This window comes from Caretta caretta, chromosome 6 (assembly GCF_965140235.1).
Source record: "Caretta caretta isolate rCarCar2 chromosome 6, rCarCar1.hap1, whole genome shotgun sequence".
In the NCBI taxonomy this organism is placed as follows: Eukaryota; Metazoa; Chordata; order Testudines; family Cheloniidae; genus Caretta; species Caretta caretta.
This window is the reverse complement of record NC_134211.1, coordinates 15,069,271-15,188,714: the sequence shown is the minus strand read 5'-3', so window position 1 is coordinate 15,188,714 and position 119,444 is coordinate 15,069,271. Positions and strand designations below refer to the sequence as shown.

General features: G+C 51.2%; 3 protein-coding genes across 5 annotated transcripts; 1 reads left to right on the top strand and 2 right to left on the bottom strand.

Moving 5' to 3' along the window:
- Positions 1 to 8,904: 8,904 nt before the first annotated feature.
- Positions 8,905 to 11,588, bottom strand: FEN1 (flap structure-specific endonuclease 1). Of its 2 annotated transcripts, none has more exons than XM_048854290.2 (2): positions 11,458 to 11,588; positions 8,905 to 11,036 (listed from the first exon to the last, which is right to left on the bottom strand). In XM_048854290.2, the coding sequence occupies exon 2, from the start codon at positions 11,033 to 11,035 to the stop codon at positions 9,887 to 9,889; it is 1,149 nt and encodes a 382-aa protein (XP_048710247.1). In that variant the 5' UTR covers position 11,036; positions 11,458 to 11,588; the 3' UTR covers positions 8,905 to 9,886. The 2 variants fall into 2 exon arrangements, with proteins under 2 accessions (XP_048710247.1, XP_048710248.1); XM_048854291.2 differs by having other exon boundaries at positions 11,454 to 11,555.
- A 32-nt stretch (positions 11,589 to 11,620) lies between these two features.
- TMEM258 (transmembrane protein 258) lies at positions 11,621 to 15,387 on the top strand. Of its 2 annotated transcripts, XM_048854292.2 has the most exons (4): positions 11,621 to 11,787; positions 12,173 to 12,282; positions 14,312 to 14,462; positions 15,231 to 15,387. In XM_048854292.2, the coding sequence occupies exons 1-3, from the start codon at positions 11,785 to 11,787 to the stop codon at positions 14,436 to 14,438; spliced, it is 240 nt and encodes a 79-aa protein (XP_048710249.1). In that variant the 5' UTR covers positions 11,621 to 11,784; the 3' UTR covers positions 14,439 to 14,462; positions 15,231 to 15,387. The 2 variants fall into 2 exon arrangements, with proteins under 2 accessions (XP_048710249.1, XP_074985375.1); XM_075129274.1 differs by lacking the exons at positions 14,312 to 14,462; positions 15,231 to 15,387 and adding an exon at positions 13,446 to 13,534 and having other exon boundaries at positions 12,173 to 12,383.
- A 7,965-nt stretch (positions 15,388 to 23,352) lies between these two features.
- MYRF (myelin regulatory factor) lies at positions 23,353 to 87,159 on the bottom strand. Its single transcript, XM_075129272.1, has 27 exons — positions 87,003 to 87,159; positions 86,823 to 86,910; positions 85,365 to 85,700; positions 81,609 to 81,670; positions 66,233 to 66,524; positions 65,325 to 65,497; positions 64,838 to 64,961; positions 57,323 to 57,518; positions 56,477 to 56,553; positions 55,915 to 56,025; positions 55,040 to 55,130; positions 54,363 to 54,428; positions 52,528 to 52,728; positions 48,496 to 48,604; positions 47,910 to 48,019; positions 46,068 to 46,228; positions 45,207 to 45,279; positions 44,679 to 44,767; positions 43,403 to 43,471; positions 36,176 to 36,261; positions 35,620 to 35,781; positions 34,248 to 34,541; positions 31,382 to 31,469; positions 30,654 to 30,728; positions 29,150 to 29,252; positions 28,103 to 28,177; positions 23,353 to 27,601 (listed from the first exon to the last, which is right to left on the bottom strand). The coding sequence occupies exons 1-27, from the start codon at positions 87,142 to 87,144 to the stop codon at positions 27,515 to 27,517; spliced, it is 3,540 nt and encodes a 1,179-aa protein (XP_074985373.1). The 5' UTR covers positions 87,145 to 87,159; the 3' UTR covers positions 23,353 to 27,514.
- Positions 87,160 to 119,444: the final 32,285 nt, after the last annotated feature.

Sequence of the window (119,444 nt, the reverse complement as noted above, 5' to 3'; positions counted from 1 at the left end):
TCCTTTTCTTTTTACTCTGGGATAGTGCTTGGGGTGTGCTATAGACTGCCGGGATCTAATTTGGATATGGATAGAGCCCTCTTTAATGTTTTTAATGAAGTAAATACTAATGGAAACTGTGTGACCATGGGAGACTTTAACTTCCCAGATATAGACTGGAGGATGAGTGCTAGTAATAATAATAGGGCTCAGATTTTCCTAGATGCGATAGCTGATGGATTCCTTCATCAAGTAGTTGCTGAACCGACTAGAGGGGATGCCATTTTAGATTTGGTTTTGGTGAGTAGCGAGGACCTCATAGAAGAAATGGTTGTAGGGGATAATCTTGGTTCAAGTGATCATGAGCTAATTCAGTTCAAACTGAACGGAAGGATTAACAAAAATAAATCTGCTACTAGGGTTTTTTATTTCAAAAGGGCTGACTTTCAAAAATTAAGGAAGTGGATTGGACTGAAGAACTTATGGATCTAAAGGCAGAGGAGGCCTGGGATTACTTTAAATCAAAGCTGCAGAAGCTATCGGAAGCGTGCATCCCAAGAAAGGGGGGGAAATTCATAGGCAGGAGTAGTAGACCAAGCTGGATGAGCAAGCATCTCAGAGAGGTGATTAAGAAAAAGCAGAAAGCATACAGGGAGTGGAAGAAGGGAGGGATCAGCAAGGAAAGCTACCTTATTGAGGTCAGAACATGTAGGGATAAAATCTAAAAGTCTAAAAGTCAAGTAGAGTTGGACCTTGCAAAGGGAATTAAAACCTATAGTAAAAGATTCTATAGCCATATAAATAAGAAGAAAACAAAGAAAGAAGAAGTGGGACTGCTAAACACTGAGGATGGAATGGAGGTTAAGGATAATCTAGTCATTCCCCAATATCTAAACAAATACTTTGCCTCAGTCTTTAATAAGACTAAAGAGGATCTTAGGGATAATGGTAGCATGACAAATGGGAATGAGGATATGGAGGTAGATATTACCATATCTGAGGTAGAAGCGAAACTCAAACAGCTTAATGGGACTAAATCGGGGGGCCCAGATAATCTTCATCCAAGAATATTAAAGGAATTGGCACCCGAAATTGCAAGCCCATTAGCAAGAATTTTTAATGAATCTGTAAACTCAGGAGTTGTACCGTATGATTGGAGAATTGCGAACATAGTTCCTATTTTTAAGAAAGGGGAAAAAAGTGATCCGGGTAACTACAGGCCTGTTAGTTTGACATCTGTAGTATGCAAGGTCTTGGAAAAATTTTTGAAGGAGAAGGCAGTTAAGGACATTGAAGTCAAGGGTAAATGGGACAAAATACAACATGGTTTTACAAAAGGTAGATCATTCCAAACAAACCTGATCTCCTTCTTTGAGAAAGTAACAGATTTTTTAGACAGAGGAAACACAGTGGATCTAATTTACCTAGATTTCAGTAAGGTGTTTGATACCGTGCCACATAGGGAATTATTAGTTAAATTGGAAAAGATGGGGATCAATATGAACATTGAAAGGTGGATAAGGAATTGGTTAAAGGGGAGACGACAACGGGTCCTACTGAAAGGTGAACTGTCAGGCTGGAGGGAGGTTACCAGTGGAGTTCCACAAGGATCAGTTTTGGGACCAATCTTATTTAATCTTTTTATTACTGACCTCGGCACAAAAAGTGGGTGTGCGCTAATAAAGTTTGCGGATGATACAAAGCTGGGAGGTACTGCCAATTTAGAGAAGGACCGGGATATCATACAGGAGGATCTGGATGACCTTGTAAACTGGAGTAATAGTAATAGGATGAAATTCAATAGTGAGAATCATAGAATCATAGAATATAAGGGTTGGAAGGGACCCCAGAAGGTCATCTAGTCCAACCCCCTGCTCAAAGCAGGACCAATTCCCAGTTAAATCATCCCAGCCAGGGCTTTGTCAAGCCTGACCTTAAAAACCTCTAAGGAAGGAGATTCCACCACCTCCCCAGGTAACGCATTCCAGTGTTTCACCACCCTCTTAGTGAAAAAGTTTTTCCTAATATCCAATCTAAACCTCCCCCACTGCACCTTGAGACCATTACTCCTCGTTCTGTCATCTGATACCATTGAGAACAGTCTAGAGCCATCCTCTTTGGAACCCCCTTTCAGGTAGTTGAAAGCAGCTATCAAATCCCCCCTCATTCTTCTCTTCTGCAGGCTAAACAATCCCAGCTCCCTCAGCCTCTCCTCATAACTCATGTGTTCCAGACCCCTAATCATTTTTGTTGCCCTTCGCTGGACTCTCTCCAATTTATCCACATCCTTCTTGAAGTGTGGGGCCCAAAACTGGACACAGTACTCCAGATGAGGCCTCACCAATGTCGAATAGAGGGGAACGATCACGTCCCTCGATCTGCTCGCTATGCCCCTACTTATACATCCCAAAATGCCATTGGCCTTCTTGGCAACAAGGGCACACTGCTGACTCATATCCAGCTTCTCGTCCACTGTCACCCCTAGGTCCTTTTCCGCAGAACTGCTGCCTAGCCATTCGGTCCCTAGTCTGTAGCTGTGCATTGGGTTCTTCCGTCCTAAGTGCAGGACCCTGCACTTATCCTTATTGAACCTCATCAGATTTCTTTTGGCCCAATCCTCCAATTTGTCTAGGTCCTTCTGTATCCTATCCCTCCCCTCCAGCGTATCTACCACTCCTCCCAGTTTAGTATCATCCGCAAATTTGCTGAGAGTGCAATCCACACCATCCTCCAGATCATTTATGAAGATATTGAACAAAACCGGCCCCAGGACCGACCCTTGGGGCACTCCACTTGATACCGGCTGCCAACTAGACATGGAGCCATTGATAACTACCCGTTGAGCCCGACAATCTAGCCAACTTTCTATCCACCTTATAGTCCATTCATCCAGCCCATACTTCCTTAACTTGCTGACAAGAATACTGTGGGAGACCGTGTCAAAAGCTTTGCTAAAGTCAAGAAACAATACATCCACTGCTTTCCCTTCATCCACAGAACCAGTAATCTCATCATAGAAGGCGATTAGATTAGTCAGGCATGACCTTCCCTTGGTGAATCCATGCTGGCTGTTCCTGATCACTTTCCTCTCATGCAAGTGCTTCAGGATTGATTCTTTGAGGACCTGCTCCATGATTTTTCCAGGGACTGAAGTGAGGCTGACTGGCCTGTAGTTCCCAGGATCCTCCTTCTTCCCTTTTTTAAAGATTGGCACTACATTAGCCTTTTTCCAGTCATCCGGGACTTCCCCGGTTTGCCACGAGTTTTCAAAGATAATGGCCAATGGCTCTGCAATCACAGCCGCCAGTTCCTTCAGCACTCTCGGATGCAACTCGTCCGGCCCCATGGACTTGTGCACGTCCAGCTTTTCTAAATAGTCCCTAACCACCTCTATCTCCACAGAGGGCTGTCCATCTCTTCCCCATTTTGTGATGCCCAGCGTAGCAGTCTGGGAGCTGACCTTGTTAGTGAAAACAGAGGCAAAAAAAGCATTGAGTACATTAGCTTTTTCCACATCCTCTGTCACTAGTTTGCCTCCCTCATTCAGTAAGGGGCCCACACATTCCTTGGCTTTCTTCTTGTTGCCAACATACCTGAAGAAACCCTTCTTGTTACTCTTGACATCTCTGGCTAGCTGCAGCTCCAGGTGCGATTTGGCCCTCCTGATAACATTCCTACATGCCCGAGCAATATTTTTATACTCTTCCCTGGTCATATGTCCAACCTTCCACTTCTTGTAAGCTTCTTTTTTATGTTTAAGATCCGCTAAGATTTCACCATTAAGCCAAGCTGGTCGCCTGCCATATTTACTATTCTTTCGACTCATTGGGATGGTTTGTCCCTGTAACCTCAACAGGGATTCCTTGAAATACAGCCAGCTCTCCTGGACTCCTTTCCCCTTCAAGTTAGTCCCCCAGGGGATCCTGGCCATCCGTTCCCTGAGGGAGTCGAAGTCTGCTTTCCTGAAGTCCAGGGTCCGTATCGTGCTGCTTACCTTTCTTCCCTGTGTCAGGATCCTGAACTCAACCAACTCATGGTCACTGCCTCCCAGATTCCCATCCACTTTTGCTTCCCCCACTAATTCTACCCGGTTTGTGAGCAGCAGGTCAAGAAAAGCGCCCCCCCTAGTTGGCTCCTCTAGCATTTGCGCCAGGAAATTGTCCCCTACGCTTTCCAAAAACTTCCTGGATTGTCTATGCACCGCTGTATTGCTCTCCCAGCAGATATCAGGAAAATTAAAGTCACCCATGAGAATCAGGGCATGCGATCCAGTAGCTTCCGTGAGCTGCCGGAAGAAAGCCTCATCTACCTCATCCCCCTGGTCCGGTGGTCTATAGCAGACTCCCACCACTACATCACTCTTGTTGCACACACTTCTAAACTTAATCCAGAGACACTCAGGTTTTTCTGCAGTTTCGTACCGGAGCTCTGAGCAGTCATACTGCTCCCTTACATACAGTGCTACTCCCCCACCTTTTCTGCCCTGCCTGTCCTTCCTGAACAGTTTATAACCATCCATGACAGTACTCCAGTCATGTGAGTTATCCCACCAAGTCTCTGTTATTCCGATCACGTCATAGTTCTTTGACATCACCAGGACCTCCAGTTCTCCCTGCTTGTTTCCAAGGCTTTGTGCATTTGTATATAAGCACTTGAGATAACCTGTTGATCGCCCCTCATTCCCAGTATGAGGCAGAAGCCCTCCCCTCACAGACATTCCTGCCTGTGCTTCCTCCCGGTATCCCGCTTTCCCACTTACCTCAGGGCTTTGGTCTCCTTCCCCCGGTGAACCTAGTTTAAAGCCCTCCTCACTAGGTTAGCCAGCCTGCTCGCGAAGATGCTCTTCCCTCTCTTCGTTAAGTGGAGCCCGTCTCTGCCTAGCACTCCTTCTTGGAACACCATCCCATGGTCGAAGAATCCAAAGCCTTCTCTCCGACACCACCTGCGTAGCCATTCGTTGACTTCCATGATTCGACGCTCCCTACCTAGGCCTTTTCCTTCCACGGGGAGGATGGACGAGAACACCACTTGCGCCTCCAACTCCTTTATCCTTCTTCCTAGAGCCACATAGTCCGCAGTGATCCGCTCAAGGTCATTCTTGGCAGTATCATTGGTGCCCACGTGGAGAAACAGGAAGGGGTAGCGATCCGAGGGCTTGATGAGTCTCGGCAGTCTCTCCGTCACATCGCGAATCTTAGCCCCCGGCAAGCAGCAGACTTCTCGGTTTTCCCGGTCAGGGCGGCAGAGTCCCCGACCACCACCACCCGCCTTCTCCTCTTGGGAGTGGTGGTCGTGGAACTCCCAACCTCAGGACAGCGCATCTCATGCCTTCCAACCAGCGGAGTCTCCTTCTGCTTTCTCGCCCCAGACATATCATCTGGTCCACTCTCCGCAACGATACCTGTGGAGAGAACATGAAAGCGGTTAGTTACCTGTGTCTGTGTTACTGGAACCCGGACATTCCGCTTACCTCTTCTGGAGGTCACATGTTGCCAAGCTTCTTCACTGGCCTCTTGGCTCCTCTGTGCAACCTGCTCTATATCTGTAGAGCTTTGTGCCCCTAGAAGCCTATCCTGAGTTTTGTCCAGAAAATCCTCAGTTTCCCATATGCAACGCAGGGTTGTTATCTGTTGCTCCAGACCTTCAATCTTCTCTTCCAATATGGAGACCAGCTTGCACTTTGTACAGACAAAGTCGCTTCTGTCCTGTGGAAGAAAGACAAACATGGCACATCCAGTGCAGGTCACAACAGCTGAACCCCCCCCTTCCATATCACCTTCCTACTATGAGCTTCCTCAGAGCAGTTTGCAAGACGTAAGCCTCACTGGGCTCACTCCAGGCGAACTCCCAGGCAAACTCCTGCTGTGAGCTGCTCTGCTGTCCCCGCTGCTCAGCTGGTTCTCCGCCGCTCAGCTGGTTCGCGAAGCTCTGGCTATTTTTAAACAGCCAGGCTTCCCTGTCGCAAACAAACAGACACCCTACTGCCCGTGTCTAGGGCAGTAAGAAGTGTAAGGTTACGCATTTAGGGATTAATAACAAGAATTTTAGTTATAAACTGGGGACGCATCAGTTAGAAGTAACGGAGGAGGAGAAGGACCTTGGAGTATTGGTTGATCATAGGATGACTATGAGCCGCCAATGTGATATGGCCGTGAAAAAAGCTAATGCGGTCTTGGGATGCATCAGGAGAGGTATTTCCAGTAGGGATAAAGAGGTTTTAGTACCGTTATACAAGCACTGGTGAGACCTCACCTGGAATACTGTGTGCAGTTCTGGTCTCCCATGTTTAAGAAGGATGAATTCAAACTGGAACAGGTACAGAGAAGGGCTACTAGGATGATCCGAGGAATGGAAAACTTGTCTTATGAAAGGAGACTCAAGGAGCTTGACTTGTTTAGCCTAACTAAAAGAAGGTTGAGGGGAGATATGATTACTCTCTATAAATATATCAGAGGGATAAATACTGGAGAGGGAGAGGAATTATTTAAGCTCAGCACCAATGTGGACACAAGAACAAATGGATATAAACTGGCCACCAGGAAGTTTAGACTTGAAATTAGACAAAGGTTTCTAACCGTCAGAGGAGTGAAGTTTTGGAATAGCCTTCCAAGGGAAGCAGTGGGGGCAAAAGATCTATCTGGCTTTAAGATTAAACTCGATAAGTTTATGGAGGAGATGGTATGATGGGATAACATGATTTTGGTAATTAATTGATCTTTAAATATTCATGGTAAATAGGCCCAATGACCTGTGATGGGATGTTAGATGGGGTGGGATCTGAGTTACCCAGGAAAGAATTTTCTGTAGTATATGGCTGCTGAATCTTGCCCATATGCTCAGGGTTTAGCTGATCGCCATATTTGGGGTCGGGAGGGAATTTTCCTCCAGGGCAGATTGGAAGAGGCCCTGGAGTTTTTTTGTAGCATGGGGCACGGGTCACTTGCTGGAGGATTCTCTGCTCCTTGAAGTCTTTAAACCACAATTTGAGGACTTCAATAGCTCAGACATAGGTGAGAGGTTTTTCGCAGGAGTGGGTGGGTGAGATTCTATGGCCTGCGTTGTGTAGGAGGTCAGACTAGATGATCATAATGGTCCCTTCTGACCTTAGTATCTATGAATCTCTCAGACCATGCTACTTCTGTTGTACTAGGATACTTGTACATTCAACCTCTTCCCTGTTTTTGGTGTGAGATTCAAGAGACCTTTAAATACAGATGAACTGAACAGAGTCAAGCTTTTACAAAGGGCAACTGCCTGATCCTTTTGGCTCTGGTGCCATCGTTGTCACTCTGATTTGGATTAAGCTTTGTATGCTAAAACTTTGGCTCTTAGTGAGGAAAATACATATGTTTGGATAATCACAATATCAAAACAATGGATATATAGAACATGATCCTGTTTTGGTTACCAGAATGTCTGGGATAATAAAGGTCTTATATTAGTGAGAGTTTCAGCAGCCTAGTTTCTCTACCATCATTCTGTTCCTTACTTAAAACTTTGAGTAAATTAAAAAAAAACAAAAAAACAAACACAATCCTAACTCCCATTTTCAATAGAGACTCAGCCAGGTACTTAACCTTTTAAGTTAACCATTGAGTTACAATGAGACTAAGGTTCCTAGGTGCCTAAATCTCTTTTGAAAATAGGACCTAGGTGCTCTTGAAAAATGTTCCCTTTGTCTCAGTTGCTTACAGTAATGTACCTATCACACAATGTTAGGCTGTTAGCTTTCCATTACAAAGCAATAAGATAGTCAGTCAATCAAAGGTCCAGCAACCTGCAGAGATGAGGTGGCTGATTTTCCATTAGAAAGCTGCTTCTGACACCCCTCCCACCTTTTAATTTTAACAAAGTTAAATCAATCCCCTGTAAATGTACCTGTCTGCCAGAGGAAGATGACTTTTTGAGAAAAATTTGGTTATAATTTGATAGAGCATTTGTGAGATGATTCCCTCCTCCAACTTCAACATTGTTTCATCCGTTTGAAAATTAGTCTAATGTCATTTCAAACTCCACCTTGTCCTACAAAGCACAAACTTGCTTTGTTCAGGTGGCTTCAATATGGGCTACTATTTTACATTTACTGATTTGGAATTTTGCTCACTTAAAATTGTACTGTATGGAACATGCAGATTGATGAATGCAGGCTATGCCTGTACACATTGTCAGCTACTCTACCAACAATTACTAGATGGCAGAGGAAGAGAGATTAATGTAGCAACCAAGCAAGATGGCAAAAATGTTCAAGAGATCTATTTTCTGCTGTCACTTCATGGATCCTGATATTCTCCTGCCAATAGCGCCTTTCATTCCGTGATCTCAAAGTGCTTTATAAAACTAATTAATTTAGCCTCAAACACCCTGTGAGGTAGGTATTACTGTTCCCATTTTATAAGTGACGAAAACTGAATCTCAGATAACTTAATTGACTTGTATAAAGCCTACACAAAATTACCGTCCAAGCCAGGATTGAAATTTCAGATCACCTTATGCTCAACTCCTACACTGAATCTGCAAGACCACTCTTGCTCATGAGTGAGCCACTTCATCGGTCTCTCTTTTCCCATTGTAATGATATGGAAAATCTGAATCTTCCTTACAAGAGGCACAAATTCATGTTTGTTCAACACTTATGATGGAAAATGCAAATAAGTACTAGGTCCCCTGTACAGCCTGGAAAAGCAGAGAATGGCACAAGGGAAGACCAAATGTCTTTCCCTGAATCCTAGCTCCTTCACATTCCACAGAGCCTGGAAATCTCTGCTAAAATGAATGCAGCTTGTAAGAAGGGCTGGGTTAATGTTCAAGGTTTCTCTCACTTTGCATTATTCCTATGGATTTCTAACCTTTATTCCATTTGAGTAACTTTTTCTTTGGAATGGGCTGCAGTGAAGAAGCTATTTCAAATCTGAATGAACTGAACAGTTTTCCATTTTTTAGGTTTATTTACATTTTTCTTCAAAAAACATAATAAAATAAAACCTAGTGACAAATGTTAAATCTGGGGAGTTACAATTCCTTCACAGCTCCTCCTCATTTACATATTGGAACCAAATCGTCCCAAGGCTGGGATCTGGAGTGGAACCAGAATAATCTGCATCAAATGATTAAACTTCAGTACTTTTTGTGGGGGGAAGAATCTTTCCTTCCCCAATCAGATATGTCTATAAATAGGGGAGGGGGGAGAGTTTAAAACTTCAAGAGGATTTTAAATTTCTCCGTTTTCTCTCCACCAATCACTTAATTACCAATCTAATACATACAGATAAGTGAAGGAAGACCATAAAGAATCCCCATTAAAGTAAAAATTCCCTTCTTTCTGTAGCTCCCTCCCTCCTTCCCTCCCCCACATTTGGATTTTACACATTTCTTCCCCACTTTCTGCTTCAGTCTCCATCTCTTCCACACTCTACTTTGAGCTGATTTCTTGGTCCATTTGGCTGACATCCTCCTTTTCAGTATTTGGGTTTGGCTTGCATTATGGCTAGTCAACAGCACTCCTTCAGTCAGCCAGAGGGAACTGCTTGACAGTAACACAAGGTGATGGCCATGCACAATCTTTGCAGCACCCCCAGTCCTTATAGGCCTTGGACAAAGTAAGTCTGAAGCTGATGAACACTGTCATTGGATTGCTAGTGCAGCTCCCTCACCCCTTGGTTTGTCAAATTCCCCCACCCTTCCACTAATTTTGTCCTTCTCTTCCCTCAGCATTGTGCCTATATTGCTTCTGTGCTACGAGACAGCCATCTGGTTCACTATATGGAGGAGCGGAAGCAGCACAGATAACATTCTCCCGTGCAGGGTATAACTCAGAGCAGTGCAGGAAGAATACAGGATCTTCTATCAAATTTAAACCTCTGGAGGATCTGGGAGTGGAAGAGAACTAGGACAGTTCTGGAAGGTCTGGTTATTTCCCCTTTTTGAACTTCGCTGCTGCTGCACTATTGCCCTTTGCTTTCTTCTTGGCTGAGCCCTTGGGTTCTGGCTCCTTACGCTTGGCTGAGGTGATGGAGCCAGTCACCTTGAAGAAGTCATCCAGCCGGCCCTGAGTGCTACCTTGGCGGCTCTTGCTCAGCCTCTTGATCCCATTGCGGATCCGTTCTTCGTTGAACTGCTTCTCCCCACACATAAAAAGGACAAGCCCATCCTCATCCGGCTCGCTCCACTTCAGCTCCACGGTCTCAGGGTCCACCACGTCAGGCTGTAGGAAAAGTTGCTGGGCCTCCTTGTGCAGCCAGTTCTCAGGCAGGGGGTACTTCTTGGGATCTATGTGCTGCACAATCTTTTCAATGGTCTTATGCTGCTTGATGAGCTCCACAGCACGCTTGGGCCCAACGCCACGTATGCTCTCGCAGTAGTCACAGCCCAGAAGGATGCACAGGTCCACAAACTGCTCCCATGTTAGGTCTAGGTCCTGCAGGACGCGGTTCAGGTGGAATTCCTGGATAGGCAGCTTCTTGGCCTCACTGGCTGTAAGGTGCCGCATCAGCACGGGGCTGCCAAAGGTCAGGCAATCCATGTCCTCAGTGGCAGCTGCATAGACTTTGCCAGCTTTCACTAAGGTGGCACAGCTGGCTTCAGCCTCACCTGGTGCCTCCACATAAGGAATGCCCATGAGGGTCAGCAGCTTCTTGCACTCGTCATTGTGCTGCTTGGTCACCTTGACTAGCCTCTTGCTGAATTTCTCCACGTTGTCCTCTTCCCCTGCCTCTTGGGCCTCCTGGAGCTGCTTCTCTGCCTCGGCCCGGCGCTCAGTCCGCTTGGCCAGCTCGCCCGACTTCAGCTGGGGGGGCTTGCCGTCAAAGACATAGACCGGTTTGATACCGTTCTCCACCATACGAATGGTTCGGTAGAACATGCCCATCAGGTGGCTGGTGGTCTCACCTTCCTCGTTCTGCAGCATGTCAGCTCCCTGCCGCACGGCAATCAGGAACTGGTAGATGCTCATGGAGGCGTCGATGGCCACCTTCCGACCGAAATAACTCTTGATGTCATTCTCTCGGATGGCACCGGGCGCCACGTCTGCGATCAGTTTGGCCAGGCCATGGATTCCCATCCTAGCAGCAAGAAACAGGGGAATTAAGCCAGGAATGGCCCCAAAGCACATTGCACCCCGCAGGGAACATGAGCCAGAGCTCAAAGGGGGAAAAAGCCCTTCAGACGGCGTGGGGGAACGGCCACACTGTGCACGCCCAGCCCTACCACATAGGCCTCAGTACCCCGGGATCTAAGGTCCACCCCAGAGTGCTCTGCAGCATCCTACAAAGCATGTCCTGCACCCAGGACACCACCCATTCCCTGCAGCCTGCAGCCCCAGCCCCCCGCAAGGGACAGCGCCCCCTGCAGCGAGCCCAGCCCCCACCCTCCCGCAGGACGGCGCCCCGCGCGGGACAGCCCACAGCCCCCCAGCCGGAGAACGTGCCGAGGGGTCACGGCAGCGGGGCGCGCGCTCTCAGGGCGGGGGGGGGGGGTACCTGCCTTTGCTGGGTCACTCGGCCCCGCGCGCCGGCTCCAGACACCGCCACTGACTCCCTCTTCCCGCGTTCTGAAATCGCGCGTCGGATCCCGCGCGCTGCGCCGCGCACTGCCCGCCGGGAAGCGTAGTCCCGCTCGCCCGGCTCCTCCCGCAGTGTCTTGCCGGGAAGAGGGGCGGACGGGCCCGCGCGCAGAACTACAACTCCCGAGCGGCCCCGCGGCCCCCGCCCCCCGGGAGCCGCGCGCCCGTTCCTTCCGCTTCCGGGGCAGTGGGGGCGACCGGAGGAGACGTGTCCTTCCGTCGCCGGCGGTGGAGGGGAGAGCGGCGCGATGGTGAGAGTCGGCGGGGCGGCCCGAGCCCGAGCGCTGCTTCGGTCCCCTACCCGGCCGGCCCTGGGAGCCTGCTCGCGTTGCGGGCCTGGGGCGGGGGCTTTTCCTCCGCGTCTAGGCCTGAAACGGACAGAAACCGTCACACTCAGCCCCCCCCTCCCCCCGCCACGGCCTGGGGCCCCGGGGCCGCCGATCAGGTTGGGACCCTGGAGGTGTCCCCTCCCCCATGGCGCCTGTGTCCTGCCCCGCGGGGACCAGCTCTGCCCCGGACCGCGTGGGGAGCCGGGGTTACCGCTCTCCCGCGGTGACTGGCCGGGGCTGGGTCGTGGCCTGTGGCTGCCGCCTCCTCTGCGGCGCTAGCATCGCTCTGCTCTTTCTCTCCTCCCAGGAGCTCGAGGCCATGAGCAGATACACCAGCCCGGTGAACCCGGCTGTGTTCCCGCACCTCACCGTGGTGCTGCTGGCCATTGGCATGTTCTTCACTGCCTGGTTCTTCGTGTATCCGCCCGCTACGGAACAGCCAGGAGTTAGTAGCCGGGGCCACTCCGGTGCCACTGACTGCAGAGGCTGGACTTGGGGGAAGAGCCCTGTGAAGCAAAGTAGGAATGGCTCTGCTAGGAGTATGGAAGAGCCTCAGGGAGAAAAAGATGCACATCATAGTTGGGGTGGGGCAACTGGAAGCAGAGGGTGTAGAACCACAGTTTTGGAGGGTATAATAGTCTGGGGTGGGGCTACCTCGAGGGTGGGCAAAGTACAGCTCGGGGGCTGTATCCGGCCCACCAGACATTTTAATCTGGCCTTCAAGCTCCCATCGGGGAGCAGGGTCTGGGGCTTGCCCCACTCTGGTGCTCTAGGCAGGTTGCAGGGTAGGGGGCTTGCTCCATGCGGCTCCCAGAAGTAGTGGCATGTTCCCCTGCTGGCTCCTACGGGTAAGGGCAGCCAGGGAGCTTTGCATGTTGCCCCTGCCCCCAAGCACCGCTCTCATTGGCTGGGAACTGCGGCCAATGGGAGCTGCAGGGGCGGCACCTGTGGACAGGGTAGTGCACACAGAGCCGCCTGGCCGTGCTTCTGCATAGGAGCCGGAGGGAGGACATGCCACTGCTTCTGGGAGCTGCTTCAGGTAAGTGCCGCCCAGAGCCTGCATCCCTGATGCCTTTCGCCCCTGTCGCAGCCCTGATCCCCCTCCTGCCCTCCTAACCCCTCGGTCCCAGCCTGGAGCACCCTCCTGTACCCCAACTCCTCATCCCCAGCCCCACCCCGGAGTCTCCCCCCTGCACCCCAACCCGGAGCCCCCTCCTGCATCCTGAACTCCTCATTTCTGGCCCCACCCCAGAGCCAGCTGGAGCCCTCTTCTCCCCCCCCACCCCCAATTTCATGAGCATTCATGGCCCACCATACAATTTCCATACCCAGATGTGGCCCTTAGGCCAAAAAGTTTGCCCACTCCAGGATACACTGTGGTTGAACTGGATTGCTTGAAAAGTTGAGCAGTGGGTATACCTAAACTGGGACTGAGGGGGAGAGGATTTGCTGTTGGTAGAGAAGCCAGGAGGGCAGGCAAGAGGGCTAAGAGCAAGAAGGGGCCACAGCTTGGGGATGTGTTAGAGTCAGGCTTGGTGTGAACCTACAGTAACCTGCTTTTTGATAATGTTCTTTGACAGCACTTGGTGTTGAGGATGAAGTGGGAAAGGCTGCCTGGCAGAAGCCCTTCAAGCCATGGAAGCAGTCTCTTTAGGAATCTTAGATTGCATAGTAAACAGTAAAAGCTGTTTTAGCCGGCATGTTCGGGGGTTGGGGGGTGCCAGTAAGTGAAAAATGCCAGTTAACTAAGAGGGAGGGACTTTGGGTGCAGGAGTGGGTGTGGGACTGGGGCATGGGAAGGGGTGCAGGGCGTGGGCTCTGAGAGGGAGTTTGGGTGCGGGAGGGGACTTGGAGCATGGGAGGGGGTGCGGGGTGCCAGATCCAGGGGGTGCTTGCCTCAGGCGACTCTCCACAAACGGCGACCTGTCCTGGTTGCTCCTAGGCGGAGACATCGCAGATGACCCTGCGTGCTGCCCCTGCCCCGAGCGCTGTGTCCACACCTCCCATTGCTGGGAACAGCAGCCAATGGGAGCTGTGGGGAGAATGCCTGTGGGCAGAGGCAATGTGCAGAGCCACCTGCCATGCCTCCACCTAGGAGCAGCCAGGACAGGTCGCTGCTTGCGGGGAGCCACCTGAGGTGAGTGGCCCCTGGATCCGGTGCCCCAAGCCCCCTCCTGTACCCAAACTCCCTCACAGAGCCTGCGCTCCACACCCACTCCCGCGCCCCAACCCCTGCCAGCCCCACACCAAATGGACTTTAATTAAGATCAGAAATGCCAGTTTATAGAGGTTTCTGGTTGGTGAAGTGCCGGATAAAACAGCTTTTACTGTATAAGGCTACCTCCCTGCCAGACCCTTTTGGTTCATTTTCAGGCCAAAGTTAGAGTGTGGTACTGTAAGCCCTCTGATCTGTCTCTTTGGTTATTGCTTTAACTAGCCTTTTCAGCTATGAAGTGACTTCCACTAAGTACACACGGGACATCTACAAGGAACTGCTTATCTCCCTGGTGGCTTCACTTTTCATGGGCTTTGGAGTTCTCTTCTTGCTGTTGTGGGTCGGTATCTATGTGTGACACTAAGCCAGGGACCTACTCTAGGTAAGACCTGTAGAACCAGAACGTAGAGGTAGGCAGCTGTCCTCAGTGACAGGCCCAGCTTACAGCTGCCAGAGGCTGATAGATGCTTGTTAAGCATCTGTAGATATCTCATCTCCTGGAGACAGTGTCACACCCTGAGCTGGTAAATGCTCTGTACAGAAACCTCCCTTGGAGGGATCACTGTTGGGGTACAGGGCAGTGGACATAGATGCTGCTATGCCACCATTTTCCCCCTATATGTGGAATAGCTGCTGCTGGTTAATTCTCCAGCACTGTAACAGGGGCTGCAACTATTATGAGGCAGAGCTCCGCTCCTTATTTAACACTTCTCTGCAGATGTGGAGCTGCTTATCATTTCCCCAGTATGGACTGTGTACAAGGCGGTTTTGAATGAAGGCAGCTCAGCGGCACACACATGACATCCCAAACCAGTTATTCTATGAAGGAATCCATATTCATCTTAATGCTATAAACTGGCATTCCCAGAGTCTTCTGACAAATGGTGAATAAACAAATGAATCTGGAATGAGTGGGGCGAAGGAATTGAATTTCTGTGTCTCATTGCCTGCTTTTACACACACTCCCTCTGGCACTGCTTCAGTAAAGCATCCCACTCACCCATGTGTTTCTGGGTCAGACAATGGGTTTGGAGTTCACTGAGTCCTAGTCTCACTCCCACCAAATGCTGTGGGAAGCAGTTATGGGAGCAGCAGGAGTTTGTTTTGGGGGGAAAGCTGTCACTCCAACTTCCTGTCTCTGTCATTTCAGATTCCAGGTGGAAGGCCTCACAGAAGCTCCTCCTTTTTCTATTTTTGTACTTTAAGGATATGGCCCATCGCAGATGCAGACTCTGTGTCCTGCCAAGTGATCGCAGCCCACTGCATCACCTCAAGCCTGAATAAAGCTGGTTCTGTGATGTAGCAAACTTCGGGGTCCTACTCTGTGTTTTGGGGGCTCTTTATCTGACTTTCAAATGTCCTCTGATCTCAGCACAAGATCAGCATCCTCTGGATAGATCCTCAATTGTGTTCAGAAATAAAATGGCCCTTTTACAGGCTCCAGCCAACTGCAGCCATACTGAGAGGAACTGAGTATAGCCCTGAAGGGATCCACTTCCCTCTGCAGTGCAGAATGGGGCTAGTTTCCAGTTGTCTCTTACAGATGCAAACTGTAAGGAAAGCTGCACTGTAACTGGCCATCCACTGTCAAGGAGCGTAGGCATAATGTTAAAGGTTTGTTTCAAACAAAACAGGCTTTCACAGCATCTCACAGGTGTAGAAATGTACCATGAAAAGATGTTTTTAAAGTAATTGTTTTCTTGTAGAGAGACCAGAGACGAGATCAGATGTCAATCTGATAGTGAATACATCCACTCCAAAAGACTGCTTCCTTCTCTAGTAGATAGCTGATTTTGATCTTCATGTTCTTCCCCCTGTGTGATCTTGTATCATAATGGAGCTAGTGCAGGAGAAGTGTGAAGTCAAACTGGCGCTGACCTCATTTTATTGTACAAGTTTGGTGAAATGAGGAAATCGTGTTCCCAAATAAACTCTCAGCTACAGTTATATGGCCAAATTCATTAACGGTGCAAGTTAGTCATGTTGCAGCAGAGGTTTTGTGCTGTAACTCCCATTGAAACCTATAGGCCCCAGAGGTGAATGTGGCGTAGGGTTGGGAATAAGCTGTTAGCTCAGCTCGAGGTCGAGGACGATCTCTTTCACAGGTTTTATTTTTTAAGGGTCCTTTGGTGACTGAGTAGTCTGATCCTTGTACCACAAGCTCATTGGCAGATGTTGCAGGTGATGTTGGAAGTCAGATTGTTGTGTGACAGTTGTCTTTCTTTTCTTCTCTGGCGTTTTTCTGTGACCAAGGCAAGGTGATTTTCCTCAAAAGTGGACGTTTCTTCTCTGATAAGTCTTTGCCAGTCATCCCTATCCTGGGCTACTCTCTCCCAGTGTGCAGTGTCGATGCCACATCTCTTGATGTTTATCTTGAGGGTGTTTTTAAAACATTTCTTTCGGCCTCCTCGTTTCCTTTCTTCTTTGGTGAGTTGGGCATACAGCAGTTGTTTTGGTAAGTGTACATCAGGCATGTGCACTCAGTGTCCGCTCCACTTCAGCTGTTGCTGGATAATCAGGGCCTCAGCACTGAAGATGTTGGTATCTGTGAGACACTGACATTAGTGTGGCAATCCTCCCACTTTATGAAGTGTTAACTCAGCACGGTGGATCTCAGTCTGTAGTCCGTGGAGTTAAGAAGACTTCTAGAGTTAAGAAGTCTGTCTTTATGGTCTGCAGAACTAAAGTTTTAGAGGACCATGGTGAAGGGGTTATGATCCATGAAAGGATCTCTCTCTTAGGGATAGATTAACAGACCGGAACAGATGGAGAGCCTTTACTGTAACCAGTGAGAAAGCTGGGATTTCTCACTGGCCCTCACCAAACCCCTAATTCTTCACTGCTTGGTACTCTAGCTTATGCTCAAATAAATTTGTTTGTCTCTAAGGTGCCACAAGTACTCCTTTTCTTTTTGCGAATACAGACTAACACGGCTGCTACTCTTAAATCAGAGACCAGTGTGGGAATCTCATGATATACAACATTTGCTTCTAGTACTTGTTGGTTGTGAGAGAGTTGGTCTGTAAACTGTCACTGATTCTTATCAAGCTTAGGGTTTTCTATAATGGCCACCGCTGTGGTATCTTAGTGCTTTGAAGAAAAATTAAATGTATGTAGTATGTCCTGTTGGACTTTATGGAATTTTGTGCTCTTCTCCCTTCTCTGGTTGTAGGAAGCTCTGCTTGGGATATATAGAGAGTAACTCCTTGCTTAACGTTATAGTTATGTTCCTGAAAAATGCTACTTTAAGCAAAACGATTTCAAGCAAATTTCTCCATAAAAATTAATGTAAAGGGGGTGGGGGGTTAGGTTCCCCTCTGTCTGTGTGTGTGTATAATGTGTGTGTGTATATATATATATAATGTGTGTGCTTTAAACAAACGATTTAATACAGTACACAATGATGATTGTGAAGCTTGGTTGAGGTGGTGAAGTCAGAGGGTGGGATATTTCCCAGGGACTGCCTTGCTGCTAAATGATGAACTAACACTTGGCTGAGCCCTCAAGGCTAACACGTTGTTAATGTAGCCTCACACTCTACAAGGCAGCACAAATGGAGGGAGGAGACACAATAGAGGCATGGCAGTGGCTGCAAGCATTCCCTGCAGAAACTGAACATGATGATGAACCCACGCTATCCCACTGGAGCACAGCACTCCCTTCACTTTCCAAAGTGTCCGGGGGGTGCATGTGTGTGTGAGACAGAGACACGCTCTGTGTTTGTGTGTGTGGTGTGAGAGATGCACATTGCCCTTTTAAGTACGCTGACCCCACTCTAAGTACACTGCCTTTTTAAGTACATCAGCAAGTTGAGACAGCAGCTGCTGCCAGCAAGCTCCCTCCATCCTGAGCCCTGTGTCTCCCCCCCTGCTCTGTGGAGATGGGGTACAGGAGCGGGGGAATGGGATACCCTGACATCAGCATGCCTCTTCCCCCCCCGCACAGCAAACAGGAGGCTCCCAGAAGCAGCTCCAAGGCAGAGGGCAAGAGCGGCAGAGGGCAGGAGCAGCACACGGCAGTGGGGGGAGGGACACCTGAACTGCTTGGCAATTGGTAGCCTGCTGGGCAGCTGCTGCACAGGGAACCTAGGGAAGTTGATAGAGGGGCTGCCGGCCCACCCTCATTTCAAGCCCCCACCAGCTAGCGCCAACGGGCTGCTCTTCCTGCAAGCAGTGGACAAAGCAGGCAGCTGCCAAACTTTACAACAAAACAATGTTAATCGGGACGACGTTAAGTGAGGAGTTACTGTATCTGTGTATTTTAAACATAATGCCTAATAGTGGTACAGCTTTATCGAAGAGGATGTTCTCACAGTGCTCCCAAGATTGACTGTGAATTGATCGAATTTGCAATGGAAGCTCATTCCATAGTCCAGTTCTCTCAACCAAGAATGCTTTATCACTGCCTCTCACTTTTTATTTGGTTTTGTAAATTACAATCCCAGCTGTCTTGGTGTGGCATCATGGATAGAGATGAGGATACTGATGTAGTTTAGGTTGTGATCTGTTAAAAATGTTGATCATTTTAGACCATAGGCTGGAACTGGCAATAGAAGCAGGCTGGAAGCCACTGGAGGGAGTGGTGCACAGAGGTAACGTGCCTATGGAAGTCTGCCCTGGTGAAGTAGTTGGGGGTGGGCGGTGGGTATGTTCATTCCACACAAGTTAGATTCTCTGCATTGTATTCAGTCTTAGAGGCAGTTTGTTTGATAATCCTGGCTGGAGGTGACAAATGGGTGGATCATTGACCAGTTTCTCATCTGGAAGGAAGGGGCCAAGTTTCCTAGCAAGCTGGAGATGGTGGTGGATTTTTTGTTTTGTTTTTTACAACCGACGTTATCCAATTATCCAAGTTTAATGATTTGTTCAGGACCACAAAGCTTTGCACCAACTGATAAATGGAGGACAGCGAACCCGGTAATTCTTTGGACAATTTTCCCTTTCTGGTCAGCATCATTTCAGTCTTGTGCATGTTTGAGCCAGCAGCTCTTCAACCAGGTATTGATCTCCTGTCAGCGTCCTTCCAATGTCCTTACAAGGGACCAAAAAATGTTATACAGGTGCATGCTCTTAGCATGTTATCTATCATAAATATTAGGGTTGGAAGAGACCTCAGGAGGTCATCTAGTCCAATCCTCTGTTCAAAGCAGGACCAACACCAACTAAATCATCCCAGCCAGGGCTTTGTCCATCACCTCCCTAGGGAAACCATTCCAGTGCTTTACCACCCTCTTAGTGAAATGGTGTTTCCTAATATCCAACCTAGACCTCCCACACTGAAACTTGAGACCATTGCTTCTTGTTCTGTCATCTGCTACCACTGAGAAAAGCCTAGCTCCATCCTATTTGGAACCCCCCTTCAGGTAATGAAGGCTGCTGTCAAATCCCCCCTCACTCGTCTCTTCTGCAGACTAAGTAAGCCCAGTTCCCTCAGCCTCTCCTCTTAAGTCATGTGCTCCAGCTCCCTAAATTATTTTTGTTGCCCTCTGCTGAACTCTCTCCAATTTGTCCACATCCCTTCTGTAGTGGGGGGACCAAAACTGGACGCAGTACTCCAGATGTGGCTTCACCAGTGCCAAATAGAGGGGAATAATCACTTCCCTCGATCTGCTGGCAATGCTTCTACTAATACAGCCCAATATGCCATTGGCTTTCTTGGCAACAAGGGCACACTGCTGACTTATATCCAGCTTCTCGCCCACTGTAATCGCCAGGTCCTTTTCTGATCATCAGAGCCTGTGGCCTCTTATACATGGTGAAGAGAAGGGAGGCACGATAGATCCTGGAGTGACTCTGCAGATGGGAGTTTTGAAGAGCCGTTACCCATCACCACTCTCTGGTGTCCTGTTTGGAGGAATAAATGGAGCCACTGTAGTGTAGTTCCACGTACCATCCTGCTTGCATGGAATAGCTGGGGTAATACCTATGGCTCACTGTTGGAAACTTCCAAGAGGTTGAGTAATGTGAGTGCTGAGACGGCCTCTTTCCATAGCTGTGAAGAGGCTAATTACTTTGGTCCAAAGCCCAGTGGCAAAGCATCTGTATTGTATTGAGTGAGTTGGCTTGGGAATGGGAAGCTGTATCTGGGGTCATCTGCTCTAAGTGCTGGTGCTTTCAGGATCCCTCATTCAAGGAGAACTGCTATGGCACCAGGCCAGGCTTTATACAGCAAGTTTCCCTGAGGCCAGGGCAGTTTCCTGGGGGGGGGGAACATCAGCTCCCTCCTGTTGCTCCTGCATGCGCCACATGTGTGTCCCACCTGCGTCTCCAGACAATGCTTAAGGAGCAAGGTGAGGAGGCGAGCGGGTGGGGGGCCTGGCGGGTGAGTGAGGAAGTCAGTGGTGAGGAGAGCAGCAGGCGGGGGGGGGGAGTGAGTGGCAGGGATGCACTGAAAGAGGAGTAGAGGTGAGCAGCGAGCCAGCAGCAGGGTGAGGGGGCAGGTGGGGGCTGGGGTGAGGAGGTGAGTGGCAGGGATGGTCCTGGTGGAGGTGTAAGGAGGCAAGTGACGAGCCAGCAGCAGGGTGACGGTGTGGGCAGGGGGGTCTGGCTGCAAGCTGGGCAGTGAGGAGGTGAGCGGGAGGTCTTGTGTTGGGGGGGGTGGTCTGGCAGGGGAGTGAGGAGGGATACAGGAGGCAGGCACCTGGGCAGTGGGTGGAGCCCCCCTTTGGGGAGGCCCACCCCCTGGCAGCTGAAGCCCCAAGCGCCCCCCCCCCCCCCGCACCTGCTCAAAGGAGCCCCAGACTGGCGGAGCTCCTGTGTGTCAGTTGAAGCCCCGAGCCCCACCCACCTGCCAGGAGGAGCCCCGGGCTAGCTGCAGCCATGCCTTCCAGCCCCAAGCCACCCAGATATGTTTTTCATTATTATTTGGACTTCTATTATGTAAAAGCATTTTTAATTTATTTCAGAATTGTTATACAAACATCTTTACCAAAAAAGCAAAAGAAACAATAAGAGATAACTGCATAATTTTTATTATCGAGTCTGCAAAAAAAAAACAACCCCAACCCTTACATAAATTAATTACAATGATTTGGATGTATAAATGTGCATATTACTTTATTTACTTTAGCAAGAGTTGGTGGCCGCACTCTGAGGCCACCAAAAAATTTGTTGGGAGAATGAACCCCCATGTGATGTGTCAGAGTGACTGAGCTGTTGGGCCACCTTGTGGCTCAATATGGCATATGGTTTTCCTCTGTAGTTCAACTGTCTGGTGGGTCCCCTTTGCCTTTTGACTCTGCTCTCTGGCCAGGTCATGTTTGCTGCCACCCCTTTCAGGGTAAATCAGGGTTTTCACAGAAAAGTCCCAGGACATCTCACTCGATAGATGGCCCAGATCAAGGCCCAAAAGTTTTTCTGGACCCTTGTAGCTACGGTCTGTCTTCTCAGACCTCCTGCTTCTTCCTTGGGCTGCTACTTCCTATTCTGGCCCAGTTTCTCCTGAGGGGGCTTGTATTCTCAATGGGGGTCTGCCTTTGGGTCAACCCCCTAGTCCCAGTTCTCAAAATTTCAAACAACAGAAAACTAAATGATCAGAAAGAATGAGCAACACCACTTCCTCTCTCCTACCAGGATCTTTCAGCTACTGGCTTACCACTCTGTGTTCACAGAGAATCTAATGTAGCTTGACCCTCTGCTGTGCTCCTCTCTGGGAGCGGAGGACGAGATGTCTGTCGACCTTCCCAGGCTTGGCTCTTCTGTACTGGGCTTCTCCCTTTTTCAAGGCTCCTCTGAGATTGAACACCTCGCATGTGGGGCTGCCTGAGCCCAAAGCTGCTCTTTAATCCCTTCTTGCCTGGTGCAGGGTTTGTACACCCTCTCACAATGCCACTTTTTATATCAGTATCCGTGCCCTCAGCTGTGAAGTGGGGATACCTGCCTAGTGAGTGTTGTGCTAATCAATGCTTGTTCCGAGAAGAGAGATCCTCTGAAAGAATGTGTTATTGGCTGGGTGAAGTGTCGTCTAACACTTCATTTGATGGCATTTTTCTGCTGGCCAGCACTGAGGCTGTTTAGCAGAGTTGAAGGAATGCAGGGGTTCAGGGCTGCCTCAGATCAGGAGCTGTACTGGCTGAGTAGGAGTGAGGCTGGAGATTTGTGCTGTGGCTCCCTCCACACTATGCCTGGCTCAGGCAGGATCATTTACCTTTGCCCAGTCAAAATTGGTTTTGTTCATAAGCAGTGCCCATGTGGTGCTGCAGGCAGAGGACTCACTGCTTGTCGCACCAAACAGGCACTGCCAAGGGGAGGTAAAACCGAGGCAGGCAGCAGGGTTAGGGGCTAGAGTTGCTGGAGGGAGACGATGCCACCAGGTGGAACTCAGTCACAATGCTACTGCTCAGGCTCCTCTGCCTGCAGCACAAGTGGGCACTATCGAGGGGAAGTCTTTGATATGAAACCAATACAACAAATGGCAGGAGGAGCTTAGACAAACTAACAATAACATTCAGCTTTAGCAGCAGTATCCTGTAAAACTGATACAGATTCAGGGATAGAGACCGCAGTTCCTGCCGGTTCGATGTGCGTCAGCCATGCGCTCTGCAAAAAGAAAAGGAGGACTTGTGGCACCTTAGAGACTAACCAATTCATGCATCCGATGAAGTGAGCTGTAGCTCACGAAAGCTCATGCTCAAATAAATTGGTTAGTCTCTAAGGTGCCACAAGTCCTCCTGTTCTTTTTGTGGATACAGACTAACATGGCTGCTACTCTGAAACCAGACATTACTGAAAGTATGAAGTAATCTTGGCTTTGCCTCATTGTGTGGCCCTGGGAAAATCAATGATTTCTCTACCTATAAAAGGAGGAATAATACTTACCTACCTTATAGGCATGGTGTAACATTACTTGTACACTGCTTTGAAAATGGGGAGCATGATGCGTCTTGGAGCCACTACGCCAACATTGGATCAGTTTACAATTTATAGATCTAAAGCAGTAGCTTCATCTATTTTTCAGATGGTGTCCTGCAAAAAGATCCTAAATTCCCTTGCTCCACATCCTAGTATCTGTCAGCGCTGGAGTATAAACTGAATGCTCCATTTTATACCTATCCTTAAGTACAGTTTAAAATGCAGTCCACAGCCATGAGCATGGACAGAGCTTGGAATTTGATTTGCCCACACCTGAGCATCTTAAGTAACTGATGCCATCTGGAAGAAACCCATGGTGTTTGTGGTATCAGGGCCCAGTTGTGTGAAAGGGACAATTTGTAAACAACTGCATTAAGAAACACAATTTTTCCACTGGTGGAGGAAAGCAGCCAGGAGCCATACTTGGATACAAAGCTGTATTTATATATTTATTTATATAGGTATATTTACCTCCAGCATAAAACAAAGTCTAGATAAGCCAAACAAAAAAGTGGGGGAGTCCTGAGAACCAGCACCCCTAAAACTCAGCAAAATATAAATACAAATCAGAAAGAAAGGAGGGAAGCAGTGCTTAGCCCCCCCCAGAGCAAATAAAAACCAATAACCATTAATATCTGCTCAGAATGCAACTCTACAAACTTGCTGACAATATACAGTGATCAAAGCTGTGACAGCAACATTTAAACCAAACAAATTAGTGCTTTATTTTTCCTTAATCCTCGCAGTGGTGCCGCAGTCTTTATTTACAGGCTTTAAGCTTTAGAAATAGAGCAAAAGAGATGTGAATTTGCTTTTGAAACAAACTCTCTCCCAAACAGGCAAACTTTAGAAAGTGGCCCCATGTTCACACTTGTCATCCTTCTTTCCAGCTAAGAGTGTCTAGAGAGATGAAGCTTCAGTTTCCAGATGCAGAGAGAAAGGGGAGCTCCCTGCCTTGTGAGGCTGGAAACACTGGCTCAGAGCTCTCTCCGTCTCACAGAGGGAAAAGCCTAACTTAACTCTTCCTGCTGCTATTTTGGGAAGGGGATGGGGAGAAAACCTCTTTAATTACAGGGAAGTAGAGTGGAGACCTCCTTAGGAGGCTGACTCTAAGCAACACAGTTGGCCACTGGCCAGTTGTTTCCATGAGCTCTGGTGCCATCATGTGGCCATTTCACTCCCTAACAATTACCACCCTACTGTGAAACTCTGGTTCCTGTCTTGGAGAGGTACCCTATGGTTTGGATGATCTCTGTGTGTGTAGTTTGTGGAGTACTTTGGGATGAAAAGCACTATAAAAAGTTTTTCTGAGAGTACAGGCTGAGTTTAATCCTCCTGTATCTTGTAAATATCTAAGGTATTAACTAATCACTGCCATCTTGCCTTAAAATAGTTGTACATGTAGGAAAGGCCTCTGGATTTGAATTATTCCCTTCCTTTTTGGAAAGGAGGTGGACTCACTACAGAGAAACTAACCAGCCATCATCTTCAAGGTCCACAGCAGGTGTTGTGCCTGTGTGTTGGCAGGAAAAGGAGATAGGCGTTACTGCAGACGTTAAGGACTGCGGCTGTGGGCAGAAGCAGTGACCCTGACCCTATGCTTAAGCATCATGGAGCTACCTGAAATGCTACAGACCTTACTTAGGGCTACAACCCGATACCCACCATTATAAATCTCCGGTGATTGCACCCAGTGCGTTGCATCCTCTGGAGTGTTGTGAAAGGCATCTGGGAAGACCCACAGCTGCCACTTCTGAGAACACCAGTGGGTTGGGGGGAGGAGGGGGGCAGATTTATATGCGGTGGTTGCGGGCAGACAGTGAGGAATTCAGCCTGGGGAAAGGCCAGCGCTCCTAAATTAAAGCACAGGCAGTAAGTTCAGCTCTATTAAAAACACAAGAGGAAAACTTTGAGTGGCCCTGATAAGCGCTACCCCTCCTGTGAGTGGTCCCAGCAAAATCTGTGAGCATGCTTACTGACTAGAGTTTGGAAGATTGGGGCCAGCGATTGCCATCTGGAGGACAACAGCTGCCACTAAAGGAATCTCCCAGCGTAAAGACCAAGCAAAGTTCAGGGCAAATGCGGGGCGGGGGAAGTAAGGTAAAAAGTGTACTTTGCAAAGAGCGGCTGTGGAGGATTTCGTGTCAATTGCTGGCAGGAATGCAGTCCTATGGAGACTGGAATTGTGGCTGCTTCACACTCAGGGACCACAGGGCCATCAGCCTTCTGTCCTTCCCTACTAGTTGCCTAGTGTAGCACAGAAAACGTGCCCCTACCTATGCTCTCACTCACTGGGCATTCAATACTCATTCTCTGCAGCCAGTGTGCCATAGGAGCTAGATTGCTAACACAGCTAAGTGTGCTCCGCCAACAGGCACAGAATGGGAACTGAAGAGCTGGTCTGAAACCACACCTTCAAATAAAGGTCCCAATCCTTAGAGGAACCAAGTCTCTAGCTCCCATAGAAGTCACCAAGAGTTGCAGGCATTTGGCCTGGGGGGGGGGGGCAGTCACAGAGACAATTGGGAGTTATGTTTGCTATGTATCACCCCCAAAATAAAACACAGATAAGCAAAAGCCCCCGAAGGCTGCATAGGAGCCATCTATATTTGACTAAAAAAGCATTCCTTACTGCTTTGTTGGGGGCAACAGTAATTACAGCTGGGGCATGAATAGATCCTGCTCTGCTGTCTAAAGACAGCCACTGAAGTCTGGGATTCAGTGATTGTTGTATTTGTCTCCACTACCAGCAAGAAAAGAGAGTCGGCAGAGTCCCTGCCATACCATGGTCGGGCCCTGCCACAGCTACCCAGCCCCAGTTTGGTAAAGCTGCCTACACCAGGTGACGGCACTTTGCAAAGGGAAAAGCACGGACGCCTCTGGAGCCAGCTTTGTGCTTTGGTTCAGCATTGCAGACTGGAGTTTCCTCCCCTGCCCCTCCCTTTCTCCAGAGGCTGCTGCCACTTTCTTACAGAACTGGGTCACAGGGTTATCCTGGCACAGGTTCAGACTGCAGGAATGCAGAAGTTTCCCTCCCCGGTCAGTGAAAAGTGCTGGGGTGGGAGAAAGACACACATACAAGAGCTGCCAAAGTCTGACAGGTCCTAGCTCCCCCGGCACTAGTATAGCTGCCAGGCTGGGCCTCTGCACTCGCCCCCTTTGGTTTCCTATGTAAGACACAAATAGATCAGTAAGGACAGAATTAAGAGGTCTGTTTTTACACTGCTTTAAAAAAATCAGTAGTTTAGCAAGTTAAAACCTTGTAACAGTAAAATACCCATAATACACTCACCAGCTTACCAGGGGGCAATGGGAGCCAGGCCTTGAGTCACCTGCCCCCTCCCCTCCTAGGGGAAATCGGTAGGGGGCCACCTTGCCTGGCAGAGACCTGTTGGGACCAGAGCTGCATTCACCAGTAGGTGCAGTGAAACCAGTTACCTGAGTCTCCACGTCCATTCTGCAGAGCAGTCCATGCTGGTGGCCTCCCTTTGGCACCCCTGAGCAGAGGCAGGCAGGGTGAACCTGGGCTTCAGGGATGTTCTGTGGGGCTGGCCCTGGGACCAGCTAGCTCTAGCTACTCTAGAGTAACGGGGACAGTCCCCACCCCAACCACAGAAATATGGGGTACAGCAACAAACACCTGCAAACTGGGCCCTTAGATAGAGGTATTTGGGGGATGACTCTGCTCCCAAGGTGCCTCTTCTCCCCACTTCCTGGGGGGGGGGGGAAGGAATCAAGGGCAAGCCCTTGCCAACAGGCTGGCATAGGCTGACTAGTGGTTTTGTGGGGTTCTTAAGTTCATCTGTTCAGGCCTGGTCTCCATGGAGTGTAGGAAACAGGGCAGGGAGGAAAGGGACCAAGGAGAACCCTGTTGCTTCTGCAGCCCCCTCTTGGCAGGGTTTCTCTCTGGCTGTCCGTGTGGAGCATCCCAATGTCACCAGGAATCCTATGGAGCAGGGATGCAGGAAAATAGCCAGTGGCTGACCAGAAGGAACAGCAACTCCAGTGTATGACTTCCAGTATGTCCAGGGGGAGCCCTCCTTTAGGATGGAATTCCAGTGTTTCAGCATTGACAAGAGCTCCAGTCTTGGAAGATAAATTCCAGTGTTGCAGAGAGCTGCTGCATTGCCATAGGAACCAATAGGCCTCTCAGGCTGTTGTTCCCAGCCAGACCATAGCCCCACCTCTAGAGGTTGGGACAAGCCTGTCCACACATGATCCAGTGTAACACTTTCAAATCCAGTGTAGCAGAGGGAGGGAGAAGGGTGCCAGTATCCCCAGAAGGGAAGGAGATGGACAGAGTTGCTCAGGGCATCCCAGGATTGTGAACTATGGTGTTTGGTTGGCATGTCCAGTAGATCCCTGGGGCTGGTTGTGTTGCTCCTGGCAGAGGTCCTATATTCCTTATGGAGCACTTCAGTGTCTATATTATCCCCAGGACAGAACCAAAGTAGCTCAAAGCCCCAAGGGGAAGGCGGGAGCAGAAGGGGGCTTGGAGGTTTACAGAGGAAGGCATGTGACAGTCTGATACGTTTCACCAGTCCCCTTCCTCTCTCCCAGCAAAGGGCACTGGTGCTGCCGGGACTCACTCACAGAGCCAGTAAAACTGGAAATAATAGTCAGTGAAGAGGTGTCCCATGTGCTCCGGGGTGGTACTACAGTGGGCTTGGCCCTGCGGGAGGGAGAGAGGGCTGTCAAGAGAAACCTCCTCAGAAGGAGCAGGATTCAGTTGCTATCCCACTTATGCACTGGGGAAGTGGAGGATTCGCCAGCTAGATTTGCATATGGCCCCCATCACCTCCCAAGTGTTTAAAAACAACAACAATCTCAGCCTGTAGGAGTAAAGAGCTCCAGTTTTGCATTTCCCCTGCCCACACCCAGCCCTGCACTGCGTGACGTGGAAAGTCCTGGCCACTCACCCCAACTAACTTCCCTTCCCCCACAATCTGCTCCGCTGTGTACAAGGGGAACCCAGTCACGATTTACACATGCATCCCTGCCCTGAGGGGGGCACAAGGCTCTGGAATTCTCACACGCCCCCTCCCTCCTGGCAAGATCCAGAGCCCCATGCCTGTAGGGGGTTCAGTGCAGGGGCTGCCCCACTGATCTTGGTCCCCTCTCTCCTCAGCTCTGCCCTGGATGGTGCAGAGGGCATAGCCGGTTCCATACTCACAGGCTGGGCTACTCGGAAGTGGTAGGTGAACTCCCGGAAAGACAGCATCACCATGGGCCAACGCTGTGTCATTTCCTGGGGGAGAAGAAGATACAACCGGTGGGGTGAGACAGAGTGAACCCATTACTACACTACAAAGGTAATTTTCCCTCTGTTGATATTCACCCCTTCTTGTCAACTGTTAAGAATAGGCCACTTCCACCTTAACTGAATTGGCCTCATTAGCACTGACCCCCCCACTTGATAAGGCAATTTCCATCTTTTCATTATATTATATATATATATATAATGAAAAGATGGAAATATATATACTGCTTACTGTATTTTTCACTCCATGAATCTGATGATGTGGGTTTTAGCCCACAAAAGCTTATGCCCAAATAAATTTGTTAGTCTCGAAGGTGCCACAAGGACTTCTTGTTGTTTTAACTGGAGTCCAGTGAATGAAGGAGACTCAGGCTGCACGTCCTTTGAGAGATGGACCAATGGACCCCTCCACAGAGGCAGCCACCTCAGTCCTGTCAGCGACCTCGTGGAGACCAGCACAGCTTTTTGGGGGAGACCCCTGAAGAAAAGCTCAGTGAGTCTAGAACTTCTAGATCCACAGGCAGAGAATCCACAGGAGCTAAGGGAGTCAGAGATTAGTTCCTCTTTCCCTCTGGGAGCAGCTCTGCACCGACACTGAGGCTCTCCGCCCTACCTGGGCTGTTTCCTAACAGTCCCGGAGGTCACACAAGAGGGAGGCAGCCCCGAGGTCAGGGGTGGTGGATTCAGATTCACGAAGCAGTAGTTCTAGTAACCACAGTGTCAGTGACTCGTGTGTCAGCCAACTGGGTCTCTCCCTTTCTCAGACCCAGACTACACCACGCCCTGTTTGCTCAACATGAAGACAAAGGCTGCCAGGTTTGTCCCTAGCACCCCATGTTGCTTCTCAGGAAGCCAGGCAGCTTGGGGTGCCAGGGACCTTTACGACAAACCGTGGGGGACCTCAAGGACGGTCTGGCTGCCCAAGCGGTGCCTGTCCTTTGCGGGATTCTGTGTCCCTACCTGGGTGTCTGTGGTATTGGTGGAGCTGTCCACGCTCACTGTGTTCTGACATGGGTCACTGGACTGGAGGCCACAAAGGTAGATGGACACAGCAGAGGAGGTGCTGGAGAGAGAGGTGAGAGTTCTGCCTGGCACCTGGAAAGCAGACTGGCCACTCCGACTGAACCCCAGCAGCTTCACACCTCAGCCAGTTACCCCGTCACCGCCTCCTGCCCCCTGCATCGCACCCACTACTCACAGTCACCCCCAGAGCCTGCTCCTCCCCCTCATGCCCCTGCCACCCCACTGTTCCCCCCCACGCCCCTCCCTCCCCCCAGAGCCCGCTCTTCCCACCCCACCGTTCCCCCTCGCCCCTCCCACTCCACCGTTCCCTCCAGAGCCTGCTCCTCCCCCTCACGCCCCTCCCATCCCACTGGTCCCCCCAGAGCCCGCTCCTCCCCCTCACGCCCCTCCCATCTCACCAGTCCCCCCAGAGCCCGCTCCTCCCCACCCCACCATTCCCTCACCAGAGCCCGCTCCTCCCCCACGCCCCTCTCACCCCACCGTTCTCCCAGAGCTCAATCCTCCCCCTCATGCTCCTGCCACCCCACCATTCCCCCAGAGCCCGCCCCCCCATCCCACTGGTCCCTCCAGAGCCCGCTCCTCCCCATCGCGCCTCTCCCTTCCCACCGATCACCCCAGAACCCACTCCTCCCCTTCGCACCCCTCCGGTCCTCCCAGAGCCCGTTCCTCCCCCTCACACTCCTCCCTGTCCAGCGGTCCCCCCAGAGCCCCCTCCTCCCCCTCATGCCCCTCCCTTCCCACCAGTCCCCCAGAGCCCACTGCTATCCTTTGCGCCCCAGAATTTTTCACACCCCTGAGTGATGTAGTTCAACCGAACTAGTTTCCTAGTATAGACCAGGCCTGAGAGAGACACGGAACTTGAATACTGGTGGTCACTACAAGTTGGCTGGGCGCTGGCCTACCCAGAATGCTGGCCTACCCAGAATGGACGTTGCTTTAACCTTCATTCCTCTGTGCTAACCTAAGGCCTACCTATGCCGCGTTCCCACTGACTAATAAACCCAGCTGTTCTGACAACACCGTTTGGTGTCACTGCTCATGCTGGGTGAGGTGCATTAATCCCTGAAGGGTGGACAGGTCTCTGCCAGGAGTCTGTCTGCATGGGACTCGCTGAACAGAGCTCACGGTGTGACGCAGGAGTGCGGAAAGCCCAGAGGTTCAGGCTGAGGACACGGTGACACCATGTGGCTTGCCCTGGAGGAAAAGCGAGACCCCTCGGGGGTCTGGCCCACTGAGAGGTTCCTCCTAGAGGCTGCTCCAAAGCTGGGGCACAGCACCAATCCTGTGGATCCGTGACACCTTCCCACTCTGTATTTATTGTTACCCTCGGAAATCCCTTTGAGTCCCCTTCCACTCAGTGTCACCCTGATAAACCCCTCACACGCCTGCCACTGTAACCCTGGCTCTTGGATGCCAGCGGCAGACAAGCGTTTTCACTCACTTCATCTCCAAGGTCAGGTTGGTGTTCACTGCTGTGGACGGGCTGATGGGGATGCGGTAGGTGATGTTTCCTCTCCTGCGGACACAGACAGAGAATTCGATACCTTGAACAGAACCTTCTGTGGGACGGGCGCTGGGTTCCCCGCCCAAGCAGGCAGCACCCCAGCAAGGCTCTTTGGCTTTTCGGGGGGCAGCACAAGACGGAACTTGGGTAATTTGGCTCAAGGGATTGTTAACGTGAGACGCATCCATTCATCGCCAGCACACGGGTTCTAACCCAGCCCGTCAGGGCTGGCTGGGCAGAGGATCCAGGAGTGGAGATGGAATCTCTCACCTCTAGAGCATCAACTCCAAACATGGCCCTATGTTGGCAGTGGCCCAGAGTCATTAGATGACTGGGAGCATGTGTGAAATGGGCTGGTGGTTGTCTCAGTCCAGTTCCTACTGAGTCAGGTGAACATATTACAAACATCCCTGCAGAGACAGTAACAGGCTTCCCTGCTGGCACTCCAGCAGAGAGGTCAAGGACTGACTGCAGGATGGAGACTGAGTGCCCCTCCCTGCCAGAGGCAGCCTATGCAGGCTGTGGCAGGCTAGCAGGACAGCATGGGGGAAGCCAGAATTGCTGTCCATGCCCTATGGGTAACCAGAGGGCTTCAGGCTCCAGGAGCTGTCAATCTGGCACTCACTCAGCATCCAGGGGGAGGCCGGGCCCTGCCTCTCACTCACCTGCATGCGTCCCTGGCTGCACAGTAGTGGGGAGTGATGGCCATGTCATTCTCCACAATCCGGATGGAGCGGAGCGAAGTGTCCGGTCCTGCAGAGAGAAGAGAGGGTACTGAGAAGGGGAAAAGTGGCCAGAACTCCTGGGCGTGGAGAGTCAGAGTAGCTGGAACTGGCAGGGACTTCTGGGGTCCCTGAGGCTATCCCTTCCCCCAAAGCCCATCAGCAGAGGAGTCACAGTTTTCTGCAGGCTCCCCGCTAATCGCCGGGCTAGTTCTCCCCTGGGCAGGATAAGTCCACTGCCCACTAGGTCTCCCTGGCAGACAGCACTTCCTGCTGCTCAGCCTTAGGGATTAGGCCAAGGCTTTCTAACAACGGCTTCCCTCCTCCAATAAGTGGCCTGGTTTTCAGAGGTGCTGCGTACTTGCAGACTCCAGGGACTGCAATGGCAGTTGGGGTGCTCGACCCCCCGGTAATAAGCTCACTCGCTTTGGGTGCCTAGATGTATATTTCGGTGCTTAACTTCAGAGGTGGGGAAGGGAACTCTTGCTGACTCAGACTGGGGTTTCAGAGCAGTCTAAGGGACTTAGAGGTGCCCAACTCCCTTAGGTCCCTCTCTCCCCTTCCTTGGCCAGCTGGGACATGGAGGTGACTGTTAGCACTAGACACATGCAGTTCTCCTAGCCTCACCATCACTGCACCCTTCAGCCAGGGAGTTCAGTGCCCCCTTTCCCTGTGTTTGCGCTGGGTCACCTGGTTGAGTTTCTAGCCCAGATAAGGCAGCGTTACAGCTGGGCCCAGGTAGCACCGATCCCCACTTTATACAGCTTCACCACCGCCACTGCTTGGGGGAGGGCCACACCCAGCACGGGACACTACTGCAGAGATAAGAGGGTCTCTCTGTCTCCGCAGACAGCTCTGGGAGGGGGCCATTCCTTGGGCTCTGGCACCATCATGTGGCTAAATCCACGTCTTCTCTCTGCAGCATTTCTCTCTCTCGCCCATTTATTTCCGTTAGTTTGGTTTGGCAGAGAGCAAGCTGGGGGCAAAGAGTTTGTGTGGGAGCCACACAGCCATGGGCAACTGGGAGCATGGGGCTAGGGTCTGGGCGACATCCCCCTGTGACCCAGGGAGCTGGCAGAGGGCACAAAGGGAGCATAGGGTTTTAGAGGGATCCTCTGGGTTGACTATTTGCATTATATCTCACCGAAGGGTGGCATGTGAGGTCTCTATCGAGAGCCAGTAGCCTACTGGTCGTCAATCAGTGTGAAATGTATGTGTGGGTAATAATTAAAGAGTCACGTATTTATAGTAAAAACTGTGTTCTTAAGGTCTTGGAGTTAAGGTCAGTCACCAGGTGGCGACATACCTCAAAGATGTTCCTTTCAGGCTGGAGGTAACAGACGCCTAGGCTCTCTCCCTGTCTGGCCATTTGTGTGTTGTGGGCTCACACTGTGTGCCTGGTTGCACACTGAGCCAGGTGCTAATAAAGAGATATAAAGTCTACAAGAAAGGAAATCTACCAGATGAAATGGCTTTCAGTGGGGGTGCCTGCTGATGAACAAAGACAAAGGATGGGACTGGTATATCTTGGGGGGCAAAGAAACATACAGGATCTCTCACCTAGGAGGCCAGCTGACAGTGTATTTGTCTCATGAAAGGAGGATACACAACCAGCCTGGCTTTAAAATTCAGCAAGGATTTTGGGTGAGCAATATTCTACAAGACATGAGAGTACCTTGTGAATTATTCTAGGCTCTCGAATGCATGTTATGATTTTGTTTTATATGTAGCCATTTGTTTCCAATGCTTCCACTTGCTACTACTTGAATCTTTCTGCTTTGGTAAATAAACTTATCCTTGACTTCACTTCAAACATATCCAAGTGCTGTGAATTGAGCAGAGTGGTGATCTGAGCTGGAACTGGTAAGCTGGGCCATAGGGCTTCTTTGGAAGCAGCAAATCTGTGAACACTGCCAGTGGGCCAAGGGCTGGACACTCCAGGGAGACGCTCAGAGGGCTCAGGGGTTGGAGCATTCCTATCGCTAATCTGTGGAGGGACAGCAGGGCCTAGAAGGCTGATAGGGCAGTGCTTGTGTTGCCCATGGGATTGGGGAGCTGACCCTCGGCAGGCACAGATGAGGCTCCCTCACACTAAGGGCAGGTGATGGCAAGGTGCCTCACACTCTTGGCACCTCTGGGAAGTGTCACACCCCAAAGCGCGAAGAGGCTGCGAGTGCTCAAGCCAAAAAGATGGAGAACTCCACACTCAGCGGCCCTGCTGGCTGGGCTGCTAGCCCCGGCCTTTCCAGAAAGCCTCACCCCCAGGGCTGCAAAGACCCCTCATTCCCAAAGCGCTTTACAAGCATCGGGCAAAACTCAGCTCCGCTGACGTAAGTAGCGCCTCAGCTCTGGTGGTGCCTTGGTGAGGCGGACAACGCAGCAGGGAAGAACAGATCGGTCGCAAATTGCCGGGGGGGATATCAACTAGACTGCACACAGGGCCACCCCGACAGACGCACCACAGCGATGCTGCAGGGATGTAATGGGGCATTATGTCGCAGTCTGGATGCTAAGGGGATAGATTTCTCTTGTCTATGAGATCCCTGGGGCAGTGTGCTGGCACGGCCACTGTGTGTGGTGGGGGGAATGAGAGGGTTACGGGACTGGCCGCATATGGGGGAAGATGGGAGTCCGTGTTTGGCTGCAGTGTGAGGGAGAGGGGCACAGGCTGGGGTCCGGGTATGGCCGCAGTGTGTGCGTGGGGCGGGGGTCAGGTTACAGAGGGGCTGAAGGACATTTCAGGTGTGTAATGCTGCTGTTTGGATCTAGCCGACCAGACTGCTGGGAGAGGGGGAGGGGGCCCACTTACCGTCCTGGCTGGTGCCCACCGTGTCGGGCTGCTGGCTGGCAGACTGGGTGATGCTGCGCCGCTGCCGGGTCTGCCCCAGCGGGAAGCTGTTTCGTGACAGTGAGAGGTTGGAGATGTATTTGGATTTGCTCTGAATGTGGGTGAAGGGGGAAGAGGGGCTGGCGTTGGGGCTGCCAAAGCCCTGCGACCGCTCTGGGGTCTTTGGCCACTTGGCGTGAGAGGTCACCTTCCCCGTCACGCCCCTCGATTTAGCTTTGCTACTCATCCCCAGCAGGAGGGAGGTGTGGATCTGGTCTGGGGAGGAAGGGAAAAGAGGGATCAGAGTCAGAGAGGGGAGAGACAGAGACCAAGCAGAAGCACCATCAGGTCATCTCTGAGGAAGGCAGCAGCTTGTTACAGGAGGCAGTCGGAGAGCACCCGTCTTCTGTTCATCTGTACCACCGCTCCTCTCGCCACCCCATTTATACCCCTTTCTCCAGATAACCCGACCCCATCCCATCTGTGCCCGGAGTGAAACTCCAGAGCCACTGACGGAAAGGAGAGCCGATGAGAGTTTGGGATCTGCTGAGGGAAGGGAGGGCAGGGGAAGCCTCTGGCAAGCAGAGGCCAGATTCCCCAGGCGGGAGCTAAGCTCTGCCATCGGGGCGGGTGCAGCATGGGTTAATGAACAACACTATTGCCCAGAGATCTCTGCTGCTGGGGCTGCTGTGGGATCTGTAGTAGCCATCTCAGGTGCCATTCGTGCTGTGATACCAGACAAGGCAGAAGGGAGCAAGCCAGCTTCTAGAACCATTGCCCATATAGCTACCGTATGGGCCGATCATAGCTGGATGACGGCCTAGCAAGTCTGAACTTATAACGGCACAGACCCAGGAGCTGTAACAGACGGGGCGAGCGCTCAGTCTCTGTGACAGCTGCGGCTAGCACGGCTGGTGGGGAAACACACACACTGCTCCATCTTGGGGGGACTTGGCCAGAAGGAATGAGGCTGGAGCTCAGGGCACAGACTCTCTCTAAATCCTCCCACAACACCATGGAGAGACTTCAGGTAGCATCTGGGCTATACGTCCCAGGCAGAGCGTGTGTTGCCCCGGAGAGGTTTCAACCACAGAGGGTGATTTACAGCGTGTGCATGAACATTAGTGTGTGAGACCCATCACCTCCAGGCGTCACAGGCTGCTGGGGGCCAGGCATGGGGGTCTGAGCTCCTCAAAGCACCCAGCACCGAGGGGAGACAAAGCTCACAGACAGGGGGCACACGTCCCTTCAGAAGGTGCAGAGGCAGGAAGCAGCGCTGGGCCTGGGCAGAAGCACCCTCCAGAGCAGATGCTCGCTCCAAGTTTTGGCATGTCTCAGGTGGGCTAGTACTTACCTGTCCGGTTGAGGGCATGTGTGGGGCTGCTCCCAGAGACAGCAACAGGGGAGGCACTGGTGGGAGCGGCAGAACAGCACACAGAGAAACATGGAGGGCTGAAACACACAGCTATGCTACGGCCGGGCAAGAGATAGGCAGAGTCAGGCCCATTCACTGTCACTGCAAGACAAACACCAAGGAGACTTCCTATGAGCCAACACCAGAGGGATGGAACAGCATGAGCAGCACTGAGACAGCCCCCAGGAACCCCCAGCACCAAGACCCGGCCCCATCCCCTCTGCTGTTTCCCAGCCCCCGGGAACCCCCAGCACTGAGACCCGGCCCCATCACCTCTGCTATATTACAGTCCCTGGGAACACGCCCGCCCGTGCCCCCTCCCCGAGACATGGCTGCATCCCCTATTGTATCACAGCTTCTGGGAAACCACATGAGCTCTACTGTTGTATATGGAACTGCCAGGAAACTGCCAGCATTGTTTGCAGTGGCTTGGCTGGAGCAGAAGCATGCCCCCTGCCACTCGCTCCCCGCTCCAGCCTGCAGAGCTGGTACCTACCAGGGTGTGGGGAAGTGCCATCACTAGGTCTGTCTGACGAAGCCGTGGAAGAAACAAGCTGAGTCTTATCAAAGTTCTGATTTAATCTAAAATGCAGGAAATGTGTGTAAGAGCCTTTCACATAAGAAACACAAGCACTGTCTAGATCTGTATAGAGGGGGAATGAGAAGGGGTGGTATGAGGGGCAGTGAGCAGAGCAGACATGGAGAAAGAGGAAGAATGGGCGATTAGTGAGCAGGACAGGGAAGGGGGAGAGTGCTAGGCTGGGGAAGGAAATGGTTGGCAGAGACAGAGCAGAGCTTGGAATACAGGGATTGTCAGGCCAGATCTAGCCTAGGATCCTGGATCTGGCACTGACCAGCTCTAGCTGCTGCAGAAGAAGTTCTAAGAAGCCCCTTAATGGGTAATTATGAATTAACCTGCCCCCCGGGGAAGTTTCTTTCTGTTCCAGTCAGCTAGGGGTTAGCTTATTGCCTGAAGCATGGAGCTTTACATACTTTCTAAAAGATCTCTTGGTGCTCCCCCACATAAGCGGAGGGTATCCTTACCCAGATACGTTTCAGAGTAGCAGCCGTGTTAGTCTGTATTCGCAAAAAGAAAAGGAGTACTTGTGGCACCTTAGAGACTAACCAATTTATTTGAGCATAATGCATCCAATGAAGTGAGCTGTAGCTCACGAAAGCTTATGCTCAAATAAATTGGTTAGTCTCTAAGGTGCCACAAGTCCTCCTTTTCTTCTTACCCAGATACATGTCTAATCCTTTTGTGAACCCAGTAGGCCTGGGTCTCAATCATCTCTTGTGCCTGTGGATTTCACATGCTAATTATGCTGTGTGTAAAGGGTTTCCTTTTATCAGATTCAAATGTATTGCCTTACTATGTTCTTGAATGTCCCCTTATTCTACAATTACAAGAAAGGGTGAAGAGAAGTCCCTAGTCTACCTTCTCCCTCCCAGTCATTATTGTGTTCTCCTTTCTCAAACCCACCTCCTTTCTAAACAAAACAGCTCCCCCCGCCCCCCCCCCCCAATCTCTTCTCTCTCATCTTATATGGAAATCTCTCCACGCCCTCAATAATCTCCACTACTCAGCTCCGGAGCTCTGCTCTTTTCAGCTGTCCCCTCGTTGAGACACAGTGACCAGAACTGATCACAGGATGCCAAGTGAACGAGGCTCATTCACGATCTATAACAGCAGGAGATAATACTGTCAAGGTTATTCTCCACTCCATTCCTCTTGCACCTTCACACTTGATTTGGTTTCCTGACCATGGCTACAGCGTGAGCAGGGGTCTTCACTGAGCTGACTTCAAAGATGCCCCGGTATCTTTTCTAAACAGTCACATTTAGAGCTGGGTAAGGCACTGGAATAGTTCATATTATTCCCGTCTGCGTGCGTTACTTTACCTATTTCAACACCGAGGCCTTGTCTCACTACCATTTAAGTCAACGTTAGTTCCTTACTTGCTATAATACCCTCCAGTGAAGGACTATGTCAAGGGTTTTTTGAAAGTTCAAATAAATTATGCCACCCAGTTCTCCTTTATCCACTATTTTGTTGACATGATCGAAGAGTTCTAAGAGACTGATGAGGCATGATTTTTCACTTTGCAAGCTGTGCTGGTTTGATCACGCAGGTGGTTTACAGTTCTCTTTTCAATCAGTATTTCAGCCCGTCTCCTCAGCTGAAGTGAGGCTTTCTGGGCTGCAGTTCCCGGTGTCTTTTTTAAAGCTAAGTACAACAGTTGGTGCCTCTGTTCTTCCAGGGCAGGAGCTCATTTTAATGCGAGATCACAGATTAGAGTTGGCAGCTCAGCCCCTTCATAACTCTTGGCTGTACGTCTGCTCTGGATGGCTTGTTGCTCTTTAATTTATTCATGTGTTTCAGCACTTCCTCTTTTGCCACCTCATTCTTATATTACCGGAGAGTCAGAGGGCTGGGTGGGCGTCTCTCCAACACCCGCTGTGGCGGACACTCAGATAACGGAAGTGTTTGGGGACCGATTCAGCCACCCTTGCTCACCGTGAGTAGCACCATACACCAGGGCTGGTCCCACAGCTGGCAGTAAGGCTACTTGTGTATGGTGGCTCTACGGAGCATGAGAACAGGTGGCAGAACCCTACCTGTACCCTCCACACGTGCTCCCTCTGCTCCCTGATGATCCTGCCAACCTAATGAGTCTCTTGCTGCTTTTCAGCTTCTGATCTACTTTAAAAATGTCTTTTTCTTTGTTTTTAATCCCCCTTTTGCTATTTGCTCTGCAAATTCCATCTTAGCCTCCCAATTCCCATCTTAAACATTGCCTGCTTGCATCCAGGCTCCTTCCTGCTGGCTTCACTAGGGTTGGATCTCCATAGTCAGAAGGATACCCGTTTGACTCAAACAGCCTGGCCATTCAGCCATGCTGGTTTTCCCCCGGCCTTCCTGTTTTGTTTAGGAGCGTCTGTGCCTTCCATAACGCAGACAGAGGAGAAAGAAAAAGAGGTGGCAGAGAAGGGAGGCAGCACTCAAACCAACAGTATAATGAAAGAAGAGTAACGTACCGTGGGCACAGAGCAACCGGGACCGCAGGACCCCTGTGCTGAAAAAGGGCCAGGAGACAGGCAGTGGGCACAGCAAAAGAGCTGCAGGGCACCAAGAAAAGAGAGGAGGAAAGACAAGGAGAGAGGGAAAGACAAAGAAAGAGAGGGAGGAGAAATGAAAAGATAGAGGAAAGGAAGGAAGGGGACACGAAAATACAGGAATGAAAATGGGTTGGGATGGAGAGGTAAATGGGACAGAAGGGAGATGGCCAGAAATGAGAGGAAGAGAGAAGGAAAGAGAGAGATCAGTTATTCAGTAATGCCAGTGCCAACAATGACTTGAGGCGAGTCTGCAAAAACCCTGTCTGCCGCTGTCTGTGCAGAAGCAAAGTGGGCAGGGAATCCGGGCAGCGCCTTGTGCTCACGTTCTCTCCTCAGGCCTTAGGAGGCTCTACTCAGAGGGCCTGAGCCTCCGCTGGTGCAAACTGGCCTAGCTCCATTGATGTCAGCAGAGTGATGCTGATTCTTAGCTACGCAGCCAATTGCTCCAGACACCCGGGAGCAGCTCTTTAAACAGGTGCCGCAAAGGCACATTTCTAGCCAAACGTCAGTACACTGTTTTTATTTCCTCTGCTTCTCCCAGTTTGCTTGAGGCAACTAAACAGAGGAGGCCTCACTCTGACTTCTTCCCACTGATCTTGGCATGAATTCGGGACGTACTTTGGCTGGACTCTGCAGCATCTGCTCATTAGTCTCTACGGTCAAGGAGCTCCTAATAACATTTCTGTTATGGGCTTCCCCCAGTGGCCAAATTCTACCTATCATTCCTCAGGCAGCTACCCAAAGGTTGTTCGGGTAAAGCTGCATGTCTAATATCACAGACCAGTCAGGCATCGGAGACGGAAAGGACCTGCTGCGTCTCATCAAATCTGTCCCCCTGAGGCTCTACAGTCCATTCGCCAGGGGATTGTCCAATCCATTTTAGGCGCCTCGAGTGACAGGACTTTCACCACTACCCTGGGGGACTGTTCCCCAGCCCAGCACAACTCACTGTCAGGAAAGATTTGCTGTCATAGATGTATCTTGTATGCAGTGTAGTTGTTGCCATGTCAGTCCCAGGGGATTAGAGAGATAAGGTGGGGAAGGGAATATCTTTTATTGGACCAACTTCTGTTGGGGAGAAAGACAAGCTTTGGAGCCACACAGAGCTCTTCTTCAGGGCTGGGAAAGGTACTCCCAGCATCACAGCTAAATGCGGGGTGGAACAGATTGTTTGTGGAACATACTGTAAGGGACCATTCAAGGTAGAAAGAAAAGGAGGACTTGTGGCACCTTAGAGACTAACAAATTTATTTGAGCATAAGCTTTCGTGAGCTACAGCTCACTTCACTGGATGAGTGGCCCATTAAGACATAGTCATAAGACAAAAAGAGGGAGTTAGTGGGTTACATATTATTGTAATAAGTAGGGGCCCTACCAAATTGACGGATCCTGAAATCTGTTCTCCCCCATGAAATCTGTTCTTTTGTGTACTTTTACTCGAGACTATACAGATTTCACAGGGGAGACCAGCGTTTCTCAAACTGGGGGTCCCAACCCAAAAGGTGGTTGCAGGGGGTTCACAAGGTTATTGTACTGAGGTGCTGCTGTTGCCTTCAGAGCTGGTTGGCTGGAGTGTGGCGGCTGCTGGCCAACGGCCCAGCTCTGCAGGCAGCAGCGCAGAAGTAAGGGTGGCAACACCATACCAGGCCATCCTTCCTTCTGCGCTGCTGCTGGCAGTGGCTCTGTCTTCAGAGCTGGGCTCCTGGACAGCAGCAGCCGCTCTCCAGCTGCTCATCCCTGAAGGCATCGTCGCCACCAGCAGTAAGGGCGGCAATTCCGCAACCCCCCAACAACAACCTTGCGAACCCCCGCACAAGACCTTTTCGGGTCAGGACCCTACAGTTACCACACCGTGAAATTTCAGATTTAAATATCTGAAATCATGAAATTTACGATTTCTAAAATTCTAGGACTGTGAAATTGACCAAAATAGACCACGAATTTGGTAGGGCCCTAGTAATAAGCCATAAATCCAGTGCCTGATTTTTAGTGTTTAGCAGAGCAATGAATTTAAGCTTTCACACACTGAAGGAAAAAACACAGGAAAGTTACCTGGAAATCATGCAAGAAATCACAGAATCATAGGCCTGGAAGGGACCTCGAGAGGTCATCTAGTCCAGTCCCCTGCACTCATGGCAGGACTAAGTATTATCTAGACCATCCTTGACAGGTGTTTGTCTAACTTGCTCTTAAACATTTCCAATGATGGAGATTCCACAACTTTCCTAGGCAATTTATTCCAGTGCCTAACTACCCTGACAGTTAGTAAGTTTTTCCTCATGTCCAACGTAAACCTCCCTTGCTGCAATTTAAGACCATTGCTTCTTGTCCTAGCCTCAGGAGATTAATTAGAACAAATTTTCTCCCTCCTCCTGTAACAACCTTTTATGTACTTGAAAACTATCATCATGTCCCCTCTCAGTCTGGAGAAGAGAAGACTGAACTACCCAATTTTTTCCATCTTCCTTCACAGGTCATGTGTTCTAGACCTTTAATCATTCCTGTTGCTGTTCTCTGGCCTTTCTCCAATTTGTCCACATCTTTCCTGAAATGTGGTGCCCAGAACTGGACACAATACTCCAGGTGAGCCCTAATCAGCACGGAGTAGAGCAGAAGAATTACTGCTCGTGTCTTGCTTACAACACTCCTGCTAATACATCCCAGAATGATGTTCGAATTTTTTGCAACAGTGTTACACTGTTGACACATATTAAGCTTGTGATCCGCTATGATCCCCAGATCCCTTTCCGTAGTATTCCTTTTTAGGCAGTCATTTCCCATTTTGTACATTTGCAACTGATTGTTCCTTCCTAAGTGGAGTTCTTTGCATTTGTCCTTGTTGAATTTCATCCTATTTACTTCAGACCATTTCTCCAATTTATCCAGATCATTTTGAATTTTAATCCTATTCTCCAAAGCACTTGCAATCCCTCCCGGCTTGGTATCATCTGCAAACTTTATAAGTGTACTCTCTCTTTCATTATCTAAATCATTGATGAAGATATTTAACCAGACCCGGAACTGATCCCCATGGGACCCTACTTGATACGCCCTTCCAGCCTGACTGTGAACCACTGATAATTACTTTCTGGGAATGATTTTCCAGCCAGTTAGGCACCCACCTTATAGTAGCTCCACCTAGGCTGTATTTCCTTAGTTTGTTTATGAGACGGTCATGCGAGACAGTATCAAAAGCGTTACTAAAGTCAAGATATACCACTTCTACTGCTTCCCCCCTATCCACAAGGCTTGTTACTCTGTCAAAGAAAGCTATTTGTTTGGTTTGACACAATTTGTTCTTGACAAATCCATGCTAACTGTTACTTATCACCTTATTATCTTCTAGATAAACACCTTAACACACTTAAAACCAGCTTCACCAAAGGACTCTCCACCAGAGAAATAAATTCCATCATGAAACGGGTCACCCAGATACCCGAGAGAACCTGCTGCAGTACAGAAATAAAACCCCCTCTGACCACACAACCGTAAGCTGTCACCTACCACACCACACTGGAAGCCTATGGGGCATCATCAAACAACTACAATCCATACTCAATGGGGACTCCATCCCGAAAAAAAGCTTTCATGAACCCCCTCTTCTGGCCTTCATACAACCCCCCAACCTCTCCAAGCTCATCATCAGAAGCAAGCTCCCCACAGACCAGGACACACCAATGCAAAGCGGCACCAGACCCTGCCAGAACAACAGATGCAAAACCTGTGGTCCACTGCTATAATGACCAGCTCCCCCCACAACACACCTGTCAAGACCTACAGGTTCTACACATGCCTATCACAACATGTGGTGTGCCTCATTCGGTGCACTAAACGCCCCGGTAACAACTATGTGGGTAAAACCAGACAATAACTATACTCTTGAATGAACTCACACAGGAAAATGATAAAACACACAAAACACCCTATCAGCTGTGGGTGAGCACTTTTCACAAAGCGATCACTCCATATCTGATCTCTCAGTCCTCTTCCTCAAAGGAAACCTGCACAACACTTTCACAAGATGAGTCCGGGAGCTTAAATTCATTACTGTGCTAAACACTAAAAATCAGGAACTGAAGAGAGACACTGGATTTATGGCTTATTACAACAACCTGAAACTCACTAACCCCTCTTTTTGTCCTATGACTGCAGACATGTTAGTGGGCTTGTCTACCTTGAATAGTCCCTTACAATACGTACTACTTATGCCAGACAATCTGTTCCACCCTGCATTTAGCTATGGATGTTGGGAGTACCTTTCCCAGCCCTGAAGAAGGGCTCTGTGTAGCTCGAAAGCTTGTCTCTCTCATCAACCTCACCCACCTGATATCTCTATAGATATTTCTTGGTCAGTTTCACCCCATGCTCCCAGCTAAGATTTAAAAGACAGACACCATAACCCCACTTTCCCTGCACTGACTTGTCTAGGCAAAGCCACATCATTCCGTTAATCTCGCTGCACCAACCTATCCCTCCAGCCCTGTGCTTGTCTTTTCTGCTCATCTCTGTATTCCCTCCAGTCTGTCAGCTATTGCAGACCCCCAGGGAACACAGGAAGCCGGGACATGTTCTGGAGGACGCGTGCATGAGGGGGGACACATACCCATCAATATCTGCGAGGTCCTCCTCATTGCGCAAGCTGAGCACGTAGAGGGTGGACATGGACACCACACTGGGAAGGAGAGAGAGAAGATTACACGCCCGGGGATAAGTATCTGCACTATGGCAAGAGGAAGGAGATTCTCCCTCTGCAGCACCACAGTGGCTGTCTGTCTCAATGGTCCAAACCCTTCAAGATTAGGCGGGCAGCTGCAGGCCAGCTACCACTCCCTCCTGAGCCCAGATGATGCTTACAGGGTCCTCATCCAGGGCTCTTTTTATCATCAGCTCTTTAGCTGGCTGGGGGGTTGTCATGAGCTATCCCCCTCTCTGAACAGGCAATAGGCCAGCACTGCTCAGGCAGGGGCACTGAGGCTGATGGCAGACGGAGGAGAAGAAAGGGATCTGGGACAGGAAGGGCACTGCAGATACAGGGGCCAGCACAGAGGGACGAACATGAGCTGGAGAAGGAAACAGAGGCCCCCTTTGTTGGTGGGAGGTGCTGGTGGCGCAGAATACGTAGCCCAGAGTCTTAAAGGTGAAGCCAGGTGCCTAATTCAGCCCTGAGTAAGCAGGCGTGACTCCCATGGACATCAATAAGAGCTGTGCCCACTCACTCTGGGAACCAGTTTGTCCCAGAAACTGAGGTGGGATGGAGCAGCGCCCAGAGGGGGCCACGCCCAGCGTGGCTGGCGAGGAAGATGCTTGTAATGGAGCCAGCGAGAGTCAGCGAGCCGGAGGGCGTCACAGTGGAGGTGAGAGACCCGAGGGCTGCAAGGGGCTGGGTTTGGAGAAGCCGGGATGGGGATCTCTCCCTCCAACAAAAGGCAACTTAGCACGTCTGAGCCCCTGCTCAGGGACAGTGTACGGCGAGTCTGGGTTGTGCTGGTGAAGCTGCCTAGCAGATGCTTGCACAGTCCTTGCCCTCAGTGAGAGAACTAAATCCTGCTGTGGGTGTGTGAGGACGATGCACTCTGCAGCAGTTAGACAAGACACGGGCCTAACATTTTAACACATACTCATTCAGGAAAGTGTGGTATGTTTAAAATAAAACAGAGCAATCCCTGCGGAGCCACGGGTGTGGGGGGAAATATTTCCCCAGGCTAGACCCCTGCTGTGCCATGGGGTGGGGGGATCCTCCTCAGGCTAGACCCCTGCTATGCCATGGGGTGGGGGGATCCTCCCCAGGCAAGTCCCCACCCTGGCTGTGCCATGGGGCAGCAGAAGCGCCTCCCAGTGCCGAGGGCAGCTAGCAGCTGTGGGGCTGTGCAGTCTCTCACCTGAACGCCATGACGACAACCAGGGCGATGATGGTTCCTTGCAGGAAGCGCTGGCTGATGCAGGCTTGTTCCGTGACAACAGACGGGGACTGAAGGAGAAATGCAGGGGAATCAACTGCACGCCCAGTGCAGGGCTCACTGCATTTCTATTCCACTCTGCCCTGGGGCCTCTCCCCCTGGCCCCAGCCTTCCCCGGGATGGGAGGACTGCAGTGCGGGAGGCCATTCCTCCTGCATCACACCATGCCCTTTGGTGGTCACTGAAGCAGCAGCAGGATGGCTCATCCACAAGGCATTGGCTCGTCCTGCTGCGAGAGGCAGGATGGCCGCAGGGCACTGGGAGCGGGAGAAGGAGTGGGAGGAGGAGGACACAGCTAGCTCTGGCCCGACATAGGCCCCGCTCACATGTCCCCCACTGCAGAACACAGCCCCCGGGCTCTGCACCGCTGTTCCAGACACACCCACACTGTCCAGACACACAGCCCCCCGCATGTCAAACCCCACATCCCTTCGCAAAAGGCTCCCATACCTTGCTGGCCATTTTGGGGGGCCTCTTTTTGTGGGGCACACTTCCTGCGCGGCTGAACTGACTTCCTGTTTGGCTGCAAGCAGAGAAGAGGCATTGAGGTGGGATGTGTCTGGCTGGGACCCCAGGGGAACCCACTGGGTGGCAATGGGGTGCAGGTTGTGTACCTGACTCAGTAACTGCAGGAGGAAAGCTTTGAGCACCATGCTGGGCTAAAGGGCCCTGTCCAACAGCCCAGTTGTTGGCGAAGGATCCAACAGGTGAAAGGAAACAGAGTGAGCTCTGCCCCCTCACCAAGCCATCCTGCAGGTAGGGCCTGCAAAACAGGCTTCACCTGCTCCTCTCGGGTCAAAAAACATTAACCCTCAGGATGTGGCTCGCCCTGGGACGGACAGTCGAGTCGGACCAGGCCGCCATTTCCATGCTGGAGTCTCGTACACAGCCCAAGGTTCAGTTTGTTTCCCCAACAGCAGCTCGTGGATCATCTCCAGTCCCCATTATCCCAGCACTGCACCAAATCCTGATTTCCCCGACTGCCAGGCAGACAGAGCCCGAAGGGGAATCTCCCTGTATACCCCCTATGGCAGTGCCAGGCAGCCAGTGCCCAAAGGGGAATCTCCCTGTATTGCTCCCTTCCCGCAGTGCCAGGCTGCCTGGATCCAAGGAGGAATTTCCCTGCACCCACCCCCAACACCAGGCTGCCTGTGCCCAAGGGGAAATCTCCCTGCCCCCGCACCCCAGTGCCCGGGCAGGAATCTCCCTGTATTCCCCCCAGTGCAGGCTGACTGGTGTACAGGCCTGAGGTGGGATGCTCCTTTCTGCTCCCCTGCCCCATGTTTGGAGATGGAGGGAGGATGCCTGTACCTGAATGCCCCAGAGCTGACCGTTGACTTCATGCTGTCCAGACGCTTGAGCTTAGCCAGCTTGTGACTCCACCTCTCCAGCTCATCAATGCGGGTCTCCAGGTTGTCGGTCAGCTTGCAGAGCTCCTTCACTGCCCCGACATTCTCCATGAAGATCCGCTCCTGCCAGGGGCCACATCGTTCTGCGTGAGCCCTCTCCAGGAGTGGAGGGACACACACACACACACAGACCTGCCTGGCCTCCTTCAAATCTCTTGAGCCACTGCAGACCTACCCTTCCCCAGTGGAAAGGTCACAATGTGTTGCTCAGCATCCCGGCAGGGGAAAGGCACGAGAGGAAACTCACCCAACCACGGCCTAGCCATCGGGACACTGATATTTATACACATTTTTTAATGCGCTTACTTCAGTTGGTAACAAATCTGGATAAAGGAGGGTCTCTCGGGCACCAGCAGGCCTTGGCAACCTGTCAATGTACAGTCCTTCTCAACAACAAAGACATTCGCCTACACCCCCAAATCCTGACACTCGGAGAGTGAGCACCCTGCCAGCCTCGGCTTCTCCAGTACACCAGGGCACTCCAGTCCCAGGCCCCACTGCTCACAACTGCGGCGCTGTCCCATGGGGGTGGGGGAGAGGCACACTCTCAGGCATCGCCTCATTATCCCCAAACCCTTTACCCTGTTTCTTCCCTGCATTGGGTCTTGTCACAATCCCAGCCTGAGCCCTGTGCACAACTGTTTGATCTATGTGCCTAGCACAGTGGGGGCCTGGTCCTTGCTTGGGGCCTCTGGACCCCGCAGGTAATTCATAGTAATAGGCAGGTCCCAGCTCAAAACCAACATGTTAAACTCTCCCTGGCGACCAGCAGGCAGCCAGTGCAGATCATCCAGCCCCAGCATAACATGCTCCTTGCGAGACACCCCACATAAACAGGCAGGCCCCCACCATGCTTGGCCCCAGCTCCTGCTTCCCTGTAGGGTGCACTGCAGGAATCCAATTGGTAGTGTACAAAAACCACAAGGGGCAGTAACAAGGTCCTACAAGAGTCAGATGAAAAAAGACATGGCTGGCCACTGTTGCCATCTGGTCATCTAACTGCAGAGGGGAATTGACCCACAGCCAGAAAGGAACGGAGGCACCAAAGATCGGCCCTGTTCATTCCCACTATGGTCTACAGGCAAGTCAACCAAACCCCATGGCCAGCAACACAAAAGGCAGCTGGTAAACCTAGTGAGATCAGCATGGATGCCTGACTTTTATCCCCTGCTGGTGGAGATCATCTCCAACGGAGCTAGTGTGGCCTCAGGCCACACCTGGGTCTGGATCAAGACTGTCGAGGAGATCTGAGGGAGCCAGGTACTCCAAGCTACCTCACCACAACCTCCTCTGTCAGCTGAACCAGAATGGGAAGATTAGATACAGAGTCCTAATTTGGCAAGTAGCTTTTTTGGGATGGGGCACAGGCCTCGGAACAGCCTACTTAAAGGAAGCCAGGAACCTGCCGTCCCTCAAAAACTGCTGTCAATGCCCACTAATATTGGGCTCAGGTCTTCCCCAGCGGCCCTCACCAACTAGGAAGGACGAGTCCAGAGTCCAGGTTGTGGAGTGATGCCAATGCTAGCTCACAGAACACATCTGGCTGAAACTCAAGCAGGAGAGACTTGGTTTACAAGTGTTGGTAAGAGACCATTTCCCAGGCATCAGATTTTGACTCTGTTTCACCTCTACCTTTACGTGAAGGGGAAAAAGAAAACACACCAAAATTCACCATCCTCCCCCCACCCTTTTAATCACCAGTTCTTACTCATCCCCCATCTGCTCTGTGGAGGGTACCACTAACCTTATTCACCACCAGGAAGTTCTCGATGGTTTTCCCATTGGCAAAGACCATGTCCCCGGTGTCTTTCACTGCTTCGGGAAGAATCTCCTTCACTTCCTGAGCAATGACACCTGCACAGAAACCACAGCACCAATCACCATGGTTCTGGCCCCCGAAACGCCTTCCACAATAGCTGACTTCTTCTCATGAGACACTTGGTTGCTGACAAGAACCCCACACACTATGCAGCGATTAATAAGAAACCAATATCCACCCCTGAGCTGCCAAGACAGAGTGTAGGGGACTTAATTTCCTGAAAGGCCCATGCATAGCCAGAATGTAACCTCAGGCTAACGCCAGTGAAAAACAGCTGGGAAAGGAACACCTGGATAGAGACTGATTCCCAGGTTCTCTGTATATCATATTTGGATTCTACACTTTCTTTGGACTGCTGCAGGGCAGGACGGAGAGGCATCAGCTCAGCTGGCATGGAGCAGCAGGAGGCGCTGCGAGTTATGATTAAGGAGAAATGTTAGTTTGCACTGGAACCCCCCCCGTAGCATACAGCTGTGAGGATGACGCCCGTGGGTTGGTGCAGGGACTGTACCTGTCTCAGACGTGCTTTCAATGCCCACAGTGGCAGCAAACTCTGGCTTGTAGTTATACTGCACCAGCCGCATACGGGAGATCCTCTTCAGCTGTTCTGTGGTGTCCACCTGGGACAAGGCGAACACATGGGATCTATAAGTAGGACGCTGTTCTTTAAAAGTCCAGGAATCTGGCCCCAGGCAGCAAAGAGCAATGGCCACGAGGGCTCTCATCAGTGCCCACCGCGGCAGGTCTCAGACACCAGACCCAGAATGAGAACACCCACCTGCTGGACACAGTCTGCTAACAGTCGTAGCCAGGATTAAAATCCAGGATTTATCAAAAAAGGACCAGGTCAAATGACTCGAGAAAAGGGAGCGAGCCCCATCACACCCCCACACACCATGGGAAGGGGCAAAGACAGCTCTCTGAGATTTGAAGACCTCACTGCATCTAGTAACATTTGACCTTGCTGGAAGAGATTATCCAGATCAGTTCAATTAAGAACCCACCAGGACCAGAGCAAGGCTCTGACTGGCTCTGATCTGAGGCTGGATAAAGTTTGGCTTGATGTCTTTGGTGGTTTTCATATTTGTTGTTCGGCACTTTCTGGTTCCAGCTAGAAGAAGAGCTGAAATCCCATGAGACAAGCCATGCCTTGGAGAGAGGCTGTTCTGTTCTCATGGGATTTCCGGCCTGCAGGGTATGTGGCAGCTCACATGCTCTCCAGAAACTCTGTACTCAAGGGCTTTCCTGCTCAGCTGTGCAGATGGAGCATCTCACATCAATATACGAACTTTTAGAACATAAGAACGGCCAAACTGGGTCAGACCAAGGGTCCATCTAGCTCAGTATCCTCTTTTCCAACAGTGGCCAATGCCAGGTGCCCCAGAGGGAATGAACAGAACAGGTAATCATCAAGTGATCCATCCCTTGTCGCCCATTCCCAGCTTCTGGCAAACAGAGGCTAGGGACACCATCCCTGCCCATCCCGGCTAATAGCCATTGTTGGACCTATCCTCCATGAACTTATCTAGTTCTTTTTTGAACCGTTATAGTCTTGGCCTTCACATCCTCTGGCAAGGAGTTCCACAGGTTGACTGTGTGTTTTGTGAAAAAATACTTCCTTTTGTTTGTTTTAAACCTGCTGCCTATTAATTTCATGTGATGACCCCTAGTTCTTGTGTTATGAGGAGTAAATAACACTTCCTTATTTACTTTCTTCACACCAGTCATGATTTTATAGACCTCTATCATATCCCCCCTTAGTCATCTCTTTTCCAAGCTGAAAAGTCCCCAGTCTTATTAATCGCTCCTCATATGGCAGCCGTTCCATACCCCTAATAATTTTTGTTGCGCTTTTCTGAACCTTTTCCAATTCCAATATACCTTTTCTGCAGTGGGGCGACCACATCTGCACACAGTATTCAAGATGTGGGCGTACCATGGATTTATATAGAGGCAACATGATATTTTCTGTCTTATTATCTACCCCTTTCTTAATGATTCCCAACATTCTGTTTGCTTTATTGGACTGCTGCTGCACATAGATTCATAGATACTAAGGTCAGAAGGGACCATTATGATCATCTAGTCTGACCTCCTGCACAACGCAGGCCACAGAATCTCACCCACCCACTCCTGCGAAAAACCTCACCTATGTCTGAGCTATTGAAGTCCTCAAGTCGTGGTTTAAAGACTTCAAGGAGCAGAGAATCCTCCAGCAAGTGACCCGTGCCCCATGCTACAGAGGAAGGCGAAAAACCTCCAGGGCCTCTTCCAATCTGCCCTGGAGGAAAATTCCTTCCCGACCCCAAATATGGCCTTCTGCTGAACCCTGAGCATATGGGCAAGATTCAGCAGTCAGATACTACAGAAAATTCTTTCCTGGGTAACTCAGATCCCACCCCATCTAACGTCCCATCACAGGCCATTAGGCCTATTTACCATGAATATTTAAAGATCAATTAATTACCAAAATCATGTTATCCCATCATACCATCTCCTCCATAAACTTATCGAGTTTAATCTTAAAGCCAGATAGATCTTTTGCCCTCACTGCTTCCCCTTGGAAGGCTATTCCAAAACTTCACTCCTCTGACGGTTAGAAACCTTTGTCTAATTTCAAGTCTAAACTTCCTGGTGGCCAGTTTATATCCATTTGTTCTTGTGTCCACATTGGTGCTGAGCTTAAATAATTCCTCTCCCTCTCCAGTATTTATCCCTCTGATATATTTATAAAGAGCAATCATATCTCCCCTCAACCTTCTTTTAGTTAGGTTAAACAAGCCAAGCTCCTTGAGTCTCCTTTCATAAGACAAGTTTTCCATTCCTCGGATCATCCTAGTAGCCCTTCTCTGTACCTGTTCCAGTTTGAATTCATCCTTCTTAAACATGGGAGACCAGAACTGCACACAGTATTCCAGGTGAGGTCTCACCAGTGCCTTGTATAACGGTACTAACACCTCCTTATCCCTACTGGAAATACCTCTCCTGATGCATCCCAAGACCGCATTAGCTTTTTTCACGGCCATATCACACTGGCGGCTCATAGTCATCCTATGATCAACCAATACTCCAAGGTCCTTCTCCTCCTCCGTTACTTCTAACTGATGCGTCCCCAGCTTATAACTAAAATTCTTGTTATTAATCCCTAAATGCATAACCTTACATTTCTCACTATTAAATTTCATCCTATTACTATTACTCCAGTTTACAAGGTCATCCAGATCCTCTTGTATGATATCCCGGTCCTTCTCTAAATTGGCAGTACCTCCCAGCTTTGTATCATCCGCAAACTTTATTAGCGCACACCCACTTTTTGTGCCGAGGTCAGTAATAAAAAGATTAAATAAGATTGGTCCCAAAACTGATCCTTGAGGAACTCCACTGGTAACCTCCCTCCAGCCTGACAATTCACCTTTCAGTAGGACGCATTGTAGTCTCCCCTTTAACCAATTCCTTATCCACCTTTCAATGTTCGTATTGATCCCCATCTTTTCCAATTTAACTAATAATTCCCCATGTGGCACAGTATCAAACGCCTTACTGAAATCTAGGTAAATTAGATCCACTGCGTTTCCTTTGTCCAAAAAAATCTGTTACTTTCTCAAAGAAGGAGGAGATCAGGTTGGTTTGGCACGATCTACCTTTTCTAAAACCACATTGAGTGGATGTTTTCAGAGAACTATCCACAATGACTCCAAGATCTCTTTCTTGAGTGGTAACAGCTAATTTAGACCCCAACATTTTATATCTATTGTTGGGATTATGTTTTCCAATGTGCATTGCTTTGCATTTATCAACACTGAACTTCATCTGCCATTTGGTTGCCCAGTCACCCAGTTTTGAGAGATCCCTTTGTAACTCTTCCCAGGCTGCCTGGGACTTAACTATATTGAATAGTTTTGTATCATCTGCAAATTTTGCCACCTCACTGTTTACACCTTTTTCCAGATCATTTATGAATCTGTTGACTAGGACTGGTCCCAGTATAGACCCCTTGGGAACACCATTATTTACCTCTCTCCATTCTGAAAACTGACCATTTATTCCTACCCTTTGTTTCCTATCTTTTAACCAGTTACCAATCCATAAGAGGACCTTCCCTCTTATCCCATGACAGCTTACTTTGCTTAAGAGCCTTTGGTAAGGGATCTTGTCAAAGGCTTTTTGAAAATCTAAGTACACTATATCCACTGGATTCCCCCTTGTCCACATGCTTGTTGACCCCCTTAAAGAATTCTAGTAGATTGATGAGGCATGATTTCCTTTACAAACACCATGTTGACTTTTCCCCAACAAATTATGTTTATCTATGTGTCTGACAATTCTGTTCTTTACTATAGTTTCAACCAGTTTGCACGGTACTGAAGTCAGGCTTACCAGCCTGCAGTTGCCAGGGTCACCTCTGGAGCCCTTTTTAAAAAATTGGCATCACATTAGCTATCCTCCAGTCATTTGGTAGAAACTCTGATTTAGGTGCCTCTCCAGCCCCACCATCCAACTCAGACTGGCCTCCTGTGTCCTGCCAGCCTTCCCCAGCTCTCACCTCCTGAATGTCATCTTTCGCTCGGATATCTGACGGGTGCATCAGCGAGCCCATGACCTTCACGTTGCCATGGACCACCAGGGCTTCATCGGGGCGGTCGGTGTTGATGCCAACTCGGCCGTGGTGAAAGACCGTGTCAGGGAGCTGAGCCCGCTGCCAGAGGACGTCGCTGTCACTCTCAAACTGCCCCGGGTTAGAGGCCTGTGGAAAAGCAAGAGGGCAGCGACTGAAGAGCGTCCAGAGCAGCAGCAGAGAGATGAAACCAAAGAGAGGAGGGGCCGGTGCTGGTAGGCGGAGACAGCATGAGCACAGGGGGCTTCAACAGAATCCTAAGCAGGGACCCCCCCAGACTCATCCCCCTGAAACACACACCAGAGGGCCAGGGCACCATGCGCAGCTGGCATAGACGGTGTTTGGATGCCCCCACACAGAGGATTACACCCCTGTGTGATGAGAAGACCCCAGAGTGATCATGGCTGCCTGCCACGGTTGAGGGCATCCACGTTCTAGCCCAGGCTTCCAGTCACTAGCGGGGATGGGGAAATGTGGTAAACGGGCTTAAGGAGCAGCAACGGAGCCTGTGTCAAGACTGAACCGTGCAGCCAGGCTGCGCCCTTATTCTAAGGTTACCTTGTATGTGAGGTGGGATGGAACCTCTGTGAGCCCAGGGCAGCCTGGGAAGGACAAGGAGCCGTGCTGGGTTTAACTGGCAAGTGCCTGCGGACCCAGCAATGTCAGGATACGCCTCTGATAAAATATCCACGGCCCCAAGCCTCAGGTCAGATGACTCAGGCTTGCGGGGCTGTAAAATTGCAGTGTAGATGTTCGGGTTCAGGCAGGAGGCCGAGCTCTGAGATCCTTCCCCCCTGCGGGGTCTCAGAGCACAGGCTCCAGCCTGAGCCCGAACGTCTACACAGCAATTTCATATCCCCATAGCCTGAGCCTGCTGCCCCAGCCAGTTGTGGCCAGGCTGCGGGGTGTTTATCGCAGTGCAGACACACCCTAGGAGGCTCCCTGTCCAGCTGCCGATGGAAAAGCTCAGGCGTAGGTACTTGAACGGTTATCAGGCTGTGACCGCAGAGTTTGAAAGCCAGCAGTACCAGCTCCCCAGGAGGCTGCTAGGGGAGCAACCTGCCTGAACTCCCCCTCCCAGTGCAGGGCGGCACGGCCAGCCGAGGACACGCACAGCCCCGGGGTCGTTTTGGGCATGATGCAGAGCTCTGCGGCAGTATGAAGCAATGCAGCGAAACCAGACAGAGGAGCAGGAGACAGGGGTTCTGTGTGGGCCAAGGAGGGGTGAGGACTTTGCTCCCCAAGCCTGTGGCAACAAAGCCCTGCCTGCACTTTGTGAGGAAACAGCCCTGCAGTGGGGTGTTCTCTGCTCTCCGATCCCCATCTCTGATCGAGACTCTCTCAGCAGGCACCGGCCAATAGAATCTGTGTCCGCACCTTTCCTCTCCCATTTCCTAAGCCTTACGCTACCTGAGCCCCTGGAATTGTACTGACGCTCTCCCTACCCAAAATAAGGACCACACAGACTCATCTCCCCAGAGGCCAGCGCTGCTGGGACTGGGACTGCATGAGAGCAGGGGGCTACCAGGACGTGCCAACTCTCCCTCCCTGGAGCAAGGATCGTACTGAATCCTGCAAGGTGCTGCTGAGGGGGGGGTCTCTCACAGGGAGCTACTGGTCTGTATCTCATCTCTGCACTGGCTAGGCCATGGCTGCAGCTGTGCCCTGCTCAGGGGTTGAGTCTGTGTGGTCCAGGCTGTCCGCTTTTCCCACAGCTCTGTTGTGGAGCCCCCCGGAGGCTGCATAGCTTGTCATGTACTTACTTGTCTGCAGACTCCGGGGTCCCCGTCCGCCCTCCGTTTGTGTTTTACCCCCGAACTGGCCCTTTGCTAGAGGAAACGGACAAAGCACTTAAAAGGCGGCAGGGCGGAGACAGCCAATCACAACGTCACAGCCTGACTCTCACTGCTTCCTGCTTCTGAGCGGCCACGCGGGGCCAAAACCGACCTATGTTCCTCAGACCCCTACGCTCCCGTTCCCCATGGGAGACGAGAGCTCAACTAGCTGAATGCTGGGAGAACCTGTCAGGGGAATCCAGTCTCTTTCCTGCCTGGCCTTGACTCCAGCCTTCAGCCCTGCTGCCCCTCAGGCATCTGGAAAATTCAGCCAGGACACCCACTGAAAGTCCCAAGACCGTTCCCTCGCTCCCCACAGCCCCTTCCTGGGCAACGCATCCCCAGCCTTGCACTCCCCTCCTGGAGAATGTGCCTTCTTCTCTGTCCGTGTCTCTCTGTGCTGGGTTCCTGTAGGAACACGTGGGCTGCCTTCTTCATAAAGTGCGGGAAGGATCGGGAGTGGGGTCCCAGAAAGCCAGGCAGAGAAAGGGGGGAAGGGCAGCAGGGGTCTTGAAGAGCCAGGCAAAGGGTTGGTGGGGGAACCGAAAAGCCAGGAGAAGGGGGCAAGAGGATAGGGGTGTTCTGTGAGTCAGGAGAAAACTTACTCTGACGATGATGCGCTCGGAAATGTGGGCAGCCAGCGTGTAGGTCTGGTTCTGGGCATGGGCCTGCAGGGCCACGACGAGCATGAAGTACCTGCGAATGACAGACACCCACTAGGGTCATCTGCAGCAGGAAGGGAGTGCATCCCCCTGGAGGGGAGAGGCATGGCGGATACTGCCTCCCCTCAGACAGACAGGGAAGTCCCCACGCCACGGCGGGCACAGCTGGAATTCCTACACTTCCCCCAGACAGGGACATGCCTCTCACGGGCACTGTCTGATCCAGTTAGCACTCAGGTCTCCAAACATCTGCTGCCCCCATGGCAGCACTCTTCTACTGTAGCCGTGTCTACAAGTCTTCATCGACTGCCCGGTCTCCTCCAAGGCCTGCAGCCTGCCCAGGCTGCGGTCCTATCACTGCTCACAAGCTCAGCAGGGCTGGGCTCAGCTCGGTATTTGGACCGGAGGTTGCAAAAGAAACCCAGGTAACCACGGTGACTGGTGCTAGTGACTGAGTAGGGTATGCTCTTCCCTCTTGGTCGATATCGAGCCAGTTCCTCAGCACAGCGCCAGGGGCCATGGCGCTGCTGGAGCCCAGGGCCCAGCTTTCAGACAGTCATGGCTGCTTGTCCAGGGGCTCTCCCTGCGAACACTTCAGCCAGCGCATTCAGTGCCTGGCAGGACAGCTCCTCAGCACCCATCCCCACACCCCCTTTCCGTTCTGCCTGTCAAGGTGGCCTGCACGAAGCAGCCGTGCTCCCAGCCGCCAGGGGCAGCTCTGCAGCACTCTGCTCCCCAGCTCAGCCTCCCCGAGTCCCACGTTCGCAGTCCCGCCAAGCCCCCGTCACAGGCTCGGAGGGAACCATGCTGCTCCGTACCTCTGGTCAGGGTTGGGCTTGCCCTTCTTCCTCATGTTATTAGCCGTGGTCTCGCTGAAATGCAGCCGCCCCACAGTGACCTTCGTGACCTGCTCCGGAGGCAGGTTGACCCTGAAGGGGGAAGCAGCGGAGCCACTGAGGACACAGAGCTGGAAAGGAGGCCGCACGGAGAACGGCCATTTCCCCTCACGTGGGAAGATCAGCCCCCAGCTGCAATCATCTAGGGAACTCCCACCTCTTCCTCACTTCAAGGGGTGTTGCCAAAATGCCTCAGATCAGGCTCCGGGGGCCAGGGGGACCCACCACAGGTTAGTGAGCTCTGGGCGTGGAGCGGAGAGGAGTCATTGTTTTGGGAAGTGAAGGAGACAGAGAGCGAGAATACTTTAAATACACTCCCCGCCTGAGCCCTCCATGCCAGCACCCTGTAGTACCCCCTCGCCCCACTCTGCCTTCCTACCTTTAGGGGTCCTCATCCCAGGGTCCCTCAATCTCCCCCTCCTTGGGTGGCTCTCCTGTGACAGGCTCCCCACCTTCAGGCCGCCACGCCCTGGGCAGTACTCACGTGACAGGGTTGAAGGGCCGTTTGCTGCGGTCAGACTGCGACTGCTCTATGTTGATCGATTGGTTCAAGGCCTCTAACTGAAGGGAAAGATCCAGGAACATTACAGAGAGTGGAACGGCATGGCTTTCCCCTCTCTCAGCCCCTTTTCCCTCATCACCATTGTCCCAAGGACAATCTATCCAGCCACTTACCCAAAGTACATCAACAGCGCCAATCTCCCCAGTGTCTGGGCACCCATAATTACCCCCTGGGAATTTGCCTCACTGGCACCATAACCACTGCTCAGAAAAGACCAGGTTTACTTTGTCCCCTTACCCTTGCCTGTACCTCCCCCGCCCCTTCTCCAGCTGTAAGAGAGGGCAGGAGTTCTCTGCACCAGCAGGGCCAGACAGCCTCTTCCTTGCTCCTCACACACAGACTCAAATGTACAGGCACTGATGTACATACAGAGCCCTGCCAGATTGCCCAGGGGAACCCTCTTTACTGCCTGTTCTCTTGTGACTAGACTTCACCCAGCAGATGGGGCTAGGGCACAAGGCTCCTATCCTTCCTTTAGGTAACGTCCTGGTCACGCAAAACTTGTGATTTCCACACATGCAGGCCGGATCACATATGCTTGTATCACACACATTGGCTCCCCTACGCAGGCTCCACTCACTGACCCACTCACCCACAAACAGTACACAGTGATATAATGCTCATCATTCCCACCCAGAGACTGACAAGATCATACACACGGTAACAACACTGCCTGTGGGCCTATGGACACTGACACACATGCTCGCACACGCACCCTGAAATGGCCTTCAGCTCTTGCAGGGTTCTCCCCCTTCCCCCAGAACTTGCCTTCACTCCATGCAGCTTCAGGTAGAAGCAGTCGAGGGGCTTCAGGCCCTCAGGGGTCTTCACGTACTTGGGATCTCCGATCATGCCGATGTAGACCGTGACCTGGAAGTGATTCTTCTTCTGGCACACGAAGGCATCGTCGCCCACGGAGAAGTTGAACCCTTTGTCCGCATCCACCCGGTACGTAGGTGGGGGGCTGTGCACCAAGGTAGGGGGAAAAGGCAGCAGGCATTAGACTGAAGGACAAACAACCCACTGATATCTCTGCATGGTCTCATAATTTATAGCAGGGGAGCAACATAAACAGAGTGTTTCATAGACACTTCTCATCTCATTAATGATCACACAGACCAGCTCTCCTCGTGTTTACGACCAAATAACATCCCCGTGGCAACTACAAGAATGGCTAATGTGGGAAAGTAACAATAGGGAAGCACTGTATGTATTTTTAGTTGTCTTTTAATGCAGTTCAGTAGCTGGAAACTGGGAGGAGGAGCCAGCAACGTGTGACTAGCCCACCTCTGTGCAGATCACCAGCAGGCTCTCTGCTTCATGGGTCACCAGTGACCCAAAGACCCCTTTGTGCGAACTTCTGGTGTACAGTGTAATTTATCCAAGGATCCCAATGTGCTTGACAGGACTGCGCCATGGCTAGTTCTGGGTTCAAACACAAGCAGCTGTTTAACTGTGCACAGCTGCTCTATGCAGCCGGTTAGGGAAAAGAGCGTAAGAGAATCCCATAGCCACTGGAAGCTGCAGGGGGGATTTTAGGCTGGCAGAATGTTTCCGGATCGAAAGGGAATATAGTTATTTGACTTGGAATTCGCTCAGGCTGCCAGGGTCACTCCCAGCTCTTATACAAGGTGCCACAGAATCTTTCATGACCACCAGGCAACAGAGAGGCATCACGTCCAATCACACTGCCCCTCCTTGAGCCACGCATTGGAGCACTGACTTCGTACAGATTCAGAGTGAGCACATCCTGCTGCCCCTGCCTTGCCCTTGGAGGTCTTCCATCCACTCACCCCCAAGGTCCAGCCCTGCTTAACGTCTGGGATCTGACTTCTGAATTCTGCTCCTCAGGACAGAGGCAGTGCTGGTGGATCAGGCTGACCTAGGAAGCCATGCAGGGATGGAGGTGTGGGGGGGCACTGGACATTCTCTGGGGGTTTCTCTCCTGAACAGGATCTTTCAGAGAGACTGATGAGACCCCTCATGGGGTTCCGTTCTCCAAGTGACCCATCCCAACCTTGCTGCCAGGCTGTACCCGCCTCGAGCAGCCGGATTCCTGGGGAAATCAGAACCACCTGCTGCCACTGCTAACAGCTCCCACCATGGCACGTTCTGGCTGGGCGGGGAAACTTGGGCTACAGAGAAGAAACACGCACCAGCTGGGGAGGTTTAATCTGTATCTCCCTAATGGGCTGGTTACCATGGGAACGGCAAAAATATGTGGCCTTCGCACCAAGTCCCCCTTTCTCCCACCTCCCAAGATCCCTGGCCTGCACTCTGGGCTAGGGCCCCTCTGCGGGGCACTGCCTGCCTGGCACAGGTGGGAAAGGAAACACCCTCAAGTCAGTCACTCACTCAGCATTTCAACTGGGAGACCAAAATCCAATCTTTTCCCCCCTCTCCTCAATTTTCAAATCACAGGGAGCATCTGCACATAATTACAGGTGCCAGGACTCATTTTTCACACTAGGCATTAAAAAGTACAGTGCATCCTTCCACCAAAGAAAAAACCATGCCACCTTCCTCTCCTCCCAGGTGTTAATTTTTAGAATGAATGAACAACAGAGCTTCAAAAGGTCTGAGTGTCGGAGAAGAGTGACTGGGAGGGCAGGACAGCCACTGACAGAAAGACTTACGGCTCCACCAGACTATTAGACCGGACAGACTTTGTAGGCAGAAGTAAAGGCAGGAGAGGGTCACTCCCTTTTACACAGGCGTCTTCCCTCAGGCCTAGTCAATTCAGTGCCACAACTACCAGCCTGGCCTAAAAGAAGCCCCTCTCTTCTGGGGTCAAAAAGCAATTCATTCCCCTAAGCACGCACAAGAGACCCAACTAATCGAGGGCAAGATGTGTGGGTTCCCTAGAAGATGGGGTATTTTCACTTGAGCGATAGCTGGACAGCAGCCAGTGGGTGAAATGTGGTCCAGGAAATTCTTCAGCATGACCATTTTCATCCTTAACACTGCAACATGGCCCACAAAGACTACAGTCCCAGTATGCAGTGCCCCGTCCTGATCTGGGCAGCCCAGCCACACTGCCCGCTGGGCATTTCCATACTGGCAAAAGCACCTGGATCATGCACGGGTGACAGAAGATGTGCGAGGATGCAACTTATTCAAGCTTTAATGAAAGGATCTTTCGCTCGCGCTTTCATATCATCCAGCTGTATGGGCTGCACTTCCACCCTGATGAGAAAGGTAATAGTTTTCATTTATTTTATGATTACCAGTATCATTATCCCCATTCTACAGGTGGGGAAGTGAGGTATAGAGGATGGGTGACTGACGTAAGGTCACAGAGTAACAGGGTTGGGGTTGGACGCCAAGTGTCCTGACTCCCAGTCCTATGCTCTTGACACAGTCACAGGGCCTTGCAGACACACGGCCTTCTGATGAGGGTCACTGCCATCTACTTCATTTAGTGCCGAGTAAGCGCAGCCTCAGGACTTCTGGCAAGGAGCAAGTGCAGCCCTCAGCTCCCGGGCTGTGATCTACAGATTCATGACTGCTTCCCGAATGGTTTGTAACTGCCAGGTTTCCCATCAGCCAATCAAGACTCTTAATTAAAACTACAGTGACACAAACTGGATCAGAGCAACAACAACATAAAGCATCAACAGAAACAGTAAGTTGGGTCCCTCTTTTAGAAGCATCACCCAGCCCCATGTCATCCCAAAGTTCATTCGCCAGCCAGTTCCTGCTCCCACTGCTCCTGGTTCCCCCACAAGCCACATCCCCTCACTGGTCTCCCACCATTCCGCCAGCAGAAACACACCACCCCCCTGGGCTGTGTTTTTTGGACTCCCCAGTGGCAAATGGGTTAACGTTGAATGACGTCTTCCTGGTGATTCAGGCTCTGGTGAGTGAAGCCGGGACAGCTCCATGAGTAACCATTTATTTCTTCCTTGGAGTGGCAGAGGGACCCTGGGCCGCCTGAGATGTGACCTGAACAAAAAGCAGATGCTGGAAGTGGAGAGCGCTACCTTAGCCAGAAAGAATGAGAGGAATTTCCCTCTCTCGCTCACAGCTTCAGAGCTTCATTTTTGCTTTCCACTTCTTCCCACTAAACTCCTTCATCTGCTCTCGCGGGTTCCTCTCTCTCAGCAACGTACGAATTGCCTATCGTGGCTCAGACCCAAGACCTGGCCCATCTCTGACAGTAGCAGGCATTAGATACTTCGGAGGAAGGTGTAAAAACCCTGCAGCAGGCAGAAGTGGGATTATCTGCCCTCCAGGTTAGGTCTCTCCTCTTCCTCAAGCTCTGTCATTTGATCCAGGTCTTTCTGTCTTTCCCCTTGGTCCCTCGTGAATGGGTCTCTGAGAGCATGCAGTCTGGGCTCCTCAGGCCCTGGTCCCTGTACATGCACATATACACACAGACCCTCCCTCCCCTAACCACCGCTCTCACCCTGACACACACTCCCCCACTTTGCACAGAAACACAGTTCACTCACTCCCGCCCTACACTATCGCTGCACCTTCAGAAACTGCATAGTCTCCTCCGCTCATCCCCCTGGGCCTCAACCTCACTGCCTCCATAGCATACCAGGGCCCTGCTGGAGGGGCGGTGGTCTGCATGTGCCACTGATGTACCAGGGGAGAACCATGCGCCAGCTGCAGCCAAGAGAGATACAGCGAGTGAGGAGGAGGGGGAGGAGTTCACAAAACAAACAGTAGCCTCCCAAATGTGTTCTGGTTAACGTCCATTCGGGCTGATGGCTGCCCAACACACATGCACACGCACAGAGAGAAAACCCCTCAGAGGGTCCCCCCTCCTCCGCCTCCCAGAACATACTGCCCAGATGAACATGATTCCCCATACTTCAATTCCCCATAGCACCAAATAGACAGAGCTTTCTGATTGGCTGTGAGTGATGTCATCTCCGTGGGCAACAATCCTCTGCAAACATCCAGGGTCTAATGTGGAAATTCCATTTCAGAGCTTTTGAAGCCAGATGGGACCATTCTGATCTTCTAGTCCGAGCCCTGGGTCAAGCCCCTAACTCCTGGTTGAGCTCTGTTAGCAGGACACATCCAATCCTGATTTAAAGCATGGAGAATCCACCACCTCCCTTGGTAAATTGCTCCAGTAATTATTTACCCTCACTGTTAAAAAATCCATCCTGTAACAGCAAAAACACCATCTCTGGCCTCCTGCCAGATGGGTGTTGTATCCCCTTGGAAACTATCTCCCCCAAGTTTCAACTCACTGCCTTTGGTGGCACTGGTATGCAGAACTATACCCCATGAAGCACTGGCCTACAAAATTCCAGCACCCTGGGCCATGGGGATAATTAACATACATTTCTTGGGTTTTAAACGTGTCCCCTGGATGGTTCCATCCTTGATGGATGTTTGGTGCCAATCTGGCATTGGGGGATAAACGACCTTAGGTGCCAGGCTCCACTACTGAGAGTGAGAATGAAGATTATTCATTGACTTGCAATCTGCCTCATTTCAACCAATCAAAACTCAGGCCACAGCCAAAGCCACACTAATTTTTTCCAGTGAGAGTGGGAAGGTCAGAGGGCAAACTCCTGGGAATAGGTCATCTAGGGTCAAATGGATTATTTTAGCCAAAAGGCCTCCACTGATGAAAAGTAGATTAACGCAGATTTCAGAAGCTCAGGATTGGAGAAGAGGTGATTTCTCCTAATGCTTAGTGAAGCTGAAAGGTTATGAACTCCCCAAAGCCAGTGTCTGACATGAGGGATGGTGGTGGTGTGGGGCCCCAGGCCTCTGCGGCGGGGGCCAGGCGGGAACCACCCCCCAGCACTCACTGGCGGTGCGGCTGGGGTCGGGTCGCTGCACTTCCCGATGCCAGTGAGCGCAGGCCCAGCCCTGCTGCAGAGCTCAGGGGAGTGGGGGCCGAGCTAGGTTGGGGAAGAGGTGGGGCCGGGGCAGAGCCGGAGCAGGAGTTGAAGCAGCATGCAGCTGCGCAGGGCACCAAGAAATTTGGTGCCCCACATTTCCTGGTGCCCTATGCAGCTGCGTGCTTTGCTTACAGGTAAGGACGGCCCTGCCCAGGGGCTGGTGAGAAATGCAGCCTGGGTCTGGGAACCTGAGCAATTTCCTGTGGGTCCGCGCTCGCTCCCCACTCTCACCTGCTGGACCCATGTGAAGGGCAAGAGTAAGAAAAGGATGAGACTCTGATCCCACAATTCAGCTCCCTAGGGCTGAGATTGGAGCTAAAAACCCTCTGGCTTCTTCTGGAGAACGAAACACCTAGTACAGAACCAGTCACACACGTGGTCACCTGGCTTGGAGTAACCCTGTGGAGAACCCACCTCTCTGCTGCAATTCTCCTCCAGTTTGGAACAAAGCACCTCATCTTCCCCCGACATCTAGTTCTGGAGCTGGTACACAAGAAGCTCCAAGAGCTTTGCAGAGGTCAAAGCCGCCTTCTCATTCTAGCACTGCTGCAGTGGGCTCCCGGCCGGGGCTTTCCCAAACGGCTGAGCTGTGAGAGACAACTTAGGTCTGCCTCCTAAGGATCACCTCTCCCTTCACTCCTTGAGGCCTGGAAAGGAAAGGCCAGCTGGGCCTGCTCCCTTTCTGTGACCCCCTCTGGCAGCCAACATGGCACTGGCCCAAACAGCTTTGTCCTTCCAGAGGGAGGTTAATTCTGCATGAGAGGAAGGACGGTCTTCCCCCTAAGGCAAAGGCCTGAGAGTCAGCCCAGCTGGATTCTGTTCCCAGATCTGCCAAAAGCTCATCCTGTGACTGGGGCAAGTCCCGTCATGTCTCTGTGCCTCACTTTCCCCAGCAGTAATATCGGGTTTAATTCACTGAGAATCTCAGCGGTAGGCAGTGTTGCTACACACCCGGTGGGAACTTGGAACCAGCTGGCCACACACTCTGGCATCTGAGGCAGCCTCCCTAGGTCACACGCCCTTCCCTGCTCCCGGAGCCAGCCCTGCCAGGAGTCCTTGGCCTTTTCTCTGCACGTCGTTCTGACGAAGCTTGATCATTCTCTCATTTTAGCTGGTATCCTGCACAACAAAGCCCCTCCCCCGAGCCCCAAAATAGGGCCCCAAACAGAGACTGGCTGGGTGGGACCTGAGGAGGAGTACGGGGTGTTTACAGGACTAGCCGCTCCTGGAATCCAGACTGCTGCTTGCCAGTGTTCAGTCACCTTTCCGGAATGCGGGGAGGATTTGCAGCAATTTCTTCCTGAACATTCATCTTCCTTGCCCTGTGAGTTGCGCGCACTTGTTCCCTGCACCCCGCCCTTCCCTCCACTTCAGCCTCCCAGCCTTTCCCTCCCCCTTGCAGCATTTCTCTGCACCCCTCAACTCCACCTCAGCCCCTTGGCCTTTCCCTCCATCTCCGCCCTCTCTTGCAGCCTCCTGGCCTTCCCCTCCCTGCAACTCTCTTCCTCTTCCTCCTGCCCCCCGTCTGGCTCTGTCTGGGTACGTCTAAGCTGGAGCTGGAGGTGTAATTTCCGGCTCAGGCAGACCTACCCATGCTAACTCTGATCCAGCTGGCGCACTGAACGTCGTAGTGTAGCCTCGGCTGCGCAAGGAGTTAGCCACCCTGACTACGAGCCTGTCTGAAAGCGAGGTATTTACTTGGGCAGCTAGTCCCTCCTGCCACTCAAACCGCTGCAGCTACGCTGCTGTTCGTAGTGTGCCAGCTGGATCAGAGCTGGCCTGGGTACGTCTGCCTGAGCTGCGAATTCCACCTCCAGTGCAGACTTACCCTCTGTCTTTCTATCCCCCCACTCCCTCTGCATGTTTCCCTTCCCGCTGTGGCTACTTCCCAGCTCTCGCCAAGCCTGTGGGCAGCAGGAGCCAGCAGCCCACTTCTCCACACTCCTGACCCGGGTCTCTTTTGATGAGCCACGTCTCACGCCTTTAGAGGAGAGATAATGTTCATTTTAAAAATTCAGGGCGGTGGATGAGCCTGAAGCCGGGGGCAGAGGCCCCTCTGATCCAAAGAGACCCTTAGACAGGCTGGGTTTGGTATCACAGGCTCCTGCTAAGCGGGGCTGGGCTGTGCTCCGAGTAACATAAGGCGATGGCAATAGCCAGAACTGCCTCGGATGGTGCAATCAGCCACTCCACACACAGCTCTGTTCCTGGGGTCAGCCGGCATTTCGCGCTCGCAGAGAATTAACTTTCCCCTGGGCAGGTTACAATGGAGACCGATGCAGGATCCCAGGGATTCCAGCACAACGCTGCCCCCCAAACCCCCTGTGACTCCCAGGGTAAGGGAGGACAAAGGGCTGGTGGGGTAGACATGAGTGTGGCTGTATCTCTGGGAGACCAGTCAGTTACTCACAGCTCCTTGTAGTTGGCATCGTAGAGAGTCACCCACTTGTTCTGCTGATGCGGCTGCCACTTTATAGACTGGTAGTTGGGATCCAGGTAGGAGCCGTTTAAGCTGTCGTTGTCTTGAATCAGCCCTGCAGCCATGGGGAAATATTTACTGAAATCATTTCTGTGAGGTCCCTGACCAGGCAAGAGCTCCCCATGCTGGTGCAAGGGAGATACTTCCACTCTGCACTCGCTCACCCGGGGGGCCCATGTCCTGACTGCGCTATCTGTGCCCTCTGTGCCCCAACCCAGGGCCAAAGGGAGAGCATCCACCCTCTGCACTTTCAGCTCCGGGAACAACTCTCTCATTTGCTTATCTGGGGGGACACTTCCATTCTCACTCTGTCCTGCAGGCTCCTCTCCCGTGCACCCCACCTGGGGAGAGCTCCCCCTGCTGGTGCCAGGGAGGTGTTTGGTAATGTTGGGGGAGGGGTGGGACGAAGAGCACATACCTGGTGAGAGTGCCCCCTGCTGGTGCCAGGGAGGCGTTTGGACTCTGTCAGGGTTGAGTGGCACAGACCCCATACCTGGCTCCTGCTTTATCATCCCGTTGAGCATCTGTGCGTTGAGTGTGTTGGGGGGTGACTCTGAGTGTTTCCGCTTCTTGGCTGGGTGAACTGGGAGGCTGCAGAGATCAACCGGGACAGCAAACCCTGAGCTGCGAGGCAGCGAGCAGGAAAGCAGGGCAGCTGTCAACCTCCACCAAGGAAAAGGCAAGCGGGGGGCTGATGGGCCCCAGCGGCAGGAGCAGGATAGGGGCAGGGGCTCAAGTGAGGGCAAACATCTGGTTCAAACATTTATAAATTAAAGGCTTTGTGCTCTCAGTAAAAGGAGACCCATTACTTTTCCGGGTCATTATTGCCCCTCCCCCCTGCCATGCCCCACCCCTGCACCTCCTCCATTCCCCACCCCACTGCCCCCTTACCGCCATGCCCCACCCCTACACCTCCTCCATTCCCCATCCCACTCCCTTACTGCATGTTCTGCCATACACCCTCCATTCCCCACCCCCACTATCTCCCTCGCACCACCCCCCACTGTGCTTCACCACTCTGCCCTCCAGGCCATGGTATCGTAACCTCTGCCCCATGTCCTCAAATCCCCACGATCACACTCTCCAGCCTGCTACGACGCCCCTCCTCACCCTAGTCTGACTCTTCACCAGTAGTTTTACCTACTAGCTGTGTTATCCCTCAGCACAGAAAATCCCCCGTGCCCAATGCGCCCCACTAGTGCACCCTTCTTCACCATCCTCACTCCCCGTGCACACTCATCGCTCGGAAACAGCCCTACAGCAGCGAGGACGTCCGGGATCCAAACATCCCCCTCGGTCCTCGCAGTCCCTCCCCGGTGCTCTTACTCTGCTCCGTGCTGCTGCAGGAGCTGGTGAAGCATCTGCGACTGCTGGGCGTGGTGGAGATCACCTGGGGACATGCCCTGCCCGATGACGTACGGCGGCATCAGCGGCTCAGGCTTCATGAACATGTCCCGCTGCATGCTGGGATAGTGGGGGTTGTGCTGCTGCTGGTGTGGATGCGGCGGAGGTGGTGGGGGACCCTGAAGGTGGGGAGGCGGGGGAGGGTGCTCCAGCCGGGAAGGTGGGGTCATGTGGCACATGTTCTCGGGGGTCATGGTCCGGAGGAGGTGAGGATCTTCAAAGAAAATATAATGGATTCATTAGAACGACATACAAAGCCAAACACAATCTGTCCCGAGTCCACCCCGCGCATCCCACTCAACCGCCCTCCCCTCTCCGAGTCCCAGGGGAGTCCAAACCCACCCACGGCAGATCAGATCATGTTCCCGCAAACTCCCTCCGCTTCCCCAAGCTCGGGTTACTAAACGGCTGGGGTTCCCTGGACACAGCCTCTTTTTCGAGCCTCCACCCTATGTCTGGGGAGGGACAATTTGAAAAACAACAGGCAATATCCAGGGTTTTGCAGAGCAGACAAGCTGCAGCTCAGAAAGAGCCTCCTGTGAATTGGCAGCTGATTGGTCCATTCCCCTGTAAGCCACAGTGGCTGGATCCCGCCGACCCAGGTCCCAGCTCCAGGGTGGGGGTCCCGCAGGGAGGTGCTGAGTGACAGCTAGCAGTGGGTCCTGGGCTTGTGCCAGCCGCCCTGTCACTGTGACAGGGAATGACACTGCCTCCCCACCTCCAGTGAGTACCCCCACCACAGGTTCCCCGCTCCAGCATCCCCCACTGTACCTGCCCCCTGCCTCAGTCCCAACACACTTGGGCCCCTAGCCCACCTCTCCCAAATGAGTCTACTCTGGTGTGGGTCACTGTGCAGGCAATTCTGGGACTGGATTTCTCTTCCAATCTCCTGCTTCTTGGGAGGCCCAGGCGTCCCACGGGGATGGCTAGGGATTTCCAGTTTGTAAGGAGAGTTCCAACTACTTTTCCTTTATAAACTCAGCAGCATGGTGGGGCTTTGGGCCCCGTTATTTGGAAAGGAGGATTGAGGAAGCCGGATGAGCAGAAAGCCCCACGCCCACAGTTAGCAAGGGTCCCAAAGGGCTCACATCTGATCTAGTCAATGCGTAATAGGAGGCTGACACCACATTACAGCTAAGGTTCAAACAACACAATCAGGATGTTCAGAGTTCAAGCTCCCAGTATCTCCCAGCACACGTCACTAACGCCTTGGTACGTAGGTGCAATGGGGCAGAGTTAGTATTTAGCTGGACTGCTGTAGCATCAGGAATCGGGGCTCCTGTGATGATTTAGCTTATGTCTGTCTGTCTCTATAGCACGCTACAAATGCCACTTCCTTTGTGAGAAGAACCCATCCATCCCTGATGTCTTTGTGCCTCTATCTTGGCCTGGAATTGCAAACTACAGGGCAAACAAGGCAGAGAGATCAGGAGCTGTTAATCCGGAGGATCACCTATTGAAATGCAAGCACCTCGGCCAATGAGCCCACAGATATCCCGTCCTTCCAGGTGAGCTAGTAACCAAGCAATGGCTCACCTGACAAGGGACTTGACTGGTCACCTGTCCAAGGGGACTGCAGCTTTACAAAAGGGCAGCTCCCTCACAGACCACCATATTTAGAGAGGGAGACGCACTAGAACCTGACGGCTGAGCGGGAGGAGAGGGACACAGGAAGGACCAGGGACCCTGGAAAAGTCTGTCCCAGACCCATAGGGTTCTCTGAGTGGCAAGGAGGGATCTGCATGCAGGCTTTATTTTTCTAGAGATCTGTATCTATCTTGTCTATGCAAACAGAATGTGCGCTTAGAAACTCCTTTGCAGAGTCTGCGTGTTACCTGTTTACACTGCCACGGAGCCCTCAAAGAAATCAGAGGGTCCACTGCTTCGGCAGAACTTGGGGAGCATGCAGCAGCTACTGGGGAGGCTTGGATAAGGCAGCACTAGTTCCAGGGCCTATGCAATCAGACCGCGTGGCCCCCACTGCCAAGAGGGGTGTTAGACAAGGGGTCTGCCCCTGCAGCATGTGCCTAGAAGCCCAGAACCTGAGAGACAGTCTGGCTGAACTCTGCCCAGGCCCAGCAAGCTAAGAGCAGCCTGGGGAGCATTCAGATGGGAGAGCTCATGAGGGCTGTAACAGCCCCATCATACTAGGTGGCGCTGTGCACATCCAGAACCAACGAACAGCCCCTCCCCAAAGAGCTGACAATATAAAACAAGAGACAAGCAGCAGGAGGGCGCGTCAGGTAACAGCAAGACGCTTAGGGACAGCCGGATAAGCAGCGGTCACAGTACTCCTGCTGCCTAGCCGCAGCCGACGATTTTGTGAGCACACTCAGAAGCTGCACAGGAAATAAGACGGGGAAAGCTCACTTGCTGTGCCCCCAGCACCACCCTGCAAGCCCAGACTAGTCCCCTTGTTGCACCAGCCCTGCCCAGCTCCTGCCTATCGTAGATACTTCTCTGGCCCCCAACACTGCATGATCTGAGCACCTCACAATCTTCCAGGTATTTAGCATCAACCCGCCCCCGAGAGGCAGGGAAATGCTGTTATCTCCATGTTACAGCTAGGGCCAATCGGGAGGGAGGGCCAGAAGGGCCATTTGGCCTGGGCCTGAAGCTCAAAGGGGCCCTCAAATTGAGACACTTGTTAATTTTTTGGTATTTGATAAGTTTTGCAACTTGTTTTTATGCACATAATTTTTTTGCTAACTGACAGATTTTGTCATATTAAAGAGTTAAAAATGTTCATAAATATTAATAAAAATATATCAGTTCTGATGGCACAAGATTAGACCAGGTGTCGTCATTTTTTCTTTTTATTATGGCTAGGGGCCTTGTAGCGAGGTGACGACTCGCTGGTGTGGCACCTCCTGCTGGTCGTCTGGGAATTAGCTCTTTTCCAGTGTACGGAGCGCCCTCTGCTGGCCGATGGCTCACCTGCCTCAGATCCCTGTGTCCCTCCCGGACCCCGGTGCTACTTTATCTCAGGGTTCTGCCCCAGCAGTACCCCCCCACTCTGGGTCTCCCGTCCCAGGGGAACTCCCAACCCTCTAAACCCACCTTGCCTCAGTGGCTACTGCCCGTCCTCATCTAGCCCCCTCTCACTGGGGCAGACTGCAGTCTGTAAAGGCCACTCATCACTGGCAAGGGTTTACGACCTACTGCCTTTGCCTCTCCCCAGGCTGCCCCTCTGCTGCCCCAGTACCTTTTCATAGGCCTTCATCAAGGCCTGCAGCCTGGGGGTTTACCAGGCTGGAGCTCCCCAGTTCCCTTTGCCCTTCCCCAGCACTGCTCCGCTTCAGGTACCTTGCTCCCAGGCAGCTAGCCCTTCCCCCTCCAGGGCTGGAGTGAGACTCCTACAACTCCTGGCCCCCAGCCCTCTTATCAAGCCCAGCTGGGCCCTAATTGAGCTGGCTACACCTGTGGTTGCTTCCCCAATCAGCATAGCTTGGCTGCTTTTAACCCCTGTCTATTAGAGTGGGGCAGCTGCCCCACTACAGGCCTCAAAAGCTGGAAGTGGCCTGGGCCTCCCTGGACCTCTGAGAGGGCCTGGTTACAGCTGGGGAACTCAGGCGTGGAGAGGCGAAGGGGCTTGCTTACAGCCTCACAGGGAATCTGGGGCAGAGCAGGGAACTGAACCTGGGTCTCTCCAGTCCAAGGCTAGTAACATAATCACTGGACAATCCTTCCTCAGTTCCTGTATCAGCAAGCCCAGCAACTCCCTGCTCCCTCACTCCCAGCTTATCCTGCTCACTGCCCCTTTATCCTGGAGCCATGAGCCATCCTGTAACCACAGTTCCAACCTCTCCCTCTCCGTGCCACACCCATGCCCTCCAGTCACTGCCCCCCCCCCACCTCTACAGCCTCCTCTCCTAGCCACGCAGCCCTCCCAGCCTGGGCTTTCGACTGCACGCTGGCTGCACTTTGTGGCTGCACTCTCATTCTCACTGAAGTCAACGCTTGCCATGGGAGTGACCCTCTCTGAGCCATTGGGGAGGGAAGCCACAGGTGGGGGCTGACTGGAGAAAGACATAAAGACACAGACTGGCCCAACCTGCCTTTTGAGGGTTGGAAATCTCACCCTCAGTGGTACAATAACGAGATATTTTTGTGTGTGTGCATTTAATTCACTAATATACATTTTTAAACACAGAGAGGACTTTGTTCCTCACATTTAAATAAACAAGGGAGATTCAAATACACACTCCTACTCCCCACTTCTGTATGTGGGATCAGACATTGAAATGAAGCCACTATCTGGATTTATTTGACTGTGTTGCCATCAAAATAAATGTTTAACGAGAGGCATCTGGGGGTGTATGCAAACTAACTGTCCCCACCACAGGCCCTGATCCAGAAACAAATTCCTCACAAGGAAAACCCTGTGTCCACATGGAGCTCCTGGCAAGATCCAGGCCTTACACGTTAACCTGCAAACACTCACTACCCAATACACCACATACTGATGCAAGCAGTCTCACTGAAGTCAATTCATTGGAATTAATTTGCAAACTGGATACAATTAACTTAGGCTTGAATAGAGACTGGGAGTGGATCGGTCATTACACAAAGTAAAACTATTTCCCTATGTTTATTCCCCCCCTGTTCCTCAGACGTTCTTGTCAACTGCTGGAAATTGCCCATCTTGATAATCACTATAAAAGGTTCCCCCTCACACCCTCACTCTCCTGCTGGTAATAGCTCACCTTAAGTGATCACTCTGGTTACAGTGTGTATGGTAACACCCATTGTTTCATGTTCTCTATGTATATAAATCTCCCCACTGTATTTTCCACTGAATGCATCCGATGAAGTGAGCTGTAGCTCACGAAAGCTTTTGCTCAAATAAATTTGTTAGTCTCTAAGGTGCCACATGTACTCCTTTTCTTTTTACTGAAGTCAATGGGACTACGCACAGTATTATTTGCAGCAGCAGGCCCTTACCCTGTTAGAAAGAATGGCGTCCCTAGGCTTCAAACATTCAGCTGGACTGATCCTAAGTCAAATGTCTCCCAGTGCAATACATTAAGAAATAAGGCCCAAGGAAAGGTGGAAGTTTCTAACATGAACTGCTGAAACCCATTTGTTTTCACACATGAATCTCTGGAGACCCCAACTCCACCCTGCAAAAATAAAATTCACGTGGGAGCTGAGAAAAGGCATGAGAAATTTTAGCCCCAAGGGTCGTTTTTTGGGGCCAGAAAATAGTAAACGTCTGGAAGAAAGGTCTAGGAATTAAATAAATCGTAATTGAATTTGGGCCCCAGATACAACGTTTTGGTTGGGTTCATCTCTATCCTTACCCTGAATTACTATATCTTGGATATGATATTAGGTAACAATATTTGAATATTAAGGAGCCGCACTACACACTCCAGCTTGAAGTTGAAGCAGTGTTGCCAACTCTATGAAACTGCAAGTCAAGTTATATTTGATGATCATCTTAAAGCCCCAGATCCTGGAGTCCTGTGAAGATGTGAGTTGCATTGTAAACAAAAGGTAAGTTTCTAGTTCTTGTGGTTACAGAGAAAAGTTTGAAAATATGAACTCCAAAGGCTCAAACACCAGAAGGGTAAATACAAAGAACACAATATTTACTTATTTTTAAAATCTCATTATTTTAAGGCAATCTCAGGATTTTTTGGGAGGGTGGGGGGAGGAAATCACTCAAGCTGTTTGAAAACTTGGGGTTGGCACCATAGAAACCAGCTACCCATTACTGTCAACACCTCCCCTTCTGCCCCTGCCCAAAAACCAACTCATCCATCTGAAGTTTCACATGCCTCATCTCAGCGCAGGGTAGAGGGTTTTATGGAACGTCTGGGGCAAGTCACACTGGGCAGTACAGTGCTAGGTGCCTATGTGCACACAATGGGAGGTGCACATGAAGACACTGGCATGACCCCTGTCCTCTGGCACAAGCAGAAGCCGCTTGTGAACTTACGGAGCTGAGCGCAAAGCGTTATTACTCCCCTCCTTCCAAACACTCTAACCAAGCGGCTGTTAGACCCTGGCTCAAGAAACCAGCTGCCTACATGGACGATCTTGCCAGCTACAACCCTATCTCAAGTCTGCCTTTGTGGGGGAGGTTATCGAGGTGGTGGTGCAAGGAAAATCTGGAAACAGAGCTCCCTGCTAATCAAGGGAATCTCCCCCACCCCATCATACATCCCTCCTGAGCACAGACATGCAAGGATGCTAGAGACACAGTGTTAGTTATGTGAATGACAGGCATCACTTTATAATCACACCTGAATACAGTGGTGCCTCTGCATTCCCTGGACTTGGCCGTGACAGGGGCTTGAAGGAAGGTGACCCCTAGGCAGCACAAACTGTATAAAATGGAGACATTGCTCACTGGCTGGGGGAAATGACCAAATAATATGGTTAGGAACTGTCCCCATTAGCGAGGGGGCACATCTACCTTTTGTCACAGAAGTTTGCAGTTGAAAGGTATTACTGGCCTCTTGGTTGTTCCTGGATTCCCAGGTTCGTCTGTGGCAGGAAAACTGCAGCCATTTCTTAGAAGGGACCTTGCTACACTCCTCAGCGCCCTGTTCACTTCCAGAACAGATTGCTGCCATGCGCTCTGCATGGGGCTACAACCGAAGACCACCTGAGAGCTATCTTCACCATCCTCTTTGCAACACAAAGCAACCAATTTAAATAAATGATTGAAACTCTTGCCCCGGGATACTCCTCCTCCAGGCAGATTTAAACTCCTCCATTACGAGATGTTGCAAGTGAAGAAACAGAGCAAGAACTAAAAGAATCAACACTGACATTAATGCAATGTGGTCAAACACGAGAAATGGCCTGTTAATGGCTAGAAGTATATATAGAGGCAAACCTGCGTTTTGGCTTAATTCTCTTGCTTCTATATCTGAGAAGAGAACAAAAGAATATGGTATCCAAGTTGGTGAGGATGCTGTGCAGGGACAGAGAACAAAGTATGACCAGGAACACTTTACCATGTGCTCAGACAATGAACATAAAATGATGATGATGCTAGAACTGGTAGGATGCAGACATGGGGCGTTCAATTAAACCTCTTTGGGGAATAAGTAACACCAAACGCACAGGATGGAAGTTCACACGTTGTCCTGCAACTGCCACCATCCTCATAGCTGGTTGACTGGAAACGTGGGACTGATGTCTCAGCTTCCCTAGGATTCTTGGCAGAAGGCTCAGAACCCCGCAGGCCAGACCGTCAGCTGGTGGAAATCTGTGCAGCTCCTCTGACTTCTGTGGTGCTCCACCAATTTATGCCATCTGAGGATCTGTCCCTATGTTACATTTGCATCCAACTATAACCATTATAGTTTGGACACTGAGCAAGAGCAGGACTTCTCATGCTGTTTGCACAGGGATTCTACAGAGAGGCACTAGGCTCGCAAAAGCAACGGAATAAGGTTTAAGCGGAATTTGATAGAAAACAGGCAGACGAGGCTACTGCTGGAGTTCAGGAAAATCTAGCTTGACCTAAATAACGAAGAACTGAAACCACACTAGGACAAAACTGAAAAGCGAGTCCGAGAAGCTATGGAACATTTTGGATACTTAGCCAAAGTGACTGGTCCCAGATACATAGGTTCATCAGGCAAGCCCAGAACAGGAAAAGGAGGCTTGAAGCGTAGAGGTATGGGAGGCAGTGGGGCCTAGCAGATAGAGCACTAGACTGAGAATCAGGAGACCTGCATTCTATTCCCAACTCAGCCATCATATAATCATAGAATATCAGGGTTGGGGACCTCAGGGAGGTCACCTAGTCCAATCCCCTGCTCAAAGCAGGACCAATCCCCAACTAAATCATCCCAGCCAGGGCTTTGTCCAGCCTGACCTTAAAAACTTCTAAGGAAGGAGATTCCACCACCTCCCTAGGTAACACATTCCAGTGTTTCACCACCCTCCGAGTTGAAAAAGTTTTTCCTAATATCCAACCTAAACCTCCCCCACTGCAGCTTCTCGTCCACTGTAACCCCTAGGTCCTTTTCTGCAGAACTGCTGCCTAGCCATTCGGTCCCTAGTCTGTAGCTGTGCATTGGATTCTTCCGTCCTAAGTGCAGGACTCTGCACTTGTCCTTGTTGAATCTCATCAGATTTCTTTTGGCCCAATCCTCCAATTTGTCTAGGTCCCTCTGGATCCTATCCCTACCCTCCAGCGTATCTCCCACTCCTCCCAGTTTAGTGTCGTCTGCAAACTTGCTGAGGGTGCAATCCACACCATCCTCCAGATCATTAATGAAGATATTGAACAAAACTGGCCCCAGGACCAACCCTTGGGGTACTCCACTTGATACCAGCTGTCAACTAGACATGGAGCCATTGATCACTACCCGTTGAGCCCGACAATCTAGCCAGCTTTCATCCACCTTATAGTCCATTCATCCAGCCCATACTTCTTTAACTTACTGGCAAGAATACTGTGGGAGACGGTGTCAAAAGCTTTGCTAAAGTCAAGGAACAACACGTCCACTGCTTCATCCATAGAGCCAGTTATCTCGTCATAGAAGGCAATTAGATTAGTCAAGCATGACTTGCCCTTGGTGAATCCATGCTGACTGTTCCTGATCACTTTCCTCTCCTCTAAGTGCCTGTTGAGTAACCTTGGGCAACTCACTTCGGCTCTGTGCCTCAGTTTCCCCATTTGTAAAATGGGGATAACGACGCTGACCTCCTTTGTAAACCACTGTGAGATCTACCCACAAAACGGGCTAGATAAGAGCTAGGTATTATTGCTTAGTATTAGGTAATGGAACATCATATTGAGTCCCTTCCTTTCCCTTTTAATATTTACAACTGAAGAGCCACATTACTCCCCTGAATCTATGTTTGTGAAGGAGGTTGCACTGCAGTTCATTGCGTCAACATGGTGGGAACATGTCCATGCAAAATAATGGAAGACAGAACCCACTGAATTCAGATTATTATCCATTTTGAAAAGACCTGCAAACTCCAATCCAGCACAGCACCGACAAAACATACGTTTAGTATATTCAGATTGGTTTGGTCAAGACTTCATAATAAACTGGGTGCTGAGAAAGCAAGTACATTGGTAAAAGGGTATCATGAGCTAAAGGCAGTTGGAACAGAGTAGCAGGCCTATCCAGCTGGCAGATGGGAGGTTGGATGCTGTATTCTACTTACAGAACTGCAGGTTTCCAATCTGGGCATAACCTGCCTTTACGTGTTGAGTCTTAAACATGCTTATGAAACAAATCACACAGTATGTGTCTGGTGCCTAACTTCTTCATAATACCTCCATGGGTTTTCCTGGGGTTTTCCAGGAGGTGAGTTGGGATTGATTTTTCTTTCATACGGGGGAAAAAAAAAACCCACAAAACCCCACACACCAGGGTTTTCCAGGTTGGAGGAAATCACCACAAACCCTGCTTGCGGGCCCTGACCTCCCAGCTCATTACACCACTAGCAGGGCTGAATTCAGCTGAGGCCCTCGATTTCCATGTCTGAGAGAAGCTTGTCGCCCTCTCAACTCAAACTCACTTTTTCCCAGTAAGCCAACAAAACCAGAGTCCATTGACCCAGATGCAAGGCAAATCTTGTTTGTTTACACAGGCTTTTGCCGAACTGTGTTTGGGGAATGTGGGGTGCATTAGCCTGTGATTTCAGATCTCTTGGGGGGGTCTCATAGCATCACAGAATATCAGGGTTGGACAGGACCTCAGGAGATCACCTAGTCCAACCCCCTGCTCAAAGCAGGACCAATCCCTAATTTTTGCCCCAGATCCCTGAATGGCCCCAAGGATTGAACTCACAACCCTGGATTTAGCAGGCCAATGCTCAAACCACTGAGCTATCCCTCCCCCCTGGAGGGATATGCTCTCCCTGCACAAGGGAATGACTGGATCCCAGCACCCCACATTGGGACATGGAGAAGGGTACAGTTTGCAGGTGTTTCAAATGCAGAGAGAAGTTCCCTCCCCCGCCCCTGCGGAGAAAAGAGGAGGAGGATATGGGGCAGCAGGGACACAGCATTCCTGGATGACCAGAAGCCGCTGGGCGGCCCACCCGCCCGCACAGGGAACCTGCACAAGGCCAGCCTAAGGATTCACTCACACTGGGTTTCGGGCCAGCCAGATTAGGGGATTCTTCCATGACACCAGCAGAGGAAGCAAAGCGTCAGCAGATGGCGTGGGAACAGCGGAAGGCACTAGATGTGAGTGAGGCAGACGGGTACCACCCTGGTGGGGCTCGCTCAGTGAGAACAGGCAAGGAGAGGAGGGCTCTAGCTGTGACCCGGAAGAAGTTGCTGGCAGACCCAGGATCTGCAGTAAACTGTCTGTGCTAGAGGTCAGGGTAAGATTTGCAAGCTCATTTGATATACACCCCCACCCTGCAGCACTGCCCCTCCACATCTCCATGCTACCACCGTGCACCCGAGAAGGGAATGGAGATCGCTCACAGGAGCTAGACAGGCCGCTTCTGGCTAGGGGCCAGATGAGGTCCAACCACCTCTCAACCCCTAACAATAAGGGGGAATGAGGCCTGAGCACCAGCCGGCTCCCTGGTGGCAGAATGGAGCGAAGTCCAGGCAACTTGCAATAGGGAGAGACCAGGCCTGGGAACTGGTCAGGCCTTTTGCATGGCATTGCCTGACAAGTCCAAAACTTTCTTAATAGGAATCATGGGGGGCTGGCAAAATTAACTGAGCTGCCCAGCACCCTTCCATGGAGAGAGAGCCTAGGGCGAGGGGAGGCTTGTGTGTAATTGAACTGGACTCTTTTCCTTTAGATGGGTTTTCATAACAACGCGAGATTTTCTCCGCATGTATTATCAGTATGTTCCACTGAGGCTGCGCACCAGGGGTCTCTGCAGCCGCACTGGAGGGCTTGTGTTGTTATAAACCAAGATGCTATTGTGTTGTTACAAACCCAGAGGGGTGCCTGCACGTGGCCCATTTCCTTGTCACTGCCCCGGAGGGGAGAAAGAAAAAGAGGACGATTAAAAATACCCTTTTGTCACAAACTTTCCCATATTTTGGTCACTTCCTAAAAATCGAGCTCCAATGGGGGATCAGGCTCCTGCTTGCCCATGTCCCAAAGCCACAGGGCTAGGATGCATGGAAAGGGACAGTAGGCAGGAGTGAAGAGACAAGGGGACACTGAACTCACTTCCATGTGATGGGTGAGGTGACTGGTTACATCCCATTACGCAGTATATCTGTGCTGTTTACTGCCTCTACTGTGGTGCAGGGCTTTACACTGATTAGCTCTGAATTTCCCCTGGCTGTCCTGACACCCACCCACACCTGGCTCCAATCCTGCCAGGTCACTCTGCAGCTTGCTCCTCTCCCCCTCCAGTTTTGATGCCCATTGTTACTGAATTTACACCAGTGAAACCCCTGACAAAGAACAGCATGACCCAGCTGTGCAGGGAGGGGCTAGGTGTTTTTCAGTCCAGTTAACTGACAAAGCCTCTGGAAACCCCAGAAGAGTTCTTGTCTGGATCAGCACTTGGAGACAGTCAGATGTTTCCCGATTGTGAGAGAAGCTCCATAACCCCCCTGGAAGTGCTCTAGGAGCACAGCTTGAGAGCTATTGAGATAGCCCACTGGAACTACTTCGGCCTTTGTGGTGTGGTCAAGTCAGAAGGTCTGACGCTGGCAGTATGGGCACTAACGGGGGTAAATCATGCCACTGACAAAGCAGCGGAGGGGGAATATGGAGCCAGTTACGGTGTGTGCACTATTCCAGTCATATCCCAGGAGAGCAGAACCTCTGGGCTCCATTGTGAAGCTGTTAGTCCTGGAACCCACAAGAATTCTTGATTTAATCCTAAGTGGAGCACAGGATCTGGTCCAAAAGGTGAATAGAGCTGAACTGCTTGGTAATAGTGACAGTAGTGAATTAAATTTAACATCCTTGTAGGGAGGAAAACATTAAAAAGCTCCCCCCCACAGTGACACTTAACTTTAAAAAGGGGAACTATACAAGACTGGTGACACTAGTTAGATGGCAATTAAAAAGAGCGGTCACAAGGGTAGAATGCCTGCAAGCAGCATGTAGGCTACTTAAAAATACCATAACAGAGGCTCAGATTAAAAGTCTACCCCCAGATTTAAAAACAGGACAGGAGGAGGATCAAATGGATCCCATCATGGCTGAACAGAAGAGTAATGGAGGCAGTTACAGATGAAAAGGTTATTTTAAAATTTGCAAGTCAAATCCTAGGGAGGAACACAAATGCTAGCAAGTAAAATGTAAAAGTAGAATACAGCAGGGCCCAGAAAGGATTTGAGAAGCAACTTGCTAAAGATGCAAAACCTAACAATAACATTTTTGTTAAATACACCAGAAGCAGGAAGCCTGCCAGTGGAGCCACTAGATGGCAAAGGTGTTAAAGGAGCACTCTGGGAAGATAAATGAATTCTTTGCACCAGTCTTCACTGGAGAGGATAATAGCTGTGATGTGGGTAACAAATCTGAAGTGCTGCCCCAAATTGATACGTCAGTAGAAGAGATTTTAGAACAAACTGATAAATTAAACAGTAATTCATTGATAAAGTCACCTCAGAATTCTGAAGGGTCTCAAATGTGAAATTGCAGAACTGTTGTATATAACCTACATACGACACTGAAATCAGCCTCTATATACCAGATACCTAGAAAGTAGCTAATGTAATGCCAATTTTTAAAAAAGGCTCCAGAGGGGATCCTGGCAATTACAGGCTGGTGAGTCTAACTTCAGTACTACGTAAACTGGTTGAAACTATAGTAAAGAACAGAATTATCAAACACACAGGTGAATACAACATGGTGGGGAAAAGTTAACACAAATTTTGTAAAGGTAAATCAAGCCTCACCTATCTATTAGAATTCTTTGAGTGTGTAAACAAACACATGGACACGGGTGATCCAGTGGATATAGTGTACTTGGATTTTCAGAAAAAGTTTTGACAAGGTTCCTTACCAAAGGCTCTTAAGGAAACTAAGCAGCCAGGGGATAAGAGGGAAGGTCCTCTCATGGATCAGTAACTGGTTGAAAAATAGGAAACAAAGGATAGGAATAGTCAATTTTCACAATGAAGAGAGGTGAACAACAGGGTCTCCCAAGGATCTGTACTGAGGACCAAGCTGTTAAACACACTCATTAAGATCTGGAAAGGGATTTGAACGGTGAAGTGGCAAAGTATGTAGACAGCACAAAATTATTCAAGATAGTTCAGTCCAAAGCTGACTAAAAAGAGTTACAAAGGGCTCTCACAAAACTGGGTGACTGGGCAATAAAATGGCAGATGAAATTCAGTGTTGATAAGTGCAAAATAATGCACGCTGGAAAAACATAATCCCAACTATACATATACAATGATGGCTTCTAAATTAGTTGTTACCACCCAAGAAAAACACGGAGTTGCCATGGATATTTTTCTGAAAAATTCTGCTCATTGCTCAACAGTAGTCAAAAAACCCTAACAATATGTTAGGAACCATTAGGAAAGGGATAGAAAATAAAAAATAAAATACCATGGATTTATATCATGGCATTATGATGTGTCCACACTTTAAATACTGTGGCCAGTTCTGGTTCTGGAAAAGGTTCCGAAAAAATCAACGAAGATTACCAAGGGTATGCAACAGCTTCCATACGAAGAGAGACTAAAAAGAATTAGGGCTGTTCATCTTAGAAAAGCGATGACTGAGGGGGATACAATAGAGGTCTGTAAAATCATGAATGGTGTGGAAAAAAATGAACAGAGAAGTGTTATTTACTCTTTCACACAATACAAAAACTAGGGGTCACCCAATGAAATTAACAGGCAGCAGGTTTAACACAAATGAGAGGAAGTACTTTTTCTACACAACCCACAACTAGCCTGTGGAATTTGTTGCCAGCGAATGTTGTGATGGCCAAAAGTGCAACTGGTTCAAAAAAGAACTAGATAAATTCATGGAGGATAAGACCACCAATGGCTATCAGCCGAAATGGTGAGGGATAAAATCCCATGCTCAAGGCAACCCTAAGCTTCTGACTAATGGAAGCCGGGAGTGTTAGGGGTGGGTCACTACCCTCTTTTGTACATTCCCCGTGAAGCTCTGGTATGGGCCACTGTCAGAGACAGGACACTGGGCAATGTGGACCCTGGCATGATCCAGTGTGGCATACGATCCTTATGTTATCTTCTGCGTCTCCAGGGAAGAGTTCTCTCTGTTTTTCATATGCTTCTAATCCCGTAGCAGGGGAAGAGGCCAAGTCAATTACCGAGACATGCACCAAAACCAGGCCCCACAGTCTCGCTGAGGACCCAGCCCCTGCCAAACCCAGGGCAAAAGGAGGTTGAAGGGTTTGATTTCTCCCTTACGAAAAGTGAGCCTATCGAGACAGGTTCTCCGTAGCCGCCTCTTCTTCTGTTCTCTTGAAACGAAGGTGCTGCTGCTCTGGCAGTGAGGGAAATCTGCCCTCCCTGCTGCGAGTAGCCCGGCCTCTTTGTTATATTTAAGGAAGGGCCAGAAGGAATTCCAGGGATTTTTTTAGTAAGATAAACAGAACTCTTGACCTCTTCCATAGAGAAAAGAGAAGGAGCTGTTCCCAGCATGGACTGGGTTGGAGCCTGGAAAAGGGGTGCAATTGCGGGGAGGCTGGCCTGCTCCCTTCCCCTCCCACTCTCTCACCCCCCCGGCCAGACGCTCTGAGCGCTGCCATCGAGGCATGGGAAACGTCGCCATTGGGACCAAACAACATCCACCCACTTCCCTCAGCCCACAACAAGCCAAGTGGGACAGAATGGTCCTGACCCCGCCTTCTGGGGGAAAACAATCATCTCTGGGAGGGGCCCTGAGTTCCCACCGGCCTATGCAGAAGGGAGGTAGAGAGGTGCCCCCCTCAGACCGGTGGGGCTCCTCGGACGGCAGGAAAAGGCCCGTCAAGAACTTACCACTAAACGGCGAGTTCATTTGTGTCTCCACAAGTTGGGCTTCATTTCCAGGAGGCGCACGCGCCCTGGCTCTCTGTTTTACACCCCCACCATGGACACCAGCAAACGGAGGCTCGCAGACTCCATTTCACACCCTGCCTGGGTACGAGTCTCTCTCTTCCGCGCTGTGTGTGTGTGGATCCGCACTTCCTCCCCCTCTCCCGTTCCCTCTCACTCCCCTCCTTTCAAAGACTAGCCGGAGAACAATAGGTGAAAGTCTAGGGATATTTACTAACTGATAATCTCTCCACGTATTGCAGCCGTCTGTTTTTCCCGTCTGATAAAGATTTCAGAGCCAACCACTTTCGTTAAACAAAGAGGGGGGAGGCTGGGAGGTTTGGGCTTTTTTTTTTTTTAAGCACTTACCATTCACCTGCTGGGGGGAGTAGGCTTCTGATCCAGAGTCCGGGGGAGAGTCGGGTAAAGTGCTGGAGAGCAATGGAGAAAGAGAGGAGAAGGTCACTGCAAACCAGCTTCCAGCAAAACCAAGACTTCCAGTTTGCTCACTGTGACTTCCACACTCCAGGATAAAACCCATTCAAACAGCACCCCGGGTAATCCTACTGCCCACAGAGACTCCTGCTGCCAGAGACTGGCACCATAACCCACACCCAGCTCTCCTGCCCCATCCTCACAGCACTCCCTAATACCAGCAGAAACTGGGACTGAAATAGCCGTGAGCGGCCCCACAGGCAGCTCTTCTGCCCCAGCTCCCTACAGCCACAGCTCCCAGCCAGCCCCTCCATTACCTACATCGCCTCAGGCTAGGACTGGAGTGGCTGGCAGCCTTGCACAGCCAGAGTCCCTGCACCATTCCCTCCTGCATCCCTTGCTGGGCCCAGAGCTCCCGGACACCAGTGCCTGAGAACATTTGCTACAGCGCCTCCTGCTGGAAGGGGCTGGCACTGCAGCAGCTGTCAGCACCCTTGCACAGCACCTCCTTTGATTGTATGTATAGGCATTTCATTTCACAGCCATTTTGTTCACCTGCTAATCAGAGAGTCTTCTCTTTGCAGCTCATGTCCAGTTAAAAGAAGCCAAACAGAATTGTATCTGTTCCCCAGAAAAAGATCATTGGTTTCGCCCTGAATAAATAGGGGAGCCTGGCTCTGTTCTGCAATCTGATGCATGAAAGTGAAGGCTATGAGGCTGAAGGCCAGATTCTGCTTTCACTCACACCTGGTGAAATCCGGGGCAATGCCCACAGAGGTCAATGGAGTTCCTCTGGATTTACACAGGCAGCACCAAGAGCAGAATCTGGCCCTAACTCTGCAAAAGGGAACCAAACATGAATAGGAAACTCTATTGGCCTCACCAAACACACCATGTCCGGGGATAAAAGGATTGACAAGCAACTTCCTGTGTGCTGAGGGGCACTTGGGCAGCAGGGGAGTGATCCGTTGAGTTATCCTCTATTTATTTTGCCTTATACCATGAGGCTAAACACAGGCTCCCTGCACACGGACACTTCAGTCATTTAAAAACCACACACCGAAAAATCCAGTTTGATCCAACTTTAGCTTTCCAGTACTCCCAGCCCCTTATGAAAAGCTAAACGGCTCCTCCTCAGTTACCCTCAGAGACAGCCTGGGAAAAAACACAGGCAGCGTAGCGTGCCCGACAGGTCAAAAGACTTGGTCTCCGTCAGAGTAAGGTCCAGAGAACGTCCTGCCCCTGGATAAACAAATCTAGCTCCAGAGTCCCAGCTGATCTTAACGGCCCAGGTGCGATATGCAGGCTTGGGTGGGGGAAACAGACATGAGCGGGCTCAGGGTAAGTTGACACTACAGGGACTAACACCAGCATAACCCCATAGCGTAGTGATGGAAGGGATTTTTCTGTCACTGTAGGAACACCACCTCCCGGAATGACGGTCACCACCTCAACAGAAGCATTCTTCCCTCTACCTTGCTGCATCTACGCCGAGGGTTTGGTCGGCACAGCTACGGTCCTCAGGGGTGTGGATTTTTCACACCCGTGATGGACACAGCTACGTCTAGACCAAGCCTAACGTGGGTGGGTGGAAGGGCAAGAATATTGCAGTGAGATAACAGAAACCAAACCGGAGTTGTTGCAAAGTCATCTCAGGACCCAATTCAGCTACTTCCTTGTGCCTTTTGTCACAATGATCCCCCAAGGCTAGAGGACTGGGTAGGGTACAGAGCCCTTCACCTCTATGACGCTGGCTCCACTGGGGCCCCAACTCGGGGACTGGGTGACTCAAAGCACCAGGGACTGGGAGACTCTCAAGCCTCCAGTGTGACCGAAGCTGAGGTTATTAGGGACCCAAAATCATCACCCTCCAACTGCCATTCAATGGGCTGGAGGGCCCAGGCCCTGGCGGGCAGGTGTTCCCATCGCACAAGCCATGGTCACTGTTGGCTCTATTAGCCTGGTTGGCTATCTCAGTGAAGGGCAAGGACAGAACGGATCCATACTAACCAACTGGAAGCCTCCTGCAGGGTAGCCCCTAAGATGACTGACAGCCCCTAGAAATGGCCCCTGTCCAGCTGTTTGCCTCATGGGAAAACTCCGTGTCCTCCCCCAGACTGGGAATCCAACGGCAATGGATACAATCGGTGATTTTCTCTACCCCCACCTCATTCATGAGGATCTTTCCAAGTCCCTCCAATGGCCCAAACCCAACCCAATGGCCTCAGTGGAATTACACCAAGGTTAAATTTGGCCCCGTGAATTCAGAGCCTTCCCAACTCCTGGAATCATGATGATGTTCTCCTTGTTGGCATCACTAGAAGACACAAGGCAGAGGACAACATGAGATTCACAGATGTGCACAAAACCTGGACTCCATCCTGGCCTGGGCCTCCGCACCCGATACCCACCAATTCCAAAGAGGACGGAGATGGCTGCAAATGTAACACAGCGAGGCTATGCGCCACGTGAGACAGAGGTGCTAGGCAGAGGGGTAGGAGACTCCAGGATGGGTCAGGTACTGGCGTGGGTCATGCAGCAGGGAGTGGATGATGCCGGACTGCTGAGTGGCCATGCTGACAGAGGGATGTGGCGCTATCAATTTCCATCATTGTCTGACTGAATCCTCTGGAGTCTTCCTCTGTGAACAGTGAGGAAAGGGTCTCCCCAGCCGCACCCTTGAAAGAGTCAGAGGAAGGGAGAAGCTGGGGTGCTCCTCCCAGCAGGGGGCTAGGGACTAACAGCTGCCAGGAATGAAATGTATGTAACTATCATGTGTGGGGAGCGCTCTCGCCTCTGGGAGCTATGACACATTCTACCCATGGCAAGCATTATCTCCATCTATGTCTCACTCTCTGGAGCAATCCCCACCCTGTCCACCAAGACAGCTTCAGCTCCGTTCTCGCCCAGCATGGTACGGCAGTCCTCTCTCTACTACCAACCGCTGCGCTCTCCTGCTCACCCAGCAGAGCAATCGCTGGCCTGGAATTGCCACAGTTCCCTCTGACCCCATCCCTGCCCACTGAGGTAGACACCTGCCCAGAGAGCAGGAATCGCAGTGTCTCCCTGGGTGCACTTTCTCCTCCTGGGGCTACATGTTCAGTCCATCAAAGATACAGAAACTCAGTCCTCCTCCTCCTCCTCTTGCAGGGGGTGAGCCTAGAGTCCATTGCAAGTGGGTGCAAATCCAGCCCAGGGTCTATCTCCTTCCTACACAGAGTGTGAGATATCAAATGCCAGACTCCATATCTTTTTGTCTGAGTTAGCTACCACCTTTCACCAGGGATAGCCCCAGGGAGATCCTGGAATGAGGATTTTTCTCAATCTGGAATGGATTCCAAATATGCCCCTGTTCCTGCCTGAGATACTAAAAGATTTTCCCATCATGCACTTGCAGAGTCTTCTGCTCTGTGTTCCATGCATCTCTTTGGTCCCCGCCGGCCCTGGCTTTAATGCCATCTACTCTCATACAGGATGTTACTATTTCACCTAGCCCAATGCACGTCACTGGCATGATGGCCACAGCCAACGCTCTCAAACTCCAGCACCAATAACTAAGCACCTGAATCAATGTTTAGGCACCCGAAGGTTTGTGGGACAAACACAGCAGGCCTCAGAGTTCCTCATGTATAATCACCTCCAGATGGAGAAACTCTGCCCACCGCTCCTCCCTGTTTCAGCCACACCTACCCGGGTGCATAGGAGGCCTTGGGCTCCGATTTGATTGGAGGGACCACGTTACTCAGGCAGTGGCCGCTGAGGTACCCCTTGGGCACCACCATGCCATTGTTGTTATTGCAGTTGAGGTGAGCACTGTAGTTGGGTCCACAGGGGTTGGCCAAAAGAGGGCCATGACGGACCGGGCCTTGGCTGCCTGGGGGACAGAGATGGAGGGCACCACTGGAAGCTGGGTTGGTCACATGAGCGACGCCGGAGAGGGAACTGGCAACAGGAGCACTGACGGTGGCAGAGCCGGAAGGCTGGGTGTGCGCATAGCTGGCTGAGGCAGGGATGTCCGGGAAGCAGCTGTAGGAGAGAAGTCAAGCACCTCAGCAGCGTATACATATTGCACCTTTCGCCGGCCACGCAGCCCTTCTGCCCCCACCCACACGCCCACCACTGGGAAGGAGGCACCGCAACCTGACAGCACCAGCAAAACTGCACCCCAGGGCTCAGTCGGGGAGCAGAAGAAGGGTGAGTATCTAGCTGCTACTGGCAGGGGAATGGATGTAATCTCCCAGGAAAGGGGATACTAACCTAACATTGCTCACGGGTCTTTAAAGGCTAGAACTGCCCACGACCTCAGTTCTTTGACTCCTGGGGAAAGTGGCAACTCCAACAGCGCGCTGCCCGTTCGCCCCATGCTGTGGCATTGATTCAGGCCCCATTACACCACTTGGGTCTTCCTCTGAGGGCTCCCAGGCCAAGACTGACCAAACCCAACCCCGCTTACTTTGCCAGATGTGCTGAGAGGCTTCACTCAGCCCAGTGTAACACACACCTGCTGGAAACAGGACAGCACCTCCCCTCTCAACAGGTCAGTGCCCCACTGCCAGCACCAACAGGGGCTGCAGCCTCCCTCCTGTGGTGCGTGCCCTTCTTCACCCCCTCTGCAGTCAGTGCACCCTAGCGTGGTGTGGAGAGCACGCCCTGCTGGTCCCAGGGATACATTTCCCTTCCACACACACTCATTCCTGGGGAGCTCTCTCCCCAAAATGCCAGTGCATTTTGCTCCCAGCATGATGCCCCAATAGCTATTCCTAGCAGCACAGGGGGGGTGGGCCCAAATGCCTTCATTTGATGTTCTTCTGTGCCATTTTTACTCCTGTCCAAAGGTAGCAGGGGCGTCTCCAAGGACGGGAGTTAAAGGATTCTTCAATGACCCTACCCGGGAGGAAGAAAAGTAGAAAGGGGGAAGCAGAAAAGAAAGAAGGGGGTTTGGAGACCAGAGGAGGGATTGAAAAGGACAGTAGCACAGAGCGACACATGGGAGCCCTGACAGAGGCAGGGAGCAGGGAAGCTATTTACAAACAAGGCACTGCATCCCCGTAAAGGAGAAAATTCAACTTCTCCCTGGGAAAATGGCCACCAGCTCTGCCCCCGCTGGCAGCCCCCCGCCACCGGGCCATGCGCGAGGCAGGGACTTACATATCTGGTGAGTCTTCCTTGCTGATGTACTCTTCCAGAATGCTGGTGTCGATGTTGGAAGGTTCCAGAGCTCCATTAATGTCGTGGCCTGCAGAGAAGAGAGGGAATGGAAGGGGCGAGAGCCATTAGAAAACCAGACAAGTCATGTCCCCTTCCCTGAGAGATCAGAGAGTGACTTACAGCTCCTCCTACTGCCCCAGGCCCCTCCATCGCAGGAGGAAAAAGGGACTGAGCTGAGGGCCAGAGCCACTGAACCTTGCGCAATCAGCAGATCATGCTCTTTCAGAGAGACCACCTCAGTGTCCTCCCGCTCCCCTGCCATCCCACAAGCTGAGAACACAGACGGGCGCCTCTCAGGGGGTCATGGGTGCAACAGTGCAAGTGCAGACAAGGCTGAGTTATCAGAAAGTCTGCGGGACACAAGGAGTACTTGATGGTAAATTGTGCCGACTGCAGGGCCCCGCTGGGCCGGGCCTGGTTGCTTGGGCTGTTGGACTCCTCTGCACGGAGCCTCCTGAGAAATGCAGATCACAGCGCCTGGCAATAGCGTAGGCCTTGCTCGCATGAGCTGCAGAAGCCACTGGCTTTACTTGGGCCACCTGCCCTGGTGGAAGAGCTGCTTGGTGTGGGCCGCAGGAGCCTGTAGCTAGTGCCCAGCGGCAGGGCCGCGCTGTGTGGCCTCTGTGGGTGGATTCGGGAGTCTGGTTTCATTCCCTCCCCATTGGACCCTTGCCTTGGTTTCACGGAACATGCTGAAATCTCTCCGCCGCTGCCATGCCAGCTTTGGAACAGATCTCAGCTCCCCTCACGCACCCGCCTCCCGCTCGGGCAGCACTAGACTATCTTCTCCTTTCTCCTACAGGTCCCTCCTCCTCCTCCCGTGCTGTGGAAGCCAGGCTGGGGTTCGTCAAGAGAAAGTGCTTTCTTTATCTGCCTCGCTGGAGTAGGAGTGTGCAGCCCGCTGGGGCCTATGCCAACCCCAAGTGCCAAAGACACTGCCAAGAAAGGAGAAGAGCAGCCCCAGCCCCCTTCCCCGAGCTCGGCTAACAAAGACACAACGGCCCGACCCCTTCAGCCAGAGGCGATGTGTCACTTGCCCAGCAGGGGCGCGCGCACACACCACCAAAGGACCACCGCCCCCTCCAAGCCACACTGGGGGGAAAGGTTAGCCAATGAACCGCAAACGTGAAAAAGAGGGGCTTCAGCCGGCATCCAGCCAATCAGATCTTTCCCCTGTGAAAATCCCTTTCATACCAACACAAGCAAATCGGCAGCAATAAATCCAGCTAGGAATTTTGCCAAGCGAATGGGGGGGGGAGGGGGGGGATATCTTTCCTTGGTAACCCAGGCCGGGGAGAAAAGCCCGGGTCGGGATTCCATTGAAAAACACCTAACCCTTTATGTACCACACCCTTCAACAGCAGGCTGCAGGGAAGGGGGGCTCGCTGCTACGAAAGAAAGCATCCAGCTTAACACGCACCCCAGTAGAGCCTGGAGTCCCCGGCCCCTCCAGTATCCAGGCTGGGATCCCACAGAAAAGCAATGGGCAAGACAAGCGTGCAACTCTGAGTGCCGAGACGCACAGACACTTCCACGGTACAGTCACAGAGAGAAGGGCCGTGGGGTGCAGGAGCGTCGGGCTTGCTCCCCAGCCGTGGCCTGAGGATCTCCCTCCTCACCGGAGAAGCTTGTTTAGACACAGGCATCGCGCGGGCTGGAATTGCAAAGTGGCAGACATTTTCTGGTTCAAGTGCCCTTCGAACTGACAGCATCGGCTGGAGCCAGGATCAGCGCAGGCAGGTGCTGGGATGCTTCCCCCAGCTGCTGTGCAACTGCTTCTCCACCTGACCCACAGCAACCCTCCCCTTTCCCGGATGCTCACTCCTGAGTGCTCCCACACACAGCTCCGGGCCTGTCCAGCAGCACCCCTGCCACTCCAGCCCTGCCCCCAGCTTGTTAATGCTCCTCAGTCCTGACCTGGCGCGCCCCAGCTATTCCAGCCCTGCCCCGCCCCAGCTATTCCAGCCCTGCCCCACCAAGGTTTACTAATGCTCTCAAGCCACGACTCTCAGTTCCCTTACTATTCCAGTGCCAGTTCTCTCTTGGGCAAAGACTTTCAATCATACCACATCATGGGCTGATGTGGACATGTGCCCACCAGGGAACAACTCAGAGAGCCCAGTTCACTTGCCACACGATCCAGCATTTGAATCCGGATCTCCAGAAGCGAAGAGCCAGTGCACTAATCCCTCTCCCCACCCACAGGCTACCAAGCTTCCCTGAGGAGAGCTCTCCAGGTTGCTGGTTTCAGAAGACCCCTTCCCAGGGTCAAAGCTCTAACAAGCTCTGCACAGATGGACAGAATTCCTGGGGGACATGGGCTCACATATATCCCTTGGTGTTGGACTGTGGCCGTTCTTCAGACTAACCTCCCCAGCTCTGCTGGTCTCTCAGCTCACCCCCTCTTAGCCACCTTGCCTGAAAGGTCACCTTCATGAAAATTCAATCAAGACCCAAGCAAAGGGCATGATAAGCACCGTGGCGCAGAAGGTGCGTCAGCTGAACTGCTCTGGAGCTACAACAGAATTGATAACAGCCACAACAGGGGGGACCGGCTGTGGGGTGGGAGGGGCAGTTCTTTACCTACTAAAAATAAATCCAATGAAGGACTTTTCTCAACAAGAGACTGGAGGCCCTTGAGCCTTCTGCAAAGAGACTGAGAGCAGCTGGGCTCCATGCAGTGACATTCCCTGTCCCTGGCTGACTGCTGTCCCAGTTCTTTGCCAGTCCCCATCTCCCATGTTTCTGATTCATTCGGCCAGCACTAAGAATCTCTTCCCCTGGATCTTCAGCCTTTCTTCTGGTCCTCTGAGCGCCCGTGTTTGTCTCTGTGGGGCAGAAAGTATCTCTGGAATGTCTGCCGCTGAGCACGAGCTCTTAAGAGCATCTCATTGCCTGAAAACTTCTGTTCAGTAGGGACTGTTACCAAAAGCCAGCTTAGGTGATTAATCAAAAGCTAATACCTCTCTTTAGAGTCACGAGCTCCTAACGACATTAACAATGCCCCTCCTCCCCTTGCAACGGGGGATTAAGAGGGAGTAGGAAGCCACAGAAAATGGACCCATGAAGCTGAACACCCCAAGGCTCCACAGGAAACAGAACTCATCTCGAAGTCTCAATCAAAGAGAGATGGAGCAGAGGGCAGCAGTGACCATCAGCCAATGAGCTCATATTTCCTTTGCTCAAAATAAAAGTGTTAACTCTAATAGACAGCACCCGCCACTGTCCATAACTCTGCCTAATGCACCCAGGCTTCATAACCCACTCCAGAGTCCCCCACCATCCACTACTCCACAGGCTGTATCACAAGACCTACAGCCTCTCCCAGAGTTTCCAAACTCAGTGAGCCACAGGTCACCGTGCAGTGAACCCGCAGTAACTCTGTTGACCTCAGTGGAGTTGCTTTGCACCACCCATTGTAACTGAGCAGAATTTAACTCATCCCAGAGCCATTTCAAGAGCTTCCAGTTCCAAAACCTTCTGGGATGCCCACCCTTTTGTAACCCCTTGCAGTCACTCCTGCTGCAAAAACACATCAAGAGGCTCCCTTGCCCTCACCATGTTCAGGTTATGCTCTGTCCCCAGAATCACCTTTCCCTCCATAATCATTGGTCCTGCCTCCCTTTACTCCATAACCCTCCCCAAAGCCTCCCTCCATGCTCCGGAATACCCCTAGAGGCTCCTTTGGAGTCTCTCTCGTACCAGTTCCCTCCCCAAGGAGCTGAGGAAAAGCGTGGGCAGCTGTGCAGGTAAAGCTTGTTTGGGAAGGACAGGGTGGCATTCGTTCCTCACCGAAGGAGTCAGGAGCTGGGAGAGCAGAGGCCCCCCGTACGTGGGAGAATGTCAGGAATCCCACTGTTTGGACTGGGTTTCTCTGCCTTCCTCAGACTTCCCAACTCAATCAGCCTCTAAACAGAGCCAGCAGTACCCCGCCCACCTCCTTTGTGTTTTCCGTTTGATCTCTGCTCTTGTCCCACTAGACTCCCAGGCACCCGATCAGCAAGCCAGGAACACCTGCTTGTGCCACCCCACCCCGCAGCATGCTCCTGTGCTCAGCACATCTCGCTCGGGGACACCGAAGGGATCCGGGAATCCTCACACGTTGCTCAGCTCCCTGTTTCCTGTGTGAAATGCGTGCCTGAGGACTGCAGTGTTTTGCAGCTCTCTGAAAGGGTTAACAGCGCCCTTCCCCTTCCAGTCACCGTATTTACGGGTCTTAGAGATTAAAACCAGAATTCACCTCGAGTGATAGGCTGATAAGTTTATGGTATTTCTATTTATAACAATCCCTCCCCCATCTATACTTGCTCTGCTGCCTGTCTTCTAATCACCCATAATCCTCCCTGGGTCACAAAAGGGGTGGGAGGTAGGGAGAGCAACTGACAGAGAGCTGCATCCTGGGATCTCTTAACGAGAACCAGATGTGAGAACCTGGAGAGGATGACAAGGTCAACCATTTTAATGGGCTGCTGAACTTCTGCAAGAGGAATAAGTGAGTACAAGCAAAGAAGCTCTCAGAGGCAGGAATGAGGGGCGGGAGTTGCAAAGAGATGACCCCAAGCCAACCAAGAGGTCTGTAGGCTTCCCCAGGGCAATGCCGCCACATGCCAGCTCGGGCCAAATTCCACTCTTGGTTACTCTGCCATCGGTGGAGGTTGCTCTGCTGTAGCCGAGAGCAGAATACGGCCTTTGGCCACTTGAGGTCGTATCACAGAGCTGTGGAAACCGAGGAGCAGAGAACCAGTTTGGGTAGAGTAAAAACTGACCCAACCCTCTGTCCAGATGCAGAGCCAGCCCCCTCAACAAACTTTCCTGCAGCTTCCCAAGCATGTTCCCATTTTCTTCCCTCTTCCCCACATGCCCCAGCAGGTTTGGTTTTCACCATCTCTGCCCAGCCTGCTTCCCAGAGCGGAAGTGCTGGAAAGGCACAAGGAAGAGCTCAGGATTTTCAGACCCCTTTTGGATCTGAATGTTGGGGGGTTTCTCCGATCCCCTCAGCCTCTGAGACGCACCCATTGCTAGTCCAGGTCACCAGCCGCAGGGATGGCCACACGTTCACTTTCAACATCATAGGAGGAGATTTTCAGAGGCAGTGGGGGTGGGAAGCGAGAGAGGGGCTAGGTGTCCAGCTGCCATTTTTGCCTTTGAAGATGTTCCCCATACTGAGTTGGAGCAAACAATGCTCTGGCTCTCACGATGGGCGTTCCTGGGTGTACGAGACAGTGAAGCTAGGAGAGACAGCCACGACTAGTGGTAAGAGTAGGGCAGAGAAGCAGAACATCTGACTTCTATTCCTGAATCTGCCGCTGTCTCCCTGCGGGCACTTGGGTGAGTCACATGGACTCTCTGTGCCTTTGTTTCTCCACCTGAAAACTGGGAATAATGATTAGCGCCTGGTTCAGAGGGCATTAATACCTGGTTTGCATGCCATCCATTCATTAATGTTTGTAACGGGATTGAAGATCTTGGTTTGAAAGGCAGTAGAGAAAGGCAAAGTCCAATGACTTTTCATGCCGGATTAACCCATATGACAAGAGCCTTCATGCCTGGACATCAGCTATTCAGTCCTTTACTGGGAGCGCTCAGTGGCTGCACGGTACATATGGCAAAGCGCTACGAAGCCAAGGGCCCTCAGCACAGACCATCTAGCATGCCCCACATGTAAAGCACAGCTAGTCACTCACCGCAGCCCCCTTTGGGGTAGGTAAGTGCTATTCTCCCCACTGTACAGATTGGGAAACTGAGGCACAGAGCACTCAGGTGACTTTACCAAGGCCACAACGGGAGTCGCTGGCAGAGTACCATGCTGGAGCTGTGGTGAGGCAGCAGCCAGCACGGTAGGTCTGAAGAACCCAGGAGCTCCTGGCTCCCAGTCCTGCACTCGCCTGTCTAGACTGCATTTCTGTAGGCGGGTGTCAGAGCAGCCCTGGACAGTGAGCGCTGCATACACATACACGGCTGTCGTTGTGACACCGCCGTGTGCACCAGCTCCCCTTATCTGGTGCAGCGGGCACTGTGCTTCCTTAACATGGTGGTGCAGTGACTCCCAGCTGGGGGCTGACCTGCATGCAGGCTGGCCTTCTGCCTAACTCCTCCGCGGTGTTCGGAGAGGCCCCTGCCCCGTAAAATCAAGGCTCTCACTACTGGTGTCACAGCTGTGTTCCCCCCAGGTGGCATCCAAGTGGCGCGATGCTAACCGCAGGGACTGCCCCGTGCGTGCCGCTGCCAGCGGGGCTCCGTGAACACACACAATGGGTTGTGAAATCAGCGCACTGGGCTGCAGCATCGGCACATTCCCAGCACCTCGCTCGGCTCGCAGCCCCCTGCTGTGTTTACACTTCCCTCCCTGCGGATTGGCTCGGGGCCTGGCCATGAGTCTGAAGAAGCTACCGGAGAGATTTCTAACCAAACATTGCCTAAGCCTGGGGAGCTGGGGGGCCAGCAGCTACGCTCCAGCTCCTCTCTCTCATCGCCTCATCACCCTGGCCCTGGCCCCCCTCCTTCCAGCCACACCAGAGCCCCAGTGGGCCAAAGGCCTAACCCATGTGCAGCCCCTCCCCGAGGGACGTGAGAAATACATGTGTTTGAGCGGCACCAATACCCTGCTCCCACAAATTCATCCCCACCTGCGAGCGAGATGGGACACACAGGGATCAGAGGCAGCATCAGCACCTGATTCGGCTCCACCCACCAGTGACACGGGACACCCAGAGAGTCAGGGGCAGCACCGATGTCCTGCTCCCCAGGGGGCATCTCTGACTCTGTCCCTCCCATGAGATGAGACACATGGGGTTCAGAAGGGGGCCCTACCAGCAAGTTCAGGAGGCCAAGCCAGCCAAGGGAACAGTCAGCACCCTGCTTAAAGAATAAAATAGGAGTGATTTTTCTAGGGACAGAAATTTCCAAAATACACACACGCATTCTCGCTCTCTCTCCCCTCCCCCTGGGGTGCCAGAGGATCCAACTCCTATCCCAGGAGCTTTTGGGGGTTGATCAAGGCTGCCCTGCCTTCCCTTCCAGTCACAGCCCATGCCTCCCCCCACCCCAACCTCCCCGAGATATGCAGCCCAGCATTCCTCGTTAATTATGCCCTTTATTACCTGACTGTAACATTAACCAGTCGCTCCCAGGAGAGGTGACTCCTGTAACCGGAGCAGGAGGCAAAGCTGAACCCCTCCTTCCCCAAATGCTTCAGAGACCACCCTGGAGCAAGACCCCCTCTGCCCTAGACCCTGGAAGAAGCCCCACTGCTCCCTACACACACACATACACAGCATCAGTACAGGAGCGAGGAGAGCAGCCCAGCTGGGCGATAATAAGACTCACCCATGACCTGAGCTCCCACCATCTCACACACACACTGAGCCTGAACTCCTGAGTCACTTTCACCTAGGATTTCCCCAGGCCAACCGTGCCCTTAGCTGCACTGCCAGGACAGTCTGCTTTCCAGGGACTGCAGTGATTTTCCGCACACATTTAGGGCACTGCAGTAATTCCCCCAGAAACTAAAGGGCCAGACCCTTGGCTGGTGGACATCAGTGTAACTCCATGACTTGAACTGGTTTGAAGTCCACAAAGCTACTCCGATTTACACCAGATTCAGGGCACAAACCACCCCCACAAAACCAGAACCGCAAGCAAAGGCCCAACTATAGGAGAAGTCTGCCCTCTGTTTTGTCCTCTGGCATCACATTATCTGCAGCGTGCCACAGAAACGGGCCTCCCCTTTCCCACGGGTACAGAGCCTCACTGGAGACTAGGAGCTCCGGCTGAACACACGGTGGGGGCCAGGTCACTCTGGGCCATGGGACATGCTCTGGGGGAAGCCTGAGGTCAGAGCAAAGGGAGCAGGGGGCTAGAACACATTGCAGGAACACTCGTCAATCCTTTCTCCAAGGGCACCTCCAAGTTCCTGGCCCATTTTTCATTTTTAAAAGGGACAAGGGGGTGGAGTTGCAAAGAGGGATTGAAAGTCTCATCAAAGCCAAAAAGCTTCATTGTGGAGAGACCAATGCTCCTCCTAATGTTTTCTTACTTCCCCATAGTGCCTTTCAGCCCCAACGATCCCAGTCTAATCCCTGCCTCGTGGGGAGCAATACCTTTCTCCATGCATAGTCCCACGGAACTCAGTGGGGTTTCTTGGAATCAAGTGAGATGCAACACATGTAACGAGATCAGAATCTGGCCCTTTGCAAAAGTGGGTAGACACAGAAATCCCTCCATCCACCGCTAACCTGCAGTCGCTGACGGAGTGACCAGTAGCGTCTGCTTTAGCATTCAGGGCTGGAAGCTCAGAAGTTACTGCATCCGACTGAAACTCCAGGGGCAGAGGGGGGATTTTAGAGACGTGGACTATAGGGGCCCAAGATGGGACTTCACCAGGACACTAGAGTTAAAACCCCTATTTCTGCGATAAGACCTATGGGATCTTCAGTGGCCACAAGTTCCTCATCTCACAGATGACGGGGGAAACCTCCGGCAGTGCAGCACAGCACCCCCCCCCAGCGCCACGCGGGACGCAACCACCAGTGACCCCTCTCCTGGCACAGCCCCCCCAGCGCCACGCGGGACGCAACCACCGATGACCCCTCTCCTGGCACAGCGCCCCCCCCCAGCGCCATGCGGGACGCAACCACCAGTGACCCCTCTCCTGGCACAGCCCCCCCCAGCGCCGCGCGGGACGCAACCACCAGTGACCCCTCTCCTGGCACAGCCCCCCCCAGCGCCGCGCGGGACGCAACCACCAGTGACCCCTCTCCTGGCACAGCCCCCCCCCCCCCCAGCGCCGCGCGGGACGCAACCACCAGTGACCCCTCTCCTGGCACAGCCCCCCCCAGCGCCACGCGGGACGCAACCACCAGTGACCCCTCTCCTGGCACAGCCCCCCCCAGCGCCATGCGGGACGCAACCACCAGTGACCCCTCTCCTGGCACAGCCCCCCCCCCAGCGCCACGTGGGACGCAACCACCGATGACCCCTCTCCTGGCACAGCCCCCCCAGCGCCGCGCGGGACGCAACCACCAGTGACCCCTCTCCTGGCACAGCCCCCCCAGCGCCGCGCGGGACGCAACCACCAGTGACCCCTCTCCTGGCACAGCGCCCCCCCCCAGCGCCACGTGGGACGCAACCACCGATGACCCCTCTCCTGGCACAGCCCCCCCCAGCGCCACGCGGGACGCAACCACCAGTGACCCCTCTCCTGGCACAGCGCCCCCCCCCCAGCGCCACGCGGGACGCAACCACCAGTGACCCCTCTCCTGGCACAGCTCCCCCAGCGCCATGCGGGACGCAACCACCAGTGACCCCTCTCCTGGCACAGCGCCCCCCCCCAGCGCCACGCGGGACGCAACCACCAGTGACCCCTCTCCTGGCACAGCCCCCCCAGCGCCGCGCGGGACGCAACCACCAGTGACCCCTCTCCTGGCACAGCCCCCCCAGCGCCACGCGGGACACAACCACCGATGACCCCTCTCCTGGCACAGCCCCCCCCCAGCGCCGCGCGGGACGCAACCACCAGTAACCCCTCTCCTGGCACAGCCCCCCCCAGCGCCACGCGGGACGCAACCACCAGTGACCCCTCTCCTGGCACAGCCCCCCCCCCAGCGCCACGCGGGACGCAACCACCAGTGACCCCTCTCCTGGCACAGCCCCCCCCAGCGCCACGCGGGACGCAACCACCAGTGACCCCTCTCCTGGCACAGCCCCCCCCCCAGCGCCACGCGGGACGCAACCACCAGTGACCCCTCTCCTGGCACAGCCCCCCCAGCGCCACACGGGACGCAACCACCAGTGACCCCTCTCCTGGCACAGCCCCCCCAGCACCACGCGGGACGCAACCACCGATGACCCCTCTCCTGGCACAGCCCCCCCCAGCGCCACGCGGGACGCAACCACCAGTGACCCCTCTCCTGGCACAGCGCCCCCCCCCAGCGCCACGCGGGACGCAACCACCAGTGACCCCTCTCCTGGCACAGCGCCCCCCCCCCCCCCAGCGCCACGCGGGACGCAACCACCAGTGACCCCTCTCCTGGCACAGCCCCCCCAGCGCCATGCGGGACGCAACCACCAGTGACCCCTCTCCTGGCACAGCACCCCCCCAGCACCACGCGGGACGCAACCGCCGATGACCCCTCTCCTGACGTTACTTCGTCATCGTCACCTCCCGCAGCACATGTCCCCTGCCATGAGGATGGGGCACTGTCTCCAAGGCAAGTGTTTCCCTATTAAGTCACAATGCCACATCCCATAATACTTTGGTGTTCCCCATAGGTCTCCCATCCAAATATCATCCAGACCTGACACGGCTTAGCTTGAGCACCGAGGACCACATGGCCCTTTTATATATACTGAAAAGGGAACTTTCTCCCAACCACCGAATAGAGCAATTCCTGGTGTTTCATTTTGCTTTGGTTCACAGGTTGCCTCCCTCCTGCCACTCTTTACTATCCGCTCCCACCATGCACTGCACAGCTATTCCTAATGCACTGGGCAAAACGGGAGCTGCACCTGCCTACACAGAGGTGAGCTGGCTACCCGATTTCCTGGGCCTTTGGAAGAACAGGAGGTGCCGTGAGGGATTTCCCACCAAAACTGTACTGGGAGCTCCCCACCCCTCCATGGAGCCATAGGACAAGTACTCCATTTAGGAAGGAAAAATCAGTTGCACATATACAAAGTGGGAAATGACTGCCTAGGAAGGAGTACTGCGGGGTCATACTGGACCACAAGCTAAATATTAATCAACAGTGTAACGCTGTTGCAAAAAAAGCGAACATCCTTCTAGGATGTATTAGCAGGAGTGTTGTAAGTAAGACAGGAGAAGTAATTCTTCCGCTGTACTCTGCGCTGATTAGGCCTCAACTGGACTCTTGTGTCCAGTTCTGGGCGTCACATTTCAGGAAGAATGTGGACACACTGGAGAGAGTCCAGAGAAGAATGACAAAAATGATTAAAGGTCTAGAACACAGGACCTATGAGGGAAGATTGAAAAAAATGGGTTTGTTTAGTCTGGAAAAGAGAAGACCGAGAGGAAACATGACAACAGTTTTCAAGTATGTAAAAGGTTGTTACAAGGAAGAAAAAATGTTTTTCTTAACCTCTGAGGATAAGACAAGAAGCAATGGCCTTAAATTGCAGCAAAGGAGGTTTAGGATGGACATGAGGAAAAACTTCCTGTCAGGGCAGTTAAGCACTGGAATACATTGCCTAGGGCAGTTGTAGAATCTCACTCATTGGAGATTTTTAAGAACAGGTTAGACAAACACCGGTCTGGAATGGTCTAGATAATACTGAGTCCTGCACAAGTGCAGGGGACTGGACTAGAAGACCTCTCGAGGTCCCTTCCAGTTCTATGATTATATGACAGCACCACGCTGTGCAGCCATAGGGCATGTGGCATCGCTCCAGAAGCACAGTGAGTAAAGATGGGCAGTGCCATGCAGAAGAAATGCCTCAACCCAGCCGCTATCCTCCTGGGATCTCCCCCCTCTCCTGGCCATTTCTCCTCCCCCTCCCAAGGTCTTCCCTTTCCCCCTTCTCCCCAGCCTCTCTTCGAGTCCCTTCTCCTTCTCTCATTATCTTCTACTGCCACCTCTTCTCCACCTCCCTACTATTCCCCCAGACCTCTTCCCTCCCAGCATCTCCATTCTACTGGCCTACCCCTTTCTCCGTCCGGCCTCTCCACCCTTCTCCTAGCTTGTCCTCTGCCCTTGCCAGCTGTGAGCATTGGCATGGATGGAGCCATTGTCCTCTGGGCACGGGGAGAGAGGAGGAGGGGGAAGGTGTGAGAGGAGACACAGTGGAGCGTTTGTGCATTTCCCTGCTGCTCCCCCCTCCACCTCCGCCGTCAATGGGCTGCTTGTCAATTCATGCGCTAAGATGGCGGAAATCGCAGCTAACACAAATGTTGCCATTTGGTGGTGGCAAAGGCGCCTGCTCGGGAGAGCACATTGGCCTGTTTGTTTGGAACCCAATTTCACTGCCACAGAGAACACGTCCCGTTCTCCCTCAGGAGCTGACGTTGGGGAGGTCACAAGGGCAAGACCAGGTGGAGTCCCCCTGGCTGGAGCCCGGCAGGCCTTCCTGACCTCATCAGACCCAGGACCGATGCCGAGATATCCACAGAGTTTTCCCTGCCTCTAACCCCAGTGCTTCCAGTCCTCAACCGGGCACCCCTAGGAGTGGCGTTGAGGAGTCAATTTGCTGGTGCACATCTGCTGCTCCCTTGGCTGCTCTGAGAGGGTCAGCAGATGGGATGACAGAGCCACATTGCCCAGCGACTGGGAGAGACTAGGGATTGAGCCACCCCCCTGCGATGGATAGGAATAAAAATCAAGGCCCAACTGAGGTGAAATGTGTCACTGAGATCTGTTCCAGGGGATCCTCGCGAGAGGTGGCGGGCTCCACCTCACCACCTACCCAGGGGCAGTGGGCCTGAGGGGATCTAAGGCCTGTTCCCTCTCCCTCTGCCCAAAGGGTGGGATCTTGGTACAAGAAGCCACTGATGGGTCACTCTGATGTTTCGAGACACCTCCCCAATACGTGGGAAGTAGTAACCCTTCAAAACACCACCACATGCCTGCTTCCCTCCAAGACACTCAGCCTTCCACACACACTCTTCTCACATGGGCTCACCCCCTCCATGAGACAGCCAGTCCCATAGTGCTCACCCATGACACCAACAGCTCACCTGTCATGTGCTCTTCTTCCCCCGGGACTGGGGGAGAAGGCCTCATCGCAGAGGAGAAAGGGTGTCTCACAGTCCAGCCTTTTGCTCCCCCATCACAGAGGAGAAAGGGTGTGTCACAGTCCAGCCCTTTGCTTCTCCATCACAAGAAAGCAAGAATGGGGACAGCTTCTCTATTCTGACTCCTCTCTCGCATTGACGGGGACAACACAGTGTAGGGCAGCCTCTTCCACCTCCTGAAGAGTAGTGGCAAATTGGCAGCCACATTGGAGCAGAGTACTAGGGGTTTTGCCTCTTCTTAGACATGTAAAGGGGGAGGCCTCTCAACACAGTCCCCTGACTGCCTCCCCTGTGTACGATGGACCTCTATTGACCAGGAGCCCACCCAATTAGAGAAACAATGGAGTCAAGCGCTAAATACACACGCCCAGATCCTTTAAACGTCCACGGGCCTTACCATGCGTCCACCACCCAGCTCTACCAGATCAGAACAGGAAGCTCATGGGTTTGTGGCTAAAGGACAGGAGCGGAACACAAGAAATCTGAACGGAAATCCCTGCTCAGCCACAGACTTCCTGTGTAACCTGGGGTGGGTCACTTTCCACAGCATCCCACCCGTGACATGGGATAATCCTCCTCCTTTTTTCCCACCTGGTAATTGCCTTATCTGTAAGCTCCTCATGGCAGGGACCATCTCTCACATCTGTACTGCATGCTGACCCTGGGTTCCGAGTCAGGTTTGAGCCCAAGCCCCGCCCCCCCCATCCATCTACACACAGATCAGTCTGACTCGGGCCAGCAAGCACTCAGGACTTGGGTCCTGCTAGCAGGGTCCCACTGTGACTCAAGTCCAACACCTGTCATTTTGCAGTGTGGACGTAGCTCAAGCCGCAGATCAGTCAGAGGGTCTGTGCAGTGCGGTATGAACATGTTAGCACAGCTGTAAAACCTGGGTCCAGCAACTGTAAATCCAGGTTTACAATGCAGTACAGACGCTCAAGCACAGGCTTGGAAACATCAGGTATGTCTACACAGCAAAATCCCCAGGGCAGAGAGTCTCAGGGCCCAGGCTGGCGCTACAGTGTTAAAACAGCCCAAGCTGGAACAGTGAACCAGAAGAGGGGGGGGCGAGGCGGGCTCAGACTCACTGCCGTGAGCTTTTTTTTGCCACGCAGACATACCCACTGAGTCCACAAGTCTGGGTCCGGGCTGGGCGTGCAGGCAGTGCGGACATACCCTATGTGTCTGGGCAGCACTTCGCACAACAGGGCCACAGCTGGGACCTCTAGGCACTGCTGTAATATAAATAATTAATAGATTTAAATCTAGGTTTCCGATGTGGAAACAGAGCCTTTTGGAGAGAATCACTCTTAGTATTAACATGCACTGAAGCATATTTGCACGTAGAAAAGGAATTTCAAAGCCCAGACTGAGTTACTATTATTGTTCGTATGACAGTATTGCCTTTGGGTCCCATTGTGCAAGGGCCTGTACAAACACAAAATAAGAGGCAGCCCCTGCCCCAAAGAGCTTACAATATAAATAGACAGGATGGACAAAGGGGGCGAGGGGCACCGAGGCTACAAAGAGGTGTAGTGATTTTACCAAGGTTGTACAGCAGATCAGTGCCAGAGCCAGAAACAAACACCAGATCTCCTTACTGAAAATCCACTGCCTTTCCCACTGAACCATGCTGCTGCAGTATGCCATGTTAACCATGCTGCTGTACCTAGCATCAGTGTGACGTCCCCTGGTACGCCACGAGCAGGACTGGCCCCTGGAATACTCTATAAATCTTACAGACTGGAAAGACATTAAAAAACGTTAGAATGGCTAAAAATGAACAGAAGCCAACACGAATGGTCTGCTAGTGCCGGAGGTGGCTGCAAGAGACTGGATTAGCAGATGCACCCTTACGAGACCAAGTGGGCTACCTAGATGGACAGGTCAGTTTTCAAGAAATGCACCCCACTAATACTGCTTGGGAGCTCAGTAAGTGATTTGGAAAGATCCAGCACGCTGAGCCCTATGTGAGCTGTCCTGGGAAAGATCCCACCCCTTCCCCAATCTTTTAGGCAGGTTGATTATTAATAAAATAGATACAGATAATGCAATCTTACAGGCATTTCACAGAACACATACAGAGGGGGGACATTCTGTTTCATCCCTGCTGGGGTGGAATGCAGTAGCTGTGTAATTGCGCACAAAACAGAGAGGAAATGAAGACTATCCCATCTAGTTGAACTGCTAGGGTGACTTCAGGAAGGCAGAATATATTTATCCAGACAGAAATTCTGCCAGGACGCTAGGCTTTGCCACCGCTATTTGTGCAAAACTGACATCAGACCTTTAATGATCAAAAGTATCAGGTCAGTGGGCTTTACTGCTCATCTGATTGATGGCAGCACATCCATCTCCCATCCAAAATCTGAGCAGACCAAACCCTATTTAGCTAACAACATCTGATAAGATCACAGCCTAAGACTGCAAGACCTAACTGAGCACAATACGAAGGGAGAATTTCCCAGGAGAAACCATCACCACAGGAGAGCCCTCTTTACAAACATCTTTCATATGCCCTGCATGAACTTCCCAAGACATGACAGCATTTTCCAAGATCTAAGGTATGCTGTAGAGGAGAGAGGATTAGACTAACACTAAAAACGTAAAGATAGGACAAAAAGAAAAGGAGGACTTGTGGCACCTTAGAGACTAACAAATTTGTGAGTCTCTAAGGTGCCACAAGTCTTCCTTTTCTTTTTGCGGATACAAACTAACACGGCTGCTACTCTGAAAGATAGGACAGTTGTTCCTTTCCTTAAGAATGAAACGAGGCGGTGATTCAAAATGTACCACTGCAGGTGTATGAACCTCCATGCTACTACCAATCACCCAGTGTAAATTACACCATTGTAGAGCACGCAGTACCAACCAGGAGTTGCTTGAAATGAACAGATTAGAACTTTTCTTGGCTGTTTGGCCAAGGTCTAGGCTTGATTTAATATCGGACTCATCCTCCACTGGGGAACCATACCATGCTCTTGCAAGGGGATGGAGCCAAGGATATAGTAAATGTTATTCATCTCAGACTTCGTAGATTCATAAAGGTCACAAGGGAAAAATCCACACCCCTGACAGATGTAGCTATGCTCGACTAGCTCCTGGTGTAGACAGTGCTAGGGCGATGAAAGAATTATTCTGTCAACCTAGCTACCGCCTCTCTGGAGGAGGATGAGCAAAGTAATGGTAGAACCCTTCCTGTTGCTGTAGTGAGTATCTTCACTGAAGCACTGTAGCAGCACCGAAGCCGTGTTTTAAGCACAGACATGTCCTTAGGGATCTACATTAACAGAAGAGCCCTTCTGTCAACCCAGCTACCATCGCTCAGGGAGGTGGAGTTCCTATGGTGACAGAAAAACCCCTTCCATCGATGTTGTTTGCAGCTACGCTATGGGGCTACAGAGGCATAGGGACAGTACCGTAGCTACATCACTCTAGCACCCATAGTGCAGACATGGCCTTAGTTAATTCAGATTAACTTTGCTCAGCGTGCCCCTGTAGACAAGTTCTTTTAGCCTGTGCTCAAGTCACCCCTTAAACTTTCTCTCTGCTAAGCGAAATAGTTTGAGCTTCTTTAGCGTCTCACTGCAAGGCCAGCTTTTCAGGCCTACATTTGTAACTCTTGTACCAATTTGTCCACATCCTTTTAAAAGTGTGGATATCACAAATTGACACAGCATTCCCATAATGGAATGGAAATGGATTTCCGTGCTCCTTCAAGCCTCCACGCTTCCAACTGGCTTCATTTATTAAAGTTCAAAAAATTTTAAAAAACGCTGGAAAACTTCTCAATCGTTTTCTGAAACAATGATTTTTGTTCACATGAAATTTTAATTGGAATGTTTCATTTACTGAAACTGTTCATATATTTTTTCTAATTTAAGGTATTTTACATTGATTTTTAACTTTTTTGAAAATCTGAAAAAATCATTTATTAAAATTTCTTATTTCAATATATGAACATTTTCAATTCATTTTTATTACCATTTTTGCAAAATAATAATAATTTTTGACCAGACAATATTTTAAATTTTTTATATTGAAAAAGTCCTTTTTTTAAAAAAGTATTTTTTGCTTGTAAATTGTTCTGTGTATTCTGCCCTGCACAGAACAGAGAGGGGAAACAGTTCCTGCACTAGAGATCTTACCATTTAAATAGATAGTAGACAGACTGTGTTAAATTCACTCTCTGACCTCCTGGTGCATTTTATTTTTGACTTCACAGAAGTAGGTTATCGGGATGGATTTAAATGGAGAGAGGGAAAATTCTGCCAGCACTGCATGAGAGCACTACGTGTGTAGGGGGCAGCGAGGAAGTAGGCATGGAGACAAGTGTGGGAGAAGGTAACATTGGGCTTGGTTAGGCAGAAGGCTTTGGCTAGAAAGCAAGGGAAGAATTAATCAGAGCCTTGAAGCTAAGGACAAGAAGTCTCAACTCAATGCAGAAGGCAAGCAGAAGCTAGTAATGGGATTCAAATAGGGGAATGATGTGGTCAGAGTAGCAGACCAGCAAGATAACTCTCATGGCAGCATTCTGAATGAGCTCAGAGCAAGATGGGAATTCCGGAGGCCAATGAGGAACAGCTGAGAGTAGGCGAGAGCTGACCAAGGCGTAGAGGAGGGTCTTTGTGTTAAAGCATGGGACATAGAGATGCTCTACATGGAGAGCTGGCAAGGAGAGTGGAGAGGAATGGAGGTTGTGAGTCTGGATGATGTGGAGGGGAGCAGAAATATCAGGAGAGATAGAGAAGGGAGGATTTGGGGGAAAGGAGGAGTTCTGTGCTAGCCATGTCGAGTATGAATTGGTGGGACATCCAGGAAGTGTTGTTGTAGAGACAGCGATGAGAGTCGCACTGAATGGAGGAGATGTTGGTGGGTAGAAGCAGCAGAGATTTGTGAGCTGTCGGCATAGCTAAGATGGTAACTGAAACCATAAGAGTGAATAAGGCCACCAAGAAATACTGTGTAGAGAGAAGAAAGAAGTGAACCAGAACAGAGCCTTGGGGGACAGCATGAGGAAAAGGAGAGCAGAGACAGAGGGACCATCCAGGGAGACAATGAAGAGGCTGTAAGAAGAGAACCAGAAAGTACACAATCACGGAGGCCAAGGAAGGAGAGGGTGCCCAGATGGTGGGAATGATCAATGGGGTCAACAGCAGTGGACAGATCAGGGAAGATGACAGGGGAGAAGAGACCTTGACTTGGCCAAGGGGAGTTCCCTGCTGTGCTGGGTGAGGGCAGGTTCAGTGGGGTTCCAGGAACAGAAGGTAGAACTTGAGGAGGATCCTTGTTCTCAGAAAGATTCTTCAACTCCACCCCTATGTTCCCAGGATGCTGGGCTCAGGAGGGGCCCTGGCTGATGGAAGGGGAAGAGCTACCTACAGTCAGTGCAAGGAGAGCCACAAGAGCCCAGAGAGACAGGATGGAGATGACAGGCAGGAAAATGGGGATCATAGGAAGCTGGGGAACCTACCTGGGAGAGGCGTGACCAGGTTATTCCCCCTCTTTGCACTAGAGGCTGGGGTGGGCAAGAGCCACCTTTGGACAGCTGCCTTTTTAAAAAAAAAAATATTCCCATTGTCTCCCACTCCTCAGCTGGGCACAGATCAACCACCTCTCCTGATCAGCTGTCATATTCCAAGTACCATAGAACTTTCCTGCCCCAGCCCTCCACCTGCCCTTTACAGGGGCCTCGCCCTCAAGGACCCTGTTGTTTTTGGCTCCAGGAAAGGCTGTCCCTTAAAGGAGGGAAGGGAAGAGGCATGTTGTATTCCTTTCTACGGGCACAATTTGCACGCAAACACACACACAGTCAGACCCCCACCAGGAACAGATGCCTGCATACCCATGCAACATACTCCCCTTCGTGAAGATCATCCTGGAACAGCAGCTGGGAAAATAGCTCAAAGTTCATTGCCAGCAGATGGCTGCACGAAACAACATTCATCCTTTCCCCTTAACTCTGGCCATCTTATTGCTAGAATTTCCATCTCAGGTGCTTCTAGTCTGGCTTCCTCAGCGAGTGTCTCATAAAGCCAGCCTCAGCTAATCTCTGATCCTCTGGACACCAGAATATACCTCACTACTATTCAGAATCAAAACTCACTTTCCCCAGGACAGCCTGGCTGGCGGGAGTAGGAGGAGCTGTACTTGGATGGAAAGCGAAATCAATCAGGGTGAAAGCGTGTATCAGAGTTACAACAAACAAAAACTCAGCACAAGAAAGGGCAGAATAAAAATCCGTGGGGAATATGGTATGAAAAATAGATCAGATGTCTGGTTTTGCGTGAGTAGCACTGAAGGGGGTGGTGGATGCTATCACAGTGGGGCTAGGAGGATAAAAGCCTCTGGGAGCCTGCAAAAGGCAGGGGATTGGGAAATAAAGTTAAGAGAGAAGAAGGGTTAGAAGGGGCACGGACAGCAAACAGATCACACAAATAGGGCCCATCATAGAATATCAGGGTTGGAAGGGACCTCAGGAGGTCATCTAGTCCAACCCCCTGCTCAAAGCAGGGCCAATCCCCAATTTTTGCCCCAGATCCCTAAATGGCCCCCTCAAAGATTGAACTCACAAACCTGGGTTTAGCAGGCCAATGCTCAAACCACTGAGCTACCCCTCCCCACAATCCCATTCCTTTGAAAGTCGGTCGCAAGACTCCCACTGATCATGAAAGCCGAACTGGTCCCATAGGTCAGAGCAGACAGGCAATAGGAGACAGAACCTTTCACTGCTTGGTTAACTGTTCAAATCCAGTTAACAGCAAATTAAATCACCATCTGCTGACTGGTCAGAGGCTTATGTGGCATACATTTAGGGGTCTCAATCCAGTTCTGAATAACCAGGTGTCCACACCACAAAAGCCACCCTTGAGTCTCCCACACTGCCCCTCCCCAGCGGCTAGTCCAGCTCCTTCTACCAGCATTGCATGCACTTCATGTTTTTAACATTTATTTTAAATTATCTGGGGGATAAAATTTAGCAATAAGTGTTTGAACCAGTTACTCAGTTTCACTGGCAGCCTGTGCAACTTTAACAAAGAGATGGACGACAAGAGGGAGTGGGAAGGAAGGGAAATTACACCAGTGGCGTGAGTCATTAAATCAAAAGATCTATTCGATCATTCGGTTCGTCCCACTGGGGACAGAACAGGATTGCGCATGACAATTCATTTTCCACAGTTCTGTCCAGTCTAGTTTGAAAACTTCCCAAGTGATGGGATTTCCCCCACTTCTGCTGAGAGACTATTCCACAGCCTAAGCCATCTCACGGTCAGGGAGCTCTTCCTGATATTCAGCCTGTCCTCATTCCTATTCATCACCCCTGCTGAGACCCCTTGTACTAAATAATTCCTCTCCCTCTTTGTGGTTTACACCCTTTGTATTCAGAACTGATATCATGAACCAGCTGAGAACCCAAGAACCAATGAAATGAAGGGGTCCACTGGTATAAATTGTTGCTGGCCAACATATGGGTTCCATAGTCAGACTATTAATTGTCTTTTAGCTAAACTCCATTAGTCTCTCCTAATAAGTCAGCCTTTCCAGTCCCTGATCATTTCTGTGACTCTTCTCTGACCTCCCTCCAAGCTTTCTGGTAATGTGATCCCCAGACCCAATAGCCACCTAGCCCAAAAGCCTAGGTGCTGTCACTCAACAACCAAATGGAGAAGGATGATGCACTATGTGATGCTTCTTCATACATAATCCAGCATTGCATTGACCTTTCATGCTGCTATATAACACTGCAAACTCCAAATCTAATTCTCCGTCTACTATCACCCAAGGTCTCTTGCAGTCTTACTGCTTCCCAGCAGCCTCCCTCCATTGAGTATCCATGCTTGGAACTATTTTTCCCCAGATGAATTAACTTGTATTTTTCCAAACTGAGGGCCAGATTTTCAGCTGGTATAAATCAGCAAAGCTCCCTTTACTTCAACAGAAATTCAGGTCAGAGGATCTGGCCCATCTTTCTCACTTTTGATATTTTTGGCCCACATTTCTGATTCCTGTAACTCTTTTTAAATTACTAATTATTGTTTATATTCTGGCAGCTCCTAGGGGTCCCAATCATGAATCAGGGCTCCAAAATGCTTAGCACTGTACACACAAATAAAGAGATGGTCCAGGTCCTGAAGAGCTTACAATCTAAGGTTAAGAAAGAGACAACAGGTGCACTCAACAAACAGACAGTGCAGCAGAAGGAAACAATGAGACATTACTGGTCAGCATGAAAAGCAGTACCCACAGCACTTCCACAGCTTACCCATTGTCCATGTTTTTTTTGGGAGGTGGGGGTCTTCCAACTCATAAGCGAAGACACGAAATAGGATCAGAGTGGACAATGACCACTGTGCAGTCCCCTCTAGACACCTCCCTCTAATATGATCCACTGATACATGATACAGCCAGGAGCAACTGGTGCCACCCCTGACTCAAATAACCGATGCATCATTCAGAGAAGAAATCTTCCTTTCCTCCTTCTAACATGAAACAGTCCAGCCAACACTGAGGAAACCTTCCCTGGACACATCAGTTCTACCCAACTACCACGGAGCATCAAACCTTCCATGCCCGAGCAAACTCAAAGAAGCTAGCCACAGACCAAGCACAAGCCTATAGAGCTGAAGCTAATATTCTAGACCCAGCATAATCTGGATTCAGGCCAGGGCATGGAACTGAAACCACTTTAGTGGCATTGATGGATGATCTCCTCCCATCAGTGGATGGAGGACAGACATCCATTCTCATCCTCCCAGACTTTTCTGCAGCATTAGACACTGTTGACCATAAGACACTGCTGTCTCACCTAAGACATGTGGCAGGGGTGCAAGGTAATGCACTAAATAACGTGAGTTCTTCTTGGAGGGACACACCCAACAAGAAGGGATGGAAAACTGTACACACATCTCCTAGTCCTCTCATTTGTGGAGTCTCTGATGGGGCGTTTACCCCCGCACTTGCCCAGAAAGGGTTAATGCAGAGTGAGAAGGGGGCCAATTAACCCAGCGAGCCACAGCTGAGGAGAATCAGGTGGCCAAGTAATCCCCTGACTGAGTGAGGGAGCCCAGCTGGGGAGGAGCGAGCTGGACTGGGACTATAAAGACAGGAAATTGGAAGCCGAAAGGGGGCTGCTGGGACAGTCTGCAGTCACTCCCTGCGAGAAGGGAGACGTCTTTGGAGGCAACAGGGACAGGTAGCCCACAGTTACTCCCTGGGAGGGGGGAGTTAGGAAGCTGGCAAAGCCTGAGAGCGGGGAATGCCAGTTGGGAGGAGAAGGCTCAGGGAAAGGCAGTAAGGTCTAGAAGAGAACAGACCTTGGCTGCTAGACGGCTCCTGAGCTGGAACGCAGAGTGGAGGCTGGACCCAGGTTCCCCTACCAGCCACTGAGGGAGTGGCACCAGGGGGCAGTGAGAGGGAAGACTACCTAGGACTGCTAGGGAGAAGGGACTTTGATACCGCAGAAGTGGGAATCGGAGATAGTGACCTGGCTGGAGGGCTGAGTCACGAAGAGGCAGCAGCAGCTTGTGCAGTGAGAGAGGGGCTGCAGACTGGGTGAGAGAGACAGAGCGATGGTGTGCAACCATGGGAAGGGACGCTGACCTGGCAAGCTCTTCTCCAGAGTGCCCAGGAGGCAGTGCCATCCTAGCGGTGAGTGGAGGACCCCATCACAGAATCCCGTAAGCTCAATTCCCTCTCCTTTTCAACAGCCACATGCAGCCACCAGGTGAACTGGTCAGACAACCCAGACTCAAGTGCCAGTGATATGCAGAAGTTACGCAGCTCTACCTATCCTTCGCCACATACGATTACACCACTACCACCAAGATAGCCCAGTGCTTGGATGGGATGAGCTCATGGGTGAAGAACAGCTGGCTGAATCTGAGCAAGACAGTGGCAATGCTGATGGACAGAAGAAGGTATTCTGAAGAGCTTGCAGCCATGGTGCAGTTGGCCTCCGTTGGCTGAAGACACACACCCACAATTCTTCGCTGACCTCTCCCATAGATGTATCCCACACTTTCTATCGTCGCCATTAGGCTAGGACACTGTCCCTAGCAGACGATGACCTAGCCTCTGTTGTTCATGCTTTCACCACCCCTCAGCCAGACTACAGCAATGCGCTATACCTGGGCATGAAACCTTCAGCACTTAGGAAACTCCAACTAGCACAGAACACTGCATTGCATCTCCTCAGCAACAGAAGCTACTGTGAGCACATCACACCTGCCCTCTGCTCTTGGTCTTTTATCTTCAAGGTGCTCCATGGCCTGGGGCCAGGATATCTAAAAGATGGTGTAAAGCTTTGGGATGAAGACTGTGGTCAACAACTTTACTTCTCTGGCACAATGGAACTCTCTACACAAAGGGCAGAATTCAAGTGTGCAGGAGCCACGACTTTCTCCGGGGCTGGCCCAAGACTGTGAATGAACTCTCCCAGGACCACGACAAACCTCACCACTTTCTGCACCAAGTGCAAGGTGCATTTCTTTGACCTTGCCTTCTCTGGCATAAAAACAGAGTGATAGGTATATTTTAAAAAAAGGTCACACTACCAATACAAAACACTTCATTACACACACTTCTCCCCCAAGGAGATGATGACAGAACAAACAATGTGGCAGATGTTCATCACAATGCTTAATGCACTGCTGGAGCGTGCTCAGATACTATGGTGACAAACATACTGTAAGAATATACGTAGAACAGAGAATTGTGGTTTAACATTATGCTTTGTCCATAATTCTTCAGCCATGGGTCAGTTTATAGTTTATAAGTATAAACTAAGAAGGAAGATCATTCCCTTATTCCAGGCAGGAGATTACCAGCCTCTCAAGGGTGTTATGAGATTTCAGCAATGTTTGGTAACCATTTTGGATGCCAGGACTGAAAGGTGACATAACAGGGAAGTAGTAGGGATGGAGGAAATGGTCAGTTTGTAGCAGGATGAGCTAAACAGATAATAGTTAAACAGAATGAGCTAAACAGAGACTCAGATAGCAGAATCACACTTTCCTTGAGGTTCTATAAAGTTTTTTCCCCCCTCCCTCATTTCTACCCATTCCTCCGAGCCTCCTGGTGCTGGCCAGAAGCAGACCTACTGTAATACCACAGGATATTCTTGGCCTAACTGGACCAATGAGGCCTACAAGGTCTATAAAAACAAATAAAACAAACAAGAAATACTGTAATCAAGTTACCCCTTAACCTTCTCTTTTGTAAACTAAAGAGATTGAGCTTCTTGAGTCTATCGCTAAGGCATGGGATCTAATCCTTTAATCTCTCCTATGGCTCTTCTCTGAACCCTCTCCAATTAACCAACATCCTTATTGCGTTGTGGACATCAGAACTGGACATGGTATTCCAGTCACCAGTGCCAAATTCAGAGGTAAAATAATCTCTCCACTCCTCCTCAAGATTTCCTTGTTATGCATCAAAGGGTCACACTAGCCCTTTTGGCCACAGCCTAACACTGGGAGCTTATGTTCAGCAGATTATCCACCATTCCTCCCCAATTGTTTTCAGAGTAGCTGCTTCCCAGGATAGAGCCCCCCATCCTGTAAATATGGCCTCCGTTCTTTGTTCCTAGATGTCTACATTTACATTTAGCCCTGTTAAAATGTAAGAAGCTGGGAATGAGCAACAGGGGATGGATCACTTGATGATTACCTGTTCTGTTCTTTTCCTCTGGGGCACCTGGCATTGGCCACTGTCAGAAGACAGGATACTGGGCTAGATGGACCTTTGGTCTGACCCAGTAGTGCCGTTCTTATGTTCTTATTATTTGCTTGTGCCCAGCTTACCAAGTGATCCAGATCGTTCTATATCAGTCACCTGATTGCCCATTATTTACCACTCCCCAAATTGTGTGTCATCTGCAAACTTTATCAGTGTTTTCTTCCAGGTCACTGATAAAAAATGTTAAATAGCATAAGGCCAAGAATCAATCCCTGTGGGACTCCAGTAGAAACATACCAGCTCAATGAGGAGTCCTCATTAACAGTTACATTTTGAGATTTATCGGTTAGCCAGCTTTTAATCCATTTAATGTTTGACATGTTATTTTACATCAGTCTAGTTTTTTAATCAAAATGTCATGTGATACCCAGTCAAATGCCTTACAGAAGTCTAAGTCTATTACATCAACCCTATTAACTGGACCAACCAAACTTGTAATCAAAAAATAAAAAAAGGTGTTAGTCTGACAGGATCTATTTTCCATAAACTCATGTTGATCGGCATTAACTAAATTACCCTCCTTTAAATCTTTATTCATCAAGTCCCATATCAGCCACTCCATTAAGTTACCTGGGATCGCTGTCAGACTGACAGGCCTATAATTGCCTGGGTCATCCCATTTACCCTTTTAAATACTGGCGCAAGATCAGCTTTCTTCCAGCCTTCTGGAACATCCCCAGTGTTACTGAAAAATCAACATTAACTGTCCGGCGAGCTTCTCAGCCAGCTCTTCTAAATTCTTGGGTGCAAGTTCTCCGGACCTGCTGATTGTAAAACGAGACATGATCTAAACGTCCTTGGAGCAAGATGACACACATCTGAAGATTAGTGACATAAGGACTAAGAGCTTAGTTGTCTTGTTCTGTGCTTAGTTGGCTGGTTTTTGTTCACATGCTCAGGATCTATCTGATCCCCATATGTGGAGTCAGAAGGGAATTTTCCCCCAGGTCAGATTGGAAGTGACCTTCGGAGGGTTTCAACATCCTTTGTGGCATAGAGTGCAGGTCACCTGCTGGGATTAACTGGGTGTGTCTCACAATCAATTTCCTGCCATTGCTGGGGACTTGGTGCATCTCAGTTCCTCCTGTTCTCTTCCTGTGGAACATGATAGTTTAGTCTCCTGTGGGCTGCAATACTTTGGTCTAATTTCAGTTGCTGGGTTTAGCATGCAAGTACTGGGTGGTGGTGGTGGCCTGTGTCAGATTAGCTGATTTGGTGGTCCCTTCTGGCCTTAAACTCTATGACGCTATCACACAGACCTCTGTGCTCTGGTAAGCTCTCCAGTGGGTTGCACATGCCCTGAACTAGAACCATTTAACAAAGTTAAAATTGGTTTGGGAAAGTATCCCCCAACGCTACTTCCAGTGACCCATTCTCTACCCATCCCAATCTCTATTCCCTTTGATGAGCCCACAATCCATTATCCAAACCCACATCCCACCTGTTCTCCAGCCCAACCTCCCTGTCCTGCTCACCTGATACTAATACTATCTTCAAACCTCTTCTCCATTTCCACCTGAAACCCCCTGCTGCCACACACCATGGACGCTTCTCTGAACCCGGAAGGCCCTTCCTCATGGGCTTTCACTGCAGACAAGTTACACCCCAGAGCAGCCTTCTCAGAGTTGATGGGTTCACGCACTCTGGCTCTTCAAGTCATGTGCTGCACCTGGTCCCTGCAAAGACTTGTCTCCATTGCCAGTGAAACTTGTCTTCTTCCAAAGATCCACCCCATTCAGAGCTACAATTTCTCTCTTCCAAAGGCCCATCAGTTGCACTGGGCTCTTCCAAAAAAGCATTTCCCCAATCTTAGATTTCCTTGATCTCTTCCAGCATCACCTGGTCTCTTTCATGGCCGTCAGTGGTGGGCAATGTTCCCTGGCTCTTGTGGTTTAGGGCTGAATGAGAAGACAAGCCTAATGGGCCATACCTTTCCCAAGATGCTGTGTGGAGAATAACAGACGGAGGAAAGGCACAGCAAGTTCACTGGAGAAAACTCAAATTTCCCTTCATCCCACTGCACCTCCCTGGGTGATATATATGGAGGTTAATCCTCACGTTTCCCTCCAGAGCTTGAAACATGCTAGGGAAGTGAGCAGAGATCTATTCTTCTTGCAGGACAAATGACATTAGGAAACATATTCAAATGACAACACTGCTGTCCAAGGTACTGGGAGTGTAACCGCTTTAGAGGCCACATCCTCCCTGCACTTCTCTCACTACTGTACAAGCATCACGTGAGAGGCAAATACAGTTTCCCACAGTGCTCTTCAATATAACAGTCTATTATTAACCAGATAGCACTCATATTTGGGGACATGCCAATGGGCCAGTCAACCACACCCACCCAAGCCAACAGGGCATTCCTCTTCTGTTCTCCAGTTTCCCAGATATCCCCAGTCTCGAGAGCTTTGATCCATACAGCATAGCCACCCTCGATATCCCATGCTGAGAATAACTTCCTAGATCATGGGCACCTTCTTAATTATTTATATTATGCTAGTACCTAGAGGCCTGAGCCAAGATGGAGGGCCCATTGTGAAGTGAGCTGTTCAAACACAGAGTGAGACGGTCCTTGCCCCAAAGAGCTGACAATCTTAATCAACAAGACAAAGATCAAAAGGAGAGAGAGAGCCACAGGGAGGTGAAGTGTCTTGCCCAAGGTCACAAAGCAAGTCAGTGTCAGAGCCAGGAACAGACCCAGACCAGATCTCTGGGTCCCAGTCCTCTCAACTCCCTTGCCTCCCTCTTTGAGATATAAACACAGAGCATACAGGGGGCTGGTAACAGGGGCTGAGGCTGACAAGATCAAGGATCCTACTCACACAAAGTCTCCTCCAGAGACCCCGTGCTGAGAACATGATTGTCCAGGAAGTCAGGAGCCCTGGCTGCCCGTTGAGCTCTATGTTCTTGTTTGAAACATTATTATTGTTTTAAAGAAAGCCTAGTTTGAAAGAAATATATAACTGTTAATCTGCATTAATCCTCCTGTGACTTCTCCACCTTCCCCCAAGCTAACGCTGGGGCTCCTGTCCCACGCAGCCATGCCACCATGGGTTGTGATCCCAGCAGCTCTCACGAGGTTGGGCCACGACAGAACTTGGATCTTTAAAGGTTCCGTAAAGACCGATTCAGAAGGAGATGGTCTTCTCTGTGAATGCCCCAGCATGGGGCTATAATATTTTTCAGATGAGCTCTCAAACCATGGTCACACATGATCAAAAATCCCATGGGTCTTTTAGCAGGAACACAGGTATTAACCTCAATGTCTTGGATAAATTCCAATTGCAGTAAATACCACCCACATTTTCATGAATTCCCCCCTCAGTTTTAGTATTATTCAGGCCAATGTTACACAAGAGGGCAGACTAAATGATTTAATGGTCCTCTTTGGGCTTAAAAATCTAGGAAACCTCACAACTTCTTTGTTTAAAGAAGAGACATTTTCAAGATACAAAAACCACACACAGCAGAACTTTGCTAAAAAATTCATCGCCAGTTATGGAATTTTGTGAATTTTCAGGTAAGCAAATGGGGGAAAAAGTACACAAGGGATATGAACTCACAAACTGGACTTTGCTCAATTATTTTAGCAACGTAGCTAAGTTTTAATTATTTGTGACACTCCCTAGTTAAGTGTGTACAGCTAGAGGGAAGGCTGGTCTTGTGGTTAAGACACCCAGGAGATGTAGGTTCAATTCCAAGCTCAGTTGCTGACTCCCTTGGGGAGCCTTAGTTCACCAACTGTAACATGGAAATAATCATCTTTCCTTTCCTCCCCCGCTTTGTCCACAGGGCTGGCCCTAGATATTTTGTCACCCAAGACGGAAAATGTTTCCAGAGCCACCCCGCCCCCCAAGAGCACAGGCGAAAAAACTCAGGGATTTGGACCTCTGCCCAGAGAGGCCACCCCAGTGGCCAGTCCTGTTTGTCCAGCTTGTCTATATGGACTGTATGCACTTCAGGGGAGGGACTGTCTCTTACTGTGTGTTTGTCCAGCACCTCACATAATGGGACCCTGATCTCAGGTGCAGGCTCTAGTCACCACCACAGCACAAATCATAGCAAGGAGTAACATGAGACGTCACAACAGCTCTTGGATATTAGACCTCTAATGGAGAAGCGCGTTCAGAGCTCTCTCAGTAAATCCAGAGGAATTGGGTTTGTGAACCAGCAGAGCGGGAATTAGTGGGGTTCTCATGTATTTTGAAAAACATCCTGACCCATTTGACCAACAGCTTGATTCAAATGGAAAGAACTTTTACAAGGCTAGGGGCCCAATCCTGCAAAGCCATCGTCTTCAACAGGTTTCTTCGCATGAATAACATTTCCTCCTGAAAGTAATTTGCAGCACTGGACCCTAACTTCCTTTGCACTCCCTGCTGCCCTTTGTTTAGTTGCTGAACTTTGCTCAGCCTGAGCAGCAAAACAAGATGAATCAGTTCCACTTTCTAGTGCCCGTCAGTTCCTACTCTCTGGTTCTCAGACACTAGCTCAGTGCTGCTGTGTCTGGGTTTCCAGCACTGCACGGAGAATGTTTAAATACAATAAACCTTTTTTTTTTTCATTTAAAGATATTATAATGAAAACTTTCCAGTCCTTATGTTATGGTCAGATCCTCAAGGGGTGCAAATCAGTGTAGTTCTGTTGGTTTCAAGGGAGTTACGCCAATTGACATCAGCTGCGGGAGCCGTCCACAATCCTGAGTCTAAACTGATTGACAGAGTCCCCTCAGGTTTCCTAAACCCAATGATTGTGGTCACCCCCAAAGGCCTTGCACTCTCTCGAACCAGTGTGGCCCCACAAAGAATGGCAACAACAGAAGCTCTAGCATACACAGGGTGCTTCTACCACTAGGCGACAACGAGAAGAATGGCTGTGCCTGGACTACACTAGCTCTGCTACCACTGACAATTCCCAGCGCAGACGCACCTAAAACGATCGTCTCCTTCGCCTCGAAATATTCCTTGGGACGATCAGAACCGTGGTGCCCGAGATAGGACTCCCCAGATGCGTGCCTGTAAGAGCATCCTGGAAGCCAAGATCCCAAGCCAGAGGAACCCAGCTCTCAACAAGAGCAGAACTTCCCCGGGGCAAATCAGCACATCTCTAATTATAAATTCTCCCTCTTGACTCTTGGGCAACCACGTCGCTCCCCTTTGTGAGTCCCTCCAGCAGCTCCCCCATCAACACCACATCTAGCTCAAAATTTCCATCCTGGCCTTCCAAACTCTATGCAGCTCGGCCCTTCCCCGCCTTGGTTCTGACTATGCCATCCTCACTCCCAGGGCGGTACCTGTCTCAATGGCCCATTTATTGCTTCCTACCCTTCTCTATGCACATCACCACGCTGCCCCTCCGCATGGGACCCACCCACCAAGCCACCCACCCCTCTCCCCCCGTTCCAGAAACTCATTTCTCCTAGAACCTCCACAGGAAACAAGTTTAGGATTAAAACAGAAAAAGAACCCCACCCCCCCATGCCTAAGATTTGCCAGTGGATCACACCTGTGGTTTAACCTGCAGCTGCTGCTCCTTAGGGTAAGGATTGCCTTTTTCCGCGCAGCGCTCAGTGCCAAAGACATTCTATTGGCACGCCACAAATAATGAAAGACCCCTAATGGCCCCAATTCAGCACAGCATTTAAGCACATGCTTTACTTTAAGCAGCTGCGTAATCCCCATTGAAGTCAAAGGGGCACATACCATGGCTCATTCCCATCCAGAGAGTCCTCCTGTGGCAATACAGGCAAGTCCTGCCCCACCCTCCCCTACAGTGCCTGGTGCCAACTACATTGCCCATCTTCTCACATATCAGACTGACCGTTACCACCTCTCCAGGGACAGAAATGTCCCACTCAGAGCCCAGTTCAAGTCCTGCGTCCGGGCATAATGTATTAGTATAACAGCAACCACCAGCTGATCCCTCTTAAAACAGACAATTCCTGAAATGCCACAGTAAGATAGGTTAGAATGCAGCAGTGCTCCATCCCCACTCCAGGGCCCCATTCTCCAGGCTGCCCACCCAAGAGTGAACTGCTCCACTCCCCTGGTCCTCTGGCCCTGTTCCAGGGCCCCATTCTCCAGGCCACCTGAGAGCGAACAGTCCCTCTTTTTCAATTCCTGGGCCCCTATTCCAGGGCCTCTGGCAATTCTCCAAGCCTTCTGCAACACTTCTCCTGCAGCCCTCAACTCAGGGCTTCGGCAGGAGGGCTCCCACCCCCCAGACTCCTTTTCCTACAAGTCCTGCTCGCCTTTTTCTCAGGGGAACCTCTCTGAACAATCAACCCTCTTTTTGGGGGGCTCAACTGCCCTGACTGAGCAGGTTCTTCCTTTTTACCTAGGAGCTTGCATATGAATGTTCTACTCGGCCGGGTTCCCCAGCTCCAGCCAGTTCTCGCCAACTGCTCTCATCAGTCCTCTCTGTGCGCCAGCTCTCTTCATTGCCAGCTCTCAGGCCTCATGCAGCTCTTTCCAGGCATCTCTCACCGCGTTCCCTGCTGCCCTTTCTTGTTCCCCATTCTCATATACTGCCTGGGCCTGTATAGAGGACAGACGTCCTCTACCAGGGCCTCCTGGGAGGCAACTAACCAGTCACAGGTGAACGGGTCCTGTTCCCTCTTAAAGGGGCCAGTCACCTTGTGACAGGGCATAAGCACACGTTTAAGGGCTTTGCTTTATCAGTGCCAATCACAGCCATTTGTCAGAAAAGAAAAGCTCAAGGAAGAAGCTGGTAGATTGATTGATTGACTCTTTATCTAGGTTGCCACTGATTGGCTGATTTGTATTTTGTAAAGAGGCATCAAGAGATTAAAAACCATTTATCTGGAGATTACTATTAGCAACACCTAAGATTATTACAGCTAAGCAGTTACTAAAGATTAAATTTAAATTCTCTTCATTATTTGCATTTCAGTAGCACCTAGAGGCTGCAGGGAAGATTGGTGCCCTATTGTGCAGGGTGCTGTACAAACACATTGCAGCAGATAGGCCCTGTCCCAAGCAGCTTACTGACTGACAAGACAGACAACGATCAGAAGGGGACGCGACTTCCCAAGGTTACCCAGCATCCCTGAACTGGGATTGGCAAAGGAGCCTTCAGGACTGAGACTCCCAGCTCTCATTCACTGTGGGCATTTAACTCTCTTAGGTTCTTTTGGAAGACCCAGGACAGTGGCTTATCCCCTTGGCCATGCTGCCTCTACAGCTCCCCTCCTCCATCAATTGCTATATGTTTGCTTTGCAACAACAAAACCAGCCTAGTCGATCTGACACTTCGACTCTCATGCAGTAGCCCAGTGCTGCAATGTTAGGGTTGCAGACTCTGTGGGGAAGGTTTAAATCTCAACAAAAAGTTTTTCCATTGGTGTTTTTTTTAAAGGAATCATAGATTCCAAGGCCAAAAGGGACCTCGAATCTTGGGGTCCCCACATTTTGGATAGTATGTACATGTCAGCATGCCTTTAGGCCCCTCCACGCTGCTCCTGCTGAATTTATACCCAAGCAGCATGTTGTTTTCAATCCTGTCTCCTTTTTGTTCTTACTCTTAGGGTAGCTTGCAGATAACTATGGTAAATGAATGGAATAAAAGCTTCCACCTGCCCCAATGAAGTGGAAAAGAGTTACAACAGATATGGAGAGAGAAAAGGAGGAAGTCAGGGAGGTGGGAGAGATGATGGGAAAGAGGGGCGGACGGACAGAGTGGGAGGAGAGGCTGAAAGATAGGGAAAGGGAGCAGTGGTTGGTGGAGGGTTAGACAAGGTGAAGCCTTTGGCTCATGTACCGCTGCTCATCTGCTGGAATTTACACTTCCCCCACAAGTCACAGAACTGAACAAATGAGGCCATTTAATAATCCATCCCATGTGTTTCTAGTCGCCCACATGAAGAGCAGCCCACGTCACCATCCTAGGAGCCAGGTTAGTGCCCTGCCCTGCCCTCACTCGCTTTTCCACACCGCTTGCCATTTGTGTTTTGCAACCATGGCCAGCCACTCTCCTGGGACTTGCAGTTCTGCCCCAGAGATCTCTCTCCCGCCATCTTAGGTAAAGATATCATAAAGTTCAGCAAGATAAGTACCCGG

Excerpts from the sequence above, each read along its gene's own strand:
- FEN1 (XM_048854290.2), bottom strand. The coding sequence starts at position 11,035 with ATGGGAATCCATGGCCTGGCCAAACTGATCGCAGACGTGGCGCCCGGT.
- TMEM258 (XM_075129274.1), top strand. Across the intron at positions 12,384-13,445 it reads GAAGAGCCCTGTGAAGCAAA|CACTTGGTGTTGAGGATGAA; the intron begins GTAGGAATGGCT and ends GTTCTTTGACAG.
- MYRF (XM_075129272.1), bottom strand. The coding sequence starts at position 87,144 with ATGGCAGGGGAGCGGGAGGACACTGAGGTGGTCTCTCTGAAAGAGCAT. Across the intron at positions 85,701-86,822 it reads AAGGAAGACTCACCAGATAT|CTGCTTCCCGGACATCCCTG; the intron begins GTAAGTCCCTGC and ends TCTCTCCTACAG. Across the intron at positions 31,470-34,247 it reads GGTGGGCACCAGCCAGGACG|GACCGGACACTTCGCTCCGC; the intron begins GTAAGTGGGCCC and ends TTCTCTCTGCAG.